This window comes from Mustela lutreola, chromosome 3 (genome assembly GCF_030435805.1).
Source record: "Mustela lutreola isolate mMusLut2 chromosome 3, mMusLut2.pri, whole genome shotgun sequence".
NCBI classification, from domain to species: Eukaryota; Metazoa; Chordata; class Mammalia; order Carnivora; family Mustelidae; genus Mustela; species Mustela lutreola.
The window spans coordinates 141,599,049-141,743,227 of record NC_081292.1 but is presented as its reverse complement, the minus strand read 5'-3'; the positions used below and the strand labels follow the sequence as shown (position 1 = coordinate 141,743,227).

Sequence of the window (144,179 nt, the reverse complement as noted above, 5' to 3'; positions counted from 1 at the left end):
TGAGTAACACTCAACGAGCAGGGGGTACAGAGGTCGCCTCAGGATAGCCATTTCATTTCCTTTAGATATACACCAGAAGTGGATTTGCTGGATCACAGGGTAGTCTTAGTTTTCGTTTTTTGAGGAAACTCCATACTGTTTTCCGCAGCGACTGAACCAGTTTGCCTTCCCACCCACAGTGCAAAAGGGTTCCCAGTCCTCCACATCCTCGCCAGCATTTGTCAGCTCCTGGTTTTTCTGTTTTGTTTTGTTGTGGTCATGGCCGTTCTAGCAGGTGTGAGGTGACGTCTCATTATAATTTTGACTTGCATTGCCCCCAGAATCAGTGATGTTGAGCACCTCTTCATGGGTCTGTTGGTCACCTGGATGTCTTCTTTGGAGAAATGTCTATTCAAGTCCTTTGCTCATTTTTAATTAACTGAGTTCTGTTTTGGTTTGGTTTTTGGTTTTCAGGGGGTGGTTTCTTGCTATTGCACTGTGTAAGTTCTTTATATATTTTGTTTATTAATTCCTTATCAGACATAAGGTTTGCAAATATTTGATCCCATTCCATTGGTTGCCTTTTCATCATTTTGATTATTTCTTTTGCTGCACAGAAGCTTTTCAGTTTGATGGAGTCCCACTTGTTGATATTTGCTTTAGTACTTGTGCTTCTGGTTTTTGCTTTCATGCTCCAAAAATAATCATTGCCAAGACTGATGTCAATGATCTTTTTCCTTATGTTCCTTCTAGGAGTTGTACAGCTTCCTTTCTTTTGGCTAAGTCTATAATTCATTTTGAGTTAATTTTTGTGAGTGGCACCAAGAGGGGTCCAAATTTCATTCTTTTGCATGTCGATATCCCGGTTTTCCACTGCTAGGAAAACCGAAGAGACTGTCTCTTCCCCATTGAGGATTCTTGGCAGTTGGAAATCTCTTTTTTAAACCTTTATGAAAATCAGCAAGGAACATGCCAAGACCACCTGACATGTCCAATCTGGCTGTCCTCTTGGAAAAAAATTTAAAAATTCAGTGACTTTATACACAGCCTTCTGAAGCACATTTGGCTGTCATTCCATTTCAGCACCGGGAATCCTTAAAAATCATCAACCGAATGACTTTAGAGAAGATAAAAAAGAGTCAACAGATAAGCTGGAGTTCCACTTCTCGTTGGGGGCAGAGCTGAAACAAAGACTCGTCCACTCCTGACACCCAGGGTCTTGCGGTACAGCTGACGGCATGGCGGGGAGCAAGCTCCAGGTAGGTCGACGGATGGCAGGGGTCCACTAGATCTTGTAGAAAAAGAACTTTTGTACTTGTTTCTTATACATAGAATTGAAATTATATTTAACAGGCACTATGTATCTTTCTCTGGGAACATCCAAATTCCTGATTATTACTTCAACCTGTGAGATTTTAGCAAAGCTTCTCCCTCTGGAGCACAATGTAGAGTAGCCATACCACACAGCATCTTCTCTAGCTGTGCTGCTCAACTTTCTGTGGGCTTTGTCAGTGCCACGAAGCGAGACAGGGTCGAGAAGTTTCCCATTATATTTTATATCTTGTTTTTATAGCAACCTTAAATATATCCGTGTTGGTGACCTCTACTTTCCAGCCCACCAGCCCTTTGATGATCTTTCAGTTTTCTTAGAAAGAAGAGAGTTTGACTGAGGGTCATCTTCAAGCCAGCCTGCACGCCGATGACCAAGGAGAAATGCTCAGTGAGGCACGCTGCAGGAAGAAAGAGAACATCCCCTCGTGGGCATCAGCCTCACAGGATGTGGGAACAGGAACACTCGGGCTTCATAAGGAAAGTAGCGACTTGACACCTTTTCGACCATAATGTAGTCCCTCATGGAAGATGTTGAAAGTTGCTCTGAAACACTTGTATTGTTTCTCTAAGTCTTTCTTTCCTTGCTTCATGTCCACTTTTTAAAGGCTCCTATATCTTTTTTTTTTTTTTAATCTTAAGAATAAGGTGTCTGTAAGGCTGGCATGAAGGATGTATTCATATGAGGAAAGAATCATTGTAGCTAAAGTTTATGAAGTTGTTTGGGGCTCCCTTAGTTAAGCGTCTGCCTTCAGCTCAGGGCCTGATTCCAGAGTCCTGTGTCAGGCCCCTTGCTCGGCAGGGATCCCACTTCTTCCTCTGTCTCTGCCTCTCCCCCTGCTTGTGCTCTTTCTCTCTGCCAAATAAATAAATAAAATCTTTTAAAAAAAAAGAAAAAGTAGGCTCCTGATTGGCTCAGATAGTTAAGCGTCTGCCTTCAGCTGTCACGATCCCCGGGTGCTGGGATCGAGTTCCGCATCAGGTTCCCTGCTCAGTGGGGAGCCTACTTCTCTCTCTCTCTCTCTCTCTCTCTCTCACATGAATAAATAAATAATATCTTGAAAAGAAAAAAGTGATCATGTTCATTATTAGCTTTAACTGAATGTTACAGAGGACTTTCCTTAGTAGAAAAAAGATAGCAAATGGGTTCATTCAGCAAAACAAAACAACAAATATTCATTAAATGGTTAACTTTAAAAAAAAAAAAATAGGGGCGCCTGGATGGCTCAGTGGGTTAAAGCCTCTGCCTTTGGCTCAGGTCATGATCCCAGGGTCCTGGGATGGAACCCAGGACCCATCGGGCTCTCTGCTCAGCAGGGAGCCTGCTTCCTCCTCTCTCTCTGCCTGCCTCTCTGCCTACTTGTGATCTCTCTGTGTCAAATAAATAAATAAAATCTTTTTTAAATAAATAAATAAAATCTTTTTTTAAAAAAATAGACTCATTGACACTAAATTCACCAGGTACCCCCCCAATGCATTACCATCAAAATAGTATGAGGAGATATAGAGAATATTTGCTTAATAATCCACCGACCAAAACAACCAAATGGTAGAATGTATCAATCACTGCTTTCTACTTTTTTATCCAAGGATAATGCAAACTACACTGAAATTACTAGAGCATTTGGAAAATCGGCAAAGACTAGCTAGGAACGTGCAACGGTAAATTAGATGAACTTCAGCCTTCGTACTACTATGCTCTCTCTCGGGATCTCGACTATACACTGAGTACCTGATTTCTTTGAAGAGTTATTTAGTTATTTATTATTATTTAGTTATAGTTATATATAGTTATTTAGTTATAGTTATATTTAGTTATTTATTTTTATTTAGTTGTAGATTTAATCTCTGATCTTATATTCAAGTGTCTCCTCTACTTCTTATTTTGGTGGGGAGCAAAAACATGAGTGCCACAGAATGCCCAGTCATGTGAATACGCACTCAATATTAACCCAAAATAACTTAAACAATGTGTTCTTCATAAAAATAGGCCCCTGTTACTCTCCATACTCCAAACAAGCATTCACACACACAAACACCAAAAACAAACCCTTGAACGCCTTACATTTAAATCACCTACGTGAGTTTCCAGGAGTATCCATTGAAACAATACCATAGGAATTATTCTAGCCTTGATTCCTGCCCTTTTAACTCATAAACACACAACCAGTGTATGCCACCTGCCTAACAGCCAGTCTGATGCCTGTCAGTGACCCTCTCGAATATTCTATCTTTATAAGTGCACATTCCTACCACTTACCCATCCCTGCCATCTCTTCCATATTGTCAGAGATGATGCTAAACTGTCACGCCTCCAGCACTGCCCAGTGATCAAAGCTGGGCATGCCTTGTGAAGCCTCTGTGCTCTTTGACTGCAGTGCCCAGAACAGCTCTCAAGTCTCAGCCCCCTTGACGCTGGGCATGGCCACGTGATGGTCCTGATCAAGGGGCTATGAGAAGAAGGGAGTGTCATTTCTGGGATCTTCCAGGGCAAGGAGAAAGCAGCGTATTCCAGAGGGTAGCATCTACATGGGGGTTGGGGGGCTCCATTATCATGGTTTTGTGTGCGTGGAGCAGACCCCCCCCCCTACTTGAGGGAGGCATGTAACAAGAGCCAGAAATGAAGGTTGTTGTGTTAAACCACTGACTTTGGCATTGCTTGTTTCGACAGCATCCTGATGGATCTGATGACTTGAGCTGGCATTGCTTCTGAGCCATCTGGACCAGCTATAAACATCCGTCCCATTCTCCAGCAAGCCCTACTTTCTGATCCTGGGGAAAGACACGTAGATTTAGCAGCACAAACCCAGAACTCCTCCAGGAGGTGACTTCAACCTCCTGCAACACCCCTTCTTCTGGTCCAGCTCCCCACACCCCCCACCATGGTCTTCCCACTCACATTCCTGGGCATTCCAGGAAGATAACTAATGGCGACCCCCTATGGTAGCCAAGATCCTCCTCCCAGGAAGTTCACATCCACTCACCAGCCAGCTCCCTCAGGCTACTCTCCTGGTTTAGCTGGCCTCCTGGCTCCTTTCCAGTCTACTCAGTGAATTCAATGCGTAGCTCATTTTTTCTCAAAAGCAGACCAAGAACCGCCTCAGGGCTTGGAGATGCTACTTTGCCATCTCCTCATAAGAGAACACCCGGATTTCTGCATGCTCTCTCTCCTCCACCATAGAAGGAAGCAGCCACTTTCAACTGAGAGCCTGAAGCTAAAATCTGAATGCAGCCCCCGGGTCACGGGGATGAGCTCATGTGCTGCACCATCCGTCCCAACTCAGGCCATTCCCATGCGATGTTCTGGCTTCAACTCTGCGCCGCACCCCTTCTCATTTCCAGGGTTTCCCTGCCTGTCAGTTAAACCTGCGCCCTCCTGTTATTTTTAGATGTGAGTTTACTCCTTACAAAGGGCTAGGGGTGGGGAGGGGAGCAATTTTTTGTTCTTTTTAATTAAAAGCAGATGACAAAGACAACTCAGTCATGGAAAATAATAGGAGTCACACTGTCTCTCTGGCTCCCATTCGTGCATTTCTGCCATCAGCCTCCACGCAGCAGAGCTGCAGCAATGCTCATCGAGTCTCCCCTGCCTCTTCTGGCAGATATACGCATTATCTAAGCAGATGTCCACTGGGATTCCACTCGAGAGCTACTTGGGCTTTTCCGCCTTTCCACTGCTGCTCACAGAACAATTGCATTTTGGAGCTGGAAGCCAGCTTCTATGACTATCTCTGTGTTCCCCAAGAGGAGCCCAGGGCCAAGACAGGTTAAGGGGGAGTTGACGGAGAAGGTCCAGCCTCGCCAGGTCTCTCCATTCCCACCTTCTGAACCCTGAGCCTGCCTGCTCAATCCATGTTTCTCAGCTGCCCTCGTTGTCCAAACGTGGACTGAGAGCTCCTGCAGGTGGGACCACCTCACGTACTCTGTTCCTGCTTCTCAGGGAGCTGCACAGACAGACAGATGCACACTTAGGCGAGGCACTGGTTTTTCCTGTATTCTCCCAGGCACTCTCGTTGCTTAGCTCCTTTCCAGTGACTGTTTTTTTCCTGTTTCTCAACCAAATGTAACCTCGTGCATATTCTATGAACTTGGACATTTGTTTGCTTATCTGTTTGTTAACTCAAAGACAGTTTAATTCCAGATTTTCTTGTAAGGCTTCATTTAGATTCAGTCTCAAAGTCACATTATTCAATGTGTTTACAGATAAAATGTTCTATTACCATCAGAAGTCCTGGTCTCTGGGTTTAGGTAACTTACATGGGAACAGAAACTTGTTCAGATCATAGAGAATTTAGTTTTGCCTTATCAAACTCTTGAATTTCTTCCTTGTTTCCCAGAGAAGAAGGCCATGGGAGTGGGAGTGACCAGCTGAAATCACTTATAGGTTATCCATGAGACAAAACCTTGGAAGGCCTGATAAGGACAATTTTTGACCATGTCATATAGCAGACAAGAGGCCTGCATTCTGGAATCTCTGTCTAGCTCACTAGGAAAATTAGATTGTAAATGACAGAAACCCAAGCTAACGTAAGCAAAAAGGCCAACTTATTTGAAGGCTCACATCCCCATCTGGGGAAGAGCGGGAATGCCACTGACCTCAGAGACAGCTGGGACCAGGGACTTGCAAGCCCCCAGCAAGCTCTCTTCCCTCTCCATCTCCCTCTGAGGCAGCATTTCTCCCATGCTGGTGTTGTCCCTGTTGGGAAACCCTGAACTCTTCCTCAACTTCAGCATAAGGCCAAGGAATGATTCGGTTGCTCTGACAAGAGCAAGGGGCTTACCCCCATCCCCGGATATTGGGGGTTTTTCTCAGAAGAGAGGACATCAATAGAGGGCTCTTGGGTCACCCAAATTCACATTTACCACGATGATGCGGGACAATGGCAAGTTTCTTAACTTCTCTGAGCCTTGGTTTCTTTGTCATAGAATGAAAAGTTCAGGGAGGGGGTAAAAATAACACCTTGTTCAAAGAGCTGTTGATTTTACATAGATAAGCAATTTTAATGGCTGGTGCAGTGCCTAGTCCATACGAAGCATCAATAAATGTTCATTTTTTTTTTCAAGGTGAGTCTTAAAGTCAAGGAAGAAGTGAGCGCATTAAAATGGAGAGGAAATTTTTTTTTGGAGCACAGGGAACCAGATGAGAAGTGCTATACAATTCAAAGTAAAAGGCATTATAGAAGTTGTTAAAAGGAAGGTAATTGAGCCTTAAATCATTCCCACCCATAAATCACCCACAAGATCCATGTTCTGGAAAAGGGGAGGCAGTATTAGCTTTTGGGAGCCTGGAATGTCAAGTTGACCAATTAATCTGTAGTTTGTGAGACAGTCTTTGCTATCGAGGGGAAGATTATTCGAGTCAAGTAACATTTTAGGGCCAACATAAAAAGAATTGTAAAAGATTTGGATTTTGATGAACTCCGAGGAGCCAAAGCTGCATTTGCTCCTATTCCCTTTATAACTTTTTGGAGTCAGGCCAGTGAACATACCCAGCTGTGCAGTAGGATAACTTGAATTTACTACTCGTTCTACAAAAATGTTCCCTATGTTGTCTTCCCTCATACACTTCATCCTTAAGTTTTACGAGAGGAAAAATAGACTTCAAATTCCACATTTCTTCGGTAAGACTTCCACACCAACGCAACGCTGAAATCAATAGATTGTAAAATTTCCAGTTTTCCCGAGGCTTTCCCAAAAGACTTTCATACATCTAAGGTTTGGCGTTTCCAGCATTTGAATCAATTTGACTCACGCCAACATCTGTTCTTGATAAAATAATATGAAGCTTAATGTTTTCATGGGAGCACAGAATCAAACTCTACCCCCTCTCCTTGTCCTCATCTCTTTCTTCCATAGTCCCCACACCATCTGCACCCCCAGCTTGTAAATGACCATGATGTCTTGATGACAGCCTGGAGTTCACCTGCCCCCAGTTTCTATTTCCCCAGACACACGTGGGTGATTGAAGGCGGTAGCCACACCCCCCATCACCTGTGGTTTGTGGAGTCTTGTACAGCTGAATTTTCACACCGGCCAGGTTCATTCCACCCCCTGGAGCTTTGACTCAGCCCAGATCCCGGCCCTAAGACCCACTCCCTCCATGAAGGCTTCTCCGCTCTTCCAGCACATGCGCGTGCTCTCCTCTAAGCTCTCACTTACAGTCTCAGTACTTGGCTCAGCACTTTCAGCAAAGGTAGCCTCATGCTGCAATTTAATGTGTACATGTGTAGGTCTGGGACTTTGCTGTATACTTTTTCCCTGGGACTAAGCACAATGCTGATACATAGAAGAGGCTCCGTAGATTTGTGTCTGAATGAATAAATGAGTGAATGGGTTGATGGAATGCTTTTCTACATGGCTTGGCATCTTTAGTCTTTGGGAATCAAGGTCTATGTCAGACTTAAGTCTAAAGACAGCAGGTTTGGGCTCAACCCCATCAGGTGTTCTTAGCCCAAATTATATCTGGGAGACCCTAGGATCAGCATTCAGAGACAGGGTGCTGTTAGGGATGGCATGGAGCTGTGGGCAAGCACAGAGGTGGGCACTCATCCTGAGTCCTGGGTCAGGAACCGAGTAACCTGCCCTCCATCCCAGCCAATCACTGAAAAGCTGGTTCTGTGATATTGGGCAAGTCATTAAATCCCCCTGAGCCCAAGAATGTTCATAGACATCTACCAGTGCGTACACAGAGTGCCCCTTCATTAGCGGAACACATTACTGCAGGGTTCAAGAAACATGCATTTGAAGGAGAGCGGGCCCAGCAAAGAGCTTCCTTCACTTGTCTACTACTTCAGAAGACGTGTTCAGGACCATGGGTGTTTAGGAGACTATCCTTTATGGGATAAAATGATTGGAAGCTGCTTCCCAGAAGTCACTGGACAATTGGAAGCACACTCTCATCCTCTCAAATGTTGCTGAAGACACAGCAAGAAGTAGATAGGTCAGAACAGAAAGGATAAAGGCCCCTTGACCCTTTCTGAACATAGCTGAGCACTACTAGCATTTTATTTTATTATTTTTTTTTCACTACTAGCATTTTAATAAACATTGACCCCCTAGCCACTTGGTAAATAGCAGGCCTGGTTCCCTGGGCACTGAATGATGGTGACAATGACGGGAAGGAAAGGAAGAAGGGGAGGAGGAGGAGAGCTAACCTACTTGAGAGTTCCCATAGGCCAAGCTCAGGGCCCCAGTCGTTCCTTTCCCTAACCTTGCACAGTGTCTCTCTGTTGCTGTGGGCCGCCTGAGGTCAAGGACAGGCTACGAATTTGCCCATGGTCACATCGCTGTGTGTCAGAGGCATTCGCCAGTTAAAACGCACAGGCTAAGAGGAATCAGGGGTGTCAGGGGACAGAAAAGAGACTCTGAGAGGGCAGATGGAAGATGCCCGAGGCTTGCCAGGGCCACACCTGCTGCACGGTAAGACTCTTCAAACGTCAAGTTCACCATTTGGTCTAATCCAGGTGTGACATTCTGCGTCCCTGGGGAGCATGGGGGGTGAGGAGCATGTTCCGGTGGGGCCCAGAGCAGCCGTGGAAGGGTGAGAGTGCCACACGGGAGCGTGGGGCAGGGGCAGTCTACCAACGGGCACAGAAGGATTTCCACATTCAAACAACCAGTGTGCACATCAGTGTGTCCCAGCAAGAGATGAGTCCTAGTTTGACCCCATGCCGATACAGAGCATAAGGTTTTTTGCAGTGTAGGATATTAAAAAAAATTTTAAAGCCCTTTGGCATCCTTTTTAATGAAGCCCCAAATGTCTCGACTGGGCCACCAGCACAAGCAATCTAACTGCATCTGGGAGGACATGGAGGCTCCCCCTCCACCGAGAGGAAGGCCATCCTGGGAGCGCCCTTGGGAAGCTGAGGCAAATAATTGTTGTGCTTGAGCACAGTGGGTAGAGTTGTAGGGAGAGGGGAGGAGAGATTCCTAAAACCGTTGCCTGAATGTATCTCAACTTTCACATTTGTGCTGGGAAAAACACACCCAAAACATAACCAAGGGGAGTAGCTCATTCCTTCAGTGTTCCAAGTTTTCCTTTGGCCAGGGGAGAGCCTCACAGTTTGGGCAACTTCGGAGAAAATGGCCTCCTCCAGGGAGCGAGGGAAAGGGGAGAGAGGTGAGGAGGGAGCAGGGGGAAGGGAGAACAGAGGAGGGAGGGGGAGGGCGGGGGAGGGAGGGAGGGGAGGGGAGGGAGGGGAGGGGGGGAGAGGGGGAGAGGGGGGAGGGAGGGGGAGGGAGAACAGAGGAGGGAGGGGGAGGGAGGGGGAGGGAGGGAGGGGAGGGGGGGAGAGGGGGAGAGGGGGGAGGGAGGGGGAGGGAGAACAGAGGAGGGAGGGGGAGGGAGGGGGAGGGCGGGGAGGGAGGGGAGGGGAGGGAGGGGAGGGGAGGGAGGGGGAGGGAGGTCCACAGGAAGCTCTGAGGTTTGCAATGTTGCTGGGAGTCCCAGGAGAATACAGTGAAAACAAATCACAATTTTGCAGCTTTAGAGACAACCGAATTATGGGATATAAATTTGTCAAGGAAGACACGGACTGATATGTACATGTCATTTATGCCGTACCCTGGCACAGATGTAAAGAAGTCAGAGCCCAACAAAAGGAAGCTCCATCACCCGTACAGATGCCAAGCAAAAGTGTAAGGGACCCTGGTTTGAATTTTAAGCCAAAACATCAAACCCTTAGTCAATAGTGACAGGGTAACAGTGAGAACTGGGCTATTTGGATGCAAAATTCACCCAAAAGTTAAATATTTGCACTGCAAAGATCCCACCTGTGGGCTCAGCATTCACAGTGGTGACACTCAAGGAGTGCCTACTGTGGGCGGGCACCTGTCCTCCTGCTGGTGGCTGTACCCCATACAGCAACCCCAAGCATCGGGGGCGGGCCACAAAAGGGGAGCTAAGGGGACCACACCAGTACGTGCAAGAGTCCAGACTTGACTCCAGGAAGCCTGACTCCAGGACCCATCATTACTTTGTATTTCTGTCCGCTTTGCTCATCATAGTGAACACTAACATTTATTGGGCCCTTGGTAAGTCCAAGGCACTGTCCTAAGTGGTTTACACATATTCACTCATTTAATTCTCATTGTGATGAGATGGTCTTCTCATCCTTTGTTTGCTGGTTTATTTGTTTTTGAAATGAGAAACCTGAGGCACATAGAGCTGATCTAAATTGCCCAGATCTCAGAGTATGAGGTAAAGCCAGAAGTTCAGAATTCTGTAGTCTGGTCCTGGGACTCCTGCTTCTGGCCTGCTGGTAACTGTTTAAGAAACACCCAGGTCAGAGTGGAGGGAGAGCATTCCCTGAGATCTTAAAAGCGTTAAAGAGTCCCGCTGCCTGAAATCTGATCAAGGTCATGGGTGGGGAAATTTTCCATCTGGCTGCCCACACAGGGGACGCAAGAATCATGGGAACAGAAGAAAAACATACCCATGGGTGTTCATGCCCTGCGAGCTAGGGCCCAGTTTAACAAACATGGCTTTGCCCTTGGTACCACCCTCTTGGCACAGGCAGGATGGTTCTCCAGCAAGTCAGGCACCCCCGTGAACTCTGTTTTCTCAAATAGATAGCCCTAACTACGTAATTTCCCAAGTGTGCTGATCCTCCCCAACTAGTCCCACGCGTAACTGGCACTCCAGCCTTCATCAGGGAACCCAAGGTCAGCCTGACTGCCAGCCTGCTCCAACCCAAACTCCCATGGGATGGAGTCACATTTGTGGAAAGATAGACTTATGCTAGGTTCCATTCTTACATTTAGACGGACCACTAGAAAGCCAAATACCCGTGTTATGTCATTCCCCTCCCTCGCAGAATTTCTTCCATTAAGTTGCACTTAGATATTTTGCTGCCTACATTTAGCAAAAATCTTCTGTGAAGCAGTTAAAGGAAACTCTTACAGCCTCTGCAGTAGGAAAAAAAATTGGATGATATTGTCCACTGTATCACCCAGCCCCCATAGGAAAAAACCCATAAAAAACTTCCTTTTTTTTTTTTTAAAGCTCAAATAAATTTTACTTATCTTGAGGAAATAGTATGTTTTGTCATTTCTGAGCATAAAATTTATGTCCTATCTCTCCATCTCTTTTCCTATCTCCCTCTCACTTTTTAAAGCTTCTAGGAAGCTCGGAGTCAAACTTGAAATTGAAGGTATGGGCCTTTTTATTCTACACAAGGGGCTGCAAAACTTTTGTCATCTCACCATCACCTTAGGGAAAATTTTAAGGACAATCCCCTGGGTGATGTATATTTATTTCCTTATTTATAAATTATATGCATGTACCTGATTATATAGTATTACCTGATTTTTTAAAAATGTTTTATATGACCTGATATTTTAAAGCACAATACACACAGGGGCCAAAGTACATTGTTAATGCCTAAGGATATAAATCCATATTTCAAAGTGTCTTCTAATGATTTTGAAATTGCCTTAGCCTCTTCTGGAAGAGGAGGCTAACTCGAGCCCTGACTAGACTGGACTGTCATTATACTGACAGTTAACGAGGTCGACAAAGAGCTTGGCCAGCCACCAGGAGAAGCATCAGCTGGGCCATTTTCTTCTTGGCTTGAAGGTGATACTAGCAGGACAGGCCAACCCAGCAGTTTCTTTGCAGGAATATTTTTAAGTTACTCTCCTTCTTCAGTGACTTAAACACAGGTGATTTAAACCAGAATCCATATCACGGCACGATGCCACAGTCTTCCAGAAGCAACCCAGCCAGTGAGGGGGCTCTGCGGCCTCTGGGGGTGGGACGTGTGCCCATAACGTGCCTCAGGACACTTTCCAGAAGTGCCATGGGTCGGTTGAGGGACCCACATGACGCGCGCATGTTAGCTATTACTAAACCGTAATGCTTCTCATTTTAAGATGAAAAATGACTCTAACCGAACATTCTAATGTGGGTTCGTTCAGTCCCACAATTGATCTGATGCACACCCCTCTGGAATCGGGTCTATCTCTCCCCTCCATCCCATTTTCTCTTATCCTGGTCCTGACCTCCTACTCACGTGTTTTCCTCTCAGTCACTCTATTTTTGTTTCTACTAACCGTTATTTCTGGTCCCTTAAATTCTTTATAGAACTAGAGTGTGCCTTCCTACATGTCATGAACAAGATGGCTACAAGGAATGGTGCGAGAACATTTCTCAATGTCCATTCTGTTACTTTAGCTAATCATGCATTGGGGTATCTATAGATTTGAAAATGACCTTTGGATTATTCCATATACCTATGTCTCCAGACATTTCAAGGTCATGGTCTGCTGGCATTCACTATCAATTAAAATGGAAATACTTAGACTTTGACAAGACATTAAGTATTTACCAATCAGAATTGGGTTTGGTGACAGAAATCCTCAGAAAACAGTGACTTTATATATATATTAAAAAAAGATTTTATTTATTGATTTGAGAGAGAGAGAGAATGCTTGCACAAGCAGGAGGAGGGACAGAGGAAGAAAGAGAAGCAGACTCCTCACTGAGCAGGGATCCTGATTCGGGGCTCGATCCTAGTACCCTGGGATCATGACCTGAGCCAAAGGCAGCCAACTGAGCCACCCAGGAGCCCCCAAAAAACAGCAACTTTAAACACTAGGGTTTTGGGTGCCTGGGTGGTTCAGTTGGTTGAATGATTGCCTTCTGCTCAGGTCATGATCCCAGAGTACTGGGATTGAGCCCTGCATTCGGCGGGGGGGGGGGGGGGGGGGGGGGGGGGTTCCCAGCTCTGCGGGGACTCCGCTCTCCCTTTGATCTCTCCCTCTCATGCACTCTTTCACACTTTTTCTCTCTCAAATAAATAAATAAAATCTTAAAAAAAAAAAAAAAAGACTAATCTTTTAAAAACAAACACACACCACATTTGATTCTTTCCTCTAAAAGAAATCTAGAGGGAGGTTCTAGAGTCTGGAAGTCCAGAGGCAGCTCCACGAAATTCTCTGGGACTCGGCCACCTTCAGTCACTCCCAGGAGGGGTCTTCGTCTCTGTGATCTGCCAGGACCATGTCCATTCTCCAGGCTGATGGTACAGGACCCTGTGAGGGGTGGCGTCTCTTAGGCACACACAGCAAAGGGCTCCGTGTCATTCCCCCACTCTCACCACCTTTCCCTGGGGGCATTAAATGTCTGGGAATATGGAGTTTAGGAGAACAGCAAGCAGCCTTTGCCACAATCCGCTTTAAAATTTGCAAATTTCATTAGCAAAGCAGGATTCAGAATTAGCATTGCATTCAGGAGAATTGTCATTCTAGACCATCAACTTGTAACTAATTCTGGTCTTTCTCCCCCCCCCCCCCCCCCCCATTCAGAGACCCATTGTCAATTACCACTCAGAGGTAAGAATCATCCCAGGAATACATTGTCCTTTGTAGAAGCCCTGGAAAATGTCTCTGTGAATGTGTAGTTAATACAGTCCTCCCAAAAGGCAAACATTTTCTGCCTAATAGAAACCACAATAGGGGTCTTCCTAAGACACGGTTGTACATAGGACACAGGTTTTGCAAACCTGATCCTCCTTCAAACGCATTAGGAGAGTTAAGTATTTAATGAAACTTGCAGTGAATTTGGATGGAAGAGACTTCCACCTTATGTGAATCATCTGCCTCCAGATTTGAAAGACTCACTTATCAGACTTTCCTGAGTTTAATGCAAGCTCGCTGGTGATGGTGGCAGATTACGACAGGCCTCTGAAACAAACCCCAAATGGTAAAGTCCTCACGGGCCTCAGCTCCTTCTGGAAGTTTCAGCCACTTCCCTGTGACTCAGAGAGAGATGTTGGGAGAAGTGGTCCCCGCAATTTTGCTGCTTTCCCGTGGAATTAACTTCATCAGCCAGAGCTGGGGGCAGACGCTGAGCGCCGGTCTTCTGGTGCTGACCACAAGTCAGGGACAGAATTCATTGTGCAATAGCACACATTTCTCATCTCTCAGATGCCAAATGCTCAAAGTATAAAAGTATACCTCCACGGGTCACTCATCAGAATAACACAGGCAGTGTTCCATTCATGAGCTCACGCTGCGTCCGTGATGTCACACTCTAACCAGGAGGGCCCGGGCGCTTTGTAACGAAACCACCAGAAACCTGAAAACAGGTAGCTTCTCCTTTCCTGGGCCTCATTGCCCCCACCAAACCAGGGGTGCTTGTTTGCTCTAGTTGACAGAAAAAGTCCAGGAATCTGCATAGCTCCATCGAGCTGGAGTAAAACATGTTGGGGACGGCAGTTGAATTTAACTGTAGCTTATGAGTAATGAAATTGCCACAGCAAAAGGTGTGGTTTCCAGAAAGCTGGACACCCCATGAGCACCTTCACTCATACACCAACATTACCTCCAAGTGCGTGGGGTGGGGGAGGGGAGGAAATCTCTTCCTCTGTTTTATGTTTTTGCCCCTCTCTGAATTTTAAGTGAAAAAGGAAAAATATAAAATCAGGAGCCTGCCTATCCCCTGAGACCTTTAAATTGAAGCTGCACCAAGCCCTACCCAGGCAACAATTTCACCCTGGCAGGAAAGTGGACTAAGTGACTTAATGGGTATTTTCCATCTCTAATTTCCATGATTAAAAGAAAGAGGTTGAGAGGGGTACATGTGGAGCCTATTGCGAGTTTGCCAATGAATCCTAATTTAGATCAAAGAGAGTCTATGTGACATTGAACCATAAACACCCTAGTGTGCGTTACTTCAAGGAAGTTGTTAGTGTGTCCCCGATGGCTATTATGTGATATAGTTGCACTCTAGAACATGCACCCTTTAATTACTAATAGGGAAGAAAATCCCATATGAGCAGGAGGAATGTAAATGAGACCTCTGCTCTTTTGAACATTTTATGCATTTGCCAAATTAAAATTTGCTGTGGACTTGGGTTTTCCTGGATCGCTGTTGGTAGTGATCATTTGGCTCATGGGATTAAATCCGAATTTCCAAAAAACAATTTCTGATCAGTCCGCAGATTTCAGATCTTCCTGCATGCTTTGCACTGAGACGGGGATCATCAGAACCAGACTGGGAACAATTTCTTTGAAGTTTTCAAAGGTAGGGAAGAAATCCTCTTTCATTCTCATCTTTCCTCAAGCCTAGTGTTGCTTAGCGCAGGTGGAGGGGTATATGAGAGAGAGGCTTGGGGAGGCCAGAGTCTCAGGATCATCCCACATTCGTGCACTGCCCCTAACATGGGCCTGTAGCTCTTGTGTAGAGAGGATCGTGCTTTAGGGACATGGGTCTGATCACTGCGCACGACCACCTTTGTCGACGCAGGGTTTGCTCACACCAAGATTTCAAGATCAGTACGACCACAAATGTGAACTTGAACAGCATGATTTTAATGGTATTGCCTTCTCTCAGATTCTTCTCCCCTTAGCCTCTGTGCACAAAGGACTGATAACAATTTTGCATTAAAATTAAAAGGGGAGTGTAGGACCACTCCTTGTACAAAAGCAAAGACATTCTTTAGGCAGAATGATGACCCAAGATACTAACCATGCGGGAGATTTGCTATGCCCAACACTGCATCTCGTTCAGCAAAGCAAACTCCTTCTTTGCCATCTGTCTCATGCTACAAAGAGATAATAATAATAAAATCATTGCTTAATGAGTAAACTAAGTAGAGGATAATTCTCTGGTAGATCATATCGGTGTTCTTCTCCAAAGGATGCCATATTCTCAATGAGGCAGAGAACACAGGGGAGAGTGCGTGATCGCGCACAAACGGGATGCCTAAAATCAAAAACCAATGCAGCATATGTCAGTATTTAATGCCCCATCAAAGAAACATTCAACTTTTCAGCTGTAACCCAAATACAAATTTTCCTTACCCTGTCAATTAGCAGATTACAAAACTTCTGTAGCAGGAAGACCATTCTGCCAGCAAAGCCATAGTGTTTGGAATGGGTCCAGGTCAGACAGATGGCGTGGAAAAGGGGTGCGATGAGACGTTCCCGATCGGCACAGTCGACTGCTCTTCCAGGCGGCAAACGGAACCTTTGTAGAACGGAGCCACAAGGTGAAGTGTGTCTCCCACACAGCCGGAGAAGCATACAAACGGCAGGAATCACCCAAGTAGTCAGTGACAAGCACAACCACCAGCTGGGGCAGGGGAAGCATCTAGAGAAGAAAAATATACAAACTATTAAATAAATGGAAACCTTGTTCTTTGGCACCTAGAAAGTGCCCTCCCTGCCCCCCACTCCATCATAAGCCAATGGGCAGAAAAAGCAGAGCTCTGTCTCCTCCAAGATGTGATTGTTAAAAAGAGTTCTTGCTGTCTTTGGAATGCTAAATATACTACAAACAATCAAATGATGTAACCAGGAGGAAAAGACAAAGAATATTTACTACAACGTTACTCAGTGCCATCTGTACCCTGCACAGTCGATTTGCAGAATTGGCTCCCTTAAAACAGCACCTATCCAGCTGCGCAGAAAGGCTTGGTTCAGAAGTCAATGACTAATGAAGTGATTATGTGTAGTAGTAACAGTAAGAGCCCACTGAATATCAGAAGTGGGTGCTACAATGCAAACACTCATTGATGATTCTTTTTAGAAATTTAAGAATTTAAATTCCCTTCCATTAAGATCAAAGTAGCAAAGCTACTTTGTTAACTTAAATTATTTTTAGGTCAGTAAAAGCGTCTCTGTCACCGTCTCTTTAATGGCAACCGGCTGTTATAAGCACTATCAGTGCCCCTAAGCGAGGAAACAACCCTGCAAAGTGGAAGGATTCTCAGCGAGTCACTGGTAAGAAGTCAGCGACCCAAGAAAGGAACCTGGTTATCCCCTGGCAGAAGCAGAAAGTTCTGCTATTCCAATACCTGTCATCTGGCTCAGAAGCCGGGGTCTCTGCTCTTCTATGGTGCTCCCACGGAGGGACTGAGTACTTGTTGCAAGTTCCAGTCAAACTTTGGTCTGCAAATAGAGACGTACCAGGTGATGAAGTGCAGATCAATTGGCCCAGTGCAAAAGAGCCGTTGGATGGATGTTCCTAATTTCGATTTCAGTGAGTTCCAGGGCTTTGCTAGAACACGCTTCCCCATGAAGGGATTTGCACGCAAACACAAGCTGGAGTCTTACTTTTAGGCAGTCCTTCCTGACGGTGTTTCTGCGTGACCAGGAACCTGGTTGTACCCTGACACCAGTTTTCTGCCAAGAGACAGAAGCCACCCATGGAAGGTGGTCGTGGCACTTTTGATGCACACAGTGTCCTGCCTCCACCACATCCTGATTCTTTTCCTTCCGCTATTTTTGCCCACTCACTTATAGAGGCTCGGGTCTCTAGGTGGCAATAGCGTAGATAGGAAAACATGGAGGTCATTATCCTGAGGATGCTCGGCTAAATTCTTATCAGCTGCATTAGCAAGAGCAGACTCTGTCTTCATACAGAGGCCGGGTTTTCTTGGGCATGAACTTGTTGGAACAAAATGGGAGAAAACTCACGTGTTATGCCCTGTCTATAGTCGCCCCTGATTAGAGGAAATACAGCCCTGGCAACGCATTGGATGCCATAGAGATTTCAGAGCCAAACCAAGGTAGACCTGCCAAGCTTGGCGTAAAATTTTATGACTAGCACCACTGTTTTACTTCAGAACAACTGTAAGAAAGATGATCCAGGGACACCTGGGTGGCTCAGTGGGTTAAGCCTCTGCCTTCGGCTCAGGTCATGATCTCAGGGTCCTGGGATCGAACCCCACATCAGGCTCTCTACTCAGCAGAGAACCTGCTTCCCCTCTCTCTCTGCCTGCCTCTCTGCCTTCTTGTGATCTCTCTCTCTGTCATATAAATAAATAAAATCTTTAAAAAAAAAAAAGAAAGATGATCCAATGATTCATACAACAAGCAACTCAGACATCAGTTTAAAGTTTTCTTTTTTTCTTTTTGAAGATTTTATTCCTTTATTTGACAGAGACACAGCAAGAGCAGGAACACAAGCACGGGGAGTAGGAGAGGGAGAAGCAGGCTCCCCACTGCACAGGGAGCCCTATGCGGGTCTCAATCCTAGCACCCTGGGATCACGACCTGAGCCGAAGGCAGACACTTAATGACTGAGCCACCCAGGCACCCCGTTTGAAGTTTTCAACCCAGGTCCCTGCCCTATATCCACACTCTGTGAAGAGAAGGGGGGAAAAAAACACAAAAGCCCCATAGAAGTAACAATTGCCTATTTTAATGTTGGCAGCATACAAATGACAATTACGCTGTTAATTGATAGTTATTTCAATGAGTTGTCATCCATGTAGATTGTTCAGATTAGCAATGTTGTTTTTGCACTGTGACTAAGCCACGGGGTAGCTGCATAAAAACTTGTATTCTAGGGTAGGAACAGTCTAACAACTCAGAAGAGAAAAAGGGCCAAGCTCCTTTAAAGAGACAGTTGACTTTTAGAGAGAGGCTGGGAGATAGGCTTGTTAAAATGTGATTTTTAACAGCATGTTCCATTAATGAAGTGCAATGTTTCATTAAAGAAGTTTCTATGCAAATGAAGTATAAATAAGACAAAAGGCAGTAAAAGTGGGAGCAGCCTGGCTACCAAGCTCACCAAGGAAAATATCAGCGCTGCCTAGAATGAGGCTAACAGCTCCACGTTTGTCCCTAGAACACTGGTTCTCTCTCTCTCTCTCAAGCTCAGGACAACCGCTGGTTTCTTTTCAGAGCCCAGAGCAAGTAAAACCTGAAGAGGCCTGGCCTGAAGGAAAGACTTAGAACAAATCCACAGCCTAAGACTAAAGGGCAGTCATTAACCCTGTACCTTTAAAACAAAACAAACAAAAGAACTCTCCATCTTACTTATACGTTTCCTGTGGCTTTCCAATTTTGCAAAAACAGATTGAATTTTGAAGTTTTTCTACTGTCTAGAAGCTTTAAGTTATAGCTGTTGATCAGCAACATAAATAAGTGATCTCGAAATCTGCAGGCAACAGGTCAAGAGGGCTCGACTGGCCCCTCCTATCTCATGGGGCGTCCTTGTGGCAGCCTCTCAGGTCCTGGGTAGAGTAGCCTGTTGGAAGCAAGCAGAATCTCGAGGCCATGTCATGGAATTTCTGCATGAAATTGGACAAAAAGCATCATGTTAATCAAGTTTCTCTCGTTTCTTCTTAAATTAGGTCAAACCAACAAGCCTGGTAATAATTCTTACTAAACTAGAGCAATATTCCTGTTCAGATCAACTGTACATAATTAAAAACAAAAACCCCTCACCTTTTGACAGGCATTTGCATGTCTGCAGGGTGCCTACACTTCACCCCCCACCCCCGCCCCTGACACCCCGCAGTACTGACATCGCTGCACTACTGTCCCACTTGAGGAAGCAGCAGACATTGGTGGTTTTAACCAATGTGGATAACGGATAGCTTCTGATAACTGGACTCTAATTTTCTGGGAACCACCCCTCATGAACACTCACATTCATGGTTTAGATGGACAGTCACCCCCACCCACGCTCAGGAGTGGTCATGTAGCTCAGGCCAGACTCGTCAGGTCATTCCATTCCTTGGGCCACGGTAAATGGGTCAAGGTTGAGCATAGAACCAACCTAGTAAGAACCTGTCTTGGAACTTTTTCTGGAAACTCCTAGGAAAGAGAAAGAAGCAGATGGGTGACAACTTCCTATTTTTATGCCAGGCTTGAGGAAATAGGCAAATATATCGTGGATAAATGAGAGCTAGTTTTCTCGCTGTCAGAGAAAAATGTTAACAGTATCAGGAAAGAAGGGAGGCTAAAGGAACCCCAAGATTTGGGGTTGGAATTGGAGGTACTGGTGGAAATTCGTGGTTTTTAAATATGTACCCAAAGAAATGGATGGATTTCTGATATAGTAGGAAATAAATATATGAGTGTGTATGAATGCATTGGCATATTTCCTAGCTTGGTCTTGTGAGACGACATCCCAGGGATGATACGTACATCTAAGCACCCAGATCTTGGGTTGCAAATACCATTCTCCAATAAAGGAACCAGGGCTTCCGGGAGACATGATCAATTCCAGGACTATGATAGAGAAAACAAAATATGAGTCTGTAACATCTCAAGGTGCCAGAAAGTAGGGAAGTGCTCCAAAATAATGAGGGAGGCCTATCAAAGGACTTGAAAGGGCTTCCAATATCCAAAGAGGAACAATTTAAATGACAAAATAAATAATGAGAGTATTGGATTGTAATGAGTGTCCATGAGTCCAAAATGATACCAATACATAATTGAATAAGTCAATGGAGAAGGACAGCTCTTTTTACAGAAAAATGTCAACAAATAAATATAGATGGAATGAAGCAACTAGGAAATTACTATTAGAATCATATGATCATACTTGTTGCAGGCAAGATCAACCGATGATTTCTAAAATTAGTGGGCAAAGGTTTGAGGAAAAATAAGGTATTCATACAGCCTCAAATTATCTCCCCCAAGATTTTTATTAAATACGAAGGGAGATATTGTGAATTTTTCACTGAAGAAATGTAAATGACACCATGTTAGATTAACGTTGCCGGATTATGACACCCTGACTCGTGTACCCACAATGCAACGGACTGAAAGAGCCTATCATTTCTGAGATATTCTTAACACAAATGCATCATCTCAGTCTAATCAGAGGAAAACATCACCCAGACTCAAGCGGAGTGATGTTTTACAAAATAACCAGTCAGTACTCTTTAAAAGTCAAGGTCATGAGACACAAAAATGGTTGAGGGGATATCCCAGGATGGAGGAGCCTAAGGAGATGGGACATGGAAATAAGATGTGAGATCCCCAGTTGGATGCTGAAGCAGATTTTCCAGGAAAAATGAGCAAAACTCAAAGTCTTTATGTTGGATCACTGTACTTTTGTCACATAAGAAGTTAGCATTAGTGGAAGCTGGATAAAGAGTATTCGAGAACTTTCTGAATGGTTTTTGAAACTCCTCCACAAGTTTAAGATCATTTCAAAAGAGTTTTTGTGCTATTTTGTACAGCATGGGGACTATAGTTAACGATACTGTATTGCCTACTTGAATGTTGCTAAGAGTAGATCTTGAAAGAGCTCATCACGAGAAAAAACATTTGTAACTATAAATAGTGACAGAAGTTAACTAGACTTAAGGTGATGGTCATTGTGCAATATATACAAATATCAAATCATTACATTGTATACCTGACATGAATATATTATATGTCAATTATATCTCAGTTAAATTTTTCAAAAATTAAAATAAATTTTTAAAAGTTTTAGTTTTTTTTAATTAACAAGTTGTTGTTGTTGTTGTTGTTGTTTAAATACAATGAGTCAAGAGTCGATGAAGATTACAGGGAAATGGGGCAGGAGGCAAGAGCTGCCAGGGCCTAGAGATAGGAGCTCCTGGACAAAACTATGACTGAAGCTAATTTACTCCAGGACTTTTTTGGTTGTTCCTGGACAAAGGTGCAAATAAATGGACTCTACCAAACAATACATTTAAATAAGTACAGCGAATGTCCAGGCCATTGAGAAGGAAGAAGAAAAACCCAGAGCAAGGAAAGAAGATAATAGTTGCATTCTACCAAATGTTAAAATAGTATCATTAGTATTTAAAAAAAAAAAAAAAAAGTTTGCAAGTATGCTTCTCTAGTTTGCCCCACACTTCTGAACACCACGTCAGGATATCAGCTGAATTCATGTTTTATCTAGCGATACTACCTACTAGTGTACCTGAGAAAGGCAAGAAAACTCCATCCTAAAGCATCTTCCCATCAGCCATACCTTAGTTCATGAAATTCACAGCATCCATCCCCTTTGGGGTTAAGGCCCTGAAGATCTCTACTAAAATGTAAATCCTGTGGTGCATCCAAAAAGATTCATCCAGGTTCTATATGGAAGAGTAATACATTATCAATCATTAACAATTTAGCCACAATTTATGAACCCGATTAAGTTCTGCCCCCTCAGCCGATCTCAGAGGAATGAGGCAGAGGATCCGTAATTTGTAATGAAGGAACCAAGCCGAGGGAAGAATCAGAAGTATAAGAGGGGACACTTGGATCATGTGCTGAGACGTTGGGGGCCCAGCCTGAAGGTCCCAGGTGGAGAGAGGGAGAGGAGCACAGAGAAAAGGAATGGGAAAGAAGAATGGCGCAGTGCCAAGAACAACGTGCCCGGGGTTCCTGTACGAATTCACAGTACGAACAGAAGCATTGTTTAAGGGGTACCTTGGGTCATGGCCGCCATGTACAGTTGTGCTGGTTGCTCCCAGACAGGGGCACAAGTAGGGACTAAAATCCAGCCCAAGTGGCTCTTCCCAAGCCGTGAGTCCAGGAGGGGGCTGCATGTGCCAAGGGGGATGCCTTGCTACAATTGATCCAAATATCAATTGGCAGTGGCAGCCTTGCATCAAAATAATTTCCAAGCCTTTTTTCTGGAGGGACAAGAGTGTGTTGAGACTCTCTGGTGGCACCATCTCCTTCCACTTTGGGGAGTGGGACAAGAGATCCTCTTGGCTTCCACATCCTCTTGGCTCCCAGGCCACTGTCACCTAGTTACCCTCCTAACGCTCAGGCTTGTTTGGGAGCTGACAGAGGGCAGAACAGGGGCTCTAGTTCTGGAAAGAAAGCAGCAGTTATCAAATTACTTTCAGTGACACAACTACCAGAGCAAAGACTGTGCTGGAAACACTTTATATGCAATTTATCCTTCCGGGCGGTCAATGGAGGAAGGCTTCCCTTCTACAAGTATCCTCAACAAAAGTCAAGAATGAAGCATCTTTATCCCCTTTGTTTATTTTCCCTGCCACATTATTGACTGCAAAAAAAGCAAAACCAAAACAAAAACAAAAAACAACAACAAAGAAAAAAACACTCGCCCAAGTTAGGGGAACCACTGTGTCCTGGCAGTTCTTTCTCCCTCTTGCTTTCAGGACAACGTTAATCTGCAGGGCTGCTTCTAATGTATTTTGACAGGGAGAAAGTGGCAACTTAGCCCATTATCCCTTTAGAGCAGAGCAGAGAGGCTCAGAGAAAACCCCACCTGGCCTTAGACTATCTTTCTTTCTTTTTTTTAAGACTTTTATTTATATGAGAGAGCGAGATGGGGGGGTCGAGGAGGACAGATGGGTGGAGAGAGAGAGAGAGAGAGAGAGAGAGATTCTCTCCAAGTAGACTCCGCACGGGGCACAGAGCCGGAGGTAGTGCTCGATCTCGCGACCCTGAGATCATGACCCGAGCTGGAACCAAGAGTCAGATGCTTCAGCGACTGAGACCCCCAGGCGTCCCCGGCCTTAGAGTACCTTAGCTCATGAGGACAATCCGCAAATGCTCATTTTCATTTTGCCCAAACTCTCTCGGCCACTTTTTCTCAGGCCGGTAGTTGCAGCCAAGGCTCATCTGCTCTCCCGCCAGGACTGGGCTGCTTCTGTGGAGCACCACTCCCCTTTGGAGACCCCCCAGTGAGAGCCCACTTCTTCGGTTTTTCCTTTCCATGTTGCTCATTGGTGACATTATGCAGATGCTGAAGGGAGAGGAGGCAGCCCCCTAAGAACTTTCCATCGGAGGCACCGCCTGCCTGGGTGCTCTTCCTCCCACAAGTCTGCCGCTGCCCAGAATGTTTGCATCAGGCTAAGTTCTCCCTACATGCAAGCCTGACAGCACCTTAAAATCCCTTTCCTCAATCACAGATCAGTTTTTTGCTGACTACCTATTATGCTTACGCGGGTCTTCTGCTAAGCCCTGAGGAAACAGTGATGACCAACACAGACTCGGGCAGAGTCCTGTCTTCTTCGCCCTTCTTACCTCTCCAGCCCCTTTCCACCTCTAGCTTTTGTCACTCCGCTGGGAAGCCTTCCATAAGCCCCAATCCCGGTCTCAATGACCCTCTCCTAGTCTCCCATAACATTCTGTCACACCCCTACGGCACTTAACACTCAAAAGGAACTCCCAGTTCCCAGGATTTCGAATAGAGCCAAAGGTCAGTTTACATCTCAACATCTCCTTTCATTTTCATCTCAGTTGTAAAGGACCACATAAAATAACTCCTAAAACGTCATCCCTAAGTGCTCCTCAAAGGAGGGAAAAATTGATATTCATGGCACAAAATCTGGAAAAAATAAAGTCTATATTGCTCCTAATGGCAAATGTGGTTGTGGATCATGAATCTGGTCTAAATCACTAAAATCCATAAAAATAGTTACAACTTGTTCATAAAACACCTCTTGCGAGACTTTCCAGAAGAAACTTTAGAAGGTAATAAAACATCAGGCAATGGGGAGTGCTGATTAACCCCGGAAAAGGCCTGAGAGGCTCTGCTTTGTTATCTTCATTAGGTGCCCCATGAACACCTGCTCCCACGGACAAGTGCCTTCGTCATCCAAGTTTCCAAGAATCACCAGGCAAAGGGCCAGAGCTCTTCCTGCCAGGAGACTTCTAGCCTAGATTTTATTTTTTAGTTGAACAGGGTACCTTCTCAGGTCTTCCTCCCCATTCCTGGGACATCAGAGTGATTTTGGTAAATAGATCCTATAATTGAGAATTAAAACAGTTAAGATCCTAGGTTCAAAATTTGAAATTGAAACAAGACTTATAATTCATAGCGAAAGATGGAGAAGATGGAGAACCAAAGGAAAACTTAAGAAGAGGGGGAAAAAATCTCAAACAGGCTAAGAAAACCTTTTATGCCTAGCTTCTCTCATAAAATAGGGAGTCTTGGGGAAATTCACAGAATTTTGGATTCAGGAAGCCTTTTTACTCTTTCTCCTCTTTGCATTTTTTCCCCTTAAATCCATGAAAGTCTTGGCCCATTTCTTCAGGTTTTCCAGACCCATTAGCCATTCTGTATCACCGTGGTGTTTATTATAATCTTGAGCTCTTGGCAAAAGTAGAGGCAATTTTCCATCACAGTGAAACATTTGCTAAGTACTGACAAATACAATTTGCACATCTCCAAATGGAGCTAATTTTGACATGATAAAATAAAATAAGATTACTGAGTATCTAGGCTTCATAATGACCCATTTGACTTCACAAAGTAATTCAAAGGGAAGCAGAGAGAATCCACCAATTACTAACTGTCAAAAACATATTAAGAAGCATCATGGCGAGTGTAAAGTTATAAGGCTAATCTATGGGAACTTCTGTTCTCTCCCCAACCAATTTTCTGTTCAATATTGACTCTCTTGACAGGATCCTTTAATGCCTAAGAACTGCTTTAGTAATCTTGAAACAGACAAAAATAATTAGCATATATTTATAACAAAAGGTGTATAGACATTGATACTGTGATTATATATCATAACAGAGGATATAATTCAATGTCCTAAAAGACAGCTTGCCTGAAAACATGTAGGAGATGATCTAGGGATGTGTGCAGGGACGGAGCGATTTGGTAGTTGGAAAATAATTTAGGCAGCAAGCAATGTGGTCTGCTTACCCAAACCACAGAGCAGATGTAATTAAAAGGGGGAATGGAAAATATTGTGGGTTTGCCTAAGAAAATTGGGTAGGGACTTTTTCTGACTATAATCTTCTCTTGTTACAAATGTCAGCCTAAGGAAGTATTGATGAAGCAATGGCAGATCTGTCCCGGCTCTTCCTCTTAACCACGTGGTATGCAGACAAACAGCCAGAAAGACAAAGAGAGTCTAGGTGGGAAGGCTGGTAGATTTAGGTACTTCACCCGCTTTGATTAAAACTCTGTACTAGTCCCCTTTAGTCTTTAGCTGAATTAGCATGCAAGAGAAAAGAAGCAAAGAGGAGGAAAATAAAGAAACTATAATATATAAAAAATAATATCAAAAGAAAAAACCACGCTCAGACAAAACATGTCTGTCCTCCACCGCTACCACCACCAGGTTCCTGCAAAAGTAGCCTGGAGGTCTAGGATCGAGTGCGAGGGAGCTCACCGCGCTCCCTATTAGACTTTATTTATTTACACTTTATTCTTCTTGGAATTTCTTTCTTCAGAAAGTTCACATTTTACTAGAGATTTTCCAATAGCCCAATGTCTTTTTTTTTTTTTTAAGATTTTTATTGATTTATTTGACAGAGAGAGACAGCAAGAGAGGGAACACAAGTAAGGGTAGTGGTATGGGGGGAGATGCAGGCTTCCCGCTGAGCACAGAGCCCAGTGCTGGGCTCGGTCCCAGGATCCTGGAATCATGACCCAAGTCAAAGACAGACACTTAACTGACTGAGCCACCCAGGCGCCCCCAGTAGCCCAGTGTCTTGAAAAGGATAATTAGGTCAGAATAAATTTGTTGTATGTTACTATCTATAGTGACACCACCAGAGCCATAGCCAAGACTAGAGGCATCAGTTTTCTTTTGTTCAAGTCAGGCTCCCCAAGGGGAAGCTGGGAGCTGGGGTGAGAGCGTGAGAAGCAAGAGGACCCTGGTGCCAGGAGCCAGGGAGATGGGACAGGCTCCAGCTGAGGGAGGTAGAGAGCGAGTTGATTACACAGATGTGCAGAGCAGCTCTTTGCTCTGAGTGCAGAATGACTATCACCATGAGTTTCTTTCTCCCTGGGATGGAAATTGAGAATAATCCACTCACCATCTTACTCAGTGGGCCCCGTCTCCTATGCAAGTCACACTAGTTCTTCCCAGTGGACATTTTGTACCCTCCTGTGGTGCAGCAAAGATGCAAGAGAAGCATCTCCGACGGAAGCAACAGAAGGCAAGGTCCACTTAGTCTTACCAGGCACAGGACCTAGGCGCAGCGCCTAGGCTCACAATACATTTAGGGGTCCATGCAAATGTTTTAATTCATTTTCAAATCAGATGAATAAGGAACCCAGCGATTATGCTCTTCAGTGTCTACCCCCAAAACTGAAACAGGCATTCGAATCAGTATTTACACATGACCCTTCAGAGCAGTACTGTTCACGAGAGCAAAACGGTGAAGCCACCCAGTGCTCACCAGTGGACGAATGGATAAACAAGAAGCATTACACCCATACAATGTAATATTATTTGGTCGTGAGAAGGAATGAAGTCCTGATAATATTCCCCGGTGAACCTCCAAGACGTTGTTTTAAGGGAAAGAAGCCAGATCCAAGAGGCCACTTACTGTATGATTCCTCTTACCCAAAGTATCCAGAAGAGAGAGATCCATGAGGACAGAAAGCACATGGGTGGTTCTCGAAGGACTGGGTGAAGGGGTTTATGGAGAGTACGTGCTCACTAGGTATAGGGTTACTTTTTCAGACAGTGTTTTGGAACCAGATAGAGGTGGTGACTACACAACTTTGGGACCATATTAAATGTCACTGAATTGCACATTTTTAAATGGTGAATTTATGTGAATTTAAATGTCACTGAATTGCACATTTTTAAATGGTGAATTTATGTGAATTTTATCTTGAGAGAAAAAGAAACAAATACAACCTGGATTATATTTATCTGTGTACCAGTATTATTATGAGATATAATTCTTCAGAAAATTTATGAAGGGGCCCCTGAGGCAAAAGCCCCTAGAGCGGCCCAGAGGTGTCATGCTGCCTTGACAGACTCCGCAAAGCCAGAGCCGGGCCAGAAGGAGCCTGAGATACCTGGGGAAGGGTGAGAAGGCACAGTGGCCGGAAGGCGGCGGATGAGGGACAGACCCGCTGAGGAGGCTGGTGAAAGTCGGCAGCAGCCACGGCGTAGACTCAGGATGCCATCTGAAGGCCAGTAGAGAGTCTTAAGAAGACTGGCATTTTTTGAAAAGTCACTCTAGGCTGCTGTTTTGGAGAGCGGACTAGTGAGGGGTCAAGAAGAGTGGCTATGGGGAACTCAAATCAGAGGGTTTCCTCTAATGTGGAATAAAGCAGAAAATGCTGGCTGCTGGCTGGGACGTGGGCAGAGGCGGTGTGGAGGGATGCGTGGTTCCGAAAGACGCAGGAGGTCTACAGGCTGGGTATGGGGTGAGAGGGATGGGGCGGTCAAGGCTCGATTTCCCTTTCCTGGAATGAGCATCTGGGCCCATAGGAGGACGCTCTTCATTAAGACAGGCACTGACGGTCCACGATTAGGGGCAGACATTCAGAAAAGGAGTTTTGAACATAAACATTTTGAGGTACCTATGAAATTTCCAACAGAGGCGGCAAATGGAGAGTTCAATATCTTGGCTGCAATTCAAGCGAGGAGCAGAGCAGGGATAGAAAACTTGGTTGCTGTCCATGCTTGGAGCAGAGGGAGATCACCAGCATGAACAAGATCATCCAGTAAGAGTGCAAAATAGGGAGAGAATTCAGCTCGATCAGGCCCTGAGAAAACCCAATATTTGAGTGTCAGGTAGAAGAAGAAAAGCTAGCAAAGGGGAAGAGAAGTAGAAAGAGGTAGAAGGAAACGCAGGAAGGCCATGGATTTCAAGGAAAAAGATGCTCAGCACTCTGGAGGTCAAGTGGGATGTGAATGTTTCAGTGTTACGTGGTTATGACGTGGAGGTCAATATCAACCTTTTCCAAAGCTTGTCAGAGGAGTGATGGGGCAGAAAGCAGATAAGAGTAAACAGAGAAGAGGAGGTGGAGAAAATGTGGACAGCTCTTTCAAGAAGCTGACCGTGAAGGTGTGCAGCCGGTGATCGGTGAGGAGATAAGCCACACCCCGACGTCACTCACCCTCGCTGCCCATCTGGCAAAAACAAGGAAATTAGCAACATGGTGCTGCTAATGTTTAGGGATCAGGGACGAGCAGGCTGAGGTCCTTCTGCGGCTGGAGGTCTGACTGTCCAGCAGCTTGACAAGAGCCACAGCACAACCCTGCTAATTTTATGACTGTTTGCAAAGGGACAATGTTCTTCCCCCCTTGCAGAGCAAAACCGAGGAGAAACTTAAGTTTGCAGCTTTCAAGTTGTGGGGGAAAGCCTCAAGGACACAGAAGGTCTGATCACAATGGATCAGAATCCAGAATGCCATCTTCGAATAAGATTGAGACTCTAGAGAAACAGCAAGCCAATGGCTTCTGTGAGCAATGGCAGAGGACACCCAGTGTCAACACTGAAGGCTGAGCCCCATTCCATAATTTTCCTGCACACTCCTCTTCACTATTCACCTTCCTCCAAGACTCTCTTCCCTGTGTCCGCAGTTCAAATTCTGGGACTCAAGAAATACCAACAACTGTCCCTTTATTCTTTGCCAACCGAAGAAGGAATAGTCCAGCAGAAAGGAGCCCAGATAATACGAGCCCCCTGGTTCTGGGTGGTGTTTATACCTACGGCTCCTTCCAGTGTATGTCATCGGCCATACAATGATTTTAGGGGCAGAATATTAGTTTTTCCTTTCTCCAGAACTGTGACTAGAAAGTTGTTTGCATGTGTATGTTGCTGCCTCGTGGTTTCTAGTTTTTCTGTTTCAGGGTTGACTCATTGTCTCCAGGATTAAGGTCGACTTGAGGAGACTTGAGCCAGAAAGACAGACCCTCATAAGCAAACTTCTGTTTTTTTCCTCCATCCCGAATTTGGCATATCAAGCAAGTCTTGAGCTTAACGCTAGAGCCTGAGCACGTAAGCCTCTATATTCTTTCTTTGAATGTCATAAAAGGTTTATTAGGTGCCCTTGTGCACATAACTCTGTGCCAAGCAGGCAGAGGGCCTACACTCAGGCTCTTACATACTTGGGATACGATGTTCCAGATGTCACAGCTGTGGACACTTAGCAGGGTTATGCTGGAGCTCTTGGAGGATAAAGTTTAAGGAGAAAAATAAAAGTTTTCCCCTAACTTTGAAATAAAGGGAATATGTTGTTATAATGGGAAAAGTACAGAAAATAACATGAATGATAGAATTTTTTTAAAAGTCAGAAAGGCCATTGCAGTCAGAATGTCATCAGCCTCTCTATTATCCTTTAGGACAGTTTAAATCAATCATCCTTTTATCCCAAGTGCCGAGCACATAGCCCAAGGATCAAATAAGATTACACGTGGAAAAGAAAAGTAAATGGTAGCCTGAAACAGGGCAGAGATGTCTAGTTAAACTAAGCTACCAATGCAATGCAGTATTTTTAAAAATTAGAGGTGTCAGAATTGGAAATAAGAGACAAAACTTTTCTTATTTGAAGTCAATAGGACTATCACCATAAAAAAATCTTACAGAATCCATAGGACAACTATTAGAACTAGCCAGAAAATTAGGTAGGATTGTTCAAATCAGTTTACAAAATTCAATAGCATGCATATGGACCAGTATTAACCAATTCACATATTGAACTTAAAAAGAAAAAAACCTGTCCCCACAGCAAAAACTAAAAACAAAACAAACAAAAATGAAGCTGCTGAGGAAAAAAAAAAAATGTAGAAAGATGTTTAAGACCTTTCAAAGAGAAAAGTTCATAAAAAGAGCTTTAAAGTGAAGATACAGACTCGCCGTGGAGAGGAACATAACATTCTTCCTCCAAATTAATATGTACATTAAACATGATTCCAGTAAAAATCCTAACATGATTCTTCAACAGGACTTGACAATTTAATCCTAAACCCACACGAAAAGCCGGGGCTCGTGAATAGTCAAGACTATCTGAAAGGACAGCTTAGGGGTGAGCAGAGACTTGCCCTCCCAGATATGGAGATGTGGAAGGCACGGCACGGATGGTACGATCCCAGCACAGGGAAGAAAGGACTGAAGGAGTAGATCCACACACAAATGGAAACTTGATAAATGACAGAAGTAGCATTACAATTAGTGGGGGAAAGGTTGGGCTATTCACGAATGTGCCAAGACATTCGTAGGAAAATATTAGACGTCACACCATAATGAGAAATACCTTTAAATTGGATTAATAAGCTAAACTGAAAAACAAAATCCTAAAATTTTCAGTAAATAAAACTCTTACAAAGCAACAACTTACACACAAAACACCATAAAGCTAAAAGACAAGCCTCATCTTGGGAAAAGATCTTATTAGCCCCTGTATCTCTAAAATAATACATACCTGGAATTCACTAAAAATGTTTTGAAAATCAATGCAAAAATGTAAATAACCAGAAAGGCAAAAGGATAAAGGACTCAAATAGGCAATTCCCTTCAGAGGGAACATGGATTGTAAACTTAGTGAAAATAGGCTCAACCTCACCAGAATACAGGGAAATGAGAATCAAAATCATGAGTTACTTCACACCCATCATGTGGATATATGGCAATACTGGGGGTCTGCAAGAAAGGGTTTCCCCAATTTGAGGTTGGCTTATGCAGCTGACAGACCAATCAACTAAGGCCACTCTATCGGGAGTGGGGGTAGGGATGCAGGGGAAGAACTGGAGAAACAGGGCAGTCAGGAGGCCCCAGTGCAGTAACAGCTTATACTCCCAGCCCCAGATGACAGGAACACCATGGAAGAGAGCTGGGCTAGAGCCTTCTTTACAATATTCAATCCAAGAGGGTGGTCTACTGTGTAGAGACCTCTACAGTGAGAGGCTGTGGGGAGTAGCATACAGGGCAAGGGCTGAATGAGAGTTTAAAAGGTGGAACCCATAAGAAAACCACACGTTGTTTTGCTACACTTGACAAATGTCTGCTTATGCCTACTGGTATCAATTTCTTTATATATACCTGGCTTTTTCCAGTTCCTTTTTAACTTCTTACACTTACTTTTCTCCCAAAGTTGCCAAATTTCAAAATAAAATTGTGTGGTTCTTCATCGGACAAAATATCCGCCAAGGCCAACGGTTAGAGAGGGTATGGGAAAACGTGAACTCCTACACACTGCTGGTAGGGCTTAATTTGGTATGTACCCTGTACAGATCATTTGGCAATACTGATCACTTGAAGAATATTCTATTGACCAGTGATTGATGTTCATGATACATACCTCAAACACTCACACAAGTGCACAAGGAAACATATCGAGTATTTCACTGCAGCATTGTTTATAGGGAAAAATCTTAAAATAACTGAAACTTGCGCATCAACACAAAAAAGGAGAAACTGTGATACACTTATTCAATGAACTATAACATTTTCAATGAATAGAGAAACAGGTGTTCACAACATTCATCTCAACATGAATGAAAAAACAGGTCTCATAATAATCTACAGTATGATACCATTTATATAAAGCTTCAAAAACATGAAGATAATCCTAGATATGCATATATACAAGCATATAAAACCATTCATGGTATCATTCTGATAAACAGAAAAACTGAGAGCAGCAGTTACCTTTGTAGGTGAAGGGAAAGACATGGAAGGAGATAAGGCTCTTTAGATTTCACTGTAACTATAACTTTTTTTTAAAGGAACAAGCAAAAGTGTGTAAAATACTAAAACTGTAAAAGCAGGATGGTGGATACACGGGTATTCATTTATATTGTTTTCCATATTTCTGTATGTTTGAAATGCTTTATAATAAAAAGGCACAATACGAATAATGACAGACAACTCACAGGCAACTAACTAGATCAAAGTGGATAAACACATTAATACAAGACGTCGATAATTATTTCCAAGTGTAGGAACAGTATTGATTCCTCCAGGGCTTACATTTACTTAGTACTTAGCTATGTGTCAGGCATTGTGAAAAGTGGTTTACATGCGCTCATTTGTTTCATCTCCTCCATCACCCTTATGCAGATAATGCTACTATTATTTTACAGATTGGAAAGCCGAGGCTGCGAGTGGAGTGATAGAGTCCAAGATCACACAGCTAGTAAGCCGCAGAGCCAGGGCATAAACCCGGGAATGTCTAAGTCCAAAATCTGTGCACTGTGTTACAATGTGAAAAGTTTCACTTTTATTAAATGATTCAAGATGAAAAAGCCACAGGAATTTACCAAGAGTAAAAATGGGACAGATGCAACTAACTGAAGATTTTTAAGGGATTTAGGTGTAAGGAAGACTCGGTAGTTGGGGACACACAATTAAAAGTGAGGCCCAGACTGAACCTGAATCTGCATAATGCAAATAGACAGGGAAGAACATACAGTGTGGGACATTAACAACAAAGCTGGCATTGGCAAGAAAACCAGTATCCCTTAGCCCCCAGTACACAGCCCTTTCATAGAAGAGTTCTCAGACTGCAGGTGGATTTTCAGGCCTTTTCATCAGTCCCCTTGGGTCCATTTTACTGGCCCTTCAAGGCTCACCCCTTCTGACTCACTCAGGTTCTGAACTAAGTTCTCCCTCATCGAAACCTGACTCATCTGGCACTACGATCATTTTTTGTGGTATTTATACAGGACCAAGTCATCAACTATTTCAGACCACTGTATTTTATGCAAGAAGGAATTGTATCGCTGTTAGATAGCGATAGATATCGCTGTTAGATAGATGTTTTAGTTGGCATTTTGTAGCAAGTAATTGTCTCCCAAACTTAAGGACTAAGAGTGGAAGTGGGGGAGGCTCCCTGTAAGGTTTTAAGGGTAACTTATGGAACCCAGGAGCAGGCAATGCAGACAGACACAAAACATTGAATCAAAAACGTTAAGTGATCCGCAATCAAGGAAGCTGTTCCGATCATCTTTTCCTTCTAGTTGTATGGTCTCTCATCTTTGCTATATCCATGTTCCAAATGCAGCTTCCCAGGACATCCGTTTTCCAATTCCAAATTCTCAGAAGAAATCACCTATTTGGCTCACATTTGACCAGATTTCCAACCCTTGTCCAATCCTCTGAATAGCTCCTTCCTGAAGGTAGCGGAAGTAATCCTCAAAAAATGGCACAAAAGTTGGGCAGATATCCCAAAGGTTATCTACTGTAACATTTCCTTTATTTCTGTTGTCTACTGGAGGCTTAGACTTATCTTGGAGAAATAAGCGGCATTTCTTAAGGTTGGAACCACTGAATGCTCAATTCTTTCAAAATGAACCAAAGATTCTTTGGCAAAGAAATGTTAAAATAGGGATAGAATTCTACATCAGGGTGTAGTTTAAGAGGACACTTTTCTGTGCTTCATTCTTTGCTTATTTCCACCCTTTCTGTTGCCGCATCACATCACGCATTGTCCACCAACAATTTAGATTCTGTAGTTTTTTCACTTTTTTTTTTTTTTTTTTTCATTTAAAAAACCCCCTTTCTGGAGGAAATCAATGCATGAACCATAGTCAAACAATGGAAACCCCCAAACACTGGACCCCTTACTACAGAAAAACAAAGTCTTCAGTTAGTAACAGATGTGGAGGAGGAAAAAAAATGAGTTGCTGCTATAAGCCAGAAGACACTATGTTAAATGCTTACATTTTAATCCTCACAACAATCCTATGAGGGATACCACTGTTAGTTATCCCCTTTTTATGGAGGATGAAAAGAAGATAAGGAAAGGAAGGGGAGTGGGAAAAGGCTGACGGAAACAGACCTCCCACTCAGCATTTTTAACACCAAAAAACTGCCTTTAAATATAGTGATAAAATGGTAATATATGACAGCATATATAGCCATTCAAAAATTCCAACTCCAGCTTCAAGGTCACTTAAATTTTTAGTCTTATTTTAATATTTATCTATATAAAAATGTGCTTTTATAATGAGAAACTTGAACAGTTTTCTTTCCTGACCCCTTCTAGTCTTTACCACCAAATGTTAACAAAATATGCTATACTTCTTGTCCCCAAAGCCTCTTCTCCTGTGCCCTCAACCAGTCTTTTACCCAAATACTCTCATCAACTGCTTACAAAGATCAGCAGGCAACTCCACATTGCCAAAACCAATAGTCTTTTCTTGCTTTTCATCTGACTTAACCTCTTCATTGCACTTAATGTTCACCACTGCCGTGACACCTTCTATGGTTTCTCACAGCCTCCTTGATGATTCCTCTTTCTCCCCCAGTTCCGTAAGCACAACCGTGTTCCAAGGTTCAGACTTTAGATCAAACATCCGCATGTAGTGTTTGAACAACCTGGATTTGAATGAGAGCTAATGTGCATTCTTCTAAGACCTAGGATTCTGAAAAGTTTTAGGAATCACTGGTAAAGATTAAATTCTCAACTCCTTTGCAATTTGACCACCCTCCTCCAACTCTCACAAATTCGCCTACCATCCATAACAAACCATACTGTACCTTTGCAGATGCCATTTCTCTGCCCGACTTTCCCAGATTTCTCCATGCAGAATTTCCCTCCTCTACATTTCTAGAGCACTTTGCATCTGCTGCTAGTATATATTTACCACAATGTATTTGATTATATACAAATCTGTCCAAACAAAGGACCAAATCAGTATCTTTGTGTCTCCAACACTAGGGGAGGTGATTTCACTAAAATACCAAATCTTGTTCCCAAGATATCAACCAACTTGTTTTGTGCTCATTATCAGACAACAAAAAGACTTACTACTCATTTATGACAAAAAGTTTTAAACATACTATTTAGTGAAACAAATAGTTCTTTTACACTGAAAACAATTCTTAACAACTTAATTAAAACTAAAAACCACATTGTCTGATAGGGTAGCACAACCAACACATCAACTTACATATTTTAAACCTAATGTTATTAGTAATAATAATCACAAATTAAAAAAAAATATATTGACTACAAGATTTTTAATAAAACAAACACTTCGGGATCATGAGAATAGTATTAGGATCTGAACAATTAAGATACTAAGATGCTTGCTCTTTTTAAGTGATTTTAATTCAGGAGTGTTTATCAGAGCCACTTAACGAGTGATTACAAAACACATATATATTCTCCATCCCCAGAAATGCAGAGTTTAGTAGGTCAAGAATGCAGGGAGACCTGTGGATGTTTTTCAATGTTCCCAGCATTTTATCATAAACAATATTGGCTAAGCATTATTTTCTACGAATTATGTCTGACATGCCTTCAATTTATGCATACATGTATTTTCACTATTTAAGCATTTTCACTACTTTGATATATCTTAAGCATTTTTTCCACTGTTTTGCTCAGTCACTTACAGGGCACCTGACTTTTTGCAATAGGTATGTGTATTCCTTTAAAGTTTAATGTGCTTTTTGGTTAACTGAATTACTTCTCAAAGTCATCAAGTCTCAAGATACAGAAATCTTAAGTGATACTTTCTTTAAGGTATTCAGAGTATAGACATCTAGTTTACTAGATGAGTATATTCTGATAAACGGGAATTTTATGTGAGTACACTGCATACGCACTCTAGCCTTCATGAAAGCAAAGCAACTGATGAAGCACCTATTCAAGTGTATCCTTGCATTAATATACTCAATACTAGGATTCTGTAACTAGAAAAAAATCAATGTATCAATATATTCAGCATTTTTATTTACAAAAATAGAAATATTTGAAATCACCTAGGCTGAGGCTGAATACTGATTTTTTGCTTAGGCAAAGATTCAAAGCTCACTGACATATTCCTAGTGGGCACTCTAAAATCCAAAAACTTACTTAAATAATTTTTGGAACTACTTACTTTCTTCATTGTATTCATGCTCTAAGAACTGATAAAATATGCACGGAAGCTCATGGATCAAAAACACTCTATAAACATACCGTAAAATTTCAGTATTATTTTAAATCATCTATCACACTCTAAAAAGATTTTTAATCTCCTGACTTAATGGATATTTTGCTCAAGTGAGCAACCCTTTCACATAATCTTCTTCACACATCCTCAATAATGAAAAAATTCTAAATATTACCTGGAGTTTAAAGATTCAAATTCTAATCCTTGTAAAGTCAAAATAATTGTACATTCCATTAGTTTCTATAATTCAAGTAATACTTCCTATTGCACATCACAAGCTAAAGTCTCATATTTAGGAAAACTTTGCCCGTGTTTTTATGTGTATCTAGAGCTGTCCCATGCATTTAAAGATATTACTGACAGTGTCAGATTGGGCCTGGAAAACAAGACAATGGAAATCTTAATCTCTACCTTCACTGTACACATGTGCAAAGTAACTGGACTTTTAATTTTAGAATATCTAAGATACAGTTAGTTAACTTCTCCCTTCCTCTTACTCTGCTTTATCATTAGACATACACAAACCCAAAACATAACCTTCAAATAGTTCTTGCCATGGTTTACCAAAACATGTTACCATTTTCAAGAATTGTCATGTAAATTCAAGTTTTTAATAAATCAAAATATTCTGCACTGCTTTAAAAGGGGAAACAAAAATCAAGGTTTGCAAAATGACACTATTATAACTAACATGAATCAGTGTGAACTTAAGAGTTAAAAGATGCTTTTTGAAAGTTTTACTTAATAATTAAATCATTCTCAGGTGAAAAATTAGTAATTTGCTAGTGCCTCTACTCTTACCTTTCCAAGTAAATATACCTGCTCACAATAATTTTAGTGTTTGAAATCAAGAATCTGTGAATAAAAGGCTAAGATGAAGAAAATAAACCAGATTTTTCTTACCCCATACCACTGCAAATATTTTAAATGCATAGGAATACAACAAACTCAAAAGAAAAAAAATAGTGTTTTATTAACTACCACACTGTTATAATACACTTTAAACGTACAATAAGGTAGCCTTTAAATTTGAGGTGGTCTTAAGAATAACAAATGAACAGAATTCCAAATTTTTGAAATAGGTGAACTGCTGCAGTTATAGGTATACATTTAGGAAAATTGTATAGCTCTTACAAGACCAGCAATGAAACTTTATTTTGTACATTTTTTTTAATAATTGAAAATATAAACAATAATTAAAAAATAAAAAGAAAATACAGCATAATAAAAAACATACATTTCTCAATTAAATGTACTGGATACATATAAATTTAAAGGGAAGAAGCAAAAAAGGAAAATGGTTGATATTTAAGTGCAGACTGACTACCTAGACAAAAAAAAAAAAAAAGAGAGAGAGAGAGAGACTTAAAAAAATATCATAAACCTCTAGTTTTCTATGACTAATATCCATATGGTTGGAGTATCGTCACTATGGAAGTGATTTTGTTATGTTTGCATATGTTATACTTTACTGGTAATTTACATGATGGCTTTTAAGGCCCTGGCAGACATATGGTTTTTGGAAACAAGATTGGATAAAAAAATCACTGCTAAGACGCAATACACCTTATTTTTTTGGTCCTCCAATATTCAAGAAAAGGGATAATTCACTGTAACATTTTCTTACCACCCAAATGCCTCAACCTATACATTTTAAACTTTTTTTTTTAAACATTGGTTATATTGCCCAACTTCGTTATTGAAAGAATATTAACAAGACATTATTTTGGCAAATTAAATCTTAAACATGGCTTTTCAACAGGATTTAAAAGGTGACTATCCCTAGAATTCCATGTTAAAATGTAGTTTTCAAAATCTTACAAGAGTAATGCTTAAAATATTGTACATAGTTAACCTAATTAAAATAATTAGCTTCAAAATGACAAATTGATAAGCTAAGTAAAGCCTACACTATGTAACATTTGCTTGGAAACTTGATTTGTCAGTTATGCATAATAAAAATTCCAGTCATCAAGAAAATTACAAAAATTTTTTTTTATCATAACATGATTTCTTTCACCCACCAACTTTTTTTATCTTACAATAGATAAATACCAACATGTTCTCATTTTTACACTAAACCACACAGGATTGATGCATTTGGTTAGACTACCATTCGCATTGTTAAATTCAATTTTCTCTTTATATAACTTGGTAAAATTTCATTTCTTCTAGATTCCAAAAGTACCTACAAAACCCATGCAATTTTACCATTTTTAATATACTATGGAATATCATACAAAGTAAGGCATTTCAGTGTCATGTATAACCAAGTTACTGTCAATCCAAAAATTTTTGCACATCAATAAAAAGATATCTAAGAACTTAGGAACAATATTCTTCTCACTACTGTATAAAAATAACCACAATGAATAAGTATTTGTGTAATATTTACTCCATTGTCTCATTTCCAGAAACTGTGACAAGCTGTAAAGGTATTTCAGTGTTGGTAAGGATATCTTGATTGCTGGTGGTGGAAGTATTAACAGTTCCTATCCCTGAAACAGAACCTTGTTGAATATTTGCAAGGATAAGTGTTGTTCCTCCTGCAGTAATCAAAGTATCATCTCGTGCAGCTTCCACAGATGCCAGCACTGTACTGCTAGAGTGAATACCTTTTTTATTCTGATGTGTTTTAATATGTTTGGCAAGGTGGTCACTTCTCATAAAGCGTTTTGAACATTCTGGACAAACAAATTTCTTCTCACCTGTTAAAAAAAAATTGTTACTCAATTTTTTAAATTCAACAGTAATATACTGATCCTCTGCTGAGAAAGCAAGCCCACCTAACTTGACAGCTAGGGACAGGAAGGAAAGTTAATTAAAACTGCATTAGTTTCGTTAGCTGCCTTTTCAAGATTTCTCTCCTAGATTATTTTTCCTCAAAATAAATCTGTCATCTTTACTTTTCAATGAAAAGCAATCTTCAAACATTATAAACTGATACTCCAATTAGACTTTAATATTTCAAATATGCCAATAGTTTGTTTTGAAACATCTGTTACAAGATACCATACAGCTAAAAAACGACCATCGGACCATACTTCTTTAAAGAGTAGACTATTTTTTTGGTTTTGTTCTTGTTTTTAAGATTTTATTCAATTTTCAGAGAAAGAGAATGCAAGCAGGGGGCAGGGCAGGCAGAGCAGGCGGACAGAGAAGTAGGCTTCCTAACGAGCAAGGATGGCTGGTTGCAGGACTCGATCCCCAGAACCTGGGATCCTGACCTGAGGTGAAGGCAGCCACCCAGACATTCCAAGAGCATACTGTTTTAAGCTATATTTAAGATACTAACATGTTAAATCCATGATACTAAACCTTCAACTCTTAAATGTGAATTCAAGTAACTACACAGAGTACTTCTAGATTAAAGCAAAAACACAAGCTTGAGGTCCATTAAGAATGAGTAATCCCAGGAATAATGGAGATAGCTAGATGACTTGACTTTAGCTGGACTAGTCAAGAGCAAGCCTAACATATCATGACAGTAAAGTTAATTTAGGACCCTGATGCCTAAATTTACTTCCCAGCATGAATAAAATAGATTTTTTAAATACAAAAAACAGCCTGAAAGTCTAATTAAAAAGTCAAAGACCTACTGTGTAAGAGAATTACTGAAAGACAGAAACCAAAAGGCCAATCTAAAAGGAATCCAGAGAGAAATCATTCAATAAACAAGTCTTACAATTTTCTTATTTATTTCAAAATTCTAACCTATCTCGTTCTAGCACCTCCACCCTAAGTAGGTCCTCACCAGGTCTGATCTATGCTCTGACGACATCTTAAGTCATTCCCTCTCCAATCCAATAAATCAATGCCAGACAAATCTTTAAATGCCAACTTGTATTACGGTGTAAAACTCCATTATACTAAGTGGTATGGTAATAACTTGCAGATAAATAAATAGTTTAAATTCTCTATTGCCTAACTTAAAACGCCCTCTATATGGCTCAATCCACTTATTAATAGAAATGTGCTATATAGAATCTCATTTTCACTTATGGCAAATGGTCTTTTACCTCTTCTATTCACATACCATTCTATTCTTCTGCGAAATTATTTCCCAAAGTTTCCCTTGGAATCAATCCTGAAAGATGTTCCATGGAAAATGGCACAACAATCAGAGGAGGGTGGGAAATGCTACGCATACTACATCTCTCCCCACTTAGAGATCCTGTCTTGTTAACGTTCAATTAAAGGTCCTAAGAGGTGCTACCTCGAAGGTACATGTAGTGACCCTGTTTAACCAAGTGTTTCCCACATTCATTTGATCAGACTTCTTTTCCTTTACATTATTCCTTTTTATAACCTGCTGATCAAATTCCACAGAGGAAAATTGTTATCAGGCCATCTTAAAGTCTACTATCCCAGCCCACTGCCCAACAATGCCTTACTATCCCAAGCAATAATGATCTCTGCCTCTGAGCATACTTTATCTACTTTCTTACATTATTTGTTGCAGTTTCAAACAGTTTAATAAACACATCTACCTACCTAACAAGTGAGACAGAAAATAAAACAAGTAGAACATGTAATATATATACTAACTACTACATACTTGGCAGGTTGTTTTATATATTTAAAGACAATGTAGGAGGTGTGAAAGCTGAGTCAGAGACAGCATATTTGCCTAATCTAACAGAGAATCTAGATTTGAATCCAGATCTGGGTGACTTCAAAACCAATACTATCTTTCTTTTTACCACGCTTCTTCCTTCTAAGCTCTCTAGTGACTGTAAGTATGTATTTTTCAATCCTTCAGTGTTGAGCATAGACTGATAAACACCTTTACCATTACAAGGTAGAAGGAGAAAACTATCTCTAAGATATATTAACTTGAGGTTTAGTTTGGGTCATCCCTTCTCATTTCATATAACCACACATATGGTATAAAACAAATCAAAGAGAGTCTTTCCATCAATAACACCCTGGTTATTCCTCAATGCAATATTTTTTGCTTACTTCACAGATATTAAAACGAGAAAAGGTGAAATGATTTTGTCAGAAAAAAAAAGGATTTATTCTTTATTGTAGTACTGAAGAAGAAGAATTTAAGAAAGGTTGAGTAAAAGCAGAGGGGCACCTGAGTGGTGCAGCCAGTTAAGTGGCCAACTCTTGGTTTCAGGTCAGGTCATGACTTCAGGGTCACGAGATCCGCCCTACAGCTGACTCTGCACTGAGCCCAAGTCTGGCTCTGTGCTCAGAGAGGAGTCTGCTTAAGACCCTCTCTCTGTCTCCCTCTGACCCTTCCTACTCTCGAAAATAAATAAATAAATCTTTAAATTGTTAACATAATAAACAAGAATAACATAAATGTGGCTTAACAAAAAAAAGTGAACTAAGAAAGGGGGAAAAAGCTAGCCTGAGTCCACATAAAGTAAAATGTTATTTTACAAGGTAAGCCATGTAGGCTTATTTGGAATTACTGTTTTTTTCTTTTCTTTTAGATTTTATTTATTTGACAGAGAGAGAGAGAGCAAGCGAGCGCACAAGTAAGGGGAGTGGCAAGCGGAGGAAGGGGGAAAAGGAGGCTCCACACTGAGCAGGGAGCCCGACGTGGGGCTTGGTGCCAGAACCCTGGGATCATGACCTGAGGCAAACAAAGGCAGATGCTTAACGAATTAGCCACACAGGAGCCCGGAATTATTGTTTTTTAAATTGGTGTTGCTGAAGATAAAAACTGGATGTAACTGATCGTATTTTAAAAGATCTAGATCATGGGGCACCTGGGTGGCTCAGTGGGTTAAAGCCTCTGCCTTCAGCTCAGGTCATGATCCCAGGGTCCAGGGATTGAGCCCCGCATCACATTGGGCTCTCTGCTCAGCAGGAAGCCTGCTTCCCCCTCTCTCCCTGCCTGTGATCTCAGTCTGTTAAATAAATATATAAAATCTTTATTTAAAAAAAAAAAAATGATCCAGATCAGTAAGGTATGCTCTTTAAAAAAAACCTTCAAGGTAGTACGTAGCCATAAGCATGTAGCCATTTTTGTCTGTTTAAAATTAAATGTTAGTAACCTGTGTGTGTTCTTCTGTGCCTCTGTAATTCATCACTTCGAGTAAATCTTTTACCACAGAACATCCAGTTACAAACAAAAGGGCGCTCCCCAGAATGCCAACGCAGATGAGCTCTCAGATGTGAGGTCTTCCCATAGACTTTACCACATCCTGGTATATGACAAATGTGTTGCTTCTTTTTCCCAAGATTGGTACCTCTAAAAAACACACAAAGAATAATATAACTTTATATGAAAATATCCAAATAAACATTACCATACCAAACAAACATTACCATATCATATATTCCTGTGTTGAATTTCAAATAGAAGACATCACCATGAGGTCAATCAGAAACCAAGACTATTTAAAATCAATTTAATAAAAACTTACATGTCTCAAACATGTAAGTATTACATACTAATTTTACTTCAGAATTAATGTGATTGCTGTCTAAATGTAAATATGCTCAAGAATTACATAATTTAAAAGGACATTTCATACAGAATTCATAAATAAAGCTATTATTCTGTCAGAACCATTCACAAACTTGATGCATAGGCCCAATCCACATTAAATTAGTTAATATAAGAAACTAAATGGTCTATTCAAAGTCATGATGTCAGCTAACTTAAAAATTAAATTAAAACCAAGAAATGACTGCATAACTCATCACAGGTACAATTAAAAAAACAATAGGCACCTAAACAGACTTTAACATAACTTAAGCATATTTATTCATATATTTGTATAGCCACACCCTGAGTATACACTGACTTGGGGAAAAATCAAAAGAAAAAATCTAGACAAAGCTATTGTCTCAACTCCCTTAGCACTGTATGAAATAAATATAAATCAAAATTATCTTTACAATTAAAATTCCCTCCATATTAACCATGCAAAGATACCCCTTATTACACATCAGTGATAGAATAAAAATACAGTTCTCCACAGTGCAAAATTTGACATTTGTTACATTTTAGTATTTGATACCAAGAACAAGGTTTGGGGGATATGTGCTTATTAGATGAATGAACACAAGTATTTTGGCCTAAGCAAGAAGAAAACTTTCTTGATTCCAGAACTGATATTCAAGTAAGTATTAAACCGCACAGAAAATGTCGTTACTCAAGCTCTAAAACAAAACAAAACAAATTAGGCTATTTACCGAATAAAAATAAATGAGTTTATAAAACATGACATTTTAGACTCACTAACTGTCAAAATCATATACACTTTGCAATATTTCTCTGAGATTTAAAAAAGGTACATTTAAGACCCCCGACTTCCCCTCCTCCCCCAATCTCAGTCTAGGTATAGCCTATAAACTTTCCATAAGCCTGCAAATCCTCCTTTATATATTATACCTATCGTTTTTCAAATTTTACTGGAAAAATGCATATTTCCCCACATTTATATTTTAATGTACTCACACTCAGTAGCATGTGAAATTGCCATAGGACAAACAGTGCTAAACGGTGCAGTGCTGGCTGTTAGATGCCATAGGTGTTCTGAACAGGGAGACATCAATGTGGGCTCCAGTAGTTAGAGAAGGCTTCGTGGAAGAGGTGGGTAGGATTTAGATAGAAAGGAGGGAAGGCATTCCAGGCAGAGGAATAGCATAAGTAAAGACAAGGAGGAGTCATGCTGTTGTCTTAAGGGCAAGGATGTCATAATCTAACACAATTCTAGTTTCTGCTCCAGTCCACCCCCAATTTCTACAACTCTCTTCCAAGAGCTGAGTTGAGTGAAACAGGTTTTTCTGGCTCACCTGCCAAAGTATTAACCAAAGCCAGTATTTCCATTTAATTTAGCTTTTAAAATTTATTTTATTCCCAAACAGCCCTAAGAAAAAGAGCAATGTTTGTGATTATTGGTGTACAAAACAATTTTACATATTGTGTTCACCATAGCAATTTCACAGAGAACCCAATTCACTTCACTCTTGTACCCATGGCTTCTTGCCTCAATGCTAAGCATACCACTTGAGTGAATTGATGTGCTTTTATAAACTCAAAAGTGCTATTTTACTAACTTAGCAAAATTTAGCTTAAGAGCACTAACAAAGCACAAGATTGTAACAAATTACAGTAATGAATCTGGGTTCTCCAAGAACCAACACTCCCAGGAAAGTTATTTTCAACTGAATCATAAGAAAACAGAAATACTATTTGAAAATGGGATTGGCATCTAAGGAAAAAAAAAATGGGGACAGGGACGCACACAAATATATGTAATGTAAAGGAAAAGCCCAATACCCGGGTCCAAGTTTCTATTTAAAAAGGAAATTTTATTCAAGAAAATCTAGATATGCTAAATATGGATTTATGCCATATGATACAAAGGAAGAGAACTGATTTTCTCAACAAATAAAAAGGTAATAACAGATATGGCTGTAAGTTTTCTTCTTGATTTGCATAATCAGACCACTAAAACCTACTATATAATCTAGAAAAAACAATTTTAAGTTTCTATTCCTGATTGCCTAAACTTGTTCTCAGTAATTTAACAATGCCAAGACAGAGTGACGCAGAATAAATAAAGCTAATTCTTAGTATGGGAATTAAGAAAAGGTAAGTACATCAAATACTTTCTTTTGCTTGGGATGGGAGAAATGAGACACCAACTGAAATGCTGACAAAGAAGAAAATTTTTTAAATATGGATTGATGTTTAAATCCACACAAAACCCACATAACAATAATGCCTTTAGACTTGACTTTACTTTATTAAAATTGTCTCTCCCACTAGAGTAAAAGGTTTCTAAAGGCTGGTTCTGCTTAATAAATACTGGTTAAATGAACAGACGAATATCATTTTTAAATATTTTATATTTTATGATATAAATAGAAAATATATTAATTATATTTTACACCTTTTGTCCTCTGGAGATGCCACTTTATACATACATACATATACATACATATATATATATACATACATATACATATATACACACATATATATATATTTAGACATACACATATATAGGTGTATATATACATATAAATAATATGTCTGAGGGGAAAAGGCCAATATTCTAAAATTTTTAAAGTACTATTTCCCCTTTGCAGAACACTCTGAAATATGCTACATTTACTATATGCTATGCGTCTGTTAATTAGAAGCAGCAACTGCCAACGATACAATTGTGCCTGTCATGTATGCTAGCTGAAGTCTGTTCAAATGAGCTCTAAGAAATAATAGAGTTTTTTCTTAAGAACTTCAACTTTGATTGCTTAGAATAAGTAAGTTTTTTAAAAAAACAAACTCACAAAAGTTCTAGGGGAGAAAAAAGTTAAGTCTCCTTATAAGGTATTTCAAATAAACTGACCAACTAAAAATTTTGTGCATAAAACAAAGTTTGCAAAATTTAAGTAATGGAACTCTTCTTTTACTTGTGTTAACAATGCATTATGCAAACCACTGACAAAGTTGAAAGACAGTGTAAAACTAGGAAAAAAAGTATCTGCATATATGACAGTTAAACACACAAGTTGGTTAACAGATTAACAAAAGACAAATAATTCACAAAAGAAATTTTTAAATGTTAAAATAACATACCAAAAAATGAATCTCACAACATAACAAAAAATATACTAAATGAAACAATAACAAGGAATTATTTTTCATCTGTCAGACTTTAAGAGGTTATTTAAAAATGTGAAATCCATTATTAGCAAGGGTGTGGGAAAGCAGATACTTTCATACACCATGGGAAGGAATGTAAGTTGATACAGATAGAAAGACAATTCCCTCTGATCCAACAATTTCATTTCTGTCAACTTACACTGATGTAGTAATCAGGCAAATGTGCAAAAATGTATGTGTCAGGATTGGCATGACAATAACAAACTCTCAAAAAAGATGTTAAATTCTTATGCATCCATACAGTAACAGAAGAGCCATTAAAAAATCGACTGTAGACTCTATACAGTCTTGGAAATATGGTCACAAAAATTTTCAAAATAAGAGCGGACATGTAAAACAGAAAGAATAAGATGATTCTACTTTAAAAGATACGTAAAGTGTGAAAGATATATAAAAAAATGTTATAATGGTTTTCTTGATTATGGATAGAAGTTTGGTATTCTTTTAATATAAAATTCAGTGTTTCTCAAGTTTTATGAGCATATTTTAGTTTAATAAAAACCAATCTAAAGGATTTTCATTTTTAATAAAATGAACAGTAAAACACTGGCCAGACTCTGACCCTCAATTAGATTTGACTTTCATGAACTATTTATCTTGGAAATTATTCTAAATATGAGAGTAAATTTCAGAAAAGTTATCATCTAACCAAAATTCCACATTTACTTATTTAAACTGACCAAAACATTTCAAAGAATAAATGATATTTCAAACAATTAAAATAATTACCAATACATACATATACCTAAGGATCAGATGCAGAAGCTAATCCACTTGTGAGGCAATTAAGTATAGTGGTTAAGGTTCTGGAATAAGACATTGGGTCCAAAGCCCACTTGCATGTTGCTCTTAAAAGTCATTTAATCTCTCTGTGCCTCAATTATGAGACTGTCTAAAACTCCCAAAGTTAGCAGTTATTAGTCATTATTACCATCACTGTGAATGGACTGGCCAATGTGCAAATCAACAAATAGCAACAACTCAAAGACAAATAGAAAGGCTATTTCTAATAGATCAAGTTCATTAACTGAATTAATAGTATTATTTAAGCAGGGTTTCTGAGAGATATTAAGGTTTTTCACTATGACTAGGGATTTGATCTCCATGTCTTTACAACATTCTATAAATTTCTGCTCTATGTATTTCAAAGTTATGGTGAAAACTTTGTTATTATTAAGAAGCCTACCCTTATTTATTCATTTGACTATTTTTACCTTAATCCTTCATTGCCTAATAGTAACAGTGCTATCCAAGTTTTCTTGTTAACATTTGCCTAATAGATCTTTTTCCATGCCTTTATCTTCAACATTCCTGTGCCAATTTATTTGAGATGTTCCTTATAATCAACATTAAAGCTGGATTTTGTTTTTTTAGATATGATCTGAGTTTCAAGTTCTTAATTATTAAGCTTAATCCATCCACATTTAATATAATCAGTGATCTTTTTTTAGTTTTTCCCATCATGTTATTCTGTCTTAACATTCATTTTTTTAAAGCACTGAATTGAAATACTACAGTGCCACTTTTTAAAAAAAAATTCCATCATTAGGCTTATTATTCATTTCTGTTGAATATAGAAAATGTTTAGAAAATGTTTATGCTTATCAACTATTTCTGAACTTCTTATTTTTATATAACTGCTATTCTCAAGCTAAAAATCAACTTTATCTGTATTTAGGCAAATCTCATTGCTGTTTTGCAAACAGGCTAATTTCTGATATGGGCCTATTAAATGGCATCTGCTACTTTTTTTAAGGCAAATTAAATAACTTAAGTTTTTAAAAAGGCATTTAGATCTGATAATTCTATCATATATTTGTTCTAACTCTGCCACACTCATACAGACATACACACAAAATGATCATGTAATGAATAATTTCCCATAATTAAGTGATGTAGCATGCAGTATTTCAAAAATTAGGGTGATGTTATTAGCAGACTTAAAGAAAAAAAAAAAGGTATGTTTCATGTGTGCATACCTCCCACCACCTTCTTTACAGTTGGGACAGGTGCAAGCTACCCTCCGAAGTCTTTTTCCTTCTTGATGTTGTTGGTCCCCTTCTTCATCTACCACCTGTACTCTTAAGTGTGTTAGATCATTGGTATTCAATGTAGAATCGCCACTGAGCTGCCACTCTTCAGGATCAGGTTCTTCTTCCTTGATCCTAATATCTAAAGAAAAAAGCAAATACAGATGAGAAGCAGCCCACTGGCCCCAAAACCATGAGATCTGGGCCTCTCAAAGGTAAAGTGAATACTATGTAAAAAGTCAAAACTCCTGTTTGTGGGAATATAACCATTGGTCCTTATTGTGACTTATTGTTTTAAAACTATTTCTATTTTATTCTAAATATCAAATAATTCAGCCAAAAAAGGGAATAAAGCCAGCATGTGAGCTTGCTTTTTAAAAGATTAAGAAAATCGAGTAACTTTTTTTAAGGAAGCTGAATCAATTCTGAAACTTCAATAATAAATTAATCAACTAGTCAATAAATCCAACAGTCAATTCAGATTAGAACAGATTCTAATGCCTTAAATCTCTTTTTCATAACCTGTATTAATTAATTATCCCTATCTATAGGTACTATGTGAATGCAAAAGCAGGGGTCATTCATTTGAGTCGGTTTAAATTAAGTCAATCATTACTAAAATATCTAAAATGGCCATAATATCACTGTGAAGAGGGGACAGAAATATGAGAGATGGTTTCTATTTTCAAGGAGTTTTATTACAAACCAGACTGGGAAATGAAATGAGGATGGAATGGTAAGGAAGAGTGGACATGGCAGCAAGTTATGTCATTTTCTCAGCAGACCCAATCATCTTTATTTATATTGATAATGATACGATACCATTAGAGCTTTTTCATCTCAGAAAACTTTTTTAAAGAAATAAAGGATTTAGAACAAATACTGAATATAACCATCTTTAGTAAAACAAATTCTTATAGATTATCTTGATTTATGTAAACTAAAAATATTAAAAACTTATTATTTTAGATCTGTATCAGTCACTAATAATTGGGGCAAAAATAGCCTTAAAAACACCAAATGTGCCTAGAAATTCCTGAATTTAAACTAATGAAAACTGAATATATACTCAACAATCAAGAAAATGCCTCAAACAGTTTAAAACTAGTTTATCAGAATAACCACAACTAAGAATCAGGGAGAAAAGTAGGAAGAAAGGGGAGTCTGGCCTGGGCAACAGGGAGGATAGTGGTACCATTCACTAAGACAGGAATACTGGAGAAGGTCCAAGAAGAGGTAAAGGAAAATGAATGAGTCCATGGAGTCTGAACTGTTTATAAGACATACAAGTAAAGAAGTTGGACCTACAACTCTGGAGCTCAAAAAAAGAGGCAAGTACTAGAGATATAGAAATTACCAGTACAGGGGCACTGGGTGGCTCAGTCCTCATAGTTTTGGCTCAGGTCATGATCTCAGGATCATGAGACAATCCTGCATCAGGCTCCCCGCTCAGTGGGGAGTCTGCTGGAGATTCTCTTTCCCCCCCTCTCTCTGCCCTTTCCCCACTGTACACACTTGCTCTCTCTAAAATAAACAAAAATCTTTAAAAAAATTTCTCAGTATAGATACTGTGATGGAGTCCATCCAAAGAAGTAGGTCACTTCTTTGATCACTCCACTACTTTTGATTCACTCCACTACAGTGGAGATCACTTCACTACTATTAATAGGATGAGAAAAAAAAAGTAGCTTATGAGGAAGACAAACATTTAAGGAACAGGTAGAAGAGGAAGAACCTGCAAAGGAAATTAGTATCCAGGAAAATGTGCTACATCAAAGGAAGGAAAGAATGTATTTCAAGGAAGAAAGTAGTCAACATAAAATACTGCAGATAAATCAAGAAACTAAACTAAGAACATGGGCAAGAAGTGAGAAAGTGTTTAATAGTAAGTATAGATAAGTTTTTCAAGAAGTATGATTTGAGAGACAAAAACATGGCAGTAGCTTAATGGGACCAAAAAGGAGAGTTAAGGGGAGGAGTGTTTTGTTTTTAGAGACAGGAAAAACCTGACCATGTTTAAATACTTATGAAGAAAGATCCATTACAGACAGACAGGTTGAACAAAGAGGACTGAAGTCCCTGAAATGTGAGGAGGGGATGATGAGCCACAGCACTTACAGGTTTAACTGATGGAGCACAGCCACAATTTCCTCTATTACATGAGGTAAGATAAAAAGCACATTCATTCGTCCAGTAAATAATTAGCTACTATGTGCCATGAACTGTGTTAGACTCCAGACCCAGACAGATTTTCGACAGCTGGAAATTAGGGGAAAACTGGTTTCTCTTTTCTCAGTGAAAGGATGAAGAATGTAACTATGTACAAAATTCCTCCAAATACACAAAATAAATGAGTACCGGCATCTGTTCCTTTAAAATCAGGTATCCATTTGCATCACTATGACAAAATAGTTAAGTACTTGCATAAATACTGCATAGTACACTAGCTTTATGAGTTAAATAAAAGACATGTATATGAATATCACATATCCAAAGTTGCGTTTAAGTATGAAGTCCATAAAAATGAGGAATTTTATCAGTTTTTTTTTTTTTTAAGATTTTTTTGACAAAGAGAGGTCTCAAGTAGGCAGAGAGGCAGGCAGAGAAAAAGAGGGAAGCAGGCCTCCTGCTGAGCAGAGAGCCCTATGCGAGGCTTGATCCCAGGACCTTGGGATCATGACCTAAGCCGAAGGCAGAGGCTTTAACCCACTGAGCCATGTAGGTGCCCCTCAGATGTTTTTAAAGCTGCTTGTCTTACATTATTGTGACAAGACAGCAGGTAAAGAAGGATTAAAATATTAATATCAAGAATGGATAAAGGAGTCTAGAGAGAAGAAAAGATTTACAGACATAAAGAAAATAAAAAAAGCAACTGATAAGAGAGGGCAAGAATGAAATACAACTTGATTGAGGGGATGAGGGTATTATAGCACATTCCTGCTCCTTTTGCTAATTCTCTTACTAGAACCTACAAAATATATTTAAACAATGTGTCATCGACATGAATATTCACAGTTCAGTTTTCTTTCTACGGACTCCAAATACAACCCAGGCACATAAAACTTAACATATAAATTGAACACATCTGGTGTACCCAACAAACTTTCTCCTTGCATCCCCTTAGTTTTACAGCATTACAAGCCACTTAATTGCTCAATCAACTCTAGGTGACTCCTGTCAGTCCATTCCCAGCCTCTGGTCTCCCTCTTTTGTCAATTCATCTTCTCCACAATTTCTAGAATTTTCTTCCTAAATAAAAATCTAATGGCATCACTTCCCTAATAACCATACTTATACTAATTCTCTATTTTCTACAGTATAAAGACCAAACTCATTAATTTGATATTTAAGAATGTTCTCAATCTGGCTTCAACCAGCTCTTCCAACTTCAATATTAAAAACAATAAAATTCTCATCATTTTCAAAATATATGCCCTTTCTCAATGTCACTCTCTTAAGTGTGTGTGTATCTTGCCTAGACTGTTTTCTAGTTCTTTCCTTTTTTTTTTCCCCTAACTTCCATTTATTCTTCAAAGCTAGTTCAAATACCATCTCCCTTATACATGTAGAGTTATATTTATTGGCTCATACATATATCCCTTTAGATAATGAATGCTTCACTCCAAGGTGCTCAGAAAATACATTCTAACTAAATGAATAAACCTTCCCTAAGGAGGAACTTCCAATATAGGTAATAATCTACCTGGAAAGACTCTGCCCTCTACTTTTCTATGTTCTTTCTATCTGCAAATAATACATGAAGAGAAGATTTTTATAAGATTAAGAGTCATTTCATGGGGACAAGACCACAAAGTGCTCACTAAAAATAATAGATGAATTGCCCAAGAACTGTTACACCAAATGTTAATCACTTCACTTGCTCATACACAATCTGGGGTATTTTAGAATCTTAATGATAATATTAATTAATCCAATAAATCTAAAATAATTCCCCTTTGCCAACTGCATACCAGGTGAATTACAGACACCTTAAAAATAAGTCTCCAGTACTAGGTGGTCAAGGTTACACCTTCCTCAATATCTTAGTGTAAATGTTAGAAATATATTTTTTACTGTGCTCTATTAATGTCCTACATGTGGTGCCTACTTTTCTTAGAAATCAACAATTTATAAGGACTCAGAAGAAGGGGAAATAATAATCCATTAAAATGGCCCACACAAATATGAAACTGTTCCTATTATTATTAGGTATGAGGAAAATAAAAAATATCACAATGAGATATCCTACATACCACCAAGACGGCTAAAATTCAAAACAGACCAGGCCGAGTGCTAGAAAAGCAGTGGAAGTGAAACTCTCCCACACTACTTACTGGTGGGTGTGTAAATCAGTATAACTTTGGAAAATCTTTTGACCATATTTTCTAAATCTATCTATACTCTTGATTCTCAAGCAATTTTACTCCAACAAAAATGTACACATAACACCAAAAGTAAAATTCACCCTAAAATGAAACAATTCCAATAACCCCTAGTATTGGAATGGAAAATAAATAATATATTCGTTCATACAACAAAATATGTTAAAACAATGAAAATTAACAACCTATATGCAACAGAAATGAATGTCACAAATATAATTTTAAACAAAAGGCTCACATGCACATGCTTTCTCTCTCTCTCAAAATTCCATTTATTTAAAGCTCAAAACAACAGGTAAAATTATTGTTTGGTGACTGACTACGTTTCAAAAGGAGTAATGACTGGGTACAGGGAGACTGCTGGGTTGTTGGTAGTATCGTATTCTCTTGATTTGGGTGGTAATTGTTCCTAAGTGTTCATTTCATGGAAATTCATCAACTTACACACATATGATTTTACATACTCAATATACGTATATTCAATTATACGTAAGTATTATTCTAAATATTTTTTAAAGATTTATTTATTTATTTGACAGAGATCACAAGTAGACAGAGAAGCAGACAGAGAGAGAGAGAGAGGAGGAAGAAGCAGGCTCCCTGCTGAGAGAGTCCATGTGGGGCTCGATCCCAGGACCCCCTGGGATCATGACCTGAGGGGAAGGCATAGGCTTTAACCCACTGAGCCACCCAGGAGCCCTCATTTTAAATAATTTTTTAACGTGATCTATAGGAGATTACTTAGGAATTCTGGATCAGTCAACTTCTTTTGTTGTGGCTTCATCTTGAGCACCTATATAATCAATTTTAACACCTTTCCCCAACATAGGAATTTAAAACAAAACAAAACCCTTAAAATGAGTGTGCTCCATACTGAGTATTTACCCTAAAGACATAAATATAGTGATCCAAAGGGGCACATGCACCCAAATGTTTATAGCAGCAATGTCCACAATAGCCAAATTATGGAAAGAGCCTAGATGTCAATCAACAGATGAATGGATAAAGACGATAGAGTGAGTGTGTGTGTGTGTGTGTGTGTGTGCGTGCGCACGCACTCGCACACACACAATGGAGTACTATGCAGCCATCAAAAGGAATCTTGCCATTTACAATGATGTGGATGGAACTAGAGGGTACTACGCTAAGCAAAATAAGTCAATCAGAGAAGGACAATTATCATATGATCTCACCGATATGAGGAACTTGAGAAACAAGAGAGGATCATAGTGGAAGGAAGGGGAAAAAATGAAATAAGATGAAACCAGAGAAGGAGACAAACCATAAGAGACTCTTTAATTTCGGGAAACAAACCGAGGATTGCTGGAGGGGAAGGGGATGGAGGGATGGAGTGGCTGGGTGATGGACATTTGGAAAGGTTATGTGCAATGGTGAGAATAAAAAATTTTTTTAATTAAAAAAAAAAAAATGAGTGTGCTCCAAACAGTCCATAAACTGAAATTTAGAATATCATGTTATTCACTCAGTAAGTATGTGAATGATGACAATGTGCCAGTTACTACTGTAGGTTCTAAGGATAAAACAGTTACCAAGAATGTTCATACCTTTATCAAGTTTCCTTTTTAAGCTGGAAGAAGACAGAACAAATACACAGTATTTTAGGTGATAGTGTTAAGGAAAAAATGGTAGAAAGAGGCAGGAAGTAGAAGGAGTGAGGTGCTAGCTGTTTTAGAGTAGTCAGAGAAAACTGCCTAGAGGCAAAGGATCAAGGTGGAGGAAAGTATTCTGGGTAGAAGGAAAAGCAAGTTGGATGTATGCTTGGTATATTCAGAGAAAAGCAAAGAGGCTTGTGTGCCTAGAATGAAATGACTATGGATAAAGTACAGTTTAAGTGGTAAGATCACAAAGGTAAACATATGGGGGAGTTAATATTATATATGATGTTACATATTGTATATTACCTCACAAGGCCACTATAAGGACTTTACATTTCATTTAGAGTGAGGGAAGCCACCAAGGGATTACGAGTTGAGCGGTAATAGATTTTAAATTATATTTTTATTAAAATAAATTCAAGATCACTCTAGCTACTACACTGAAGAACCTTTTGGGAGGCAAAGGCAGAAGTAGAGAGACTAATTAAATTAGGAAGCTATTGGGACGCCTGGGTGGCTCAGTTGGTTGGGCGGCTGCCTTCGGCTCGAGTCATGATCCCAGCGTCCTGGGATCGAGTCCCACCCACGTCGGGCTCCTTGCTCGGCAGGGAGCCTGCTTCTCCCTCTGCCTCTGCCTGCCTCTCTGTCTGCCTGTGCTCACTCTCTCTGACAAATAAATAAATAAAATCTTTAAAAAAAAAAATTAGGAAGCTACTACATAATTATTAAAGCAAAAAATGATAGTGGCTTAAAACTAAGGCATTAATGAGGAAATAGTAAGGACTGTGTCATTCACTGAAATAGGGTAGACTAGAAGTAGAAAAAATTGTGGGAGAGGAGTGCCAATCAGGGTCCCATTTTTTAATACAAAAGTTAAGAGGTGCTGAAGAAATAACCAAATGATGATGCTACTCAGACAGTTGATGGTTCTGGAATTCAGGTAAAAGTATGGCCCACAATTATAAATTTGGACATCATCAGCGTATGTACTTGGTTATTGAGAGTGACCTGGAATAGAGTACAGATAGGAGGAAACTCTAGGGTACTTCAAAGTTAAGAAGTAGAAGAGATTAAGAAGAACCAGCCAGTGAGACAGGAGGAAACTAGTGTTCAAAAGCAAGGGATGCAATCATTTCAAGAAATAACATAATCAGAAGTGTCAATGCTTGAAAAAGTCAAGTAAAATGAAGACTAAGAAATGACTTTGGGTGTAAAAATGTAGTAATAGTAATCACAAGTGACCCTGACAAAAGCTGTTGCAGCAAAGAAGTTAGGACACAGCCCTGCCTAGAGTAGATCCAAAAGAATGGAAGATGAGGGGCGCCTGGGTCGCTCAGTTGGTTGAGTGAGCCTTCAGCTCAGGTCATGATCCTGGAGTTCTGGGATCAAGCCCCGCACTGTGCTCCCTGCTCAGCAGGGGGTCTGCTTCTCCCTCTGCCCTTCCCCATCTCATACTCTCCCTCATTCTCTCTCTCAAATAAATAAAATCTTTTTTTTTTTTTTTAAAAAAGGAAAGTGAATTGGAAACAAGTATATACAACACTTCCCAAGAGTTATGTTGGGAAAGCAAGCATTATAAAAATTTCACTGAAATTCCTAAACTAGCCGACAAAGACAGATTTAACATGTCTAGTGGCAATACATATAAAATATACACTAGCAATACAAAAAATGAGTATGCTTATTTAAATATGACTTTGGGTACATAAGGAAAGCCAAGTTTAAATGCAAAAAAATTTAAGCAATGCATATAGAATAGATTTGCATACACATTTAAGAACTTTTATAAACAGTATTTTTTAATTATATTTACTCTCTACCTCAAAATGTTTAAATTTCCTTTTCATCTGGCCTGGTACATGACAGTACTATCTCATGATTATGGTTGTTTTCAAGGCCTACCCTAATAAAACAAAGGGATACAGAAATGAAAAAAATTTACCTATGTATCTGGGCAAGACTTGAAGGAAAAGAGAGAAAACAGGGACTTTAAACGACGAAATACACACAACACAGATACATACTCACGTGATATGGTTACACAGACTAATTTTCTTGCATACCCTATTGACAAACACAAAACTGAAAGAATGATGCAGATGAAAATGTTGTTAATACACTTTAAGTACAGAAATACCAAAATGGGAGAAAGAATGTGATAGAAACAAAATCTCCTGGGGTAGAGAAGTATAACGAGGGTTTAGATGAAACTAACTTCCCATAGCCACCACTAAATAGCACTGTTAACTTTAAAGAGTTTGGCTGCTTTTGTGTGTTAGGAAGATAAAGCCAGCCAGTGGTCTCCAAATCTTTCTGACTGTACGGCACTATTAGTAAAGCTGTGAACATGTATCCCACTAATATTAATTAAGCATGTACACTCTAACGGATTATAAAATATTGTGAAACACACAAATACAATAGAAGATAAACAATTTCAATTTATTATAAATTACAATAGATCAATATTAGGTAATATGCCACAACAAAGTATTTAGGGCAAGATTCAATGTTATCAAAACCAGACAGAAAGTGATTACTCTGCCATTTTCTTGTTGTTCGGTGATACTTCCATTTTTTTTTTTTTCCTCTAGTCAATCCATGGTTTCTTTACATTGATATTAAAGTCCACTATGAAGGTTACTCAGTTAAAACCAGAATATGTAAATCCATCTAACTCAAGCATATATAAACAGCAATATGCAGCAGCGTGCTAAAAGCATGTAAAAAGAGAAGGAATGAGCAGGCTTAGCATATGTTAACACAAACACAGCTGACGTGGAATTAATGGAAGGCACCAACAGTAATCTGTATAATCAATATTAGTTAAGCATTAATAACTCAGGGCATGCCTAGATTTCTATTAAAAATATTACCAGAAAATGCTAACTGCTTCCTCCGAAGACTAACTGGCTAATTTTTTATCAATAGAGCTAATAGAATATTTAAGATACATTCTTAACTGGCTTATCAAGTCTGGAATATGCATATTTAATTTAAATAACTAACACTAGATAAATATGAATTACAGTACTGTTGATAAAATGAGATATTCTCCTTTATCAATAGCATATCATTAGGATTTTGTTGGTCTTATCAAAGGCTTTCATATTCTCTGCCTTCAATTTTTTAAGCCCTGATGAAATTACTTCATTTGATTCTAAAGTTTATTTTACATTTTCCCTTTAATCAGTTTCACCTGCCATTAAAAAAAAAAATCACCTAAACAGAATTATAGGATAATCCTACAAGATCTCATATATTATTTTTAATTAGATTTTCACTTTCATAGCTATTCAAATTCCTAAGGACATGTCAGAGCTACCAAGCCTTTTTTTCCCTATTTTTCTTTCAAAGAGATAGTTTTCAATGATAGACATGCATTCTTATAAATACAACTTCGCTAGCATAATCAAAAGAAGTTAACACTTTAGGGGATAGTTATAAAACCAAATTTTATTCCTCTACCTATTTTAAACAAAATATATGTACAGGAAGCAATCTCTTTCCCACAAACAGATTTGGATTGTTAGTATTCTATGACTGCTCCCTTCTCCCTATTTAAAATTTACCTTTAACTTCATCTCAACTGATCTTTTTTAAAGTCTCCCTTCTATTTTTTTATAGCAGGTTTCCAAATTATCTTCAAAGCCTTTCTACCTGATTGGAGATTATACAACAGGATTATTCACCCTAGTAAATCTAGACAATACAAACCTTTTACAGAATATACACACATGGATGTAAACACTACTAGAAATAACTGACTTTCTAATATGCCTTATAGAAGACCTCATTTTATAGCCACACCACAAATATATAAGAAAAAGGTCACATGACTTAAAATTAATACACTGTAATAAAATATTAACTTTAAGTCTCTGTTAAGGGAGCAGTGTTCTATCAGATGATGATGATAATAACCAGCACTTAAGATTTACTTGTCAGAACTATGGAAAGAACTTAGATGTCCATTAACACATGAAGGGATAGGGGCGCCTGGGTGGCTTAGTGGGTTAAAGCCTCTGCCTTCAGCTCAGGTCATGATTCCAGGGTCCTGGGATCAAGCCCCATATCAGGCTTTCTGCTCAGCAGGAAGCCTGCTTCCTCCCCTCTCTCTCTCTCTCTCTCTCTGCTTCTCTGCCTATCTGTGATCTCTGTCAAATAAATAAAATCTTTAAAAAAAAAAAACAGATGAATGAATAAAGAAGATGTGGGGTGTGTGTGTGTGTGTGTGTGTAAAATGGAATACTATGGAGCCATCAGATGAAATCTCGCCATTTGCAACAACATGGATGGAACTAGAGGATACTATGCTGAGCAAAGTAAGTCAATAAGAGAAAGACAATTATCATATGATCTCCCTGATATGAGGAATTTGAGAGGCAAAGTCGGGGGCTTAGGAGGTAGGGAAGGAAAAAATGAAACGATGGGATCGGGAGGGAGACAAACCATAAGAGACTCTTAATCTCACAAAACAAACCAAGGGTTGCCAGGGGGAAAGGGGTATGGAGAGGGTGGCTGGGTTATGCACCTTGGGGAAGGTATGTGCTAAGGTGAGTGCTGTGAAGTGTGTAAGCCTGATGATTCACAGTCCTGTACCCCTAGGGCAAATAATACATTATATGTTAATAAAAAAATTTTTTTTAATTTACTTGTAAGCACTTAATATATATTCCCTTACTTTCTACATAAGAAAACAAGGTTAATAGCTTGAAGAAGTTAGAAGGCACATAATTAAAAGATGGATAGAGCCAGGACATAAGAAAGAATTATGCGAAACATACTGCAAACACTGCTAAAAATCGGTTCTCTACCAGGGCTAGTGTCCAGGAATAGCAGCTTAAGTTAGCCTCCCAACATATGAATATGTAACTTTAACCACAGTTTGATTAAATCAAATTAATGTGACTTAAAATCTGGGTAGGATAAAGAAAATGTTGTGTATTTATAACAGTGTGGAATACTGTACAGTCTTAAAAAAGAAGGAAATCCCGTTACATGCTACAACATGGATGAAATTTTAGAACATTATATACTAAAGTAAATAAGTCATTCACAAAAGAACAAGTGTTGTATGATTCTTCTAATATGAAGTATCCAAAGTAGTCAAAATTACAGAAACAAAGTAGAAAGGTGGTTGCTAAGAGCTAGGAAGTTGAAAGGGGAAATGGATACAGAATTTCAATTTTGTAAGATGAAAAGTTCTAGACATCTGTTACATAACAGTGTGAGTATACTTAAACACTAGAGAACTGTACACTTAAATATGTCAAGATGGTAAATTTAATGTTATGTGCTTTTTACCACAATAAAAAAAAATCTGGAAAAATCTCCCTGCTGCTTCCCACCATAGAGGACTTCATTTTAAGAACCTCACAGATAAAATCTTCAATGTCACAGATAAGAAACTGAGAATGACCATAAAGGAACACATCATACATTACTGCAGACAATATTCCTTCCTAAGGCTCATCCCTTCCCCTGTAAGTTTTAGAGACTAGTTTTCCTCTGTCCTTCAGGTTAAGAAAAGACTACTTTAAAGTTACTCCAAAGTTTAAAAAAAAAGCTGTTCTCCACCACTTCCCCAGGTTAAAATACCAAAAAGGGTAATAGTTCCCAATAATCCTTGACTAATAAGAAACAACAAGAAAGTGACTTGTTACAAGGAGTGGTCACAACTGTCATTATTCAAATCTCAAGAGTACCAAAACATTCATCCTAAAAGTAGAAAGATTTGGTTTTTGGATACAACTAAAGATGAACTGAAATCACATATTATGAATAATACTAATTAAACTGGGAGATTTAACATTGCTCTTCATTCAAAACAAACTGACCATAACAAACTGGATCCTACAGAAGTTTACCTCCTCACCACCTAATCTAAATATTCTATCCCTGATAGAAGGGGAACACCTTCCTAGTCTAAGTAGTTAAGGACAAAATTACACTTTAAAAAATACCTTTTTCTGGGCAACTGGGTGGCTCAGTCGGTTAAGCATCCAACTTGTGAATTCAGCTCAAGTCATTATCTTGTCAGGGATGGGGGGGTAAGATTAAGCCCCATGGGGCTCCATGCCCAATGCCCAGTGGGGAGCCTGCTTGAGATTCCTCCCTTTGCCCCTCCTCTACTCGTACTCTCACTCTCAAATACATGTTTTTTTTTATCTTTTTCTTCAGTCTAGTAAAAGGGGGAGGTTATATATAAAAACAGCGAACAGTAAGTTATATATGTATTTTTTAACCTCACCTGGCAAATCCTATTCTCAGTTTTTATGCCACCTACCCAATAAGCGTATCTTCTTCCATGTTCATACACACACACACACAATTTTGTTTCGTTTTGTTTTTTGTTTTTACATTACTCATCAAGAATGCAAAAGAACAGGGGCACCTGGGAGGCTCAGATGGTTAAGTGTCTGCCTTTGGCTCAAAATATCTTTTTGAGCCATCGGGCTCTCTGCCCAGCAGAGAGTTTCTCCCTCTCCCTCTCCCTACTGCTCCCCCTGCTTGTGCACACATGCTCTCTCTGTCAAATAAATAAATAAAATCTTAAAAAGAATGTTTAAAAAAAAAAAGCTCTGTATTGGTTTTATTACTAACCCAATCTCATTTCACGTTGCAAGAAAACTCTTCCAAATTACATGGTTTGCAATTATCTCTTAAAATATTCCTTTTTTTAAAAAAAACAATCATTATGGGGGAATCAGGTTGGCGATGGACTCTTGATTTCAGTTCAGGTCATGACACTGAGCCCTGAGCCTGCTTAAGATTCTATGTCTCCTTCTCCCTTTGCCCCCACCTCTCCTCTTTTAAAAAAAAAAAAAAAAAATAACCTCTTTAAATACAACAGCACTGACATATAGCATAATATAAATTCATTTTCTCAAATTTAAATACCCTGGAGGCTCTTTTCATTAAGTTTTAATTATAAAAACTCTTTTTTAAATTAAACATTGGAAAAGAGTATTATTATTACTTCAATGTTTAATTATTTGCACATCGTTTTAAAAATAACATCAAAAACTTATAAAATTCAAAACCTTCAGGGCATGAGCTGTTTAGAATGGTAGTTTATGAGGTAACTACAGGATACCTACCATACTTTGAATGGAAATCTCTCCAGAATTACACACTTACCTACTTTCTTTAGCAGGCACCTGAAAATGTAATTTAATCTTTGTTTAATGATTCCAATTCATTATTAAAAATAATTTATGGTATTAGACAACCTCTGGAACACTGCACTAAAGTAAGTCCAGAATTCCAATTTTGGGGGTTTTTTGTATCTATTCAGGTTTTTTGCCTCCTTCCCAACTCTAGCTGTATCAACTCTCTCTGTGTCCCAAGCCACATACCGACCATCCTTTCTACTGTCTATGTTCTAAGCCAGTTTGAAACCTGGAAATCAGCCAGGATTGTTAAAAATTGTGTATGAATACTAGAAAAATTAAGCCTAAAGAATATGAGGCTTCTCCTAAGAAACCCAAACCCCCCAAAATACACCACAGTGCCTATACCTACTACAGCACAGGGGCTTTCAAACTATCCTTAAAGCACATGATAAACTTTAAGTTCATTGGCATTGAAGATATATAAATTAGAGCAGCCCCATAAAGTCAGTTTTATATACTGGGGTTCTACTGAGACTTCATTTAAGGATGTCTACTCACCACTGGTCTAAACCTAATGTGGATATCACTATATGGGCAGAAAAATGAATGGTTTAGGGTTTCCCCCCCCCCCCCCGTCCCACTCAAAAAAAAAAAAAAAAAAAAAAAAAGAAAAGAAAGAAAGAAAGAAAACAAAAGAAAAAGAAAAAAACTCCATTTAAACAAAAGATTCCCTTTCCTCAACTGTTTTAGAAATCCCTGTTTTGGGGCACCAGTGTGGCTCAGTTGGCTAAGCATCCAACCTTGGTTTCAGCTTAGGTCATGATCTCATGGATCATGGGATCAAGCTCCATGCTTAGTGGGGGATCTGCTTGGGGATTCTCTCCCTCCGCACCCACCCATTCGTGCCCTCTCGCTAAAAATAAACAAATCCTTAAGAATAAAAAAAAAGAAATGCCTATTTTCCCCCAAGGATTGTTTATAATACTTTCTTTGTATTTTCAACTATCTTAATTTGAGTTGCTATAATCAGAAATAGGAAATCATACCACATATGCATAACTTTGAACAGTTATTTTTAGTTGTATATTACAAGTTTCATTGTTTTCTATGTTTTCCTTTGTCTTCTACCTATATAATCTCTTTGCCATATCACCTATGTAAGAGGGCACTTACAGTCAAGGGCACTTAAGTCAACTGCATGGGCTTGGCTATTATAATAAATAAAAACCAAAAAGCTACATATCTCAGCAGCTTTAGACTTTGTACACTTTCCTTTGTGTAATTCCTTCAAATTCTAATGTCTTCAATTCAAACATTTAATGAGCACCTACTGTGACTAAAATTATAACCTAACACATCAAGCATGACTAGTAAGGCTGTGCTATAGTAACAAAGAATCCCAAAATTTCAATGGCTTAACACAACAAAATTGATTATTTCTCACTAAGTTTACATGTCCAGTTCAGGTTGGCAGAGGGGGATCTGCTCATCAGTCCTTTAGGAACCTAAACTCTAGCCAATACATGCTTCCAAGACTGCCTTGACATGGAAGTATAAAAGGGAATGTAGTAAATCACATCCTGCTTTTAAACTTCCATTCACATTTTACTGGCCATAACAGATCACATGGCCATGACTAACTACAAAATGACAGGCAAAGGCAAGAGAAAAGAATTGGACTATTTATGAAGAATCCGACTCCCAAGATCCCTTGCTGGTCAAACAATCAATTTATTCTCCTTCCTGTAAATGGAATACACCTGTACCCTCCCTGCAGAAGATAACCCAAACCTCCCATCTAGTAAGCATCAAGCTCAAAGATCAGGATCTGTAGATGACAGGGAAATAAACTATTACGTCCAGATGTCTGCCCACACACAGAATACACAATGAGATATATATATATATATATATATATATATATATATATATATATAAAATATAATATAATATATATGGTAATAGTAACCATAAAAAATGAGGTAAGAACGAGGTGAGTATAAATATTAAAAAACACTCCTGTTCAAAAGAAGAGGAACAGAAGACACAACAGTCAGTAGGGTTCATGGTAACTCATAAACCCTGCTGAACAGAGGACCAGGTACACTCTGACTGCTCACTGGGAGGAGTTTTCAGATAGTGTTCTCTGTGCTTCTTAAGCTCTGCCCTCCAGGAGGTTTTCCCATGTCTGTTATCCTCCTCACCACAAGTAAAGTAGACAGGGTGTCCTCCTCAGCTAAGCAGAATTCTCAGCCTGCTGGTAGAAGGTTAGAGGGCAGGGACCAAGAACATTAAATCTCAATTAGTTACCATTTTTTTTCACACCTTTTTTCATTCTTCTGGTTTCTTTGGCTACACAACTCCCTGAAAAACTTAAGATACTTCTTATCTATTTGATTTTAGCCATTTCCAAGTGCCAATATAGAGACTACAGCTTTTTTTCCTAAATACATCTCTCAGAATGACTAGATTTCTTCACTTTCCTGTTACATGAGACTGTGTCTACGTCTCTCTGCTTAAGTGTGAGTACCTTGGGATTACCTTTACCTGGCTTTTGTAGGGAATCCATAACTTTAGTCTCTTTACCCTGCACAAAATGAATTAGCAGACCATCACTCTGAGTCACATTAATCCATTCGGATATTTTAACAATCGAATGATGGTCATAACTTTGTTTGGATCCTTGCCACTAGACAGTTTTAATTATCTTCTCAAAGTCTTCTCAGTTCATCTCTTACTGATTGAAGGTGAAAAGTAATTGCTTCTTCCAGTCCTACAAATCCCCAAATTTCTGGCCTCTATATAGATTCTCACTCCTATTTGCAAACCAGCCAATCATCTTCTACCTCACTTCCTCCATGTGTATCTCGTCAAATGTAGCCAAGGGCAGTTAAAATAAAATCATTGTCCAACTTTATCCCCTAAAGCTAAAAATGCAAGTTACTGCAGGCAAGTTTTACCAGATGCATCTCTGCATTGCATCTTTCCAGTCTCTAATAATCAGTTTCCTTGCTGCCTAATCCCCAAACCAAAACAACCATATTTGAGGATTTTCTGTTATGGCATACTATTGCATACCCTACTTATCAACTTTGATTTTAGTCAGGATAGGCTACACAGGTGCTGCCCAACAGAAACATAATACAAATCACAGATATAATTCTAAATTTTCTGAAAGCCACATAAAAAAACTTACAACAGTGGAATTAATTTTAATATTTCAATATACCCCCAAAATTACATTTCAACCTGTAAGCAGTATAGAAATTGAGGTATTTTACATTCTCAGTTTTCTTCCATACTAAATCTTCAAATCCACTTTGTATTTTACACTTATTCACATATGAATTCAGTCTAGCCACAATTTAAGTGCTTAACTGCATCAGGGAACTAGAAATATTATATTACAAATATAGGGCAAAATTAAGTTGTAGTAGCAAGCAAGCAAGCCCTGAAATTTCAGTGATTTATCTTTTTATTCACGTCCAACGTAAGTCAGCTGAGGTTATACTGCATGCTTTCCTCACTTTGGGTTTAAGTCTAGTAGAGTAGTCACTTTGGTATATTTCATCAGCCAAAGTAAGCCAAATGGTTATACCCAACTTGGGTATACCCAGAAAGAAAATCAAAAATATTAGGTAGGTAGCACTAATGACTACCATATCCATTTTTTGGATTGTATTTATTTTTATTTTTAATTTTATTTATTTATTTCAGAGAGAGAGAAACAGAAAGAGAGAACAAGAGAGGGGAAAGATCAGAAGGAGAAGCAGACTCCCCACTGAGCAGGGAGCCCAATGCAGGATTCAATCCCCGGACTCCAGGATCATGACCTGAGCCAAAGGCAGTCATTCAACCAACTGAGCCACCCACTTGGCCCCATACCCATTTTTTTTTTAAAATCAAATTTTAAACATTTCCAAATTACATCTTTAAGGAATCTGAATTTTTTCTTTTTTGCCAATACAGACCTACTTCAAAATGCAAAAAAATAAAGTAGTAAACTACTTCTACAACTAGCTAGTTAAAACTCGAACCCTAAATAGGATACATATAGTTATGTATCATACATAGAGTTGTGGAACATAACTTTTTCTTCAACAAGGTTTCTGAACCTGGTAAAAGCAACTGAAAGGATATGACTAGAACTCAAATACTATTCCCTTTACTTCATTTTGGCAAACAAGTACTTTAAATCTTCTTTAACTTCTTGTACCAAGCCTAAGTGATTATGGCTGCTGAAACAAGTACAGGCTGAAAAAAAATTAAATGGGAGAGGAAATGCCAAATTCCTCAAAAATGGGGTGAAAGAAAAATAAGGAGACAAATAATGTTATTTGAAACTCAGGATATTTTTACCATTTTTCAAAAAGATTTCCTTATCATCTTTGTGAGTTAACTTGCTGCCATTAACACTGTAACGTAAAAATCAAGTGTCTATTTATTTAACCAAAATATAAGGTATTACTATTTCAAGCCCAACGTTTTATTTTCACAGGTTTAAGGCTAAAACCCTCTTCTTCCAACAGATAAACACACACTAAATTCTATTCTAACTTCACATAAGCATCCAAAGAAGGAGTTTTAGCGTATTTTAGGTCCCAAGATAATGGCTGGATTAGATGAAATGGTGGGAACTAAAGAGTATCACAGTGAGTTAGTTATATGTGATAGGCTATAAAAATCATCACAAGGAGGGGCTTATGTAAGTAAGACAGCAAATTTTGCTTAGGAAATAATTGTACTTTGTATATATGTGGACTGATTTCATATAGAATTTAGTTTCTCTTTACAAAATCTTTGAAGTCTGGTGTTTTTTAAGAGTGTAGAATAAAATAAGCTCTTTTAAAGTAAAGCAAAGGGGATAACAGAACTGATAAGCAATCTAGGTGGATGCTTTTCTGAGGGAAAATAAACAATGCTAAATCCCAAACCATAAAACATTTGAAATCAAATCTATGGAATCCAAACTAAATTATCTGATGCCAGAAATCAGGAGAGACATAAATGTTTATCTTTCTGCTAACCAAAGAAATTATCACCCGCTAAAACTTTTTTTTTTTTTTTTAATTTATTTGAGAGAGAGAGAGAGAAGTGGCAGAGGGGGGAAGGAGAAGCAGGCTCCCCGCACCCACCCACCCCATCAAGCAAAAAGCACAACGTGGGGCTCAATCCCAGGACCCCAGGATCATGATCTGAGCCGAAGGCAGACATTTAACCCACTGAGCCACCCAGGCGCCCCTTGCCCACTAAAATTTTATAATCCTACAAGAATGTCCTAGAAATGGTAGAAAATACACGTGGTTTTCTACAGGTTTTATTGATGCTAACAAGCAGCTAATTTATACTCCCCATCCCTAAAAATCTCCCAAACACCTTTTTTTAAAAATAAATAAATAAATAAATCTCTTGTTCAGTTTTATCTACTCTCATGACTTCATGTCCATCACCTCTATAGAATTCCAGTTCTTCATCTCTACTACCAACAGTCATTTCAACCTAAAATTACAAATTCAATCCATTAAAACTGCTTTCCCACTGTGCCTGGGTGGCTCAGCTGGTTCTAACAGCGTCTGCCTTTTCAGGTCATGATCCTGGAGTGCTGGGTTATATAGTCCCCCACACCACAGAGCTCCTTGCTCAGCAGGGATCTGCTCCTCCCTCTCCTCTGCCTCTCCCCCTGATTGTTCTGTCTCTCAAATAAAATCTACAAAAAACAAAAATAAAAAAAAAAACAACAAAAACTTTGCTTCCCCCAGATCAGTTTCCCTTCCCAACTCTTGTCAACAACATGACCTTTTTAAAAAACAAACAAACAAACAAACAAAAAAAGCACTAATCCTTTATTTCCAATAGCTAATCACCAAATCTTGTGGATTTGCTTCTTGAAATGTCTAGCATTTTATTCCTGTATAACTGAAATAGTGTGACACTTATGAAACAACTAAGTATTTCTCACTCCCTGTCCAAGCTGTTATTACGAACAAGGCTCAGTAATCCAAACATCACAGGATTTCTGACACCCAAATTAAGTCCCATGTTACATATTAAATTTCTTTTTTAGAAACTTAGCAATCCAAAAACAAACTATCAAAAAACAACTTAGTCATCCATAACATTCCCTAAATAAAAACAGGAGAGAACAAGACCTACATTTCCCAAAGCTTTTTAGTAAAGAATACTCCAATATATACAGAATTAGAACAAGGTAATAAACCCCAATGTACCCATCACCCAATTTCAACAATCAACTCTGGGACAATTCGGTTTTTCTCTATCCACACTACCTCCATATTATTTTGAAACAAATCCCAGGTATAACATTTCATCCACAAATACTTCAGTAAGTATTGCTCAAAGATAGAGAACTTATATTTTTAAAATCTTGCATCGTGTTATTCTTAAAATACACAAAACCTATAGTGTTTTGTTTGTTTTGTTTTGTTTTTAAAAAAGGGACTTCAGCTTCAGGCAGTCACTTATTTCTTCTAAACTCCCTTATACTCAGTCACAACTAAATCTAAAATTCCTTGCTTCTCTTAGCTCCCCCCGCCCACAGGTTTATAGGTTGGTTTCTGAAACATAATTCTAAATGTCAAGTCTCTGAAAAGCTACAAGTTTAACAAAATTACACAACTCAGAGTGGTATGAAATAAGCAAGTATCTTGCATCCCAAATATCTGAACATAGTTAATTATTTCAGAAGCAAACAGGTAAAATTTACCTTATATATTACCACAGAAATCTGTTTATTCTGTATCTACTACTGATATTTCTTCATTTATTCATTCTCAATAAAAGCAGATAGAAATGAGTAAGAAATTAGTGGGAATTTGAAATTAAAAAAAAAAAAATAAAGATGCATTCTACACTGGGGAAAAAAAATGATTAAGAAATGACTGCTGAATTCCAAAAGAAGATGGTAGTAAACAAGCAATAATTTAAAAGAGGCAGGAGTCACAAAAGGCTATGGGACAAGGTAGCACCTAAGCAAAATCTTCAAAGATGTCAACCAGGTTTACTCCTCCCTGCTCCTGAAGTACTGTAGTTTAGTAGTAGTATACCATTACCATGTAGTATTACAGTCTTCTACACATCTGCTAACCCAATGGTTCTCAAAGACCTTTGACAATGTCTGAAGCCATTTTTTATTGTCATGACTATACGGAAGGGAGTGCTAACTGACATCGAGTAAACAGAGGTGAGGGATGCTACTAAATATCCTAAAATGCACAAGGGAGGGCCGCCTGGGTGGCTCAGTGGGTTAAGCGTCTGCCTTCAGCTCAGGTCATCATCCCAGGGTCTGGGGATGAGTCCCACATGGGGATTCTTGTTCAGTAAGGAGCCTGCTTCTCCACTCACCCTGCTTGTGCTCTCTCTCACAAGTAAATAAATAAAATCTTTTAAACATATAAAAAAATGTTTTTAATTAAAAATTAAATGCCCAGGAGACCCCTACAACAATCAATCATTAGGCCCAAAACATCAGTGATGTGGATACTAAGAAACTGGTCTAACCTATTAGATTACGAAACTTTAGTACATCTTTGTATCCCCAACATCTGGCCCAGCACAAACTCTCTTAAGTATCTGTGTGAACTCAACTGACTTCAATTTAAAGGCAATGGAATACAATTTTACATTATCAATTATACCACAATACTGCTGAAATTCAAAAAAAAAAAAAAAAAGTGAAGATTTTAAGGAAATCAACAGCATGACCTCTGTTTAGAGAAGAGAACTTACGTAAATAAAGAATATATTAGAACCATTTTCCAGTATCTTCCAAGACTTAAAATCCAAATACTAAAATCTCTACTCCAGAATTTTGCTTTTAGATATATATCTTTCAGATATACATACTTTCTCTAAGAGAAAAAAGAATATATATATATATAGATAGATAGATATGAATAGATATTCACAGCAATATTACTGAAGTATGACTGAAAATAAATACCCATCAATAAGGATCTTAATAAATGAATGACAAGCATATTTGTTCAAAAGAATACTGTTGTTTCCATTGCTAAGAATGTGAGAGCTTTATATTTGTGGTATGAAGAGATCCAACATAAAAATTTCAAATGCAGAAGCATGGGGATAGCATGGTATAATTCCAAGAATGGTAGAGAATATATATATATATATATATATGTTAATGTTTGTACATGTATCATTCCACTACAGATATTCCATGCACTGCGGGGAAGAAAGGTATCATCAATACTTCAATAATAAACTTAAAAAAAAAAAAAACCAACCTGGTAATGATGGCTACCTCTAATGTAGGGAACTAAGGGGTTAAAATAAGGAGGGAAGGAAAAGAACTTTTCAATAATTATCCTTTTACACTTTCTGAATTTGTGCCTTATGCCAGTTCTGCTTATTCAAGAAACACATTTTTTTTTAAAGGACTTTAAATGCACTGGGGAAAGACTGAGGTATGGAAAAAGATTAAATGTTATAAACCATAGCCTAGAACAGTAAAAGCCAAACTAACAATATGAGAATGGCGAAGAATAGATCACAAAAATATGGCAGAGATAAAACCAAAAGGACTTAGAACTTTCTATAGGGAAACAGAGAAGAGTTAACCCTGCACCAGCATCCAAGCTGCTAAAAGTACTGGAGGAAAAAAAAATACAATTGTGCTAATTACTCAAGTGGGCACCCAGTAAACCCTGCAATTCTTCATCAGTAATTTTACTTTCTAATTCTATCAGATAACCATTTCGTATCTTCTTCCTTCTTAAATTTCTATCACCTGACCTCCTCACCCATCTAAGCTTGTTTCTTACTACAAAAGGAAATCAGAAGCAATATAACAAAAATTAATTTATCTTCCTACCAACACATCTTCATCTCCAAAGCTCTATCTTACACCCTTTGTGTTAAAACATGATTATCCCTACTTTCATCAGTGGCCAGCCCCTATACTTGGGTCCTATATTTCTTGGGTCCTATATTTCATCTTACTTGCCCTCTTAAAAATTTTCCTTTATTATACCTTCTTTCTGCATCATCAATTTTTCACTCTTTATTAAGACATTCTCAAGAATGTCTCGACCTCAAGTCCACCTCCACCTACCATCTCCTATTTCAAAATTCTTCTTAACAGAAAAAAACCTTAAAAAATTAGTCTGTAATTACTATCAGTACTTCCTCTTCCCTTAATCTCCTTTTCAGTCACTCTATTCAGGCCTTTCTCACCAGCAGTCCATTGAAACCACCTGTCACCAACAATCAGAATCCCATTTCTCTGTACTTTATATACCCTCCACAATATCTGAAAAGTTAAGAACTCTCCCCTCCATTCTTAAGCAGTTTATTCTCTTGGCTTCCTGGGTATCACTCTCTCCTGGAAGTTAATTCTATTTCCTTTGCAGGCACCTCCTCTAATTCTCACCCCCTAACTGCTAAAATATATGGGATTCAGCTTGAAGGATTTCCCTCAATTTTGGCTGTTGTAAGTTTCAGTTACTGAATTTCTATTTGGTTCTTTTACAAACCTGCCATGTCATTATTGTTATAGTCTCTAACTCTGTTAAAATGCTAAAGATGGTCTATAGACCTAGACCACAATAAAGAGTTTGTGTTGGTCTATGGAGAATTCTAGTATCTAGAGTTTCAAAAAATCTTATTTCTGTTGTCTGCCGGTTCTCCCTCATGCTGTTTGATCTTCTCCTCATATGCCCTGTTACCTTTGATTCTGTGCTCAACATTACATTAGAAAAATCTAGGAAAATAATTGGACATTCAGAATGACACTATTTTCCAATCCCTTCTCTAGCTATATTCTTTCTCTACTACATTATTAATTTCCAACCCAGCTGCACCTCAAAACCACTTGGGGACTTTTAAAATAGATCGTTCCTCAACCTCATGCATGGCAATTAAATTAGAACTGGGAGGAAGGTGAGCACAAGTTGTTGGCATTTTTTTAAAGCTCCCTGTCAGAGCTTATCATGCAGCCACCAAATAAGATTTCATCCTGTCACACCTATACATTAACGACTCCCAAAATTTCATCTCTAGCCTAACAGAGTATCTAACTGTTTACCTAGGCCATCCACTTGAATATCTAATAAGCATTTCATATTTAACAAAGCCAAAACAGAAGTCCTAATTCTCCCTTTACCCTACCCTCGCCCAGACTTTCCTTATTACAAGCCTAGCCAAATTCAGTATCCTCTTTTGCCTAATTATTACACGAACCTTGTGCTGACCTCTGCCATTCCAACTCCCATCCACCCCACCTGCCACAAGGATCTGCCAGAGTGATCTTTTAAAACATAAATAAAATGGCATCTTTTCTATACTCAACATTCTCCAGTGTTTTCCTATTAAAAACATAAATAGGTGTCTGGCTGGCTCAGTTTGTAGAGCATAGGACTCTTGATCTTGGAAGAAGTGAGTTTGAGACCCATCCTGAGATTACTTAAAAATAAAATCTTTAAGGGGCACCTCGGTGGCATAGTCAGTTGAGCATATGACTCCTGCTTCTGGCTCAGGTCATGATCTCAGGGTCATGAGATCAAGCCCCACATCTGTGGGTTCCATGTTTAGTGTGGAGTCAGCTTAGGACTCTTTCTCCCTCCAACCCTCCCCACAGAGCTCTCTCTCTCTGGAATAAATAATCTTAACTAAATAAAGAATATCTTAAATAAAAATCCAAATGCCTTACCATGGCCTATATCATCCGGCCCCTGCCTACTTCCAATCTCATCTTCCAACACCTCTCACTCACTAAACGCCAACTACCTTAATTCATTCCCTCTTCCAGGAATACTCTTTTCTCTAGATCTCAGTAACAGGCTCCTTTCTTAATGTTCAGATCTGTACTTCAACTCCATTTCCTTTTAAGGAGGTATTTCTTAAGCATCCTACCTAAGATAACCACCATCCTCCATAGTTCTTCCATGTTCCCTACAACTCCATAACGCCACTTCATTTTCTTCACAACACTAATTATCTAAAATTACTGTTTGCTATTTGTCTTCATCCACTGAAACACAAAATTCATGAGTGTGAAGACTGTCTCTTTACTACTGCAAGAACCTTAAAAACATTACTTGGAATACTTCAGCACACCCTCAAGCATCTGTTGACTGAATGAATGATGACAGACTGCTCTACGGCTCTTATCTAGGTTGCTGGGAGGATAACATTACTATTTATCAGAGGAGAATTTTTGAGATTTATGAAAAGCACCACAAGTCAAATACCCTCATAAAATAAAGCTGAATACAAAAACTATTCCAAGAACCACTAAAATAACCAAGTATTTTAGAGGCTGGCTTTAATAAAGTTATTCTCTTAGATTAAAATATGACACTATAGGGTACCTGGGTGGCTCAGTGGGTTAAGCCACTGCCTTCGGCTCAGGTCATGATCCCAGGGTCCTGGGATCCAGCCCCGCATCGGGCTCTCTGCTCAGCGGGGTGCCTGCTTTCCTCTCTCTCTCTCTCTCTCTCTCTTTCTCTCTCTCTGCCTCTGCCTACTTGTGATCTCTCTCTGTCAAACAAATAAATAAAATCTTTAAATAAAATAAAATATGACACTACAGATCAAGGTATCAATGAAAGCATACTAACAAAAATCACACATTAGGTGATTTCCATTCTGTTATATCCAGAATTCTAACTTGCATTATTAATGCTGGCTATGTTATGGAATAATTTTAGTTACTAAGATTGGCTATACTATTTAAAAAATAAATATTTAAAAATAGACATGAGCAGCCATTTGTTAAAGATGCATCTCATGAGGAGTATCTGCATGGCTCAGTCCATTAGGCTTCTGACTTTTGATTTTGGCTCAGGTCATAATCTTAGGGTCATGAGATCAAGCCCCACATCCAGCTCCCCCAAGTGTGAAACCTGCTTGAGATTTTCTCCCTATCCCTGTCTATGTGCATGTGCATGTATACTCTCAAAAAAAATAAAACAAAATATATCTAATGAGTTCAATTAGTTGACCTCTATAATACATGATTTAAACTTTATAATTACGGGGCGCCTGGGTGGCTCAGTGGGTTAAGCCACTGCCTTCAGCTCGGGTCATGATCTCAGGGTCCTGGGATCGAGTCCCGCATCGGGCTCTCTGCTCAGCAGGGAGCCTGCTTCCCTCTCTCTCCCTCTCTCTACCTGCCTCTCCATCTACTTGTGATCTCTCTCTCTGTCAAATAAATAAATAAAATCCTTAAAAAAATAAAAAAATAAAAAACATAAACTTTATAATTACATCAGAACAATACTGCTATTATATTTACCAATGTTAAAGATATAGGAGATTGCCTTAAGTATCATCTTCAAAGAATTACTCATGGATGTGTGAGTGCTGTATTTTCATAGAATACTAAGAAAATAAAAAGTGTTACCAAAAACATACATTAAAGGTGATTTTATTTGAAAGGTATATAATATATTCTAGGTATTTTTCTAGATATAAAAATTATAAATCTGAATTCCCAATGTCTTGCAGAAACTCTTAAATTCTATCAGATGACCATATATCAATACAAACAACCTTGAAAACTATGCTTCAACGTTTCTAAATTTTTTGCTCAAAGAAAATCTAGTTAAGGGGGGCCTGGGTGGCTCAGTTAGTTAACTATCTGGCTCTTGGTTTCAGTTCAGGTCATGATCTCAGGGTCATGAGATCAAGCCCTGTGTTGGGCTCCCTGATCAACAGGGAATCTGCTTAAGATTCTCTCTCTCCAGCTCCCCGTCTCCTTCCCCTGCCTGAGCTTGTTTGCTCTCAAACAAATAAATCTTTAAAAAAAAATTTAGTAAGAACTTACATGTACCCAAAACTCAGCATGCCCAAACTTAAAGGCAAACAAATGGAGAAAATATTTGTGGTAACAAAAGATTAATGACCTTAACATATAAAAATGTCTTAAAGAAAAAAAAAGTTACAAGTTAATGGGGGCAAAACATATAAAAACCCATGAAATCACATGACAAAACAGAAACAGCCAATAAACAGGCAAAAATGTTCAAGTTCACCAATAATAAATGAACGCATTAGATTCCATTTATTTTCTCCAAAACTTTTGCCCATTTGATAAAACAATATACCAGTATGAATAAAGTATGGAAAACCTGATACTCCAACAACTCTGGTGGAAGAGCATTTATGCAAAATATAGAAAAGCCTTAAACAATTAACATTCTTTAACCTAATAACAATTCCACTTCTAGTACTTCTGCTTAAGAAGTAACTAGAAATGTGAGCAAAGATTTCTATGTAACAGAAAAAATGAGAACCTCAACACCTGACAACAGAGGATTAGTTAAATCATGAAACATCCATACAAAAATACTTAGTAATTAAACCAAATAATCATGTAGAAAATTACTGTGGGAAAATACACACAATACATTGTTTGGAAAAAAGCTACATAGTTGTAACGTATATAACCTCAATTTTATCATGACATTTAATAGTATATAATATACACAGAAAAAAGACTGGAAGATTATATAGCAGAATACTAGCAAATAATTTACCAACTTAACTGGCTATGGTATTACTAGTACCTTTTTCCTGTTTCCTTTTCAGAACTGTCCTGAATTTCTGTATCTATGATTTTTTTTCCTTGCCACTTTTCTTCTCCTTTTCTATTTTCTATTGCACTGATAATTTTCTACCTCCTGCCCCAATCTACAAGTTAAAAATTGCATTTTTATTCTCTTGATACTTATATCAAAATTTAAATTTCTGCCAAAAACAAAAAACAAAATACAAAACCCAAACTGTTTCTCTATTAAGACTACTCTAAAAATGAAGAAGACTTTTACCCACACCTGGATTCCTCTGTTTTCATCTTTAGCATTCCATTTCTTCTTCAACAATATAAACATTAACTACCAAGAAGAACTGCTATATATTAAAACACAATTGATAAGATGAGTTCATAATGATATTCCAAAAAAATAAGAAGACTCTCTGATAGAAGCCAGGATAACAACTCATTCCAAAAACATAAATAAAAGGAATGAATTTAATAGTTTATCCTGCCTTTCTTGTACAAACTGTACTTTTGGATAACCAAATAGCTAATGAGGTAAAGTTTTTGCTGGAAGATTCAAAGCTGTAACACAAAAGGATTCAGAATTTAGAAAAACCACCATTTTACAAACCTAAATGAAATAATGAATCCAAATGACAATGAAAAGCTGGTAAAACATTAGTTGAAAAGCAGAGAGCTAGAGGCACACCAACCAATAAAATATACAGTCCCTGTTTAAATCCTAATTTGAACAAACTAATTCAAGTATTTAAAGGCCTTTAAAGTTTTTTAAAATTTGTAACTGAAGTATAATTGACAGTGTTATATTAGTTTTAGGTATACAACATATTGATCTGACAATTCCATACAATACTCAATGCTCACCACAATTAGTACCATCTGACACCATACGTTATTACAATATTTCTATTTTATACTCCCTATGCTGTACTTTCATCTCTATGACTTATTTTGCAACTGGAAGTCTGTACCTCTTAATCCCCTTCAATTATTAAGACTTTTTTTAATCAATTGGGGAAAACTAAACACTGAGAGGATATTGGGTAGTATTAAAAGATTACTAGAAATATAGGGTATAGTAAATAATGGTACTGTGTTTCTATTTTTAAAAATCCTTATTCATCAGAGCAGGTCTCAAACATTTAACTCTTCAAAACTCATGATCACTTTAACTTAAAAATTGCTGAGGATGTCAAGGAACTTTTGTTGTGTGAATTATACCTATTTGCCAGAGGACAGGGTAAGGGAGAGTGGCGAACTACGAAGTGGCTCATGGGAACTGGAAGGAATGATGAAATGATACTGTATCCTGAGTATGGCGGTGATTATATAACTGCACGTGGTTGTCAAAATGTAGAGAATTATGCATTAAAAACGACGAATTTTACTGCATGTAAATTATGCCTTTATAAAAAATGGGAAAGCTTGTTTAAATATTTGAACACTTCAAAGGGCTTTGTTTACGTAAGTAGATATATATATACATATTACCATATTAGGAATCAAAACGGAAAATTTTAAAGCTGTATTTACTAAATTTAAAATAACATTCAAATAGTATCATAAGTAACATTTTAATGGAGAATAGATTTTCAAAAAGTAAAAGCAATAGAAGTTTTTGCAAATCTCTTTTAATATCTAGATTATTAGTAAACAACTTAGATCCTCCTATCAGCCGCTTTGTTCAATCTGTTGTGTTATCACACATTGTGTAGCCTCAGGAAAACACAACAGTAAAAAAGGCAAATAATACCTTAGTAGTATTATGAAAACAGCTATGACCTCACAAAAAAAGGGCCCCAGGGGCTCCCAAACCACACACTGAACATTCCATCAGTATTTCTGGGTAAAATTATACAATTCTGAAATTCTACTTTAAAATGCTCCAGCAAGAGGGACCCATGTGTGGTTCAGTAGGTTGATCTCAGGGTCGTGGGACTGAACCCCATGGAGGCAGTGCTTGGCAAGGAGTCTGCTTGAGATCCTCTCCCTTTCCTTCTTTTTCTCCCTTCCTCTCTACCAGCCTCCTCTCCCCTCACATGCACACACACCCTCTAAGAAATACAATCATCAAAAATAAATAAATAAAATACTCCACCAAGAATAAAATTTTAAATGGCAGAAACAGAGGAAACAAGAATGACAGAATACTAATAAATGTTGAAGCTGGGAGGTAATTACATTAAGGTTCATTATACATTTTTCTACTTTTATGTATTTTTTAAATTTTCTACAGCTTTTAAAGTTACAAGTATTTTATTGTCAGTGAAACGGATTAATTCTGAGTGCCTGGGTGGCTCAGTTAAGTGTCTTGCCCTTTGGCTCAGGATGATCTCAGGGTCCTTCCGGTTTCTACCTCTCCCTCTGCCCTTCCCCCCTGCTCACACTCTATCTAATAAATAAAATCTTTTTAAAAATTAAAAAATAAACTTAATTTTTTAGCCATTTCTCTGATCACTATTATTTCCTCATTTCCCATTCATTTCCTCTGGAAACATTTTTCCACTTAATCCTTCAGTAGTTAGTTTAGTAAGGGTCTTTGAAATAGTAAACTTTCAGGCCTTGAATTAAAATGTCTTCACTACACCCTAACCCTTGAGTAGAAGTTTAATTGCACAATGAATTCTTGGCTGCTGGTTATTTCCTGCTGGTACTGTGAAGATATTACTAAATCATCTTTTGGGATCTGTGCGTGTGGCTGATGACAGATTTGTAGGTCTGGAATCTCTTTGTAAATAATCTGTCTTTTCTTTCTGCTAAATTTAAGATTACCTTTCTCCCTAATTTTAGGGGTGAATTTATTTCTGTTTATCTTAATACTTAGAAGTAAGATTTTCATCTGCAAACTGTATTTCTTCAACACAAAATTCTCTTCCATTATCTCAACAAATACTACCTGTCGTGCCATTCACTCTAGTCTCTTTTTCTAAAATTTCTACGTTGGTGGCTCTCAATCTATCTTTCAAGTCTCTTAACTACTCATTCATTATCTCTATGCTGTATTTTGGGCAAATTCCTTAGTATATTACTATTGACTCACTCTTTTTCTAGGTCTAGCCTAAAGTTGTCCTGTTTCCTCCTTCCTTTTACTCCTCCACAAATTTCTCTATTTCCTCTAAAACAATGCTGACAAGACACACAATTACAAGTAAAAAAAGAAAAAGCACTGTCAATTAAACATTGACATGCCATGGATTGTAAAGTGTACTCCCGATTTCAGAAATACCAAGATGTTCACCAATGTGTGTTTTCGAAACAAATGTTTCTCATTTCTAGGATTTCTGATTGTTTCTTTTACATACCTACCCTTGCTTTACAAGTTCTTTTTAAAAAATGCTACAGCTTTATCTGATTGACAATCAAAAACATAATGATTAAACCCTTCCATACCTTGTTCTTTAATACAACATTAATTCATTTCCAAATTGTTGATTTTATTGGCTATCTTTCATAGATTTTATGTTTATCACGTATTTTGGAATTTTGGTTTTCAGACTTGAGTAAAATTTTCCTCTGTATTACAGCTCCATGTCTGGAATTTTTACAAGTGCTTCTTCTATCAAGTCTCTCTAGCCCCAGTGCAGACCCAGGTTTTATACTGGCTTTAGAGAAAATACTGGAGATATCACAAATCCAGACACTGAGCTAAGAATTCAATGCTTCAGACTGGTTCACATGCCAATCACAAGTTGTGTTCCTCTCCTACTTCCCTGCGTTCTCTTCTCATCTGTAAGTGTAAGCCTCATTTAAGCCATACCTTTGAGTAACATAAAGCAGCACCATTTTTTTTTTTTAAGCTCCCTTTTAACACAAGGGAGCACTACTCCAGCTTGGTTTTAAACAGACTGATCCTTGGCTCTTCCTCATATTGGGTTACTTTTATCTCTATTAACAGATTATTAAATAGGCTATAATTCCTGACCTAAATACTTAGCTGGTATGTTCATCCTATTAAAAAAAAAAAAAAAAAAAAAAAGGTAAAAAGTAAACAGGATAAGACTGTAGAGGCAATATAATTAATTACAGTATTAAAAACATATGACACCAACTTTGATTCCTGAGAGATTATAGAGATTTCCACTTTCTACATTAAAATTTTCATGTTTTTATTTTCCGTAACAAACATCTTTTACTTTATAACCAGATAAAGTGAACGTTAATAAAGTACAGAAAATACACAATTATGGTTACACTAAAATTGAATGAACAAAAAAATACTATTGCGAAAATCAGAAAATGATTTTCTCAAGCTCTGAAATAAAAATTTTAGAAATTTTTAGAAAAAAAATTTAATTTAGTGAAAGAACATGGCATACACAGTGTACAGATTCCCAAACAAAGAACTAAGAATTAAAACAAAGCAGGATATACTATACAATACCTAACTAAAAGGTTCTCAGGTTGTATTTAATAATAAAACTTTGAGGTCTACATAAAACAATAGCTAGATTGGTCCCCTATTTGTGTAAGAAGGCTAAAAGATCTACCAATCACTTTGAGTCATCATGGATGGCATTCATTTTCTCCCATTCTTTCTTTAGCTCTAAAAATACAGCATTTTCACCATACACTCTGCTTTTCAACCATTAGGTTTGGCCTTTTAGCAGTATTTGTACATTCCTATCAGCAGCCAGTTCTGACAAGTGATTTCTTAGACAAAACCAAAAACCAATACCTTTATTTTATTAGAATCGCCAATAAAGATGTTCCAGAAGACAGTCCCTCCACTTACCATGAAAAGAATACATAAGGCTAGTTAGTATCTTTCTCCAGAAAGTGAGAAAAAAAAAACAAAAAACCTGGTATAAATTAAATTGCAGAACATCAAGTCAGTATAGCATAGAAAAACAACCACCAGAAAAACCAAAAAAACAAACAACAAGAAAAAAAGACCCAACCAATCACAACCCTTTAAAGGCTGTTGTGAAAAGCTCTGGGCCAGTTTCCTTCCCTACCCAAATGTCAGAATGGTAACAGGATTACTGCAAGAAAGAATTACATCAGATGATATATCTAAAAACACCTATATAGTAGCTGACACATCTCTCTCCCTTTTGCTCTTGAATATTTAAATTAACTACAAGAGATTTAAAAAATCAAACTTTTTAAAAAAAGATTTGTTTATTTGACAGACACAGAAAGAGGGAACACCAGCAGGGGGAGTAAGAGAGGGAGAAGCAAGCTTCCCATTGAGCAGGGAGCCTGATGCTGGGCTGGATGCCAGGACCCTAGGATCGTGACCTGAGCTGAAGGCAGACACTTAATGACTAAGCCACCCAGGCACCCCCAAAATCCAACTTTTTGTAATGCTTCCTTTCACTGTTAATTTTAAAAAGCGCAGCTACCAATTAGTCCACAACCAAACGTCAGGTTTTTTGCTCTAAAGAAGTAATGATTTCCATAAATCTTCCTACTTCAAACACCTGACTGAATTTTAAATATTCCTAGTCTTAAAGGACAAACTTATACTCATATAAAACAAAAACTTGCAAAGGACTAAAATTTGAGAGACTGAATAAGTCCTGATTTGAACTTTGGGGAAATTTTCTGACTAGAAAAAGCTTTGGAGGGGCGCCTGGGTGGCTCAGTGGGTTAAAGCCTCTGCCTTCGGCTCAGATCATGATCCCAGGGTCCTGAGATCGAGCCCCACATCCGGCTCTCTGCTCAGCGGGGAGCCTGCTTCCTCCTCTCTCTCTCTCTGCCTGCCTGCCTCTCTGCATACTTGTGATCTGTCTCTCTGTCAAATAAATAAATAAAATCTTAAAAAAAAAAAAAAAAAAAAAAGCTTTGGAAAGATAGACAAATCCATACTTTGTCTCTTCCTACCACACAGCAATGGTAGACAAAGTAAAACTTCAAAAACAGAAGTTCTCTAAATCTACATGCATCTTCTCAGTGAAAAAAACAAACAAACAAATATTAACAGTGAGTGGGACATGCTTGGGGCATGATGTGCTGCTCTACCTCCCAAGGAAAATGGGGATCTGGTTTCTAAGGGGTCAGAAGCACTAAACATACCCAACGCAAGGAGGGGTCCAGAGTCAGACTCACTGCCTTAAACAAGCTGAAGCAGAGGTCATTTTTGTTTGAAGGGGAGCTTAAGAAAAACAAAAAGTCAAAGAAATTCCAGAGTTCCAGTAAAAAATCTGGGTCTTCTCATTTATTATGAAAAGTACTACATTATTTCCATGCTTATCAAATACAAAATTCAAACCAATGATGTAAAAGTGTTAAGCCTTTTCCCTGGGCATACTATGCTCTAACACAGACAAAAAATTTTTATTCTTATTTTCAGGTGAGATACATCTTAAAGTAATTTATCTTGCTTCTTGCCAATTTAAAAAGACAGTACATCAAGGGCAGTTTTCCTATTACCAAATCTTCCCAAAATTAAAATTTCCTGGGTTTCATTATTAAACATGCTGTTGTGTACTTTGCAGCATTTGTTCTCATTCTCCTTAACTTTTATTTTCTCAATTTTTTTCCCTAGTCCTTTAAAACTGGGATGAAATTCACATTTAATGGTCTCCCAGAGAACATCCTTATTTTACCCTTCCTTATCACCATTTAATACTAAATTACCACTTTAAAAAGTCCATCTTAAGGGCATTGGTTGGTTCAGTTGGTTAAGCATCTGACTCTTGGATTTCAGCTCAGGTCATGATCTCAGGATCATGAGATCAAGCGCCACCTTGGCTCTGCACTGGATGTGGCACCTACTTAAGATTCTCTCTCGTCCCTCTGCCCCAAGCCCACTCGCTCTCTCTCTCTCTCTCTAAAACACAAAACAAAACTATATTAAATTTGTAAAGTAAAATTCAAAAAAAATTTAAATTCCATTTTGTATCTAATCCATATAATGTTGCTATTTTGATAGTATTTTAGAAATAAACTACTGTACTGAAGATTTGGTGCTTTTTAACAATCTAATTCATAAATCTACAAAAATCACAAATAAATCTCCTAGGATTTTTTTTAATATGTATAGATCTCCATAACATTAATTTTGTACAAGCTTAAAAAGCTACCAGCTATATCTTCAGAAATATGCCATTCTATCAGTATTCTCCAACTTTTTGGTCTCAAAACTCCTTCTAAACTCTTAAGTCTCCAAAGGCTTTTGTTCATATAGATTACATATTTAGTATCTACCATATTAAAAATTATGAGAAACTATAATTTTCTGTTTCAAGAATAAACCCATTGCATGTTAACATAAATTAACGTTCTATGAAAAACTATTTTCCAAAAATATAAAACAAAATCTTAATGAGAAGAAAGAGCATGTTTTGCATTTTTGCAGAACTCTTCTAAAATGTCTAGTTAAAAGAACACAACTGGAGTCTCATATTTTGCCTCTGCATTCTGTTTGCAGCATGAGGTTTGGGGTGAAGCAGAGAAAGAATAACTACTCCTACAAATATACATGGTTGGAAAAGAGGTAATTTTATTGCCTTTCAGCATTCTTTGATACTATATATCAAACTTCACAAGTGGCAGTTTCTTTATAGGTCAGTTGCAACGTAAAACCTGAAACCATATTGATAAACTTTCCACACGCTTGCTATTGGTCTATCTCAAACTCTGAGATAGAGTTACCCCTGCATGATTTTGTACTATGAACTGATATTTGACAACTACTGGTTCACTGAGTTATCATATAGATCTTCCAAATGTTGGTACATTTCTTTATAATACAGTACACTCCCCAAAAAATCCTCTTTATTAATATCACTATCCATCTCATCAGAAAAGTATTTTATTAGTAAAAGCTCAAATTCATAGTAGCAGTTTTGAGTTTTCCAAAATTCTAATTTTTACTGGAAAACCCAAATCTTATCATTGGTAGCAAATTTTAAAAAAAGGCTTTTTCCTTTAAGTAACCAGCTCACTTAATTTTTTTTTTTTGAGAAAATATTTGCTCTTAAATACACAAATCTCTCAATAACCAGTTTGTCAGTTTTTCTTTCAAGTTAAAAACAGCCTTTCATGAAAACAGCGTATAATTCACCTTGCAACTTCCACAACTGTACAACCAAAAATTTTTTCTTAAAACAATCATCTTACTTTGTCATATAGCAGAAATGCTTTGTTAAAGCATACTTCCCAGGGACGCCTGGGTGGCTCAGCTGGTTAAGGGGCTGCCTTCGGCTCAGGTCATGATCCCAGCGTCCTGGGATCGAGTCCCACATCGGGCTCCTTGCTCAGCCAGGAGCCTGCTTCTCCCTCTGCCTACCACTCTGTCTGCTTGTGCTCACTCTCATTCCTCTCTCTCTCTCTGACAAATAAATAAATAAAATCCTTTTTAATAAATAAATAAATAAATAAATAAATAAAAGCGTACTTCCCATTTTATCACAAAGAATATTGCAAAGACAAGTAGCGAGAACAGCATATCAAAAATACAGTGAGATACCACTTCACACCCATTAGGATGGCTATAATCAAAAAGAAAGACAATTGTAAAGGTTGGTAGGAATGTAGAGAAATTGGAACACTCAATGATGTAGTCCCTTTTGAAAAATTCTGGCAGTCCCTAATAATGTCAACAGTTACCATACAACCCAGCAATTCCACTCCTTAGTATATACTCACAAGAAGCAAAATCATGCCCACACAAAAACTGTCCACAAATGATCACAGCATTCTTAATAGCCAAAAAGGACAAACACTGTTCCTCAACTGGATATATATACTGCATTTTCTTCATTTACCTCACTGTGGAGTATTACTCAGCCACAAAAAAAGGAATGAAATACTGACACAGGCTACCACACAGATAAACCTTGAAAATATTATACTAAATGAAGGAAGTCAGACACAAAAAGCCACAAAATGTATTATTACACTGATATGAAATTATAGGCAAGTCCAGAATAGGCAAATCCAAAGAGACAGAAAACAGGTTAGTGGTTACCAGGGATTAAGGGGAAGGAGGTAATGAGGAGTGACTGCTGATGGGCTTGAGTTTTTTTGTGAAAAAACTCTAAAATTTGATAGTGGTGATGGTTGTACAAGTCTATAACTACATTTAAAAAACCCACTGAATTATGTACTTCAAAGTGTGAATTTTATGGTATGTGAATATATTTCAGTAAAGCTAATTTTTAGAAAAGGAAATGCAGCACTCAAGGGTCAAGATTTAGTAAAAATAACTATTTTGACTAGTTCACCAAAGTTATTCTTAAGTGAAAACAGTATTTTTCTTTTTTAACTACAAATACATGATCATGAAGACCACAACAACTAGCAAAATAGTTTGGTGCCACTAATCTCATTTTTGCTAAGGAACAAGCCATTTTGTGTAAACATCAATGCAATGAAAAAGGCAAATAACTTTAGTATTAAGAAAAGTAATCTGACATCAAGAATCTCTGAGAGGGGGACGCCTGGGTGGCTCAGTTGGTTAAGCAGCTGCCTTCGGCTCAGGTCATGATCCCAGCGTCCTGGGATCGAGTCCCACATCAGGCTCCTTGCTCAGCAGGGAGCCTGCTTCTCCCTCTGCCTCTGCCTGCCATTCTGTCTGTCTGTGCTCGCTCTCTCCTCCTCTCTCTCTCTCTGATAAATAAATAAAATCTTTGAAAAAAAAAAAAAAAGAATTTTCAAGCCTTTTTCTAAAAAAAAAAAAAAAAAAAAAAGAATCTCTGAGAGGGTCTCCGGGATCCACCAGAAGCCCACAGACCATGCTTTGAAAATGGGTGCTCTAAAACCATTGCTTCAGAAGGCTCAAATGCAATTAAAGGCTTGCCAAGTACAGATCTGAGACTTTAGAACAATGCCAATTTTCTAAGAATAGATGACAAATTTCTCCAAAGAAAAAACGTAATCTCTACTGTGACAGGAATTACTTCGATAAATCAAATTTGAGGGTCCAAATATAAGAGCTTGGAATCTTGGACTCAATGGAAGATTATAATAATAACACAGTCATCACAAGAACCCAAATACAAAGAAGGATAAAACTAAGAATTTAGTGCACAACAAAACATTCACAACATGTTATCTAAATGAACATTAAGGTAATGATGATACCATCTCTTTTAAACTATATTATTTAATTTCTGCCAACATTCAAAGAGTAGACTTCTGAAATTTCTACCCATACTATCAATAACAATATATCTAGCACAGTTAAATTTAATATTCACTATACACTTACAGAAATAAACTCTCACAGAATCAAAGAATTTTAGGTCTGGAAAGTACCCTACGATACAGTTACCTAGTCCAAAATCCCATTTTATATAATGAGAAAACCAAGTTTGCAAGAAAAAAGGAATCTGGCCACAATCACACAGCTAGCTAGTGGGTCAGACAACATAAATAGTCTTGGCTCCCAGTGCCATGTTTTCACCATGCCAATCTGACTCCCCAAATATAATGCAAAAGTGTTTAATTTACAACACCTGCCAAATAAAAATTTCGTAATGCTTAACAATACCAATCAGATATGAAAACATATAAAATGAAGGAAAAACTACAAACGTAATTTATGGCAAAATGGAGAAATGAATCCTTGACTTTAAAACTTTCAAGAACAATCTGGAAGACTTCATAATGTCTACTTTTCATACAAACATGGGGAAATGTATCATCACCTGTAAAGATAGCCAGATGTATTGAAAACACCTTAAAACAAAAAATATCCCTACATGTCAATAAATCACTTATCTATGGCATGACATGACTTAAGACTCACCTGCAGGACTGTCAGCATTCTCTCCTGGGTGGAGCTGTATACCAGTAGAATCTATAGAGTTTACTGTAACTGTCTGTAGATTTGGCAACTGACCAGTGCTTAGACTAACTGGAGTTGAAGTCAAGGCTCCACCTGCTGCAACTTGACCAAGCGTGAGTGTCTGAACAGGCGTCAAAGTTATTTGTTGGGCAGCAGTATTCTGTATTTGCAAATTCTGCAAGTTCTGGACCCCTTGTACTTGAAATGTTTGCCAAGTTATCTGTCCAGAAGGGGTCACTGTCTGTGCCTGAATTAAAAAGGTTCCAGGATTCAGCTGCAACTGAAGATTTTGCAAAGCCTGTTGTGATATATTCTGACCACTGGCTTGCACACCATGGATTGTCTGTGGTGTAATACCTTGCACAATTTGGGCTTGACTGGTTGGCTGCTGAGACTCTGGAAGTTGTAGATGTTGTACAACAGGCTGTGCTGTAGAAACCTGAATATTCTGAGCCTGTGTCTCTTCAGAAACAGGCGACTGGATATAATTTCCCTGAAGATCTGAAGAATGGACTTGCCCACTAGAAGTAGTCAAGCTATTTGTGTTTTGTTGTAATATACCTGTACTATCTATAGTAACAGGCAATTGTGATGAAGATGATGTTGGCACAAATAAATCTGTATCAGTATTAGTTTCATTAATATCAGGAGAAACCCGCTCACCAGTCCTTTCTGAATTGTCTGAACTATCCATAGCTTGTCCTGTGTTTATCAAATGTCCATCGGCATTAATGCCTGCAGTCATTGTCTGAGAACTGCCCGAGAGTCCCAAAGAATCTAGATCGACACTATTGATTGGTACAAAGGTAATATTTCCTGGCAGACCAAGAGGCACATTAGCAACTACTTGGGTTTGGCCAGGAAAAGATGAACCACCAATTGCAACTCCCTGAACCTGGACTTGACCAGTCTGTGGTATGAGATTCTGGATATTAGCAGGAGGTGTTCCAGAGGCAAGCAAGGTCTGATTAGAGCCAGGAATGATCTGAATTTGGCCACTTTCTTGATTTATACCCCCATTATCTGAAGAGCCTGTGAAGCCAATCTGAACCTGCTGACCATCTGTTGACTGAATCTGTGGTATTACTTGATATTGAACATTGGACACTGTACCATTTGATGAATCTGATCCTGGTGCAACTGAAAATATTTGTTGATTCTGCAAATTCTGAAGGGGAAGGACATACTGCCCACTTGAAGTAGCAGCACCTGGAATCTGTACTAGATTACCAGCTTCATCTTTTATAGTTGTAGGTGTGGCTGACAAAACCTCCCATCGGTTTGGTGCTCCTCCTAACTGCGCAGAAGCCAAATCACCTGTCTGGATAAAGAAAACAAAAAATGTTACATGATATATTATTTGTGGCATATTTAAACCAGTCCTCAAAAAAAATCTAAAAACTGACAAAAATTCTACTACCTGAAGTTAAAAGTTCTCTTAATTACATAGCAGACTTCAAATACTGAAGCAGTACTACATAAACTACAATAATCATTATTTCCAATTTTGTTAGTTACCGCAAAGATAACCCATGCTATTTGAGCAGGAAAAAAATTTCAATCAGAGTAATCTTTGTTTTACCAACTGATCTTCTAATTCCTCATCTATGATCTCTAATCCATACGGTTAAATCAACAGAAGTATAAGTGGCTAGAAAAGATATGGACAGCTCAAATCAAGTATTATCTCAAACACTGGAGAGTTAAAAATATATATATACAACCTACTTAAATACGTATCACTAATTAGGTACATTATATTTGTATAAAAAAAGAAACATAACTAGTACAGTGTTATCAAGTCATCTGAGTTAGAAAAGTCGGTATTTGTATTATTGCTGTACACCTTAAGTCAAAAGCTACTCTTTTATGGCATACATTAATGTCCTCCATAGTAAACTCTTGGCTAAGGCTATTCCATTAGCAAGCCATCAAATTCTTTACTTTTCCCATGAACTACCAAAAAAAAAAAAAAGAGAGTGAGTGAGAGAGGGACCTTAAAAAATTTTAATGAGGAAAGATTATTAAACTATGACCACATGGCAAAGTCACTCCATCTGAAAGGTTTTTCTAGACTCTAAAAAGCTGGAGGATATAGACGATGGTTTTACCTACTACTCTATTTAAATTTGCAGTACAATGATAGACATATACATTATGCATTCTGTGATGTGACAGAATTCTAAGTTATCATACCCGTATTTTATGGATTAGGCAACAGTGGAAAAATACCAACAAAGGAAAGTAGAAAGCAATAAAATCTAGTACAACAATTTCTAAGAGTGAAAATAACCAGAGCCATTCTTTTAATGCCAAGTACCATGACAGTGATTTATATAATTTACTCCTTACAACAATCCCATAAGGTAGGTGTTATTACTATCTTCATTTCACAAATGAAATAACTGAGAACCAAAATCACACAGGTCTCAAATGGCCAAGATAGTTGGATTTAAAACTAGGCCAAGTCTAACTCCAGAAGCCAGGCCTTTAATTCTATACTAAACTTGTCTCCCACTAAGACCAAGGATAAAGATACGGAGAATGAGATCCTATATGAATTACTCACCCTCAAAATAAAGTTATTTCTATGCCACTTCCTTCTAGATCTATAGGCAACTTCCTGTGACTCTGCATATCACTACACAATGAAAACTTAAGCATATCCAGTCAGCATTCTCAACCTAGGACCTACACCTAGGCTTCAAAGGACCTCTGAATCCTCTAAATAAATGTATCAACTTTTTGAGAAAGTGGAATTGGGAGACAGAGGGATAATCTAGGATTTCATCACATTCTCAAAGTAGGTGTATGACCACACAAAATGGTTAAGACATACACTGTTCTCCAAGTAGGAACCATTCCACAAAATTCAATAAAAATCTTCTGGTTCTACAATATTTGAAGTTTCTTAAAGAAACTACCTAATTTTCATGCAGATGCATGGTTGAAAAGCATGTATTTCAATGGAAGAACCACAGTTTAATGATTCAAGAGATTTGCACATATTTGCCAAGTAGAAATGAACATATGAGTATGCTCACGAAATAAACAATTTCTATTTCAAATGATTCCCAATTCATCCAAGCAGATACACACATACATGCTATGACTATGTGAACAGTGGTGTGCACTAGCCATATGATCAAAATGCTTTTTAGGAACACAGAGATGGGGGAAAAAAAAAAGGTTTCGCACAGAGATAAAGTAATCTTAGAATAAAATTTATGACTTCACCATAGGAAGCTAGGAAAGAGAGAGGCATTAATGAATGTATAAAAACAATAGCCACAGACAAAAGGAAACTAAAGAAGGTGTAGTTTGGAATTCAACAGGATCCAGAAAAGACTCAGATTCATAGAATAAAGTAAGGGGGAACAAGACTAGATATTTTATCAACGCCTGTAGTTAATGGCTTTGAAGACTGTGCTCAGGAGTTTGGACTTCATCCTACAGATAGTAAATGAAAGCTGTAAAAGATTTTTAGGCAAGTGAGTGGTGCAATCTGGTCTGTGTTTTATAAACTAAGGCCCTGTGATGGAGACTGAAAGAAAGGCGGAAGAGACTAAAGACAGATAAACTGTGGAACTCTGTACAAATGTGTAGGCTTGAACTAAAATAATCATCTTTTAAATACAAACATTTAAACTTATCAAACTTAAATTACTAAAGAAAAGACCAGTCATTAAAGTTCTATGTCATTCTTCAACTTCTATTTGGTTCAGGAATTACAAGCCTAAATCATCTTCATCTCATCCCAATATGAGAACAGTAATTCATATTTCACTTCAGTCTCTTAGCACTTTAAATAAAGATATTTATATCTATACTTGATACTGAAATCTACACTAAAGTATAATGTCTAAAAATCCAATCTTAATTTTCCTAAGGTTGCTGTTTACCTCTGGAGAACTGTTGAATTTTTTTTTTTTTTTGGACCAGCACTAAAATTTACAATTACTCAACATATACCAAAGGATACAGTATTTCAGGTATAAATCATTTTACAATACTGGCATTTTGTCCTTCTTCATCCTTAAAAAAAAGGCCAAATTTGTGGCATCTAAAAGTATTACTTTCTTGCAAAATGGTAGTAAGGGCAGATATTGAACGATCAGTGAACAGCTTTTTTTTTTTTTTTTTTTTTTTTTTAGGATTTTATTTATTTGACAGAGAGAGATCACAAGTAGGCAGAGAGGCAGGCAGAGAGAGAGAGAGAGAGAGAGAGAGAGAGGAGGGTAAGCAGGCTCCCTGCTGAGCAGAGAGCCCGAGGCGGGGTTTGATCCCAGGACCATGGGATCATGACCTGAGCCGAAGGCAGAGGCTTAACCCACTGAGCCACCCAGGCGCCCCAGTGAACAGCTTTTTAGTCAAGAAATTCTGTGAAAATAAATATAGCTACTCAAATGACAAATCTGACTAAGTACTACCCAAGAACCCCTCTCCAGAAGTTAAATAAAAATAAACTGTGGTATCACTTTTCCCAACAATGCAGGCCATTAATTGAAGGGAAATCCTCAAACCTAAGACAGCATGATGTATTTGAACTTTTTTGAATAAACCTAAGGTGAAATACATACACAAGAAATATTTATGAAGCACAAACCCAGGGGAGGAAAAACAGCAACAAACAATTTAAAGCAAAAAAGGCAACAAAAAGGATCTTTTAAATGAAATAAATTTACTGTTTTAAAAAATTTACTAAGTATTAAATTTTTTAATGGAACTGGAGAGAAAACACCAAGTCAGAAAACTATCAGACTTCATGATTTTTACCATTATGCTTGGGGGAGGGGCATGCATTACACTAGAAAGGAAAAGATTCAGAACTGATTTCTAGTCCTAGCTAGAACTGTGGAATTGTGTGTGATCTAGAGCAGGACTCATTTTTATGTTAAAAATGGGGAAAATATTACCTAGTGGCGTCATAAGAACCAGAAGAAAGCGTTATGCTTTACAAACTATAAAGCACTATACAATCCTAAGATAACATTATGATTAGTAAGATTATGAGAACAGAGAATGATCTGCATGCCTAGTACAACTTTTGGCATAAAGACCAGTAAATATTTATTGAGTGAATACTTAAAAGTATTTAGTTTAAAATCATTGCAAAGAAAATGACAGAACTGATCAATCCCCTTTCATTTGTAAGAGAAATTTTATCAGCAGCACACCACTAAAAGAGATGACTCAGAAAATCATCTGAGACCAAAGAACAGTTATAAAAATGTTTGATGTTAGGCTATGGAAACACTATAGAAATAAAAGAAGAGAGACATAAAAACATATAACCCAGGCAAGAACTAGTATTTGGTTCAGGTTCAAGATAACCCTCAAGAAAAATCAACCAGTGTTTCTTTCAGGAATTCTAATATTCTTACCAGACAACTAACAAAACACCATTTGACAAGGAAGTTGGCATTGTTCTAAAAAGTTGAAACTGAAGGTACTCTTAAGTGTCCTTCTGTACATAAACACATGATAACAGGGTAAAAAGGACCAAAACCAAGAGTAGCCCTGGGACGTTGCTATAGCAATTCATTACAAGGGCATTCTCCTGTGCAACCAGGCATAAAAATGGAGGGGGGGGGAGGGGCAGTTGAACAAAAAAAAAAAGAGGCTATCTTCTCAGATAATACCTGTGGAAAGGAAAAAAGAAAAATTCATACCCCTTATTGCATAGCATTCAGAAAGGATTATTAACTTCTCAGTTCCCACAAGTGGCTTTTTGAAAGCCAGAAAAAGGCAAGGGCAGAGTGTTACTGGAAACAAAAACAAGTATGAAGCTAAGGTAGAAACAAACTAAGAACCAATCTCAGGCAATTACTCAAGTTTCTTTAAGTCTTCAAGAAACAATGAAGAACTCAAAACCAATTTCAAATAAAAACAATTATCCAATTAACTGATTACAATTTAAGGTACAAATGAAATAAGCAAATTAATAACTTAGAAATTCACATCAATATAGATTAGATAAACTAATATTGCATGAAACTCTACATCTTATATTTCCTGATTACTAAAATTAACTCTACAACTTTTAATAATAAAGTACAAAAAAGAGTCTTGCCATCAAACCAACTTTGGGAGTCCATGCTGTGGGACATTATAGGTGAGAATGGTTTATGATTTTTAGCACAGTACTGGAGCTAACCATTCTTGGCCAGGATCCAGAAAGAACCCATATCATATTATAGTTAATTCTAAATTCAAGACACTTAAATCTCCAGTACAGCTGACTGGCTTTTCAATGCCCTTGTAATCTTAAAATACCAAACTAAGCTAGCACAAAGTTGAATTTATATGCATATTTCTATTTGATTTTAAACACAATGACACTATATGCAGTGCAGTACCCTGGATTAGATCCTGGAACAGAAAATGGGCACTGGTGGGGGAAAAAAGTGAAACAAGAATGAAGTCTGTAGCATAATTAATAATACTGTATTGCTGTTAGTTTCCTAGTTTAGACAAATGCACTACATTAGGGGAAGCTGGATGAAGGGCAGAAGGTAACTCAGTTTTATTTCTTCAACTTTTTTATAAATAAAAATTGCAAAATAAAATAAAATAAATCACAACTACAAAAAAGCTCTTTCTCTCCAGACCTCTTATGATTCCCAGTAATTCTGAGTGATTACAATAAAATTATCTAAGCACATTTTTAAACAGAAAAAATGCCCATAAAAATCACTTAAAATCTCTTTCATTTTTTAAGATGTACACGTCTGAAATTCACTTTTAAACTGGAAAACTAATTTTCCCAGTGGCTAAGGCAAACATATTCAAGCCAATCTTACTAATTCTACTTAGTGAAAAATTTTATTAATGCATACCAAATGTACAAAGAAAAAAGTGCTCCTACTGATTCTAGTTCATGTTCATCTGGTGGGAAATGTGATGTCAGTAGAGATTTGGTAGCTGAGAGGGAGTTGAAGAGGATGGAAACAACCTCCCTACAAGTATATAACCACAGTTGCATAAGACCAGAGACAGTGTTTTCTATTGCCAGGGCTGAGATTCACATATACAAGTACACATACAAATTTTTCACTCATAACTTCCTCCTTCACTTATCCCCGCCCCCATCAGTGAGCTATATAAACTTGTTAAATTGCAGTCACAAGAAGTTTCTCATCCTAACTGAAAATACTGTAAAAGGCAAGTAGAAGCAATCTGCTTTGCACTTTTACTTGAGCAGTGTTTTTAAGATAAACAATTTGTTTTGGCACTGTGGGGCTAGTTTTGTTTAGAAGTAACAATGCCTCTCACAAACGTGATTTTACACTTTCATATTTTAATCAGCTTACAAAAGCACAGTATTTTTGAAGAATACTTTTAAGACATTAAAGCTATTCCTCTACAGTATAATTTGAAGCACTAAAATTACAAATATTTTACAGCTTAACATCAGCTTCACATACCTATAATTTCCTGCAGATTATAACAAGTATCATACTTTTTTGTCCATAGTGACCAACCAAAATACCACTACACAAATCAATTCTATAATCCACCTCAAAAGAAACCAAAAGTGACTGGGAGAGCTTTTTAATATTTTAATAAGTGAACACATCTACATGTTTAACACAACAGCGATGATTCACACAGATACAAATCACAATTAACAGTCTTAAAAATTTTGTCTATCAATTTTGTGTTACGCCCTCATACAACACACTGACCAGCTCCTCCCCGCCTCCCCCCCCCAAACTAAAAACCCTACAAACAGAATCCCACCAAACCTTATCAGACCAGTAATCGCAGTAAGATGAAAATACAGCTTTGCCAACCAAACTGAACTGTAAGTACGGTATACGTTAGCATGCATGTAAATACAATTCCTTACACGTACTTTTGTTTCTAACACTGGCATTTAATACTCAATTTCAAAAGCCAATGCATCATTTTAGTAACTTCGCCAATTTCAACGATCGCTAATCTAAATGTTTCACTTATTCCACTTAAGAAGAACTCCTGCAAATTTGAGTCGTCTGCAAAAACTAAAATACAACAATTTAGAATGGCCTCTAAAAAAAGCACTCACAAAGTGTTCACTGCTGCATACAAAAGGGTAATTCAAAGAGTAAACCTTCATTCCTTTTTTGGTTTCTTTTTAGCAATTTACGCATTAAATCAGTAAGACCTAGTAAGTTCCAGCAGAAAAAGCTCCAGGTTCAAAGATACTAGAAACTAAAGACACTGCCTCTATAGTTGATACTATCTATGGCCGATAGGCTGTGCTTGAAAATTTTGTAGTGTTCAGCGAAGGAGTTTTCAGCACTGATATGAATTGCTCAAACATCCATTTTGGAGTCCTCTACCCCCGCCCTCTCTGACTTCATTTTGTAGTGCATTTGGATCGAGGCGCCGCAGTGACAATTTAGAGAAAGCCTGGGCTGGCCTCGGATCCACACAGGCATGCGAAGGAGCCCAAAAGGGCGCCCCGGCAGCGCGATCCGTCCAGATCTCGGAAGGCGCGGGCGCCGGGGAGGCCTTTCGGGCTGGCGGGCGCGCCGCAGGCCCGGGATGGCGGGCGCAGGGCCTTGGCGGGGGCGGGCCGAGCGCGCGAGACTTACCGCTCCGGCGGCGGCGGGGGCCCCGGCTGCGGCAGCCGCCTCCTCCTCGTCGTCGCCCGGCGATGGCGGCCCTATCTTGCTGCAGGTAGCGGCCAGCAGGGCGAGCGGTGACGGCTGAGTGTCCTACCCCCGATGGGCGGGTTCAGAGAGGGAGACAGGGGGAGGGGTGGCGGTTAGGGCCGGGCCGCCGCTCGCACAGGAAGTGCGCCTCGGTCCCCGCAGGCTGAGCCCCGGCAAGCGCCAGCCCGCGCTCTCCTCCTCCTCCTCCTCCTTCTTCTCGACTCCGGCTCGCGTCCTCCCGCTCGCACGCACACCAACTCCGCCGTCCGCGGGAAGGCGGGCGGCGGGCTGCGCGCCGGGCCTCCACCTTCCGCCCGGAACCCACCCCCGGGAGGGCGCACACGCTGGCTCGCTCACACTCTCTCACACACTCACACACACACACACACTCACAAAAAGACGGCGGGAGGGGCAGCGCGGGCGGGGTCGGAGCGTTGGCGCCTCGGGCGGGCAGCTCCCGGGGCGGGGGGAGGGGAGGAGAGAGGCGCGGAGGGAGGGGAGAGGCGAGGGGAGGAGAAAGCGGCGCTAGGGGGGAGCCGGGCCGGGGCTCAGCCGCTCCTCACCTGGGCCGCCGCCGCCGCCACCGCGCCGTTTCCGTGCTGCTGCTGCTGCTGCTGCAGATATTCGCCGTGGCCGCCGCCGCTGCCGCCGCCGCCGCCGCCACTGTCCACGTCCAAGGCAGCCATTTCCTCTTGTTTCACGGGCTTTTCGGGAGCTGCAGGCACAGCGCGGGGGGGTGGGGGTGGGGAGGAAGGCGGGTGGAGGAGAGGGAGGGGGCCCGCGGGCCGAGGCGAAATTACTCCGAAAGCCCGGACCGAGTCCCCTTCCCCTCCCCCACCCGCCCCCCGGCGGCGGCGGCGGCGGATCCCTCCTCCCCTCCTGCTGCTGCCCCCGCCCGCCGCTGCCTGTAACCCTCCTCCTCCTCCTCTTTCCCTCCTCCTCCTCCTCCCCGCGCTGCCCCTGCCCCCTCTCCTCTCCTCTCCTCCCCTTTCCCTTCGCGCCGCTCGCTCTCACTCGCGCTCGCTCCTCTCGCACCGTCAGTCACTCACACACGCCCGCCCGCCGCCCGCGCCCGCACACGGGGGGATGCGCTCCCGGCGGACCGGGCCGCCCGCCCCAGGGCCCGGCAGGGACACGGCGTTGCTGGGGCTTAAGGGGTGGACGGTGGCTGGCCGGGAGGGGAGGGAGGCGGAGGGGAGTGCGGCTTTCTGCCTCTCACAGACACTCGGTCGCACACACGGGGCCGGGAGCCGGCGGCGGTGGCGGCGGCCCCGGGCTGGCTGTGGTCGGCGGCGGCGGCAGCGGCGGCGGCAGCAGCAAGGGTTGCTCTCTCTCGGCTTTACGTACCGGTCATAGTGTGTTTAGGGCACCTCAGGCGGGGCTCCCCGCCGCCTTACACATGGTGAGGAGCGAAGGCGGCGGCGGCGGGAGAGGATGCGGGAAGCGGCGGCGGACACGGCCGGAGCGGTCCGGGGATTTTTTTTTCCTATTTTGATTGACTGTGCGGGAAACACAAAAGGTGGAGCCTCCAGCCCAAAAGGGGGGAAGAGGGTGACAGCCCGCCCGGAAGTCCCGCCTCTCTTCTCCGCGCTTATTCGCCACGACGCTCTCGGTCGCCAGTGCTCATTGGCCCGGATACCCGTCCGTCGCTCGGCCTGCCGGCGCGCTTCCTGTTTGCCCCCGGGTGGAAGGGGAGAGACAATAAGCGGCCGTGGCGGCGTAGGTTCCCGAGAGCGGCTACGGCTCAACTGTTACCCCGCTGTGCCCGCCTCGTTCGCCGGCTGCTGTCAGGCCCGAGACGCAGGCCTCTTCCACCTCGCAGGTGCTTGGAGCAGGCCCAGCCAAGCTGTAGGGGACTGGGCTGGGGAGGAAATCCATCCCCGGCGGCTCCCGTTCCACTCGACGCTTCCTCCATCCCGGCGGCAGCCTCCGCCGGATCTACCCCAGGGCCTCGCGCTCTCGGAGCCGCCGCTTCCCTGCGCTAACAGGAGGCCGCCGCCGCTCAGCCCCGGGGCTGCTGCTACGGCCGCTGCAGCTACGGAGCAAACCAGACCCGCCCCACTAGCCCGGGGGGGAGGGAGCTGGTATAGGGGGAGACACCCCCTCCGAGGCTGGAGGAGGATTTTCTCTCACACATAACAGCTCTTAGATTCACAGGCAGAACCATCTCGTTCCCATCCCCCTTAGCCCTAGGTTTCCAACCCGTCTCCCACTTGTACGTACCCTGGAGGCAGGCATTTAAAACAAAAATCTCAGTTCACCTCACTTACTGGAGGAGAGCTTTCATTCTGGCCAGTGGCACCAAAGCGGGCACTTATATTTCATTTAATACGTGGCAAGTATATATATTCAAAGAGGCAGAATCCTTTTTTTTTTTTTAATCCATTCACAATCATTTTGCTGCTCAAACATATATTATTCCCTGCTTCTTGATCGCCTTGGTAACAAGTCGACATCTGAGAAAGCCCATCAACAACTGCCAACGCTTTTTAAATTAGTGATTCTCAGGGAAGTTATTTTTTTCTTGAAACATTTTAATTATTCTTTAAAATCTCGTTTCACATATTGGATTACTTTAACACTCCTTTGCCCTTTTCATCCTTGATACCTTGCTGTTGTCCGGGAGGAATGCTCAGGCTTTATGTGTGTGTGTGTTTTGCTAACAGAGACGTTTCTGCCTATTACCTTTAGATCTAATTGCCAAGAGAGGTTAATTGAAGAAGCGAAAATATTGTCCACAATAATCCTGTTTACTAGAAAGCTGACTCAAAAATTTGCATTTCAATTATTGTGATTATTGTATTTTGTGTGATAAAGTTGTGCTGGGGAATTGCATTGTAAAGTCCAAGCAACTGAACTAGATTTTGTGTGTGCTAACTAAAAAGAATTCTTAGCCCATTTGTGAGACACTTAAGTACATTTGCACCTCAGTGCTTGCGATCTATGTACATAGGATCAAAAATGTTGTGTGGTTATTTGGCATTTAATTGTACAAAAGACAGAACTTCCCCAGGAAATAAAAACCGTAAACATGAAAAAAAAAAAAAACCAAGGCTTGAAATTCTGGATCCCAAGAATGGGGTTGATCTTGCCTAATAGTAAGAACTTTGATCTCATATTTAAATAGAATAAAAGGTAAGTAAGCATAAATGCTGTATAATTTTACACTTAAACTTTAAAGGAAAATTAAAGCATCATAGAAAAAGCTGATTTGGAGAGGTGAGGAATGGGAGGCTTGAAGAGGACAGAAGTGAAAATGAGTGGGAGAGAAAGGGAAGGCACAGTGTTATCACTTTTCTGGCATAGATATGTTGGATAGAGGATCGCTCTGTCCCTAGAAGAGAGGTTTCAGGCATTTTCATCAACTGTTTTTCCAGGAATGGCGATGTGTTTTATGGGCCTTAAGATACTATCTCCATGCCTCTCTTACAAAGTCTTAGTCCAGGCACCCATAGAGAGCAAAGTATTTGGCCACAGGAATTTATTTCCTCATAGATACTTCACAAATGGAATGAAGAAATCCTTTTCAAACTTCTTTGGTACCATAAACCATTCTGACAAGATGCAAAAACACTTCATCTAATTTTTCTGAGAAGAAAATAATCTACCGGGAAGTCTCAGTGTCTCAGTGGGTTAGCCTCTGCCTTCGGCTCAGGTCATGATCTCAAGGGTCCTGGGATCCAGCCCCACATCTGGCTCTGCTCAGTGGGGAGCCTGCTTCCCCCTCTCTCTCTGCTGCCTCTCTGCATACTTGTGATCTCTCTCTGTCAAATAAATAAATCTTAAAAAAAAAAAAAAAGAAAAGAAAAGAATCTACCACAGCTAACTATTCTGCTTCTAATGCAATGCTCTTAAGAGATACATGTACCAAAAGTACTACTACTACAGAATCAAATTCAGAGGACCCTCTCAGACCACACTAAAGAGTATTAATGCTGAAAATGAAGATAGTTCCTGGACAGAACACCTTTTTTAGTTATTCCAGTACTGAAGTCAAATCTTGAAGTACAGCTTGTGTTAATGAAAAGATAGCCGTTTTCTCAGTCCAAGGCAGACTCAGTGGCAACTACTGCCACATTACATAAGAATCCAGAACTGCAGCTGCCTCTCAGGAAGGGAAGCACCAAGCTCGCATCATGTATACTTTCTCCTTTCCAAAGAGTATTTTAGGAGGTAGGCTCTGTGCTAGCCACTGTTTATATCACAATAGGAGATCTGGGTGTTACTGTATTTTCCCTTATCCTCAGTTTTCCTAACTTAACTTTTTTTTTTTTTTTTTTTTAATCTTCAATGTGTTTTTGTAAAGTTTTCTTAAATCCTTTGGAAACATGAATGTCAAAGGGCCTAACAGAGTTCTACACCCAATGACATGAATTTTGACCCTTCTTCAATTCCCTTTTTCTCTTCAAAGAGTAGAGGCTACTAAATGCTTGATTCACATCTGCAAGAGCCTAGCCATTCTGTATTAAAAATAGCGACAACCCTGGTTAACTGCGCCATGCCTGTTATGCCTTTCTTACCCCCTCTGAGTATCTGTTAAGTGGACCATAAGAAATTGCCAGTACTCTGCCATTTTCACCTAAAAACTTGGTGATTTTTTATAGTTAGACCTAAATCAATGTCTCTTTGACATAACTTTAGTTGCTATGATTGTGACCCTCCTCTTATCAAGCCCCCGGATCTCTTTAACCTGTTCACACTGGATTTCAAAATCTTCAAGTTTGTTCTATTTACATAATCGCTATCATATTTCAGAAACATCGTGGTTGACATTGACATATGGCATATTTAACCCCATTCATACTTTATCTTCCCTACTTTTTAAAAAAATACACCTCAAAAACCAATTTATTTTTTCTTAATGTACAAAAAGAACATTTGGGGGCTTATACTGTGTACCATCTACTTCACATTTTTAATCCTCACAGCCTTAGGAGATAAATATAGGTTTATCACTTTATAGATGAGGAAACGGGTTCAGCAAGATTATGAGACTTGTTCAGGGTCATTTTTCAAGTAAGTGGCAAAGTCAGGATTCAAACTCATGTTGGCAGTTTCCCCATCAACATACCAAGTTTACTTAAATGACCAGTTTAAGAGATGCACATAGCTATTACGAAAAAAGAAAAAAGAGAGGATAAAAACAATAGGGGCGGTCTGGCTGCCTCAGTTGGTAGAACATTCTGACCCCTGACTTCGGAGTGGTGAGTTTGAGCCCCACATTGGGTGTAGGGATTAAACACACACACACACACAATAAAGTAGATAAAATAGGTCCATATGTATAAGGAAGATCATTTTTTGAAGCAAGTCTTAGGATGTGAGCTCCTTGTGTTAGGGATCATAGTTTGAATGCTCTCACCAATATGTAACACATTGTCAATGGTTAATATTAAGCAGATTGTCAAGACTTATCTTGTGGGAAAATGATAAATAAAAACTACAATTAACCAATAAATACCATGTGATAAAATTTCTTCAAACTTATAATAGTTCACCTCTCTCGAGATCACTTTTCCCATATGAGTTAGACCCTCATTTTCATTCAGACTCCACACCAATGATATGATCGTGATACAAAAGGACTCATTTTTTCATAACTCAAGGAATCCCATTCTTTTGATCTAGGTTATTGACATCCCTGGGTATTCTACATTTTCTAATTATCCATGACACTTATGAAACTATCTTCATGTCAGTCCAGGAAGCTTAGTGTGCACTGACAGATTTCTGAGTACAATTTTCTGAAAAAAGATGGTTTATGTATTTCTACCTTGTTAATCTACAAAGAATATTGAATGCTAAAAAGTATTTTCTTAACTACCTTTCTCTCTTTTTTTTTTAAGGTTTTATTTATTTATTTGACAGACAGAGATCACAAGTAGGCAGAGAGGCAGAGAGAGAGAGAGAGGAGGAAGCAGGCTCCCTGCTGAGCAGAGAGCCCGATGCGGGACTCGATTCCAGGACCCCGAGATCATGACCTGAGCCGAAGGCAGCGGCTTAACCCACTGAGCCACCCAGGCGCCCCTTAACTACCTTTCTTAGAATAATGTAGAATGCTAGAAATTGTCTTGGTTGTAAATTAGCAAACTTACAAGGTAGCTTTACTTGACAAATGACACTAATTACCTGATTCCATTAAGGTGTGGTGTCATTAAATGATGAGCAACAACCTTCAACATGAAGTATATTCATACATTATTTCATGATTCACTATCTTATAATGGAATTTTTTTCTACCCTTTAATCCTGTAATCCAGATATACATCAACTACATACAGTTGACCCTTGAACAACACGGGTTTGAACTATGTGGATCCACTTTACACAGATTATTTTTTTCAGTAAATACAGAACACTACTGTAAATGTGTTTTCTCTTCCTTATGATTTTCTCAATATCATTCCTTTTCTCTGGCTTGCTCTATTGTAAGGATACTGTATATAATATCTATAAAACATAAATTAATTGACTCGATGTTATCACGAAGGCTCCCAATCAACATGAGGCTATTAGTAGTTAGGTTGTACAGGATTCAAAAGTTGTATGCAGATTTTCAACTGTGTAAGGGGTCAGCACCCCTAAACTCCATGTTGTTCGAGGGTGAACTGTAGTCCCAAAAGAGCCAACTATACCCAAGGCCTAGTTAGAGAAAGTAAGAGAAAGGGGAAAAAATAAAGAATCAGGTGGCAGGGAAAAGGTTGGATAGAACTGTATAAAATATTGAAAATAGTTTTTTACCTGCCTTGAAGGAATAGAATTTTTCCAATTACCACTAAAGTAGTTGAAATGCTGCACCGTGTATGTCATCATTCCATCTCATCTCAAGAAGTGGAGTAAAAAATAAATGCAATTATACCTACACATACATGTATTTGTATTATACATATGTAATAATATAGTCCATAATGACTAATAAATTACAGTGTAGTCATTAAGCCATATTTAAAATAAAGGAAAAAAGATGATTCATCACAGATAAATCTCAATAATATTGAGTGAAAAAAAGCTAGTTACAGCAGGATAAACAGTATACTACTACTTACAGAAAGTTTAAAAACCCACCAACTTATATTCTAGATGGGGAGTAAAACTATGACATCTTGCAAGGCAATGACAACTGCTAAATTTTAAATGGTGATAACCCTTGGCATGGAGAGGAAAATGAGATTTGAATGGGTTTCTCAAAGGGCTTTTTTTGAATTTGCAAGTTTACTTGAGTTATGTTGAATATGTTGCTATTGTGATGCTGTCCTCTATTATTACTGTTTGCCTGAAATACTTCATAATCATTATCTTAACAAGGAGAATAAATTAATAAATCAGTCTATGGCAGAGGTAGTAAAATAAGCATGCCCAGGCAACTGATTGACTGAAGGAGTGGAGGGGAAGGACAGAATGATTCACATATGACTAAGTTTTCCTCCTTTAGTAACTGGAAAGACGAGCCGGAATAAGGAATATAAAAAATGGGAATGTGTATGGGATGGACAACCATGAGTTTAGTTTTAGATGTGTGGGTACAAGGACCTAGGAGGATATCCATGAGTTATCCAAGAGACTCTTGTTCATCTGAACCTAGAGCTAAAAAGAGAAGCAAGTGCAAGCCATGGATTTGGAAGCCTATGAAATAATAGAAAATATATACATTGACCTCTGCCCCTCGCTCCTGGCACAGAGCTCCTAAAACTCTCATGATTTCCTATGGGGTAAGAGCACTAGGTACATCATGTTCAAATACTTACTTGGTCTTTGACCCTGGATCTTGACACAGTGCTCCTAAATCTCTTGGAATGTCCTAAATGATAGGAGCATCTTTTGTTCTAATGAAGTGACTTGGGGTGGGCTCCTGGATCGGGGCTGGTCCCTAGAAAGACCAAGCCATAATTAGAAGCTTGGAACTTTCAGCCCCACCCCCATCCTCCAGAAAGGTACTAGAAAATGAGTTAATAATTAGACATGCCTATGTGATGAAGGCTCCATAAAAATCCTTTAAGTACAGAGTTTGAAAGCTTCTAGGTTGCTGAAGTCATGAAGGTGCTAGAAAGGTGGCATACCCAGAGTGGGTACAGAAGATAAACACCCCCATTCTTAGTTTAGCTGTTTATCTATATTCTTTGTGGTAAACTGGTAAAGGTAAGCAAGTTTTTCCCTGCGTTCTGTGAAATAGTCTACCAAATTAGGTAACCCTAGGAAGGAGTTGTGGGAACCCCGATTTATAGCCTGTTAGTCAGAAATACTTGCAGTTGGTGTCTAAAATGGGAATAGTCTTACGGCGTTGACCCCTTAACCTATGAGAGCTGATGCTAACTCCAGGTAGATGGTGCCAGAACTGAATTGAATTTGTAGGACACTCAGCTGGTGTTGGTTGGTGTGGGAACAAACACAGATATTTGGTGACCGGAAGGGAAATGTTCTGAGAGAAACACAGAATTTTTTTCCTAAATGGAGCCCTTAGCATCTTCATAGGCCTTCGTAACTTCAAAAAGCAATAGTCTCCCCATCTGTAAAAAGCCTCCTTGTGACTCTGAAGTTCTAATTATTGTCTTCTTTCTTTCTAGCCTTTCCTTGTCCATGATATCAACAACCTGCTCTTTACCCACTGCCTTCCTAATTTAATGCTATACTCAATTTCTGTGCCTAACATGCTACTCAAAATTACTGTCTGAAAGGTTGTAATGACCTCCTTATTGCAAAACCACTGATTCCCCCCCCACCACCAATTTTCATTCTTTTTCAGCATTTGACAGTGTAAACATATAGTCCGTAAAACTCTCTCTTCCATTGAAAAAGATCATCTGCTCTCTGGTTCTCTCTGAAATGAGTATTTCTCTATATCTTCTCAGTGCTTTCCAATAATGTTATCTGTAATGATGGGAGCATTCTGTTTATCCTGTCCATTACAGTAGCTACTAACCACATGTAGCTACTGAGCACATGGAATATAGCTAATGTGACCACACGACGGATTTTTTCATTGTATTTCACATTCATTCATTTAAATTTAAATGGCCGTGTGTGGCTAGTGACTACCATATTGGACAGTTTCTTTTCCTCCTTCCAGTTCCTAAATACAAACATTACTTCAGACTCAGTTTTGGATTCCCGGAACTTACCTTTCATCCCCTGGAAGGAGCACCATTCCTGGAACTTCAACCCTGTCTCTAAATTCAATCCCAAATCTTATCTTTGTCTCCAGTTACCTGAGTGCCTCAAGCACTAAAAGTGTTTTTAATGTCTTAAAATTTACCTCAAACTCAGAATGTTCAAAGCTGAACCCATAACTCTTTCTACAATATCAGTACCCGATCCCTTAAAACATTCCTATCTGTGACAGCAATGTCCTCAACATCCTCTCAGACAACCATACATGAAATTACCTTTGACACATCTCCTTGGCAGCTGGCTACCAGGCGCGAACAAGCTTTCTTGCAGAATCTCTCTCAGCTATCTATCTACTCATTGAACCCTCAAAATTAATTGAACCCTACCCTTCCAGATATTGCATGGACCCTACCCTCATGAATTAGATAATACAATTAAGAGAAAAGATACAAACATACATAAATTCAGATAATACAGAACAGAAATAACAAAGATGCACTGCCAAAGGAGTGCCCTCTGAATTCAGGAATCACTGAGGGGCAGTCAGCTCCTTCTGAAAGAGAGCCAAGCATGCTTGGCTCTGGCTGGACTTCTGAAGCACTGGACGGTACTCCAGACTTTCCTGCTCCTTTCTGTTCTGTATCTGCCACCAAATTCACCTTCCTCTACCTTGCTTTAACACGTTAGTGATTCCCAAGATGTAATGCACGCAGGGTCTCTCTCAAAAACCCTTCACTGCTGGGAGGCCTGAGTGACTCAGTCATTAGGTGTCTGCCTTCTGCTCCAGTTGTGATTCCAGAGTCCTGGGATCGAGTCCCACATGGGCTCCCTGTTCCGTGGAGAACAGGCTTCTTGAACCTCTGCCTGCTGCTCCCCATGCTTGTGCTCTCTCTCCCTCTCTCTCTGTCTCTGACAAATAAGTAAATAAATCTTTAAAAAAAAAAAAAAAAAGTACTTACATTTAAAACAAAAACAAAACAAAACAAAAAACCCTTCACTGCCCTATATTTAATCACCCTTAGTACCAAGACTGTCCTTCCCTCTCCTCTGTTCTCATGCAAATTACAACAGGCCTTGAAGCTTCCATTCAAGTCTTAACCACTTCCCAAAAGCCAATGCTTTTTTACCTACTGCCTTCCTAATTTAATGCTAAATTCCCTCCCTTTCAACTTTCCGTTACACTTAGAGGATGTACCCTTCACTCAAGACCGCGTTACCAGCTCTTAAATCATATGCATTCTGTGCATAAGCACGATGTCTCACCTTCCCCAGCTCCTACGCAGTGATTATTCAAGGAAGGAGAGAGGTATAAACAGTTCTTCATTTGTCCCACTGGGACCTTTTTTTTTTTTTTTAAGCTACGACATTAACTTATTTGAATTTCAAATATTAAAGAAAAACGTTCAATTGTTTGCTTTATCAAAAGAGATATCTAGTTAATAAAAGAGATCAAGAAACACATCTACAGTGGTGAGCAAATAGAATATAACCAACAAAATCTGTTGAATTCATTGATTTCAATAAACCACAGATTTGTATTCTATTAGGATTAAGGTTTCAGACTTCTTATTTTAATGGAGAAACTGCTAATAACCTGCTGATTGTAAAGGAGCCACAAAGCTAATATTTGCCAGTTGAACAAATAATCAAAAAACCTATAAGGAAATCTTCAAATATTTTTGTTATCTACCATTTTATATATATATACATATATATGAATATCTATATAAGATTTCCTCATATATATATATATTATGTGCAACATAAATGTAAATTATAAATCATAATAAATAATAAATTAGGTGACCCTGCCAACTAATTTGTTTCTGGACTAATAGACCAGCCATAATTTAAGGGTACTATCACATTGTCGGCAAGTGTCATTATTTTTGCTCTAATTATATATATTCCAGTGAGTTATTTTCTTAGTCTAGCATATTTAAAATATACTTAATATTTTTATTTAAAGTACTAACATTTACATGAATATTGAAATTCTGTAGTCAATATTGCTATCTTACTCATAGCATTTGAATGATTTTCATTTAGTTCTAGCATGCTTATTTACACAACTCAAGAGTTTTTACTCTATTTTAAACATTCTGATTTCACATTACTGTGAGATGATCTTTCTACTTCATATTTCCTCCACAGTGAATTGAATAAGCCACTTATCTGCTTATGTTCCTAGTCTAGTCAACTTATTTCGTTCTTTCTTTGTATTGACTGTTCCTCCCTCTGGTTTTGTACAACAAGCTTACTGCATGTTTCCTCTTCTAAGTCACTGACATATAAAATGAATAAAATTGTTCCTAATATCGATCCCTGAGCTTTGTAATCCATCTGCTCCAAACTCTTCCTTCCACACGTTGATATCAAAGTCAATGTTTAATCTACTTAAGTAGTTCATCCCTACACCATACTTCTCTAACTTCTAGATTAGTTGTTTGTGCAGTATTCTTTTCATGGTGCTTTATCCCAAGTAATTGGTTCATGGCTTCCCTCAGCTGGTGTTTGTCATTAGACCCAGAAGTTATTTCACATCACTGAGGCAGGTAAGATGTGAATCCATGCTGACTCTTTAAATTAAATCATAACTTTCTGATACTTCCAGCCATTAATTTTCTACGAAGTTTACCAAGGTCTTATCCTCCATGTAAATTATACTTACTAATTCTGAATTTTAGGAGCACCTGGCTGGCTCAGTCAGTAGAGCAGGTGACTCTTGATCTCAGGGTTGTGGGTTTAAGCCCCACGTTGGGTGTAGAGATTACTTAAAAGATAAATAAAACATTTATTAAAATTCAAAAAGTCTGAATTTTATATTCAGGAGAAAAGGGATCTAAACATCCCCTAAATATCCCCTTTAGGGAATGATCAATAATTTGATGAGGGTTTTATTTATTATAGCTGATATAGACATAGTCTATAAGTATTTCAAATCACCTTTGTTGATGAATTCAAGAAACTATTAAGAATCAAGAAGAAAATACTTGAATTATAATAGTTAAAATCTATTAGTCAAAAATTCATAGAATTCTGCCCCAAATGAGTGAGTTTTAGTGAATATAAATTATACCTTAATTTTTTTAATGGAAAGAAAGGAAACAAAATCTTCACTTTAAAAAATCTAGTAGAATACTGAAAATAAAAGTCTGTAAGAAGAGCATAAGGACCCATTCCTACCCTTTCCTGTACCTCATCATGGAGATATTTTATTTTATTATTATTATTTTTTTTATTTTATGTATCTGAGAGAAAGCTCGCATGAGAGAGAAAGTGTGAGTGGGGAGGGGCAGAGGGGGAGGGAGAAGCACCTGGATCCCAGGATTTCGGAATCTGAGGATTCTGGAATCTTAACCTGAGCTGAAAGCAGACACTTAGCCAACTGAGCCACCTAGGCACAGCCATCATGGAAACTTTTTTGAGGAGGAGATGAGAACATATGAATAAAGGCCAAACAATGAATATTTTGAAAGCAAATAAGTTCTATGGTTGAAGCAGTGGGATGGAAAGAAGTACAAACTATTTAAAGCTTATTTAATGTATACTAAAAGTAAATGCATAAAAATGCACATGAATAAACCCACAGAATCTCCCCACAAACACATATCTCCAAACACAGCAAGATAGTGAAAGAACAGTCTATGTTTGGATATATCTGCTTTGTCACTTGAAAGCAGGGAAAAGCAGAAAACTTAGCACAGAGTAGGATTTCAATACATGCATTGAATAGATGGCTATCTAACTTCTTTAGCCTATTATCCCATTATTAGTCAGTTGTTCCTAATTTGTTTCTGTTTTGGTTTTAATTTCTTCTGTTCTTTTTAAGCAAACTTTTTATTTATTGAATACTTCCAATAAATATATTTAAAAAGTTACAAAGCCTTATAAAAAAAAGTTACAAAGAAAATAGAGAGTTCCCATCTACCTCTAACCCAGTTGCTCCTAATGGGGGTTGTGATTGAGCAATCATTCCAGTTTTCTTGGGACTGCCCTGGTACCAGCACTGAAAGTCTGATATCCCAGGAAATGGCTCTCCCAGGCAAACCAGGATTGTTCATTACCCTACTATGTCAACATCTTATTTAACCATGGTATATCCATCAACACTAAGAAAACAACACTGGGGAGTTACCACTAACCAAACTCCAAACTTTATTTGGATTTCACCAGTTTTTCCACTAATGTCCTTCTTTCCTGTTCCAGAATCTGATTCAGGATACCACGCTGTGTTTAGTTGTCGTGTCTGGTGTCCTCTGGCCTGTGACAGTTTCTCTTTCTTTCCTCATTTCTCATGACCTCAAATCTTTTGACGAGTAATGGTAAAGTATTTTGTAGAATGTCAATTTAGATTTGTGTGATGTTTTTTTCATGTTTAGACTGTCAGGAGCTTTGGGGCCCTAGTTTATTTTTAAATTCTGCAAATGTCAGTGCTTTTTTTCTTGGTTACATCAGCCACGGTGGACTTTAAATTCCTCAGAGCATCATTTTAATTTTTAAAAGAAGATGAAATCACTTGTCCCAGAGTTGGAGTGAATTTTTTTATCCCAGATACAGTTCTCACATTATTATTCCACAAGGGACAAAGTCAAGTCGCTTTAAATTCAAAAAATTCTTATTTAAACTTTGAAAATGACAGAGAAGTTGGGCTCATCACCTAAGTTACCTGCAAAGTCATGAGGCTTCTCCACTGATACTGTCCTCAGAGGGTAACAAACCACCATTTGGCTAAACGAAGCTAGGAAGAGTTATTTGTCCTAGTTATAAATAGAAAATGTATCTTTGTAGAGAACTTAGAAAAGAGAAAAATGGAAAGGAAGAAAATCAAATCTCCCATCATCCCACCGCCCTAGGAAAACCATTGGTTATGACTATTGGCTTTTTTGTACATGCTGTTAGTCTTTTTTCTATCCCCTACATCTTCTTTTATAAAAACTGGATTATACCGTTACATGCTCATTTTATTTTTTTTTTTTTTTAAAGATTTTATTTATTTATTTGACAGAGAGAAATTACAAGTAAGCAGAGAGGCAGGCAGAGAGAGGAGGAAGCAGGCTCCCTGCTGAGCAGAGAGCCCGATGCGGGACTCGATCCCAGGACCCTGAGATCATGACCTGAGCCGAAGGCAGCGGCTTAACCCACTGAGCCACCCAGGCGCCCTACATGCTCATTTTAATTAACTTAAAATTTGAGATATCATGAATACTCTTTTATACAATGAACACCCATGACATCATTTTTAATACCTGCAAAATATAGTATTGGTATATTACTTAACGTCCTTGTGGCGAAATATTTATACAGAGCCATAATCATTTCCCAAGATCAAATTTATATATGTAGACTCGCTGCACCAAAGAATATACACTATTTGAAGCCGCCTTCTTTTTTTTTTTAAGATTTTATTTATTTATTTATTTGACAGAGAGAGAAAGATTACAAGTAGGCAGAGAGGCAGGCAGAGGAAGAGGGAGAAGCAGGCTTCCTGCTGAGCCCAACTCAGGGCATGGCCCCAGGACCCTGAGGTCATAATCTGAGCCAAAGGCAGATGCTTAACGGACTGAGCCACTCAGGCTCCCCAATTTAAAGGCTTCTTATATGCCCTGCCAAACTGTCCTGCAAAATGATTTTACCAATTTATGCACACACTAGCAACTTATCAAATTAAGTACCCATTTCTCTGCATACTTACTCAGTTTTTTTTTTTTTTTAAGTAAACGCTAGCCCCCAAGTGGGACTCAAACTCATGACCCCAAGATTAAGAGTTGCATACCCTACTGACTGAACCAGCTGGGTGCCCCTTGTCAACTCAGTCTTTTAAAAGATTTTATTTATTTGAGAGAGAGAAAGGGAGGGCAAGGGAGAAGCAAACTCCCCGCTGAGCAGGGAGCCCAACACGGGACTTGATCCCAGGACCCTGAGATCATTACCCCAGCTGAAGATAGATGCTTAATCAACTGAGCCCCCAGGTGCCCCTCACCAACTCAGCTTTTATTTATATTTTTCATCTTTGCCAATTTGATAACAAAAAATAGGGCATTTTTTAAAGTTACATTTTTTTTGATTACTAGTGAGGATGACCATCTTTTAATATTATTACTTAAGTGTAGTTGACATACAACATTACATTAGCTTCAGGTATACACCATAGTGATTCAACATCTTTATTAGAAGTTCTGCTACACTCACCACAAGAGTAGCCACCATCTGTCAACTTATAAGGCCATTACAATACCGTTGACTATATTCCTGTGCTCTGTCTCTCATCCCCAAGATTTATTCATCCCGTGATTGGTAGCTGTACCTCCCACTTCCCGTGGCCTACTTTGCCTAACTGTCCTCCCTTCCCTCTGGGAACCACCAGCTTGTTCTCTGTGTTTCTAGCTCGGTTTCTGCTAGGGTGAACATTTTTACGTGCTTAGTGCCATCTGTACACTTCTTATACTGTGCACTACTTGTTTGTATCCTTTTTTTTTTAAGATTTTATATTATTTATTTGTCAAAGAGAGAGAAATTGAGAGAGAAAGAGAGAGCACACAAGCAGAGGGAGCAGCAGGCAGAAGGAGAAGCAGGCTCCCCGCTGAGCAAGAACCAGAGGAGGGACTCAATCCCAGGACCCTGGGATTATGACCTGAGCTGAAGGCAGCCACCTAACCGACTAAGCCACCCAGGAGTCCCTGTTTGTATTCTTTAAAATCCAACTTCCTCTCAAGCATTCATCATTATCTTGATTTAAAAGTGTGCATTAGGGGCGTCTGGGTGGCTCAGAGGGTTAAGCCTCTGCCTTTGGCTCAGGTCATGGTCTCAGGGTCCTGGGATTGAGCCCCGCATCAGACTTTCTGCTCAGAAGGGAGCCTGCTTCCCTCCCCGCCGCCTGCTTCTCTGCCTACTTGTGATCTCTCTCTGTCAAATAAATAGATAAAAATCTTTAAAAAAAAATAAATTAAATTAAAGTGTACATTAATCAAACTTCTCTCTTATGAGCTTCAAATATTTATTTTCCCCTGTTTTTCACTTGCCTTTAATGATGCTTTGATTTTCAGAGGTAGGACGTGTCCTCATGTGTTTTCTGCCTACTGTAGGTGTTTTGGGGTTTTTTGTTCGTTTGGGTTTGTTTTTACGTTATATGCTTTTATGCACTCAGTCCTGCATCCTGGTTGTTCCTGTTCCGGGCAGCTCATGAGCCTAGGAATTCTGCCCCACGGCACTTCCAGCACGGAGGCAATAACCTGAGTCCTCACAGGACCAAGTTTTAGGAGAGAAAAAAGAAATATAACAAATTCAAAAGCCCACAGCCCTGAATGCTGCCAAAATTGGGCTGCCACTGGCTTCCAGGGAAATAAATTCCAAAGATAGTAAAAACTCAGTTAAGAAAAAAAAAAAAAAAAAGTCTTTTAAGACAATTCAGCTCCCAAACCTCAAAACTTGTCTGTTTTAATAGCTTTAGGGCTGTACACCATGGGGATCCCCAGCACACCATGTCCTTCAAGTCCTAAGCTCTTCCCTGCGGCTCCCCACTCCCTCTGAACAGGGATGAGAGCCTGGCTTAGAGAGGCCAGGAGTTCTCTTTCTAGCTCCCCTTCTCCTTGCCTCCATTTTAGGACATCTAAAGTCATGGCAATTTTAAGGCAAATGCCAGGTCTCTAATAACTTTAATAAAGTTATTAAAAAGAACCAGAAAGATTTAAAAGTCTTCTTTCTCTCTCTTTCTCTTTTTTTTTTTAATGAAAACTTGTAAGATGGCTCAAGTTTTACATTAAATTTAAGCCAAGGAAAGACACATAAATAAAATAGAAAATCTTAAGGCAGGATTCACAGACAGTAAACATTGTCACTTTTGTGTCGCGAATCCAAGGGCCTGGGGAAGGCCTCCTCCTCACACATTCCCCAGAATGTCTCCCTGCCCCAAACTCACCATAAATGGTACCTTTCCAAAGTGCCTGATTCAATACCCAGAGAGAGCGGGTATGTGTGAATAACGTGAGAAATGTGGTCCTTCTTGGGAAGCGCTGGGGTCTATGAAGAAGGGGTTTGCCCCCAGGCTTCAGAGATGCAGACTGCCCTCCAGAAATAGAGGGGTGCTTATGGTTCTGTCTGATTTGCCCATTCCAGTTGAGAAGGGGCCCTTGACAGAGATGAGAGTCCTTTTGGCCTTGATGAAGGTGGAGGCGAGAGCTGGGAGGACAGTGCTGTAAGCATGTGCTTACTCTGCCCATCAGGCCATCCGTCGTGACGGAGATTACAAAGATGTTAAAGAGTATAAAAAACAGGAAATGGGATGTGGTGTTCACCCTCAATGTACACACTACTCCCAGAAGCTTGTCTAATTCTGAAGCCATACGGTCAGAACAACTTAATATTCTACCAGCAAACCCAGCTCACATCCCTGATTGTAAAAGGCTCCAGCCCAGCTCCTGCTCAGTGAAGCTGTGTTATAGAAATATTTTCTTGGGCACCTGGGTGGGCTCAGCCGGGTAAGCATCTGCCTTCGGCCCAGGTCACGAGCCCAGGGTCCTAGAATTGAGCCCTGAATCGGGCTCCCTGCTCAGCGGGGAGTCTACCTCTCCTGCTCTCTGTCCCTCCCTTCCCACCTCCCTGTCCCCATGCTCTCTCTCTCTCTCCCCACTTCTCTCTCTCAAATAAATAAATATAATCTTTAAAAAAAAAAAAGAATTATTTTCTGTAAACTGTAAACTGCCTGCTTTCTAGAGTTTTCTTGTCAGTGACCTTATTTTGCTATCCAGTTTCAATATTAATTCAGCATGGAAGGGGAGTGAAGGGATGTCCCAGCCTGAGCCCAAGCTGGGCTCTGAGCCAGGATTCAGATTCGTCTGGGCATGTCTGACGGGCTTGCCAGGAGTCTCTCAGCATGAGCGTTGGAGGAAGCTCATAGAAAACAACATCCTAAGGCAGTGGGTATGGAGGAATACATCACAGGTATCAGAGTCACCAGGGAAACTAAAAAATATGTATACCCCGCACAAATGCATCACTCATTCTGGTCGTGTGTGTATGTGTGGGTGTGTGGGGGTGTCTGTCTATCCACATACACGTTTGGGTGAGCACTGCTTTGGCCCCAAACCTGGCCCTGAGATGAACGCAGATCAGCTTGCACCTGGGGCACCGAGGACTCCAGAGAACACAGGGCAGCTTTTGTACCTGCGAGTTCCCAGAGCTCTGAACACCCATGGCTTCCAGCACTTCAGCGACCGCCTGCATCCGACATTCTTAAACTGGAGACCATGGCTTCCTAGGAATCCTAGAATAGGCTAGAGGGGGGTCCCACAAACTTCCAGAAATGGTGTGCGACTTCCTGGGCATATGTGTTTTTCTGGTAAATGTTCTGTAAGTTTGTCAGATTTTGGAAAGAGGGTAGGATCCTCAAAAGGCTAAGAATTGTCAACTGCCAAGAAAACCCTGAGCAAGCAGATTTTATAAGATTTTGAGAATGCCTAATAATGACAGGCGTAGGCAAGGCCAGGAAAACACAATTTTTTCAGTGACTGTGACTTATTTTTACCTTGAGGCATCCGTGACCTGGTGAAAGTCATGTTTCATGGAAACATGAAATCCCACCTGTACTTCGAGCCCACCTCAAAGGCCCCCACCTCCTCCCCAGCCAAAGGTCACTGCTCCCTTGTTTCCCCCTTGTGTACCTCTTGTGACCCTTAACACTTTTTACCTTGTGTTTTAGCTCTGTGCCCATGTAGCATGTTTCTTCTACAAACTATAACCTATGAGGTAAGAATCACATCTTACCCATTTTCTCTCTTATGGTGTCCAACATACAGCATGTTGACTGACTTACCACTGGATGAAGGAATGAACAAATTTGCAGATCCATCCTCTCTGCCAGAACTTTTTATCCTCTTTACTAAGAGCAACTAGTCTTATTTCCTCGTAAATTCTGCATTTAAAATATATTCCTTATACTTTATATTGCCAGCCAATTGGTTTACTTCCATGCATCATGCATGAATTCCATGCCTTATCTGTTGGGTTGGCTGTAAACTTCTTGGAGGGCAAGGGTCACCCGAACTGTGGAAACCCACGGGCCTCTGGAGAGGAACACCCAGGGCTAATTCGTGTGTTCAGTGTCCTGAAGAGCTCACTCACCAGGACATCTTTCTGGAGAAGACACAGGCCTGGACAGACATGGTTTGGTAGAAAAGCAAAAAAGCAAATGCTGGTAGGCACTAAGCAAAAGAGCAAAATCATCAGGCTGTGGAACTGAATTCTAAAGAGGAGAGAAGGGTGCCTGGGTGGCTCAGTTGTTAAATGTTTGCCGTCGGCTCAGGTCATGATTCTAGAGTCCCAGGATCCAGCCCCACATCAGGCTCCCTGCTCAGCAGGAAGCCTGCTTCTCTCTCTCCCACTCCCTTTCCTTGTGTTCCTTCTCTCGCTGTGTCTTTCTCTGTCAAATAAATAAATAAAATCTTTAAAATAAAAAATAAATACAGAAGAGATAAACCAGGGAGAGAGCAGCCTGGACCTGTGAGAAGGAGAGCCCTGACAAGATGCCTGCCCCAGTGCAGAGGGGGTGTGGCTGGACCGCAGCTCCAAGCTGCCCGCATTGGCTCCCCCACATTCTGGAAGGGCTGCCAGGTTTTTTCTAGCCACGCTACCCTATTTGATTTCTTTCCTATTTGTGTCAGGCTTTTCTTGTGTTTCAAGAACCCTGGCTGCCATCACATGTAAAATGATGTCAGTGAATCATTTCACGTGCTAAGTCTGTTTTCAGAGTAGAACACCAGCAGAGTATTTTCAAAAGGATCTGAGCACATCCCTGATTATCAGGGAGAGGGATACACAGAAACACGGCAGCATTCTCTTTTTCTCCTTTTCTTCTCAGGTGAATGTTTACTTACTTCCATAGCCCCCCTACACATTAATACAGCCTTAATTCTCTATACAATCAACGTCTCTAGAAGACTCCATGATTCTTGCTGACCATTTTAGCGTAATGACTGAACTGCTACAGTAAGATTATTCTGGGGATGCCTACTTATGGTGGGCAGAGTCATAAATGGTGACCGTTCCATGGGCAAGAGTCAAAAAAGTGCAAGTAGTAAGTAGTAAAAAAAGACCAGGCCAATTAGTGGCTCCATGGACAACAGTTGAGCTAGTGATTCTAAATGAACCTCTACTGCTCAGATGACAGCCCTAGGTCACAGGAATAATTTTAGGGTGAATACAGTTAGATAAATTACATAATTTCCCATTGCAGATTTAGTTTATCTCAAGTTTAAAGTATTCATCATTCAATAGCGTGCCCCAAGTGCCTATGCATGGGATCCACCATTAACCAGAACAAAGATCCTGGCATCAGCCATCAGTCCTTGTGGTAATTTTGCATCTTCTCTAGATCTTAACTCTTGGAGGTCATTATCTTGCATGTCTCTACTCTGAGCCCCAAATGAGTTTGTTTTCAGCTAAGTCTTTGGAGGAGCAGGGTCTTTGCGTGTCATTAAGTTAGAATTTTAAAAATCTGTGTTCCATAAACTAATCCACGTATATGTTTTTTATAATCACTTCCCCAGTTTACTAGGATCAGCCAGTTCTGAAAGGGTCCAGTGTTGTCACAGCTGGGCTAGACTACACTACCAGGAAAGAGAATTTTTCTAGATCTCATTCAGCATCAGAATTGGGAACAACAGCTGTCTGAGCCAACAAGGCTGAGGAATATGGGACAGAAAGAGCCCAAACCCTGGGGAGTGTGAGCTTGCTTAGCATTTGAGATTTTCTCTTAAGGAGCCCCAGCAAAATGTCAAACTTAGTAAGAAACCATACGATCCAAGACATATGTTCATAATTATTTAGCTTCTAAGTCCTTACCAGCTAATTAATTAGCGCTTATGTAAAGCATGGATTTGGAATCAGAAAACTTACATTCTTCACATACCAAGTTTTTTTCCTTAAGATTGATTTATATATTTGAGAGAGAGAACATGCTTGGGTGGGGAGGGGTAGGAAGGGGAGGGAGAGAGAATCCTGTGATTCTCTCCTTGCTGTGAATAGAGCCCAAGGATACCCTGAGCTCCATCCCAGGGCCTGAGATCATGACCTGAGCCCAGATCAAGAGTTGGATGCTTAACCGGCTGAGCCACCCAGGCGCCCGCTTCATGTACCAGTTTATGACTTGGGGAAAGATCCTTAGCTTTTCTAAGTCTTGGCCACCCCATCCGTAAAGTAGAGATAATAAAACCTGCCTCATCTTCCTCTCCACATTGTGAAAGTTAAGTGAGCAAGCATGTGAATGCTTTTTATAAACTGGAAAGAAGTGTAAAATTTTAATTATCATTACCAATTAACAATTCAACTTGAAGACTTTCATAATTAAGCTCAATCTTAAATTTAGTAACAAGATGAATTTAAAGCTCTGCTTGGGAGGTGGCTTACATGTTTATTTTAAAATTCAAAGAAATGAAACAAATTCCTAGAGGTATAATCCTATGAATAAAAATATTTTTACTTTCTTTTTTACTTCTTTCTTTCTTTCTTTCTTTCTTTTTTTAAATAAAAAATACCATTTCCTTCCTTTACTGAGGAAAATTTAGAGAAAAAAAAAGCCACTGGGGCCAGTTTTTTAATACACCCTTTATGGAGCAGATATTATTTGCTGAACTGCTAAGTGCTAAAGCAAAATGAGAATCAGTATTAGCTGGGGTGCCTGGGTGGCTCAGTCATTAAGTGTCTGCATTTGGCTCAGGTCATGATCCTGGGGTCCTGGGATTGAGCCCCGCATCAGGCTCCCTGTTGGGTGGTTGCCTGCTTCTCCTTTTCCCACTTTCCCTGCTTGTGTTCCCTCTCTCGCTGTGTCTCTCTCTGTCAAATAAATAAAATCTTAAAAAAAAAAAAAAAAAAAGAATCAGTATTAGCTGCCCATCCTTCCAAAGGGCTCCCATGTTTGATTGTTAAGAAAATCTTGTTCTCTCAGATCCACTACTTTGATTTTCCACCATGGAAATGTTGGTTACTTGGTCCCAAAGTGCATAAAGCCCTTTTTGCTGGGATAAGCAAAGCTTTGGCACTTTCGGTATCCTTGAACCAAAACGATCCTACAGATTTGACTGCTCAGATAGGCTGACTGATGTTCAGATATTTATGAGTAAGCACATAACTGAGGGATACCCTTATAATGCAATAATTCTTAAGTCCACATCTGCCAACCTCCAGGGCATAATTAACATTATTTTATTTTATTTTTAAAATTGCGCCCTGTACAACACAGCCCTCAGGTGCTTCTAGAGAAAATGAGCACATTATAACAAATATAATATTATAGAATAATAGCTTCAGTGAATTAAAAATAAGAACCCATAAAATAGTCCTATTGCCAGGCCACAGGGGAGGACCAAGTCCTTTAACCACTAAGACCATTAGATGCTTTAAGACTTTTCCTTTCTTCAAGCCAGAGAAACTGGAGTTGGTGGAGCGAAGAACAACTAGAAGAGGAAAGCCGTGAGCTTCATTCAGAGCGCACGGTTTCCTAGCGGGACCATGAAAAGTTCCTGAGTCACTTACGGTAAAGGGCTGGCGATACCCTGATGCCCATAGAGTCAGGTTTGGTTTCTTTTCTCGAGACGCATGGTCCAACTTTAAATAACTAACTGAAGACTTCAGTGCTTCGCTTTCCTGCTAGACTTAGATCTGATGTCATTTTCTTCATTTTCCCAAATAGGAAAAGTTCCATATTATTTTAAAACTTAAATAGACCCTATCTATTCCATACATACAAATCATAACACTGACTATAAATATATAAATGTACACACGCATACACACAGGTACACACATACACTCCCACGTCTACACCTGAACTTACAGCCCTTCTGTGGATGACCACACAGGATAACAGGACTCATCGACTAGCCAAGATACAAAGCCAGTCCACTAGGGGTTTTTAAATTAAGAGTGTACTCTAATTTTTCCTTAAGCCTCCACAAAGTTTTGCATTGCTATCAAAATATTTTTGGAAATTCTGTAATGTTTCTCCTTTTCCCTTGGCTTCTTATTTCTGGCAAGGACTAAACCCCAAAATATCTTTCCTCTGGGACACTGAAATAACTGTCCCAAAGCAGCTGCCAGAGCCATAGCTATTCAGAGATTTGGGACAGATTTCCAAGGAAGGCCACTTGCAACTTGAATTTTTTAGTCAAAAGCTCCACTTTCTGAGATTCTCAAAGAACAGGTGTGCGAGGCGGGGGGGTGGGGTGTTGCTGTCTCCTGGATTCTCTTTTTCGTTCATGACTCCTTCTGCAGTTTCACTTCCCTTTCTTCCCTCCTCTTGTCTGCCGCCCACCCTCCTCTGGGTTTTATTTTAGATGTAAAGAAAAAAAATCAACTCATCTCTCCTTCTCCCTGCCCCCCGCCTGCCCCCGCCCCCCGCCCCGTGCTCTGAGGTTGTATCTCTCCTCTGCTGATTTTCCAAAAGCTCCCTTACTATAATGGTGCCATTACTGGGTTCTTCTTACCCAGCGCTGCCTCCCTTAAGTTTAGAACTCTGCAGAGGGTGTATGTGGTAGACTGAGAGAAGAAGAAAGAGGTCTCCACCACCAAGCCCAGCTGCCTGACTGGCCCAGACTTGGGGGTTTCCTGCAGACAAATAAGGTTTGGACTCGTTATGTAGCACACGGGGACCTTTACATCAGTGGTTCTCAACCCTAGTCACATCTCAGAAGCGCCTGGGAATTGTTCCCAAAAATACCTTTGTCAAAAAAAGAAAAAAAAAAAAAAAACCCTTTGTCCAGGCCCCGTTGAACTGAATCTCTGGCCTGGGCCTGCGCGTTGCAATTTTTTTTAACAGCTCCCAGATGATTCTATTGTGCAGCAGGATTAAAAACCACTGATTTAGAGTCCGCTTGTGGAAGTTATCCAAGCCTGAGCTTTCTCCCTTCCTTCCAAATACACCCCAGGAGATTCCTCTGCCTGCTCTCACACCAGAGATTTCTGGGAGCCAGGAAATCGAGTATGGCAGCCTCGGGAATGCAGTTTAGTTTTAGAAAATAAGAGGGCTGAAGAGAGAGGATGGTGCCAGGACTGGAGGAGGCTGGTCCTGGAGGTCCCCCCACCCTGCCCAGCCTCCTCCCCCCCCGGGGCTGCAGCGGCACACAGCTGGTGTACATGAGGCCACCTCCTCTCCCTGGGGCCTGAAACTCCTAGAACTTGGCAGATGAGACACTTCAAGCATCGTGATGCTCAGTTTCTTGCTTGCCTGCGTGGGAGAGAGGAAAAGCGAAGTCGTAGAGGACAACTGGAGACTCAGAAACTATGATACAGAGACTCGGGAGAGGAGCACATCCCAGTCAGCAAAAGCACAACTTAAAAATGAAGTCATAGCTATCTTGAAAGGGTTAGGATGCAGGAACAAGAATGATTTCACATGCAGATTGCAGTCAGAGAGACAGACGCTCAGCTGCTGTGGTGACATAGTCCACTCCTGGTCACACAAAAGCTGGGAAGAAAGTGGTTCCTGAAGCCCAAATCACCACGCCGGTCCCTTCAGACTCTCCAGCTGCTCACCAGGCTGTTAGGAAAGGATAAGGAGTCCCTCCCTTGAAGCCCAGAGTTCTCACAAACTCCAGGGGGTTTCAAACCTCCCCCACCCCCCACCCCTGTTGCTGAGGCAACTGGCAGGCACCATCCAGCTCTTCTAGGCCAGTGACTCTGCTGGGCCAGGGGCCTGCCCCATGCTTAGCTTTTGCTCAGAGTTCCTTGGCTCTCTGCCTGCCTTCTTCTGGCACACTGATGGCTGATGTTGCACTCTTGGCTTAGTCCAAACAGAGAAGGTTCTCCCTGCCTCCACCCATCGTTCCTCCAATCTCTCTCTCTCTCTCTCCCCAGACGTCTCCGAGTTTACATGGGAAAGCATACTCTCACAGCCTATTAAAGAGACCTTCTAAAGTCATGCCTTCCCCACAGCCTCTGGAATCCAGTGTATCCCCTGTATCCAGGCAGTGTGTCAAGTGGGCTGAATGGGAGGGGGTGACTCTTTTGCATGCTCCGGATTGAGCTCCTAAATGTTTCTGGGTTTCCTCTGCCATGGTTTCGATTTCTGAACATTTAGAACTCAGGTCCTCGCCCTGAGAAACAGCCATGAAAAGCATGGGCAGAAGGATTAATGCAGATGTGCGATGTGGATGTGTTCCAGACACCAGGGAGTGAGGGCTTTCTGTTGTCTGTCCCTCCCCCGTTCATGCAACCTTGGCGCTTCCAACATAAAAAAGTTCCATTACTTAGAATTTACAGTATGTTTCTTCCATGTTTCTTCCCTCCCCTTCCCGCCGAAAGCAAATTCAAGCAAAGGTCAGAAGTAACTGAATGATCTCTCTTTCAGATTACGAACTGCCAGAGTCCTGGCCCCTGCTGAAAAGTACCCCAAACCAACAAAAGTCTACCTGGGCTGGTCTCCAGTGCTCCTTCCCGGAAGGACACTAGTCACCCAGCCTGATGCCTCTGGGGCTAGGGCTAGGCCCTTCAAAAAGCTTCATCATAAATTAGCAAACATGTGCGGCTCCCAACTTTAAGATAAAGGTTTTTTGTTTTTATTTATTAATGAAATGAAACCATGTAACCTACTGCATTTTTATTTAACGCCAATAGTTAGATCTGGACACTGAATGTGATATATCTTTAAAACTTGCCAGAGTGATCACATACCAAGATTGGGGACAGGGAATGCCTTAAGGCAGACCCTCCTACAGGAGAAGCCCAGCAGGGAATGCCCTCCTGGAACTAAGGCTCCCTGCTGCAGGGGTTTCTTGCCTTGTTTCATTTTTAGAAACCAGAAAAACACAGAAGGGTTCCAGTTCTAACCATCCCACTCAGGCCTGGCCTCAGGCAAAGGAAACAAGCCAGGAGAGTCAGGCCAGGCTTCCAGCCACTACCTGCCACCATGAAAGTCAAGGACCCAGTCAGCGACCCTATACTCCCTAGCCCAGGGTAGACAGAAGTAGCTCAGGGGCACACACATTCCAGAAATCTCTGAGTACAGGACAGAAGGGAAGAAAAAGCAGAGAAGTATGTCAGAAAGTCAATATAATAATCATGATGATGATGATTATGATAATAATAATAATAAACAAAATGGCCACTAGGACTCTTATCCTGGCTCTCCTACTTAGAGGCTTGGTGACTTGAGCATTTCACCTCTCTCTTTCTCCACCTGTTACATGATGATGATTATCTACCCAGAACCTTGTCCCACGAGCCGTCGTAAGAACCAGATGAGATCACGTAAAAAAAATTTTTTTGAAGACGACAAAGTTGGTTTGTAAACTGTTCAGAATATTCATTCTTTTTAAGACTATTTAACATCAGTATGCAAAACCAGATACCACACCTAAATATTATACCAGGTAAATGAAATCTTAGCCATCTATTGATGGTTAAATAGGCATACTGTATATTTCTTAAAATAAATTAATGTTACTGGGAAATACGTAAATACCCCCATTGCATAAAGCCAGTTACAGCATTTGCTAAAGTGGGCTTCTACCTCTTGGGCCAGTACAGTTTCAAGGGTCCCTAAGGCATGCTCTATACAACTCTGAGTGGGTGGTGCAAGTCTTTAGCTAGACCACATAAAAATTGTTTCTATTCTCATTGAATGCCGCTATCTCTATGATTTGTGAGTAGGCTGCTCAATGAGTTCAGAAAAACATTTCCTTCTAGCTCCAGCTGGCAAGATGTCAAGATTGAAAAACACATTTCCTGATTCTCTTTCTTGCCCCAGTTGGGATGGATGACCCTAATTCTCACCACCCCATTTCCTTAAGCCATTAGCAGTGATTGAATCTCTGCCCATCCCAATGAGCCTCACACAGACGATTTTAATGCACAGCGGCACCCGTAATAGAGAGAACTATGTTGTGAAACTTCAAATTCACTTTTAATTTCATCTTTGACAGACCAAATTGAAGCCATGGGTTATACTTTGTTATGGCCGCTTAACACTAGCTGGAGATTTCAGGCACCCTCTGCTTTGTAAGTTTCCCTCTCCCATTAGCCTCAGATCAACTAAGAAATCTTCCACCTCTCTCCTGATGGCTTTCAGTTCACAGGAGTCCATCCATCATCATGGGGGGAGGTCATATAGAAAGACAGCCAGAAGCCAATGTCCTTGAGGAGTTGGGGATCCAGCAGAAGAAACGAGACAGTCAAGTGTCCTCTGCCTCTCCATACATTCAAACACACTTGTTGCATGCTGCTGAGTGAGGAAGGAGTTTCATGAAACACACAAGAGCAGTGCCAGCGAGATTCACTCATTCTTAACCAGGCAGCACTTGCCGCAGAAGCTTGAGAGAAGACAAAGATAATACGGGCAACCCCACCATGGACTGCTCCCCCTTGCCACTCTCTCAATAAGCCCACAATGAACTATGATCCCCATTAGATCCCCACTAGACAGATGAGGCACCAGAAGGCTTGCAAAGGTTGTGTACTGGGGGCACCTGGGTGGCTCAGTTGGTTAAGCATCCGCCTTTGGCTGAATCCAGGGATCAAGCCCTGCCAAACCTCCGGCTCCCTGCTCAGCGGGAGTCTGCTTCTCCCTCTAACTCTCTCGCTTCTCATGCTCTCCCTCTCTCTCTCCCAAATACATAAATAAAATCTTTTAAAAAAAAAAAAAAAAGCTTGCATACCTTGCCTAGTATATCATAGATGCTTGCTGCAGAGCAAAATTCCAACCGAGATTTATCTGATTCCCAAGCTTCTGCTTCTAAACCCTTATACTCAGACGGCTTCCTTGTCTGCAGGAGTCAGTCAGGAAACCTTTGGGCTCTTCAGGGCGGTGTGTGCCTTGCACTGAGGGAAAAGAGGGGATGACGTCACGCAAACTGCACAGTGTGTATACCCAGGGCCCCAAACGCTGCCCAGTATACGGTAGAAGCTCAATGTCTATTGAATGAATGAACAGAAGGAAAAATGAGAAATGGTACAAACAAAGGCAAGAGATCAGTATAAGGACAGAGAGCAAAGGCTGGGAAAGGGAAAACGAGAACGTGGAAGGGGAAAGAAGAGCAGAGACTGCAGCGCAGCAGAGCTCACGGCAGCAAGGCTTAGGTACCGAGGTCAGCCGAGCCCAGTGGAGTGAGGAAGGCTGCAAATTCTAGGGTGAGGGGCTTGCATTCAGTTCTATGCATGACTGCTAACTAAATTCCAAAAGAGGGGCCTCATAAGGCGGACGCCATCACTGAGAAGGATTAGTCCAGCTCTGTTGCGTGGGAGGGGCTGGAGGTAGAAGGACCAGAGACTGTGACACCAGCAGGTGACTGATGAACTTACTAGGGAGGACCCAGGTGACCCAGGTAAGAGTTGAGCACAAAAAAAAAACAAAAACAAAAAACAAACAAGCAAACAAAAACAAAACAAAAGAAAATGGAGCTAAGCACCAACTTGTGTCTCAGTTAAACAGACGAGAGCGTTGGGCCTGCCATTGTGTCCGCATTGTTTCCAGCAAGCAGAGGACAGTGGGGTCCTGCAAGCTCTCTTCCTCCCAAGCAAGCAAGGAGATGGACATACTAAGAAAATAAGCAGCTTAGCCTCATGGCACAAAGAATTACTTCTAAAAATCTCTGGTCGCCAGGTCAAAAAAATTGGCGAATTGGCTACCAGTCTGAGCAAGTGGTTGGTTGCAAGTGCTTTTAATAATCTTCACGCACCAGAGAATTTTTTTTTAAAAGCCCTCAAATAGGAGCAGTTCCTTTGTCAAATTTAGATGGATCATCTCACTAATAAGAGTCATGAACCATAGGTAGCCATTGCTATAAAGACTCCCCCAGCCAATGGCAAACATGTTGAGAACAAAGGCAGAGGCTTCTCCTTTTGGGGGAACCTCACAGTGGGTTCGGGTCAGAGGATGCAGAAATGAGAGCCTTGCAAATATTTACTACACTGGAGTTTTAACAACAAGAGCAATCAGAAAACTTAATTTTCTGGGGTAGAATGTGCTAAAATACCACCCCCACATCCTTTCTGTGTAATGAAGCTCTCCCTGTGAAAACTCGGGCCCTACCTTGCAGGGCTATTCTCTGTCAGGTACCATTTCTCCTCCGAGAACTACAATCACGGCTGCTCTTTTCTCAGGATGAAAAACAGATACCAAGCAAGTTTTTGCGTTAATTCAGCAGCACAAGAACGAGTTGTGAAAATTCCCTTTGCCAGAGAAGCAATCGGCTGTTTTACTACTCACCCAGCAGCCTCTATTTCCCACTTGGTACTATATTTATGGCTTTTATGGGGCTAAAAGAGGCTAGGAACTCCGTGTTGGACAAATTTGATATCTGTCCAACTAATGATAACAATTCACATTTAAGTGCATATTGTTAAAATCGTAATCTCTGTCCCAGACTCGAAGCTATTTTGTAATACAGGTATTTTCAAGACTTTCAGATGCCAAACGGCTCCCCACTCTAGCAAATGATCTTACTGTTCAGCCAGTCAGGGGTTTGGTCTTGCACAGAGTCAGTTTCGACAAAGTTCCTGAAACACAACGTGATCTGAGAAATCAGAAAGTAGGCAGTGCGTGTTGCTGTTATGTGATTATCACTCAGTTTCTGAGGGGGGGCTCTTGCTGAGTGGTTCTGCTCCAGCATTCACCCCCAACACCTCCACACACTTACCTACCTGCCCGCTTTCCTCTGGTGGCTCATAGACCTTTCTTTGGACTTTGCACGACACAGTTCGGGCCTTCCCTAATTCTGAGCTGCCAAGACTACAGTACGTAGCTGAAACACTTGAACACTCATGTGGAAGAAACTCAGCTTCTGCTTTTGGGTCATTTAGTAACGGTTGCTCTATTTCCTTTTCTTCTGTTAAGCAACTCTATTTCCACAGAAAAAAATATAACCAATGAATGATTCTTTTTATTGTTGTCTTACCAAGTACTGAAAGCAGTGATCATGAACTAAACCATGCCAGACGATTCCATAACCTACCCTGTGCTCAGAGAGCAATGTCACATCTGGCTGTGTGACAGGAGCCCTTTCAGAGGGGAAATAAGAAAGAACTTAAATGACACGAAAAATTGTTTTTACAAGGGAAAAAGAAGCATGCTTTAATTGTGATTTGATTCGACAGGAGACACACATACGTCCTGCTTGGAGCAAAAATACTGAGACTCTTGGGCAAATTATCAGGTTGACATTGAGTACACCTGTTTATTTTTTCTGCCTTTTGCCAGATGCTCAGCTCCACGGCCTGGTCTAGAACCTAAATATATCCTATTAAAATACAGGAGGAAAGTGGTTGCTTTCTTCCACAGGAAGACTTAACCTATAAATAAACACTATTACTGCCGCCATCCATTCTCAGGACTGCATTCCTGACTTCCTACCTGCACCAAGCAAAGCTGTGTCTTGGTATCACCTCAACCATCCTGCTATTGTGTAGGTGAATTAACTGCGACAAGATGAAGCGATTTTCTCGAGACCCAATCACCAAAGCTAGAACCCAGGTGTTCTTTGACCCAAGGTTATACAAGTAATGATTGAAAGGTGATATCATTCCCTGATTTCCAGCTTCCAGCATCACCCAACTTTCTGGCTCATAGCGTCCGCCTCAACACACCTAACCTGGGCGTTGCACCCAAAGGGAATGTCTTACTGTTGTTGTACCATGTGTTTGGATGTAGTTTCTTCTAGGCCATTTGGTTGACTGCTGCCTGTCTCAGATGCAGGGGTGATATACAAAATACTTAACAACTAAGATGGCCTAGGCACTCACCAATCAGAAGGGATACTGGGAAAACCCCAGAGCCCTGCTCCCTGGGAGCCCTCTCATTTCTCACCACTTCCCAGGCATCCCTCCCTCCACTTCTGACCCTACTAGAGAACAGGCAGGCATTGGCCAAATGGCTTAAGGGTTACATGCCCTTGCCGGGCTCTAATGGGCCAGGGAAGAACTGGTGATTGCACACGGCCCTTGGAATCGCCGCCTGGGAACAGGATGCATTCTCCGGCCTGGCCCGTTTGGAGGCAGCCCAGCACCGAGTCTGGCTCCAATCCAGGCTGGTTCCAAGCCAGGAGGGAGTTTGTGACAATGGGTGGCGAGTGCTCCTCAGTTCCTCAGTTGAGGCTGCAGGTGAAAAAGGGGAGGGTTTGTTAAAGGTAGATCTAAAATAGGAGTAGCCAGAGAATATGGGGTGAAATCATTAGAGAAGAATGATGGATTCTCAGAGTCTGCTGTAGACTGCACTCGAAGAGATTTTTTTTAAAAAGTTGCTTTTATCATCTCCTAGAGAATATAAGGGTCCTTCATAATTTTAGTTCAGTGATAGAAACTAGGCACATGCTAATTGGAAAGAGCATGCATAGGTTTTAGTGTTCCACCAATCTGGTCCAAGCTCCTTCCTCATCAGGAAGAGAGCATACTTCCTATTTACCTAGAAATGATGCATTGGCAGAGAGAGTTCACGGATTCCAGATGAGTGTAGGAAAAAGGAAGTTAGTGGATAATAATTTGTCAGTGCTTCTCTACCATAATGCAAGAAAGATGGAACTCTGTTCTCCGTGACTGGTGGTTTTAAACAGAAGCATTTGTAGGAAAAGTACAGCTAGGATAACGAGCTCCCCTTGTCTACAGGCTATATTCCCTGAGAACAGCCAACTCCCTCTGCCCTTATTCTACACCCAACAATCTGCCTTCAGATCTACAATCCAGTTTCCTGAGTAGACTTGCTTTAGAGCATCCTGTATACATAATTGGCCCCAATGTTCAAACAAAGCCTTCTCCTATTGCATTGTTTTTCATACTGGAGTCTTTAATCAAATACTCAGAGGTCCATGAATTCCTTAGGATAATCTTCAAATGTTGTGTTTTCATTTGAAAGATACATACAAAAATGTTAGCAAAAGTATCACCTGGATCACCACCTTTTTACAGAGTAATGCCATGTACTATCAATGCCCACACTGGATTTACCTTTAGGGCTGTCTCAATCAGGTGACCATTTAACGTCTCATAATGTAAGTATGAAAGCAGTATTTGTCAAATGGGGATATAGTCAACGGTCTACAAGTTCAAGTCTGAGAAACACTTCCTATTATAAATAACATGACAAGCCAATTTATACATCAGTCTCTTGTAAGTTTGACTATGATGAATTAATCCCTCTCAACTTCATCATCCTGAGTGAAAGGGCCCAATAATTCTTGCATTTGGAAAGCTAAGGATCAGATCTGTGGTATCTGTCCCAATATACTTCCAGTCAGTGAAGCAACAAGCCAGGTGGCCTCCTCCTGCAAAGCTCTGCTCTCTTCTATGTGACACATGGTTTGTGACCAGCTAATCAGACAAACTAATCTTAGATTTGAAATAGAAGACCTTTTGATCTCAGGTAAGCCCTCTAATCTCCGCTCTCAACTTTGTCAAATGCAGGCACAGCTACTCCTACTACTAACAGGGATGTTGGGCTAATCACTTCAGACTTTCTGCCGTGCCAGTCTGTCTGGCCCTGCTCCTGCAGTACCCTTAAGGGGATGACAAATGTGCCAAGGGACCGATGAGACGGGAGAAGGCTGAGAAAGAACATTTGTAGAAAGACCCCTGAGGTCTGAAGGGTAGCTCTGACAGGACTGTGAGAAGTTTCTTTAGGCAAATGGTGGATCTGAAAGACATCTCCCAGTCTGCCGGCAGAATAGCAGTCTGGGATGCAAAAAACAAAGAAAGGGGACTGGTTGGCTCTTGTGTGTGACTGGAAGGGCAGAGGTGGGTCAGGCTTCAGGTGTGGGCTCAGCACTGCCCTCAGGACAATTTCTTCCTGCTACTCTGCCCTGCCAAACACAGCATTGGCTCTACCCTCAGGCTGGCTCCCCACATGAACACAGGATGGCTTCCAGCAACATGCAGATCACACAGGCTTCCTTATTGGGACATGTTTCTGCTCAGCATTCCAAGTGAAAATTCCAAGATTCACCCTGATTAGAGTCCTCATTGACACCTCTTTTCTCCAACATTCACATCTAATCAGTCAGAAAATGATTGGTTCTGCCTTCAAAATATATACAGCATGCAACCATCTCTCCCCACATCCACTGTTACCCTCTGTTCCCAGCCATCAGCATTTCATCAGGCTTATCAGAGGCATCTTCCGGCTTCTGCTCCTTTTCCCCCTATTAAGTCAGATCATGTCACTGCTCAGAATCTTCCAGTGGCTCCCCATCTCACATGAGTATAAGCAAATGGCTTTGCAATACCCTGTAAGCACATGACCTGGCTTCCTGTACTCTTTCAGACCTCAGCATCCATCACAACCTCCCTTTCTCATGCTAGGTGTACTCAGATTCTGATCAGGGACATTAGACTGACTGTCCTCTTTGCCTGGGACACGCAGCTTCTGGAGAGCCACATGGCTCACCTTCAAGTCACTCTGCCAATGAGACCTACCCAGGATGGCCCATTGAAAACCAAAAGGCCCACAAGACTCCTTGCACTCAAAACCTCCCTATCCTCCTTATTTTTTCCTACAGTACTGCCCAACTCATGTATTTATCAATTTATCAGCTCTTTCCTCCTAGTTAGAAGGTAAGGGATCTATGTCTGTTTGTTTCACTGATACAGGTGCTCAAAAAACTTCGTTGAATGGTTGGATGGATGGATGGATGGATGGATGAATGGGACAGGCTCTGACACCCTATCTACTTCTGAACTCTTAGTGGTGGGGAATGCCTACGGCCATGAAGTTAGGAGTGGGACCTACCAAAGTTGGGCCATGCTGTGTGTCTCCAAAGCCTGGAATTCCAATTATGCTCTAAGAAAGAAACTGATAAGAATCAACAGATAATCAATGAGGTGAGCCGTACCTGTGGTGCTTATTAAAAATGATCACTCTCAGATCTAACCACAAACTTACAAATCAAAATTTCAAAGGGCAGGGATTATAAATCTCCTTCATTAGTCACGTGTATAAACATGTGGCAGGAGCAATACAGGTATACTATGAAGCATAACAAGTATGACAAAGAGAACTGAGATATAATAAACAGTATTAACTCATGAGAAGAAAGAGAGTTTAAATGGAGCAAAGAAGATGTTCTTGGATTTAGGAAAAGGAAACCCAAAGGCCCAAACCTGGGAACAGTTTTCTAGTACCGCCAAAGGGACAAAGACTAGATCTTGGGATGACAGATAATCTGGTCCCTAGACAGGACTCCGAGGTAATTCATCAGGCTCCACAGTGGGAACCAGTCTGCAGAAGCATCATATCAGCTTATTAGGGCTGCCCTAACAAAGCTTAAACTAACTAGCTGGTTTAAACAGTTTATTATCCCACAGTTCTGGAGATTAGACCTTTGAGATCAAAGTGTCAGCAAAATTGATTCCATCTGAGTAAGGGCTGTGAGGAAGCATTCCTTCTGTGCCTGCCCCTCAGCTTTTGATGGTTCGCTGCTAATCTTGGGTAACCTATAATCTTGGTGTGTAGAAGTATCACCCCAATTCCTGAATCTCTGCCTTCATCTTCACATCATTTCCTCCCTCTGTATGTATCTGTGCCCAAATTTCACTTCTTTTTTAAAATTTATTTATTTATTTATCTGACAGCAAGTGAGCAGGGCAGGGGATGGGGGGGTAGGCGGAGAGAGAAAGAGAAGCAGACTTCATGCTGCACATGAAGCCCGACCCGGGGCTCAATCTCAGGACCCTGAGATTATGACCTGAGCCAAAACCAAGAATCAACAGCTCAACTAACTGCACCACCCTGGGGGCCTCTCCACTTTTTGTTATTATAAAGAGATGTTATGGGGGGAAAGGTGGGTGTGGAGAGGGTGGTTGGGTTATGGACACTGGGGAGAGTATGTGCTATGGTGAGTGCTATGAAGTGTGTAAGCCTGACGATTCACAGACCTGTACCCCTGGGGCAAATAATACATTACATGTTAATAAAAAATAATTAATTTAAATAAATAAATAAATAAATAAAAGATAATTGTATTTATTGTAATGTTTAAAAAGAAAAGGTAATGTTACAGAAGCATATGTACTGATGTATACGGCTGTTTACATCCTATTGTTAAGGAACAAATGCAGGACTTATATTTATACATATATATGTCTATATGTGTAATTATACATTTAAAATATTTCCTTTCGGGGACACCTGGGTAGTTCAGTCAGTTAAACATCTGTCTTTGGCTCGGGTCATGATCCTAAGGTCCTGGGATGGAGTCTTGCTTCAGGCTCCTTGCTCAGCAAGGAGTCTGCTTCTCCCTCTCCCCCTCCTCCTGCTTGTGCGCTTGCTCTCTCGCTCTCTCTCTGACAAATAAATAAATACTTTAAAAATTTTTCCTTCTGAATATTTACACACACAGGCAAAAATCTGGAAGAATATATATATTTTTTAATTTGCACGAGAGAGAAAACACAAGAAGGAGGGCAGAGAGAGAGAGAGGAGAAAAAGAAACTTAAGCAGACCCTGCACTGACACAGAGTCCAACATGGGGCTCGATCTCACAACCCTGAGATCATGACCTGAGCAGAAACCAAGAGTCAGTCTCTTAACAGACTGTGCCACCCAGGTTCCCCATGGAAGAATATTTCTAAGTTGAAACTGTTATGATTTTTGGGAGCTGGGGTTCTGGTTAGATTATTATTTCCTTTTGTTTGCTTAAATCTCTATTTCTTGATTTTTCCACATAAATATGCAATATTCAAAAATGGTATTTTTGTCACTTAAATATAATTAGATTATCATTTTGTTAAATTTCATGCCAGTTTATAGGGCTAGAATTTGCTTTTCACATTTTTATAGTCATATTTAATTAATCTCTGCATCTGAAGGAGAGTTCTTAAGTGTTTCTTCTTTGTTCAACAATAAAATTATCATTGTTTTTATTCTATTTATTTAAACTAAAAAAGAAGAAATGTTCACCCATTTCTCTTACTTCTACCACCCTTGCCCCTGTTCTCTGTATCTATGAGCTTATTTATATATTTTTTTTGGTTTAGATGCCATATATAAGAGAGATCATAGGGTATTTGTCTTTCTCTGTCTTATTTCACTTAGCACAATACTCTTAAGTTCTGTCCATGTTGTTATAAATGGCAATATTTCAGTCTTTTTTATGGCTAAGTAATATTCTGGGGGGGAGGGGTATACCCTAATTTCTTTAGCCATTTAGCCATTTAGCCATGAATGGATACTTAGGCTGCTTACATGTCTCACATTGTAAATAATGCAGCAAGGAACATGAGGGTGCATGTATCTTTTTGAATTAGTGTTTTCATTTTCTTCAAATAAATACCTAGAACCAGAATTGCCAGATCATGTAGTAGCTCTATTTTTAATTTTTTTGAGGATCCTCCACACTATTTTTCATCAGATCTGTGCGAATTTACATTTCCATCAAGGGTACAGAAGGGCTCCCTTTGCTCCACAACCTCACCAACATTTGTTATTTCTTCTTTTTGATAACAGTCATTCTAATATGTGTGAGGTGTTATCTCCTTGTAGTTTTCATCTGCATTACCCTGATGATTAGTGATGATTACCTTTCCAAGAACCTCCTGGCCATCTGTGTGTCTTCTTTGGAAAAATGTCCAGATTCTCTACCCATTTTTTAAATTGGATTCTTTGGGGTTTTGCTATTGAGTTGTGGAGTCCTTTCTATATTTTGGAGACTAGACCCTTATTAGAGATATGATTTGCAAGTATTTTGCCCCATTCAGTAGGTTGAGCTTTCATTTTGTTGATTGTTTCCTTTGCTGTGCAGAAGCTTTTCAGTTTGATGTAGTTCAACTTGATTATTTTGCTTTTGTTGCTTTTGTTTTTGGTGTCAGATTTAAAAAATAATCACTAAGGGGAGCCTGGGTGGCTCAGTCAGTTCAGTGTCTGACTCTTGATTTTGGCTCAGGTCATGATCTCAGGGTCGTGGGATCAGGCCCTGTAACGGGCTCTGCACTGAGCGTGGAGCTTGCTTAAGATTCTTTCTGCCCCTCCCCTCCCTGTTCTCACATGCACTCTCTCTCTAAGATTTTATTTATTTACTTGACACAGAGACAGAGAGATCACAAGTAGGCAGAGAGGCAGGCAGAGAGAGAGGGGGAAGCAGGCTCCCTACTAAGCAGAGAGCCCAATGCAGGGCTCGATCCCAGGACTCTGAGATCATGACTCAGACGAAAGCGGAGGCTTAATCCACTGAGCCACCCAGGCATCCCCTCTCTCTCTCTTAAAAAAAAATCATCACCAAGACCTATGTCAAGATCTTACCATCTATGTTTTCTTCTAGCAGTTTCACAGTGTCAGGTCTTACATTCAAGTATTTAATGTTTTAATTTAATTTTTGTGCGTGTTTTAAGATAGTGGTCTAGTTTCATTCTTTAGCATGGGACTGTCCAATTTTCCTAAGACCATTTGCTAAAGAGACAGTCCTTACCCCATCGTATATTCTTTGCTTTTATAATTGACCGTATGTTTGTGGGTTTATTTCTGGGCTCGCTACTTTGTTCTACAGTCTATGTGTCTGTTTTTAATGCCAATACCATATTGTTTTAATTACCATACCTTTTTAATAGTTTGAAATCAGGAAGTGTGATGCCTCCAGCTTTGTTCTTCTTTCAAAAGATTGCTTTAGCTATTTGGCCTCTTTTATAGCTCCATACAAATCTTGGAATTTTTTCTATTTTTCTAGGATTGTTCTATTTCCATGAAAAATGCCATTAGAATTTTGGTAGAGATTTGGGTAGTATAGACTTTTTAACAATATTCATTCTTCCAACTCACGAGCACAGAATATTTTTCCATTTATCTCTGTCTATCTTCAGTTTTTTTTTTCATTAATGCCTTGTAGTTTTTCTTTTTTAAGATTTTTATTTATTTATTGGACAGAGAGAGATCACAAGTAGGCAGAGAGGCAGGCAGAGAAAGAGGAGGAAGCAGGCTCCCTGCTGAGCAGAGAGCCCGATGCGGGCCTCGATCCCAGGACCCTGGAATCATGACCTGAGCCGAAGGCAGAGGCTTTAACCCACTGAGCCACCCAGGCACCCCTTGTAGTTTTTAATATACAAGTTTTTCACCTCCTTGGTTAAATTCTTTCCTGGGTATTTTATTCTTTTTGATGCAACTGTAAATGAGATTGTCTTAATTCTCTTTCTGATAGCTCATCATTAGCATATAAAAATACAACATATTTTTGAGTATATATTTTGTACTCTACACTTCTATTGAATTTGTTTATTCTAACAACTTTTTGGTGTAGTCATTAGGGTTTTCCTGTATATATTATTATGTCATCTGCAAATAGTGAATTTTACTTCTTTCTTTCCAGTTTGGATAACTTTTATTTCTTCCTCTTACCTAATTGCTCTGGTTACTACTTTCAATACTATGTTGAATAAAAGTGCAAGAGTGGTCATGCAAGTCCTATTTCTGGTCTTAGAGGAAAAGCCTTCAGATTTTCGGCACGGAGTATGATGTTAGCTGTGGACTTGTTGTATATAGCCTTTATTATGTTGAGGTGCATTCCCTCTATACCCACTTGGATGAGAGTTTTTATCATAAATGGATGTTGAATGTTGTCAAATGTTTTTTCTATATCTATCGAAGTAATTATATAATTTTTATCCATCTTGTTAATGTGGTACATCACACTGATTTGTGGACATTGAACCATCCTTGCATTCCTGGAAAAAGCCTGCTTGATCCATGGTATACGATCCTTCTAATGTATTGTTGAATTTGGTTTGTTAGTATTTTATTGAGGATTTTTGTATTTATGTTCAGCAGGGATATTGGCCAGCAATTCTCTTTTCTTGTGGCATCTTTGCCTGGTTTTGGTATTAGGGTAATACTGACCTTGTAAAATTTGTTTATAAGAGTTCTCTGCTCTTCTATTTTTTTTGGAATAGTTTGAGAAGGATTTGTATTAATTCTTGTTTGAATGTTTGGTAGAATTCACCAGTGAAGTCATCTGGTCCCAGACTTTGATTGTTGGGAGATTTTTGATTATTGATTCAATCTCCTTATTAGCAATCAGTCTATTCGGATTTTCTATTTCATCATGTTTCAGTCTTGGTAGGTTGTATGTTTCTAGGGATTTATCCATTTCTTCTAGGTTGTCCAATTTGTTAATGTAAATTGTTCACAGTACTCCCTTTGGATCTTCGTATTTCTGTGATATCAGCTGTAACATCTCCTCTTTCATTTCTGATTTTATTTGGGTCCTCTTTTTTTCTTGGTGAGTCTAGCTAAATGCTTTCAATTTTGTTTATCTGTTCAAAGACCCAGCTCTTAGTTTCATTCATCTTTTCTATTATCTTTTCAGTCTCTATTTCATTTATTTCTGCTCTAATTGTTGCTTTTCCCCCTTCTACTACCTTTGGGCTTCATTTATTCTTTCAACTTGCTTGAGGTGTAAAGTTAGATTTTTACTTGAGATTTTTCTTGGATTTTTGTTTGTTTGTTTTGTTTTTTTAAGATTTATTCATTTGAGAGAGAGAGACAGAGACAGAGTGGATAAGCAGGCAGAGGGGCAGAGAGAGGAGGCAGACTCCCCAGTGTGTTGGGAGCCCAACATGGGGCTTGATCCCAGGACCCCAAGATCGTGACCTGGGCCAAAGTCAGATGCTTAACCAACCGAGCCATCCAGGTGCCCTTCTTGTTTCTTGAGGTAGGAATTTATCACTATAAACTTCCCTCTTAGAACCCCTTTTGTTCTTAACTATAGAGAACAAACTGATGGTTACTGAAAGGGAGGTGGGGGAGGATGGGCTAAATGGGTGATGGTTAAGGAGGGCATGTGATGAGTATCAGGTGTTGTATATTAGTGATGAATCACTAAATTCTGTATCTGAAACTAATACTGTATGCTAACTAACTGGAATTTAAATAAAAACTTAGAAAACAAGATGCCTGGGTGGCTCAATTGGTTAAGCATCTGACTGGGTGGCTCAATTGGTTAAGCATCTGACTTTGGCCCAGGTTATGACCTTGGGGTCCTGGGATCAAGCCCCACGTTGGGCTCTGTGCTAAGCATGGAGTCTGCTTAAGATTCTGTTTGTCCCTCTCCCTCTGCCCCTCTCCCTGCACTTGCTTGATCTATCTCTCCAAAAAAAAAGGGGAGGGAGAAAAAACTGCTTTTGCTGCATCCCATAAATTGCAGTATGTTACATTTCCATTTTCATTTGTTTCAAAATTTTTAAAAATTTATCTTTCAATTTGTTTGTTGAACCACTGGTTATACAAAAGCATGTTGTTTAATCTCCATATTTGTGAATTTTCCTGTTTACTTCATGTAATTTATTTCTAGTTTCATACCACTGTGGTCAGAAAAGATGCTTGATATGATTCATTCCTCTTAAATGTATTAATACTTGTTTTGTGGCATTTGATCTATCTTGGAAAGTATTCCAGGTATACTTGAGAAGAATATATATTCTATTGCTTTTTGGATGGAATACTTTGTATATATCTATTAAGTCCATCTGGTCTAATGCATCATTTAAGGCCAATGTTTCCTTATTGATTTTCTGTCTGGATGATCTACCCATTATTGTAAGTTGGCTATTAATGTCCTCTACTATTTTTCCTTTAGGTCTGTTAATATTTGCTTTATACATTTAGGTGCTTCTATATTGGATACATATTCATGTTATTATCTCCTTGTTGGATTGACCCTTTTATCATTATGTAACACCCTTTCTTGTCTCTTATAGTCTTTTGTTTTAAAGTCTATTTTGTCTGCTAGAGCTCTAGCTATTCCAGCTTACTTCTGGTTTCCATTTGCATGGAATGTCTTCTTCCATCCCTTCACATTCAGTCTGCGTGCATCCTTACATCTAAAGTGGTCTTTTGCAGATAACATGTTTTTTTATCCATCCAGCCACTCTGTCTTTTGATTGGAGAATTGAGTCCATTTACATTTAAAGTAACTATTGACCGGTATGTCTTTATTGTCATTTTGTTCATTGTTTTCTGATTGTTTTTATAGTTCCTCTCTGTTTCTTTCTTCTGTTGTTCTCTTCCTTGATGGTGGGATGACTTTTTTAGTGATAAGCTTACATTCCTATGTTTATCTTTTGTGTATTTATTATAGTTTTTGCTTTGTGATTACATTAGGCTTATTTGTGACAACTTATGTATGACAACTTATAGCAGTTTAAGTTGATAACAATTTAATTTGATCCCATCCCTTTTTATAAGGCATCCTTTTATATAATCCCAGTCATATTGGACTAGATGCCACCCTACTCTTAATCTTAACTAATTTCATCCACAATGACTCTATTTCCCAATAAATTCACATACTGGGGATAGGACAACAACATATGAATTTGTTGGGGACACAATTCAACCCACAACACATCCATTTCTCTTGTGATTTTAAGATCACTAAACAACCTTCTGATTACTAGGATGGTTCCCCAAAATATTCAGGATTTAGCAGTGAGGGTCCAGGAGAACATAGATGAGTGCTTTGATTACTAGAGATGAATGTCTCTATTGTGAACTGGCATTCTGTTCTTTCAAGAGTCTTCAATGAGCATGAATCAATCCCAGGGAGCCTGGTCACTCTGGTTGTATTGACAATGAGTTTTGAGGACTATACAATAGTGATAACCTCTCATTAGGCCCTGTTTGCAGAATTAGCTAACTTTTCTCTCTGACATTACTGTATCCTCTCTATAACTGGTAATCACTCTATAGCTCTATCTTAGAAGATTAAAAAAAAAAAAAAAAAAAAAAAAAGGTGTTCAGCTAGTAATGCTAAACACCCCTAGTACACATCCTTCACCAGTCCTGTTTCTCAGTAGTCTCCAAACCTAACCTATTTCTAAGGCTCTTAGGCCTGACATCCTCAGATATGAAGGCTGTCATACTGTGTGCCCTCATTAACAAGGGAATAGAGGTACCTGTGTGACAAGTGGAGAATCCCATATATTTTGCCACAGATTGTCCATTCTTTCACCGGCCCCATTTTCCCTGAATAATAGGTATTTTGAAAAGGAGTAATCTTCTGAAAGTTGGTACTGCAGACCAAGGTAGATAGAGCTATCAACCCATGAAATATCCACCTGCCTTTACTACACTCTGGCAGGATAGCCCTCAGTACCCTTTGTTACTTGGGAGCCTCCACTGAGAAGAATGAAATTCTTAATTTCAACTTAAACAAATAATTTTGTTTGTATATACTTTTCTGGCTCCATCAAATATCATTCAAGTTCTATGTCTGTGGAGAGAACCCTAGGCTAAGACCTAAGTGGAGGTTCTTAAGGGCCCCAGACATTACCATAAACTGGGACAACTGTTTTCTTTCTTTCTTATTTATTTATTTATTTGATAGAGAGATCACAAGTAGGCAGAGAGGCAGGCAGAGAGAGAGGGGGAAGCAGGCTTCCCACTGAGCAGAGAGCCCACTGTGGGGCTTGATCCCAGGATCCTGAGATCATAACCTGAGCCAAAGACAGAGGCTTAACCCACTGAGCCACCCAGATGCCCCAACAACTGTTTCCTTATATCAGCTTAGGCATTTTATCAATCATACTCCTTGTTCTATCCGTGGAAAAGTATATCAAATGGACTTAAAATGGCTGTTATGGTTGGTTAAGTATATTACATGAATTCTGTGGGCCATAAGCACTAAGTTTAGTGTTTTAGATCCACTCCAGCTTTCTTCAAAACTCAAAACAGAGCAGCCAAAACTTGAGTGCAATGAGATTTCCAAACCCTAGTGGTTCACCCAGAAATTTAATACAACAAAATTTTAATACAGTAGAAGGCTCTTAATGAAACACTACTTAACTAACTTATGGGATTAATCTTCACTCTCTATCTGTAACCCCCACTGATGCCAGGTGCATTGAATACTAAGAGGCTACTCTTAAACACAGTATTTTTCAAAATGTAAGTCTTCATGTCAATTTACTTGGTTAACATAAATTTGCTCGGTCATGACTGGCATTTTAAATTAAAATAAAACAGTATAGGACAATTATGCTGTATGCTTAAAATCAGTTATTTATTCTAAAATGTGTTTATATCTATTATATAAAAAAAGGAAGTATGAGTGCAGAAAAAGAAAACTCAAAACAAATAAACTTTAAAACCAGACATGAAAAATGATATAAAAAGAAGCTGAATTCTTTGAAAAAGAGGACGGTCACTAAAAAAATAATACAAATAAATCATAAAAATCTGGTGTCCAATTAGTTGCAAGCTAGAAAACTGTAAAAGATGAGGAAAGAAATTATAAAGACTAAAATAACTCCACAGTAATACTGTTTTACAAGTGCCCTGAAGCTCTCTCTACCACTGTAGAAAAGCAAAGGTTGGAGATCCTAAACCCAAAGTCTTAAGAGTGGGGCTTATACAAGAAAAACAAGGAGTATTTCCAATCATCAGACCCACACAGTGAGTCCAACACCTAAAAACTGGGGAATAAACATGCAATTATATGCTTCAAGTAAAAAGAAAAAGTTTAAGGCTTAAGTTGTCTTGTAAGTCTAAATCATACATGTTAAAAGGACTCATATTTTTAAATTTTGGCCAGTCCTTAGAATATGATGAAATAGAATTTGAATGCTATAAACTCATCTTACCTATCAACAAAGGAAGGAATTACAAGGCATACCTTTAATGTATGAAAGAACACAGTCAGATGGCTAGAGTATAAGACAATAGGATCACACCCAATACTGAGAAAGTAATAGTCTCACATCAGGAAGGACTAACCATTTATAAGCTAAAGATTTGTAATCAGTCCAGATAACTAGTTTTCTGTGATGCTTTTCTGCCTCCTCCTTCTTGCTATCATCTTGCCCCACTAAAACTGGCTACTCCCTCATGTCCCACTGGCTGCTGTGTTTGTCTAGTCAGGGACCTACCAAAGCCTCTGAAATAATTCCCTATACATCATTGTTTATATACACATGTCTATCATCTAGACACTAAGCTCCCAGAAGACAAAGGACCAGGTCTTGTCTTATATTTCTAGCATCAGCCTGAGGCCTGGTACTTGGTAGATATTTAGTAAACTTTGGGGGAAAGATTTTATTTATTTATTTGAGAGAGAAAAGAGGGAGAGCACAGAGGAAGAGGGAGAGGGAGAAGAAGACCCCCCAATGAGCAGAGCCCAATGTGGGGCTCGATCCCAGGACCCTGAGATCATGACCCAAGCCAAAGGCAGATGCTTAACCGACTGAGCCACCCAGATGCCCTAGTATTTAGTAAATTTTAGTTGAATGAATGACTATGCACATATAAGACCAGGTGTTGTCCTAATTTTTGTCCTAATTTTCAATAAAAAATGGAAGGTAACTCACTTTGAAGTAAACTGTAAATTTTGCAATTAAAAAAAAAGAGGGGGGTTACGGTAATACAAGCAGGAGGGTACTGGTGCATTTTTAAGCTCAAAAAGAGAATCACTAGAAAGGTCAAAGTTCACTAGACTTTTACAGCTTTGTTGAAATAACCACTAAAAACATTCTACTCACTTTGCCTTGACTCTGGATTTAATATGAACCCTTCTTTGATTTTTGGTTCCCTGTTTGGGATCTTGACACTTCAAAGGAAGTCCCCCTAAATAGACAAGACAGGATGCTGGTCACTGAAAAGGAAATGCAGAGACATTTTATGTCTCTAGAGTAGAGATAACTGATAAGCTGATTTTCTAGCACAAATCAGAGAAGACTGGCTAGCCTGGGAAAACAATGGAGGAAAACTATTGCTTTATTTTTAGGTTTGTCCCTCCATCTCTAAATACCCAAAATATGGTCATTTTTATTAGCTAAATTACATAAACGACGTACTTCTCCTGAATAACACTGTAATACGTACTGACTGTAGAAAAGCTGCAAAGAAATAAAAAGTATAAAGCAAGAGGAAAAAGAAAAAAAACATACTCATAATCCTATGACACCAGGACTTCTAATCATTTGGCACATTCACTTCCAATTGTCTCTTTTGCTGTTTTCTTTATATAGTTGAGATTCTATACATGATGCCTTTTTATGGTCTTAAGCTAACAAGGGAAGTCCTCATATTTAGTTTTCTTCTACTTACCCTGTCCCACGAAGTTTTCCTTTTCCACAACTCCAAATTTTCTAGAAAAATCTTTCTCTAGATAATAAAATCAGTGAGATTTTATCAATCAAAAAATGTTTATTGAATACAAGCTGTGTACAGTATATCAAACTGATATTGAAATAAACACACAGAAATAAAAAGTGACTATGTTTAAAGAACTTAAAAAGCAGGCTGAGAAAACAAACCATCTGTACAAAAAGAAAACTTGTCAAATAATCCCCATGTAATTAGTTAGGTGATAAAGGGGTACAGAAGGGGCGATACCAAAAGTAGCTTAGAAGTAAGTGGGCACTCATGACTCTCACAGCTAAGACTAGATAAACTTTACATAAATCCTTTCACTGAATCCCCCGGTGAACCTTGTGAGATGGACACTTTTTCTCCATTTTACAGCAGTGGGAAGTGCACTGCAAGCAAATGCATAATTTGACTCAAATCAAAAAGCTAATTAGTGGTGGAACTGAGATTCAACCAGTCTGTCTCCAAAGCTGGGCTCTTAACACTGCCTTCCCGATGTCCAAAAGCTTAAGAGAAACGGAAGAGTCCAAAGAAGAGGGGGACACATCCAATCAAGTGGTAGCATAAAGGAGGAACCTGCAACCTACGGTTGGGAATAGAGAACGGGCACCCAGGGGTAAACAAATGCAATACAGGTCACTTTGTAATGATGAGCTTTGAGAAGATCACCATGGGCAGGGCAGGAATGAAGGCAAGTTGTGTCTCTACCAATTCCCTGGGGACTTCCTGTCCTTTTGAGATCGGACTTGCCGCCTCACCTTCAGGCAGCCCTGACCTTTCACCCCACCATTCCCTACAGGTTTGGGGAGATGGGGTTTCTGGAACAAAGACCCTCATTCTTCCCAGATGCTCACATACCTCGGTCCACGCTCACACTCACACACCTCCTCCCGGGAAAGGAGCCCCTCGCGACTTCCTCGGCAAGTTTCCGACATGGGGCCCCCCAGAAACGAAGACCTCACGTTCAGAACCGGGAGCGCCCGGGCTCTCCCTGGATGCGTGGAAGAATCCGGCAGGAGTCCCACTGAAACCCCATCGAGCTCCCGCCCCTCAGTCGGCCTCCGCCTTCCACCCAAAGCACAGCGAGGCCGCGCTCCACTCGGAAGCCCACGCTTAATTCAGCGGCCAGCGCACTGGGGAACCGGCCCCGGCGGGCGGCGGCGCTCTCCGCCAGCCGCCCCTCCTTGGGGTTTCTGCGCGGACTTCTGCCGACCCCCGTGCCGCCCCCGGCCCTCGGCAGTGCGTGCGCCCAGCTAGCCGGGACGCGCGGGCCCAGCGGGGCGGAAAACCTGGCGGCGGGAACCCAGCTGGAGTGCCGCGAGCAGCGCGGGAAACAGAGCTCGACGCCACTTCCGACGTCAGGAAGCGCTCCACAGCCCCGCCGTACGCCTTCCCGAAGTCCGGCTTTGGCGCGCGGGACGGTCGGCGGGCGCGGAGGGGGCGTGGCCACCCCCTGCCCCGCCCCGGCCGCGGGCCTGCCCCGAGCGCCCTTGCCCCGCCTCCTGGGGCCCCTCCTCGAGCCCCCTCCGGTGCCCTTCTCCACCCACTTCCAGCTCGGTTGTCTTTCCTTCTCTCCCGAGCCCCGTCTCCTTCTCCACCCCTCACTCACCTCGCTCGGGAGGGAAGGGGCCCCAGGCGGAGGAGCGGACCCCTTCCTCCCGCGGCTGCTGGAAGCTGTGGAACTTGGAACCCGGCCGGGCAGCCCGCTGCGTCCCGGAGCTTCCGGACCCAGAGTCTGTAAACACGGAGCCAGTGACACTCGGCCAGCAGGTTAAAGGCGCGGAGTTGGGTTTCCAGGAGGCTGTTCTGGCGAATTAAGCTTTTCACATGGGTGGCCCCTTCCTTAGGAGCGGGGGAAGTAAGGCCAGGTTGCGTGCGGCTCAGAGGAATTGTCTGGACGCGGAAGGGGCTTGTGGCCCTGAGGCGCGGTGGAGAAAGGGCAAGGTGTTTAAAGAGCAAAAGTCAGACCCCCTCGCGGTGTTGGCCGGCGGATCCGAGGGGCTCTAAGCCCCCTTGACTCCCCTTCGTGTGCCTTCCAGGCCACTGGCTTGCTAGAACCATCTTTAACGCCTTTCCTCAAGGCTTCACTGGAGACACTAGAGCCAGTATTTTAGGTGGAGAGATGGGGATTACGACACCAAGTCTTAGAAATTTAGAGTCAACGTTTTGATTTGACCAAAAAGCAAAACGATGTGCTCAAAAAATAAAATAAAAGCCAGATGGAACTGCAGAAAGATGGTCGGATGTAGAGTAAAAAGACTGGCTTAAATCTTGGTATTACCTCTAGGTAGTTTTAGGTCTTGTAATAAGTCAACGAAGCTTTTTGAGACCACTTCTTCTATAAAATGGAATAATAATCCCTGTCCTCAGTGTTGTAAAGAAAAACAGACAATGCATGTGACAGTGTAAACTATAAAATGCCATACAAATGTAAGCTATTTTATCTTCAGAGATTTATGGCCTAATCCAAGGAGAAAAACAAGATAGCTTAACCTTGACTTCCAACAGCACCACAATGAAAGCCACATTTCCCAACATTCTTTTAGCCATGCTTTGAAGAAGACCCCAGGGACCTGTGAAACAGTCCCAAATTCTTACAAAATTGTCTTAACCAGGGTGCTTGTATTTTACCATCATTTAAAAAAAAAAATAGCTTGTCATTTAATACATCTGAGAAGAGGGAATGTTCTGAATCAAAGACAGTGACAAAATAGTGAAAAAGTAGATAAAGACTAGGAAATACTCAGTTAAGCCAAATAAAACACGTTGTGTGTTGTTTTGCTACAGAATTCCTCAGAGCCTTAGGTATGCATGTTGTGACTCAAAAGAGATTCCCAGGAATCAGCAAGTAAGGCTGATGGATCTGTTAAGAAATGCACTTGAACACCAAGCCTGTCCTTTATTCACATCTTCATCACAAACACATTGAACTAATCTCATACCCTGGATTTCTAAGCTTTAGGACCCCAGGCAAATCATTGCAATTTCCCCTTCTTTATCTGTGGCCAAATGCTTGCAAAGAATTAAACCTCATAGATTCATTAACTAAGCTTTTATTGAGTGCCTGCGTGCCATGCCTAGCACAGGACTATTGGTACACAAGCACTTCAAGCAAGTAAAAACCTCAGCCCTTAAGGAGTTCAAGTTATGGAAGGAGACAAGCACAAATAATGAAGTGACAGTGCAATTGGCCATTCACTTTGAACAGCTGTCAGTTGGCCTAGAGCAGGCTTCTGGTCTCAAACTCAAATGTCTACTGAGAAGAGACAGGGAATTCAAAGGCGAGAAGCTGAGACTGCAGAACCAAAAGATAGGTCTGCTCTGCAGGGAGAACCACCATAAGCCTCCCCGGATTGTTGACATGGAGGACCATGTTACTACATCTCCCAGTCTTCCAAAGAAGTCAAAAATCTGGATTGTTAGCTGAAATCACCTTCTATCTAAATGTCAGACTTTTAAGAACCACTTGCAGGGCCTTTAGAACTCCTTTCATGCACTGCCATTTGTGACTTCCGGCCTGCAATGACCCATGTCCCCCAAAATTACTCAAAAGTGTGACAAGAACACAAGAAGTTTGAGAAACACTGCTTTGTAGCTATTCTCAGTAAAGGAACTATAACTGCCAGGTAATATTCAATCTTCATGACATGGAGAAATATTTGTAATGGGCATAATAGATGATGGTCTTATTACTGCTTTGTTTGTGATAACCTATGTGAATAAGTCACCAGGATACTCTACCTCAGTTTATCCATCAACAACAACAATAGATTGTTTTTACCTTGGTAGGAAAAACCTACATTTTCCAAAATAAAGCAAATAGATTAGAAATGGTGAGGGAAACCAAACCTGCATGTTTGCTGAATACAAAATATTGTTTTATAATTCCACCTACATTCTCAAAATACTTGAGTTTGGGGAGGAATTCTGGTACACACATACTATATTTATATCATTACCTGTTGTTTCAAAACAGCTACCCAGTACACTTTGCCTTTGTTTTGCCAAACATGTCACCCAACTGTAGTTTTTTGGTCTGTTTTTTGAGGGCTAGAATTCAAAACAAATATGCTGAAGGGTTACCCAGTTTGGCTAAGATTACCTCAAGGAGAAACAAATGTAGACAGTTGATTAATTTGGTCTCCTCTATTTCTCTGCTATTCCCTCTCTCCTTCCTTGGGTTCTTAAAAGTTAACCCTCCCGTTCCTTCTCTTCTTCCCGGAGAGGTTATTCATGCCCACAGCTTCTATTAAGGGAGTCCTTGGGACTCCCAAGTCTGTTGCTCGGGCCTATCTCTCTGTCCTGAATCTCGGTGAATGTGTCCAAAGGCCAGACATCTCCTAAAAGGATCCTACAGATCCCTCAAACTCATCATGTGAATAATAGAAGATAGGGTGCCTGGCTGGCTCAGTCCATAGAGCATGCGACTCTTGATCCTGGGGTTGTGAGTTCAAGCCCCATGTTGGGTCTAGGGATTCTTCAAAAATAAAATGTTTAAACAAATAATAAATAACAGAATACATCACCTTTACCCCAAAGCCCACTCTCTTCTTCCTCTACTATCCTTGGTTATGATACCTATGCTAGAAACCCAGGATTTATCAGAAGCTCCTCTTGTTCCTACACCCCACCCCCAAAGTCAGGCTTGCCATCAAGTTGGATCTTGTTATCTCCTTATCACCTCCACAAACTACCTTGGTTTAGTGTCCCTCTTATCTGGACTTTATTAGGATAAGGT

The 144,179-nt window shown here is 39.8% G+C and overlaps 1 protein-coding gene and 1 long non-coding RNA gene across 3 annotated transcripts; both read right to left on the bottom strand.

The window, feature by feature from the left end:
- Window positions 1-15,600: 15,600 nt before the first annotated feature.
- LOC131828120 (uncharacterized) lies at window positions 15,601-20,749 on the bottom strand. The gene is made up of 5 exons (XR_009352240.1): window positions 19,694-20,749; window positions 19,078-19,331; window positions 17,109-17,202; window positions 16,114-16,402; window positions 15,601-16,015 (listed from the first exon to the last, which is right to left on the bottom strand). It is a non-coding gene; the product is annotated as an uncharacterized LOC131828120 (long non-coding RNA).
- A 16,789-nt stretch (window positions 20,750-37,538) lies between these two features.
- SP3 (Sp3 transcription factor) lies at window positions 37,539-95,785 on the bottom strand. 2 transcript variants are annotated; one of them, XM_059167011.1, is made up of 7 exons: window positions 95,647-95,785; window positions 94,863-95,014; window positions 94,240-94,362; window positions 85,619-86,978; window positions 48,213-48,405; window positions 42,605-42,801; window positions 37,539-39,298 (listed from the first exon to the last, which is right to left on the bottom strand). In XM_059167011.1, exons 1-7 carry the CDS (start codon window positions 95,651-95,653, stop codon window positions 38,982-38,984), a joined length of 2,349 nt encoding a protein of 782 aa, XP_059022994.1. In that variant the 5' UTR covers window positions 95,654-95,785; the 3' UTR covers window positions 37,539-38,981. The 2 variants fall into 2 exon arrangements, with proteins under 2 accessions (XP_059022994.1, XP_059022995.1); XM_059167012.1 differs by lacking the exon at window positions 94,240-94,362.
- Window positions 95,786-144,179: the final 48,394 nt, after the last annotated feature.

Excerpts from the sequence above, each read along its gene's own strand:
- SP3 (XM_059167011.1), bottom strand. Across the intron at positions 48,406-85,618 it reads GAATGCTGACAGTCCTGCAG|ATATTAGGATCAAGGAAGAA; the intron begins GTGAGTCTTAAG and ends TTTTTTCTTTAG. Across the intron at positions 42,802-48,212 it reads TGTAAAGAAGGTGGTGGGAG|AGGTACCAATCTTGGGAAAA; the intron begins GTATGCACACAT and ends TGTGTTTTTTAG.